We start from the raw sequence: 114077 nt of genomic DNA on the forward strand, positions 1-114077 counted from the left end.
TCGCTTTAATGCATTTTTAGAGAGATGGCTTCATCGCCTGTTTCCTCATTTTCATGTGATGAGAAAAAGTTCAGCAGCATAGCTTGATTGTTTGCGCAGTAAAGACAACTGTTGCTGCATCTGGCCTTTTTGCGCGACTCTTGTCACCACTCTTGTTATCATTATTTGCAGCCTTGACCTGCTTCCTCTTGCACTATTAGGCTGCCCCACAATATTGTTAAGATTTAGATAATGAGAACTCAGGGGAAAGCCATCCAAGTAACAACTGCCTCTCTGGAATAGCACTGAAATGCATCTTTATTTGAACATCCTGTCAATTATCATAAGCAGGAGGTTTGTCCTGCATGCTGGTATTTGATTTGATTTGACAAATGGTTTTAATTCCCAAAAGGGAAACTTAGTCAAAAACCAAGCATCCAATTACACAACAATAATGATTATGTTACAGAGTGCCTTTAATTAATAACATTATTCTGTGATTGTGATGATTCATGATAACTGTGAGGACAACTAAGAACCGGTGCAATGAATTATAATTTTGATAACATTAAACTCTCATTTATCATAAATTATCTGTTATTCATATGATCAATCTGATAGCCTATTTTTCCTAAAACTTGTAATTCAATTTCTCCCCATTTCTCAGCTTTCAGTCAGGACCATATTCAAAAACTTTATATTGCTCTTTAGAAAACTACATCACTAGCCAATTAGTGAAAGTACTACTAATACCACTGAAAAATCCATGAAGAAGTTATAATAGTCCATAACTTTGCTGTCTTTTCTGAAGAGTGTGTGCAAGCTGAGTTAAGAAAGCATTTTTGATCAGTTTGTTGATTAATTCTCTGGCGACATTTGCCTTGCATGTCATCAAACCATGACAAAAGACAGGGCAGGAAAGGGTATTTCTGCATTAAATGAGCTAATTATCTTGTGAAAACATAACATGGGCTGGGCCTTGTCATAAATTGCCACCAATATTCTATTTCCTTATAGACAACACACAAACAACAGCTTTTTTGAAAAGACAAATAAACCTGTATTTACATGAAAAACAGAATAACACACACAGTTTAAGCCTACACAACTCACTAATATGAGAGACATGGGGTTTATTTAACTACAATTACTGCAAAATCAAATTAATTTGGTTAGCAGTAGTTTGTGTAGTTCTAGATACAGTCACAAGGACTGATACAGGAAATCCTTCCTGCCTAAAGCAATAACTCTCTAAAACACCTCATCTCTACTTGGTCTTTACTGTTCCCATGTAATGTCTTGATAACCTGCTTCTGTAACACAAGAATTTCGAAATATTTGGGATCAGTAAAGTACATCTATCTATCTATATCTATCCATATGGTAACTGAATAATGCAGGAACATGTCCTGATCCAAGCATGATGGAGTTATATGATGAAAAATGTAGCTAAATATGCAGAAAACCAGAACAGAGCTTACCTGAATATGAGGCAGGTTACGGATAATGTGTTGGGTGACACAAATCCAGGGAGATAATGCTATTTGTCCAGTAGAGAGCAGCAGCAAGCTTGAGATGAGTTTATATACCTTCATATTCATATGAAGACAGGAGATGCTTTTGCAGGTTACCGGAAATGTCACATGACACCTAGGATATACAACTGTTTGAAACAGGCAAATGGGATTTAAAAAAAAAAATCTGTTTTGGACTCTAAATAGTGTTGATACAAATAAGTCTTTTTAATTTTTGCATGCTCAAAGGAGACACACACACGTGCTATAACTTCTGCAAATTAGGATACATAGTCTACTGACATCCTGTTCATAACGCCGCCGAAGGACAGACTAGCAAATTGTTGTTTGATTGACAAAGTAAAGCAGCAACCATTAATTGACTGCTTTTCTCACATAATCTTTTTATTAGTCATTAATTTCGTTGTAAAGAACGACAAGCTCTTTCAGGGCGGAGGAGTAGCAGTTTACGAGGTGTTCCTGAATGCAACACGGGTCATCGCCACCATCACAGCCAGCCTCTGTCATCATCCCCCACGAAGGTGTCACAGAAGGCAGCTAGCTACCTGCTTTACACTACGTTTCATTTAATCATTTTGATACATATTTCTGCTTGACCTTTCGGGGCATTTGGCGTCATGAAGGGAATCAGGTTTTTCGTGGTTTTCTTGGTGCTTTCCGCGTCTCTGCTGTGCACAGCCGAAGCGGGCAGAAGCAGGACCAGCAACCAGAACAGCTTCCGACGGGCAGCTAACGGCATTTACCAGACCCTGAGCAGTGTTTTCGGAGAGGACAACATTAGAGGGCTATACAAGGTGAGTGTGGTGAATGTGATGTTTAGATAAAGGCTCGTTTTCTTCAGGTGACCGGTAGCAGCTGGCCGTCAAGGCGGCGTTTGCGGTCCGAGAATGGGGAACAAGGAACAAGCGCGCGGGCCTGGCCAAAAATTTCACGGATGCCATTTTGAAAAATTAGCATTGATCCCTCTACAAAAGGTGTCAGGTGATGTACTATGGCCGTAAACATTAAAATGTGGCACACTCTCATGCAGTTTGACTTCAATCCAATAATTTGTTGTATAGCTAATTGCCATTCATTACACTGTGTCCAACAGCGGAGTGAAATAATGTCAGCACACAGATGTATGTAGCCCCGCTGGCTCAGGTCATAACAGCTGTTTCTTTATGTCTGCTTCAATTATGAGTTATTTTAAAAACGAAACTCGCAAAGGGAACACAATAGTCTGTTTGCTCTCATTGCATTAGCTGCACTTCCTGTATTTTGAAACCCAGTGGTATTTCCTGCTGTAAAGCCGCCAAAATGAACCAAAGTGGCATATGTTAAATGATTAGTGGCTGCACAGAGTAACTATTTACTTATGTGGACTGTTCACCATTTATAGTAAGAGCCCATTTGCGTCATTGATAACATGCAAATGGAGGATGACTGATTGAAGTTATGTGGAGAGAGACAATACAGAAGACTCTCCCTCTGGTGACTTCCCTATAAAGCCAAAGCTGATTGGATTAGCACAAATGTTACTTCCTATGAAGTCTTTATAGTCAATAGTCTTATGGTAAATTAACATGTGACATTGTGGCTTACTGGTAAATCTAAATGGAATGGAGACATAATTAATGTTATTAGTTACACCTTTGCATTTCCTGCTACTAAGACACATACTCCTGTAACAGTTTATATTAAAGTCCCCTTCTGCTCAAAAATGTGTTTTTCTTCCTTGTTCCTGCAATTGGCTGTTTGAGCTTCACTGTACAAGATGATGTATGTGCAGAGTTTGACATTAGAAGGCTGTTTTCACATTTATCTGCTGAAATTAGGAAGTTTCTCCGTGCTCATTGAAAATCCATTTTTAAAGGGTCGGCCTATGAGCATGATTTGTGACATCACAACCAGTTTGGAAGCCAATCCTGGTGCAATATTTAACTTACACAAGTGTGATGTGGAAACTTGAAGCCTCCAGTGCACAAACACTGAGAATGGACTTAACAGTGAAGTAGGACACATCTTGTGTCCAGCAGTTAAACTTCTGAAATGAAATATATCTGCGTATTTATAGATTCTGGATTTTTTAATGAAGGAGTAGATGTAATTTTAAGGATTTTAACAAGACTTTCCACTTTTTTGTAGAAAAGCCATATTAGACACAAATTATTATTCAATGTAGATTATTTTATATACATCTTAAAACATGTCTGGAGGGGACCTTTAACAATTATCACCCTGACTCATAGCAAATCAAAAAGTACTATTTAAAATCTTGGTTGACAAAATGATTCTATATATGATTTGATTTAGTCCCAGTCAGAAAAACTGCAACTCTGTACTTTTATTTCTGACTGTGCATGTTGGAGATATTGAACAGTGATACTGAGTAATTTAATATGTGCCATTTCGTAAACGAACACATGTGTCACATGTGCACGCTTCTCAAAATCTGTCCCGTCATATTCCAGCACAGTTAGGCTATTTCATATTGCAGGCTTCAGAAGAAAAGTAACACGACGTCGCTAGCAGCTAGAATGAGAAGCTAATACAGTATTGTTTTGCTTAATATTGTAGTAGTGGAACACATATTAAATGTGGGCAATGCTAACAAAACTTTTTGATATACAGGTTATTGTAATAATTTAACCTAAGAGAGCCAACCTATGGTGAGCATAGAATTGATCTTTTTTTCAGTATTTATTGTTTTGGGGGCATCTTGTGCCTTTTCTTTGTGAGCAGACAGTAAAGAGATGACAGGAAATGAGGAAAGAGAGAGATGGGAACTGAAAACAGCACAAAGGTCCTAGAATGTTGTGAATGATCCTTTTGCGTACTTTATGTACTTTTTATGTGGTTAAAATGTTAGCGAAAAGATTAAACACACTAATCCCCCACTCCTGGTTCTGTTTGTAGTTTTTCTCCAAAACCACGGAGCGGTTTGTTCATGGAGTGGACTCATTTCTTGACACCATCTGGAAGATCTGGTCAGATCTGCTGGATGTGATGGGCATTGACTGTAAGTCTCTTATTAATTTTACAACATTTCTTTGATAAGAATATCAAAGAAATATGTAAGATTGATGCTAAGAATGTAAATTGTTGTATGATTTTAAAGTAACATCTTTCTCCCTTTATTCCATTTGTAGCCTCAAACCTCAGCCACTACTTCAGCCCCACATCTCTCACCAACTCCCCGGCACGCGCCCTCCTCCTCGTCGCCGCCGTGCTCTTGGCCTACTGGTTCCTCTCTGTGTTCCTGGGGGGCTTCTTTTACCTGCTGCACGCTGTTTTCGGCCGCTTTTTCTGGTTAGCACGCGTCACCCTCTTCGCCCTGTCCTGCCTCTACATTCTACAGAAGTTCGAGGGCGACCCCGAGCGCGCAGTGCTGCCGCTGTGCTTCATCATGGCGGTGTACTTCATGACGGGGCCTGTGGGAGCGTATTGGCGTCGTGGAGGCGGGGGAGCAGGTTCACTGGAAGAGAAAATCGACCACCTGGACACTCAGATCAGGCTGCTCAACATCAGGCTGAGCCGCGTCATAGACGGCCTGGAACGCACCGGGGAGCAGTAGACTTAGGTGCAGGCGAGGATGAGGGGGAGGGAGGGGATATTCTAGAACCAGCTGCAGTTGATGTCAGAATGCTGTTCCTGCACATATCTGCGGCAACACAACTACTGGGTACTTACAACTCTATTGTCAGATGGGAACAAAGCTAGATTTGAAAACAGTATTTTAACTGCTTGAGTTGATTTTAGTTACCAGATACCTAAAAATGAAATCCTCAGAAGTGTGGACAGATGACCTGGAAGTTCCAAAACTCAACCAGACAAGGTTTTTTTTTTGTTGGTTTTTTGTTTTGTTTGCCTCGAAGGTTTGAAAGGTTTTTGCTACATCTGTAAGGAGGTTATAAGAGAGATGTCCATGGTTTTCTAAATGCAGGCCTCAGTCTACACCTCAACTACTTTTGAGAAACTCCCAAGTTGGGGTTTGAATTTTTGGTGTTTTGATAAGTATTGTCAATGCTTGCGCAAAATGAATAAGCATATTTTATGTATGTCTGTGAATAACCTGGGGGTTGATTCTGAAACAGTTTCGTCCACAAGCATTTTTCCCCTTTTTGAAACTATTGAAGTAGGAAAGGGTGTATGATGCAGGGGACCAGTTTAAAAACATTGTATTTCTTATTCTCATATGTAAAATCCTCAAGACGTCAGATCGTTGTTCATAGTAAGATTTATTTATTCAGTTTTCCATCCAAACTGTTGAAATCATGTAGATCTAGTTTGTTTCATTAAGTCAACAATACCATAGTGACAATAGTTTGACATCAGGACCTCTTTTTCTTGTGAGTATGTATGTGTGTGGTCGCATCTATGTGTATGTGTCTACGATCTTTTTGAGTGTTTGTTTCAAATTTAAGGAATGGAAAAGCACTGTAGTGAAAAGTCACCATCAGACTGTGAGAAAATGCAGACAGGCAGCAATATCTCAGGGACTCAACCAACAAATATTCAGAATTGGAAATGAGATTTCAAGTATATTAAAATCATGTCTTGGTCTCTTTGAGTCACTTCACAGGTTTTCAGATATGGTTTGAAATCGTCTCAGTAACTTACATGACTTATTGATACATGAGTGCACCGTGTGTGTTCTTGCATCTTGTTGGAATTGCAAGGTTTGGTTTATGTCAAGACCAAATACAGTATTTCAGATGCTTGTCATTCATCATTTCAATGTTAGTATGGAATTTCCATAGTAGGAATTTGTATAGTGGTTAGTGGTTCTAAAGTTTAAAATGGACAGTAACGTTTTTAACTAACTTTTAGGATTAGGATTTTTAGTGAGGAATTGTGATCAAGTTGACTACAGATTAATTAGGTCTAGTGCCTTTGAACCTGTAGGGGGCTGTACTGTTCAGCCCATTTGACTCTTGGCTCTTACCAGTAATTTAATGATAGACTTGCAACCAGCCTGATGGATACATACAGTATAACATTCTGTTGAAAACAGTGCTTTAGACATAATGTGCATCACTATAGCCAGCTGTAGTCTGTTAGTGTGAAAGGTCTTTTTGTATTTTTTATTTTTTTCTGCCGTTATTTCTTTATATTTATCATGTTCTATCAGAAGAGATTGGGCCTTGTTACTGTTTCTTTCCCTGCCAAACATCTTCATATTATCATGTTCCCCTGTGCACAGTTCAATTGTAAAATTGTAAATTCAATTGATAGATTCTGGACTGTGTAAACATGTTTTTATATAAATGACCCTAATGCTGTGCAAATTTGAAAAAAAAAAAGTTTGCTTTCAGTGTCTCATGAGAAAGACTGACTAAAGAGGGACACAAGTCAGTAATGTTGCAGGATGTTACAAAGATCAGCGAGCACTCTTACAGTTAATGACACCACTGAGGCCAAAGAACCAACCAGTATTTATATCCTCGACACTCAGTATGTGTGATATGCTGTGGGGTGCAATTTTTTGCCCCTTTTCTAATGTTTCTCAATGTAGTAAGGGTGCAATGTTAACACTTTTCTTGAGTATGTGGCTGTTTCCCTGTATATTCTGATAATTATGTGCGTGGTTTTTCATGTGTCCAATGCAACGGCTGAGTTGAGATTCTCATTAGACCCTTTGTCTTGCCTTGCATCTCTATCTTGGACTTACAGCTAGATGTGCAAAATCAGTTCAATGCTGTATTTCCAATCCAGGTTGTCTTAATGTGCACCAGTAATTTCTTCAAAAGGAAAAGGTTTTCTCATCTTTCCCTGACACATATAGTTTGTCCCCTGCAGTAAATCCCCCCATGGCCCACACAGCCAAAGTAAACTGGTATTTTCTTGCATGCTATGTTTCTTATGCCTATAATGTTACATCCTATACATATTGTTCACCATTTAGGTAGAAAACCCTTCCAAATGTGATTGTGGGAATTTGAATGTTAGTTTCATTTGACGAAATTAGCAAGAAATTAAGTATATTAGGGATTTGTGTTTAACGAGTCTTATTTTTAACATTTGCACTGATTACCAATCTACTGTATAGACCAAATTATAATTCTTGTGAGGGCTGTTTCGCAGCTGTCATCACAGCCATGCTGTCTATCCTCTCTGACATGTTAGTCATGTTTAGAGCAACCCTTGCACTCCCAGGTGGAAGGAAGAAAAATGTACATTGACACATTTTCAAAGGTCTGCAATTGAAAAATAAGATATAGTAGCTGGCGTGAAAGAGGAGCTCGATCCTGGTGTCTTGTGGTGTGGCTCTCTTAATCTGTTGCCAATGACTTGTGTATGTTTTACTAATAACAGCATGTGTGATTTATGAAGGTATTAAGTGAATAGTAATCATGTATGTTGTTTGTTAAGGAAGGTTTTACATGATATTCCATCGAATCTTGCCACTAAGATGGTCTCAGTGTGATCTTAACAGGCTGATTTTTCCATTCATTAATGTATTTCATGTCAAACATATTTAATGTCAAACACGTGTGTTATACTGTAGTGGTTCAGAATTTGGAGCACTTCACTGTTTGAGAAAAAAGAATCAGGAATGAAATAGTTTCTCTTAAAATTGCACATAAGTTCTCTCACACAGTTTTAATCATTTCTAGCACCATAAAAATGTCAGTTTCTGAGATTTAAAAAAAAAAAAAAAGCTTGAAAACGTTCCAAATGGACGAGGGCTTTAACCTTCCCTCAAAATATCATGACACTGTATACTTCAAGTTGCCACTAGCTATACCTGTAAGCCTACTCAGTTACCACTTGGCATCACTGCATAGATGTTGAAAGATGCTAGATCTCTCTGTTGACACCTCTCAGCACTGGAATGACTGCTACATTCAGATTATATTTATTATCTGTTGAAACTGTCCATGTACTGTATCCTACTTATTCCTGTTATTCCATGTAGCCTGCTTTTTCTGACATGCTGTGCCAATGATGTTTTTTTTTATTTAAGGCAATTCTTTGTATCTGTTGAAATTTGAATAGGTGTAATTTTTTTTATTTCAACATTTCTAGACCTTTTTTTAAAAAAAAGATCCTGTACTTCAGTAACATGGCAAACGCCAAACTGTTCTGCCTGCTGTTGTCTACTTTGTATGCGTGTGTGTGACTTTATGAAAACCTGTCGGTGGGTAAATGATATTTTAGTTTTTCTTTGTGTCGAAGTGAAAATGAGGTCCAGATTTGAATAAATTAAACACCGCAGTAGGACTGAAAGTCTTCCATTTTCTGTATCATTAATAATTTAATGCAGATATGATAATCCAGCAAAATATTTATGTGTGTGGTTCTTAGATAAGAACCAGAAAGTGATAGGCAAGAACATCATCGTTACAGTGAATTAAAGATTAGAAACAGTATGGTTACCAGATGGAAAACCCCAGACAGAGGGAGTCCATTCTCTAAACAGATTGTCACGGTGCCCTTAAGCAAAACAATTAACACCAGTTTGCTCCAGTGAAACTGCCCAGTAGCTGCTAATAGAAAATGTAGAGGATGTAAGATGTGCATAGCAGCTTTCAAGTGTAAACATCTCTAACCGTGACAGTGACATACCACACACGACATTATCGGTTATATTACTGGAAAAGAGCAATATTTTCTTTTTTTTTTACATTTCTACTGGTTCTTTCTCACAGTAGACACAATGGTACATACTGCTGATTTGTACTGGGGTACATCTCACAGATTGAGCTGGTATATCAAGAATGATTTAATTTACCTGTGTTACTCTTCTTTGATGAAGGAAATGAAGAAAGTATTTAGTGTTAGATGAAGTGTCCTTTTCTTAAATAATATATAAAATACTCCATTACAAGTTAAAGTCCTACATCACAAATGTCTCTTAAGTAAAAGTACATAAGCATTATTACAAAAATGTACTTAAGGTATCAAAAGTGAAAACACTCCATGCAGAAAAATGACCCCTGTACTGTTACACTATTATGTATTGGATTATTACTACTGACGCAATAATGTGTCAGTAGCATTTTACTGTTGCTGGTTGAGGTGGAGCCAATTTTAACTGTTTTATACTGTTTGGTAGTTTATTATACAGTTGATTTTATTTTATAAACTCATGTTTTGTATGTAAAATATTAGTCTGTAACCAGTAACCACAGCTATTAGATAAATGTAAGGGAGTAAAAAGTATAATGTTTCTCTGAATTGCAGCTGAGTAGAAGTAAAAAGTAGCATGAAATGAAAATACTCAAGTAAAGTACAAGTACCCTCAAGTTTGTACTTAGGTACAGTACTTGAGTAAATGTAATTACTGTAGTTACATTCCACCACTGGAAGTATTCATAATGACAAGTATGTAAGTAGCATATTAAATATGAGGCTGTGACCAAGTAAAAGATCTAAAAAGATGAAACTACAACAAAGATTTACTCCTCAGACATTATAAAATGCCTCATTTATTGCTTATTCATAACGTATCAAACAAACAGAGATAAAATTGAATCAACTGGTGATGTTTAGAGTGACGACAGTAAATTCTTACAAAATGTCTGATTGAATGTGGACTCCTTAGCACCGTATGGCAAAGCCACACATCACAGCTGACTGAGTTTTCCCATTGAATTTCAACTCTAACCTGTGAAATTCTCTCACTGTTTAACATCTGTTCAACAATGCATCCTCGTGCCTTCACATTAATATTCATGTTAAGTACATTTGGAACCACTTGAGAGTGCATTAGCTCTCAACCAGTGACCCTCCTCCTGAACTTTTGTCAACCTCTATCCTCTAGTTGCAGAGAATTCTCTAAATGGATTTAGTCTTAGCCCTGAGAAACTTTGACTTACACATTTTTGGGGGAAAGATGGTCACCAGGAAACCTACAGACAAAAGGTCAATCATGTAACTTTAAAGCAGTTGAAGTTGACAAAGTAATCAGTACTAAACTTAAGTGTCAACAGTGGTTATCTCACGTCCTGATACTTATCTACTCAGGTAGGAATGCAATGTGCTGCCAAACTCGCTCACTTAAGGCTGCTAATATTAACATTAGCATTTGCTGCTTAAACTACAGTATGTTTGGATTGTTAATTCTAACAAAGTAGTTCAATATCTGTGTTAATAGCATGGTAGCCACATCATTTTAAAAACAATGCTGATCCAACACTATCTGAAGTAACTAGCATGTTTCATGTTGACAGGCCGCGGAGCAGCTTTGTTTTGCTTTTTCAATATTTTTTATTCCCATTTGTATATTAAAAGAATTTAAACAGGGAATTACTCTGGGATTCCTCTTGCATAGTGATTTTCAAATTCAAATATGTTGGAAAACTGCACAAAACATCAGCGATTGGCAGCTTCAGTTCAAAAATATTGGAATCTGTATCTTTAAAAATCCTTATCGGTCGAACTCTACCTAAAAACAAAGCATGTTTATACAGCCCTGTGTCAGGTATTCATTCGGTCTAACACTTGACAGGTTAAAGCAACAGTACCAACTAATGAACGGTTACATTATTAACAACATACATGTTCTTCATTACTCTGTTTTGGTGATAAAAACAATTATCAAGTGTTTGACAAACAGGACTTCAAGTCTGACTGCACTTCCTAAATTATATCCAGGAAAAGAAAATAGTATAGTAGTATAAAACTCTATTTCGCTTGAGACTCATGATAAGTAAACACCTCACCAGATAGGTGATGATTTTCAGTTCCTTTTCACTACCAGAATTCAGATATCCCGTGAAGTTGTAGTCGGCACTGACAATAAAAGCAATGCAACGAGTGCAAGAAGCATCCAGTCAGTCCCACCTAGCTGAAGTAGAAAGTTGAGAGTAATCCCCAAGTCATCTGGCTAGGTCCACGAAGGCAGCGTTCCAAGCAAGATCAGTTTAGGTGTGAATAGTCCTTTCAATTAATGGGTGATTTGCTCTACAGACCAGCCTCCCAGAGGAAGAGATATGATGCACATCCAGATGGCTCTGCTGCACAAAGGTGCATACTTTGTGAAATGTACATCATTATTATCCCATCATTTTATCCTCACTAATCACTTCTGTCTTTCTTTATTGTATGGCAGTCTAGTAAAGCAGAAATAAGTAAATTTGTAAAAAAACAAATAAACAAAAAAACGTCCACATCCAGTCATACTGCTCACTGTGCTAGTGGATGTTCACAGGTCAGGTCAGGACACACCAGGCTCATCTGGGCTGTCAGAAGCGCGCCACAACTTTAATGTCCAAGCCACCAGCGCCACCTGAACCTGCCCCAGAGCCCTGAGCCTGGTTTGATCCCTGGCTCATCTGAATTTGGTGGAGGCCGTTGTTGAAACTGGCACAGAGCAGACTGGAGGAGTCGGTGGGAGCCAGAGCAATCAGTGGACCAGCGCCATCCAGAGACAATGTCCCTAAACAGACTGAACAGAGAAGAAGCCAAGGGATGGGAGAAGAAAGGTTGGAGGAGAGTTAGACACACAAAATGTGTCTGTGTCTGTTCCCATGTGTCTTTGTATTTGTCTTACTGTGTGTGTTACCTGCTGTGTTCTGGTCCCAGATTTTGACGGAGCTGTCATGGGAGGACGTTGCTACCTGAGCTGCGCCACCAGGAGGCGTAGGCAGAAACACACAGCTGGCTGTGGTCTGGAGATGGCCTCTGTACTCCACTACCTTACAGCCAGGCTGACGCAGGTCCCAGAGCTGGTAACACAGACATAACTCCACTGAGAACAAATGATAACGTCAGACTTTTACAAAGTGTCATCATGAGACAGTGGACACTTTTGAGATTGTGCCAAAAAAAATTCAAAATTGGGTTTTCATAGAGCTGGAGAAAAAAACTGACAGTAACGTAAGAAAACCCACCAATATATGTAATTTCTAACTTTCATGTATCTTATTTTTTTACTAGACTGTGTACTACAGAACCACTGGAAGCAAGTCAAATAGGTGCGCATGCACCAGATTAACATCTCCATATTTGCCTCTTTTAGAAGACACAGTTTAGACAGAAAACCGGTCTATACACAAGAGGAGCCCATAGTCCAAACCAGGGCCCAAACAGACTGCTAACTGGGGGACTCAAACCCTCAAGGGAAACCTTCAGAGACTGGGTGCACAAGGGTAATGGCCAATTGTTTTGTTTGATTTAATTTGGTGCCACAAGAAAGACAAAGAATTGGTATTAACTGAGTAGGCACCAGATTTCCTTCTTTACCAGTACATGATTTCAAACCTATAAAGCATATGACTGTATCAGCGAACTATATTCAAAACCACTCCAAAGCCCAAACACTCATTGTTGTTTTCTGTCATGTGAATTTTACCACTGTTCATGTTACAAAACACATTGTTTATTCCAGTAAAGCGTTGTCTAATATCCACTCAGTCAATCCCACTAAGTAGGCAACAAACCTCCAACAATCATCTGTACAACCACACCTATACAGGCAACAACCGCCTCTATACAAACACCTCCACCGGTCTCACCGTGGCTTCACAGCCCTGGCCTCCAAAGCCGTTGCTGCTGGACACCAAGTAGTTGCCATTTGGAGAAACGTCACAGTGGGTCTGGATGTATTGCTTGGCTGGAAAAGTATTGGTCACCTGCCATGCACGGCTGTCCCACACCCTGTGTACTCACACAAACATATTACTGTAGAAAAACACTCATTGTGTATGTATAGTTTTATACATGAAAATACAATTTTATCTAAAACACAAAGCAGAAGAGACACTGGTGGAAGTTAGAATCTGCAGAATTGTCTGTCATCTCAAATTTTAAAACTGGATAACATATCATCAAGAGTGAAGTCTCATTGGTTCATTACAGGGACAATCCCCAATTTAAGTCGAAACAAAATGAATGAAAATACTGCAGCAAAAACCACAAAAAGAGCCCAGGTTGATATGAGAAACTAAATTAAAATCAGCAGTTTAGACCTAATGGAACATCATCCATCTTTGCTGTAATACTTGCTGTAGAGGAGTGCTTCTTATGTTTTGTATCATAAGCGCTTTATTACTGACTGATTTCAGCAAAATACTGTACTGATAAAATTCAGTTGTATGAAATCTCCAGTGTGTCATTACAAAAGTAGAGAAGGAATTCACAGGTTCAACATGATTTATCTCTAACTAACAGTAGGCAGCATGAGGTCATGTCAGAGATAATGTATTCAGGGAGATTTTATCTGAGTGTAAAGAAGTGTAATCACTACAGCCTCCCACCTGTCCACTTATAATTACAACCATGCTGACATGCTGGTTTATCAACTAAAATTACATAAATCATATCACATGCAAGTATGAATGTTTCACTCAGGAGAATATGTGCGTTCTCCTTCTCACGTCACCTGTGAGAAAGAGAATGTACACAGGGACAATCCCAAGTTTTAATACTGCGTCCGGTATCACTGACCTTCTTTAAATGACAGCAGTAAATCACTGGCTAAAGTGTCGACAGTTGCATAATTTCATGTTTTCATGTGACCTACTGATTTGCATATGTCATGCTAAACATAGCCCGTCAGTCGCTTTTACTGGGTCATAATCAAGTAGTAGATAGAAAGCATGAAAACTCCAAAGGTAACAGCACAGAATTAGTTTATGAAAGGACAATAAACTAAACAAATGTCACAGCCAGCTGTGTACAAAGTGGATTTCCGCACCACTCCACTAAATTTGCTTTGTTACAGATGGCACATTTACACATCTACTGTAATGTATCATTTCTAGCTCTACATGCTTTGTATAGTTGTAGTAGCAAAATCTTTCTGTACCTTATGGTCTTATCCTCAGAGGTCTGGACTATAGAGGAACTGCCTGGCACCCAACACACATGAGTCACCTGGCCAGACGAGAGAGGAAAGTGGAAAAGTTTAGAGCCTGCAGGGTATGAACTCAGGAAGTAAAAGTCAGATTCAATGGCTTATTGATTTGATTATTTTTCATGCTTAGGTACACACCTGAGGCAAGTCAGCATGCTAGCAACTATTCTTAGCACAAGGCTGTGTACGCACAAAAATCACACACTACTACTCTCACCAGGTTTCTAGAAATGTTGTGTCTCTGTTCACATTTTGCTGATTCTATGTCCCACAGGCACATCCAGTTGTCACGGGAACCCGTGCACAGCTTTCTCCCTTCTGCAAACGTCAATAAAAGCAGTTCAACATCTTCAATGCAGATCAATAAACAGAAATATAGTATTTCAATGTGCATAAAATTACTAAATCACAGGCAAAAGCCTCTAAAGCCCCAGAAGTAGTTAAAAATTTCACTTGAAATATATGAACATAAAACATGAAAGAATTGTTCCCATTGCCTAAAACGTAAAAAAAAAAAAAAAAAAGTAATCAAAACATCTAAAATAAAAACATATTGTCCGGTCAAAGGTGATAATGGATGATATTTATTACAGCCTGCATATAAAACAGGTATCTTATTGATATTTTACTTCATCTTCTGTAGCAGCATCTTGAGTGATCAAGACAAGAGATCAGTTCAGATATTAACTTGTTGAGGAGTCTCTGTCACATTTAAATCTATACCCAGGAGTTTGAACAGTGAAGATCCTTACAAACATTGATGTAAGTGTCTTTGAAATGGTCATCCAACAGCTACCCCAAGGGTTTTGTTTGTTTGTTTGTTCTAGCAGTTTTTGTACATGCTTTTATACCACTTTTGCATATTTAATGCTGTGCTGACTGGCAGCCAATAAGAACACAGATATTTAACCAAATGTGTAGATGACTGTCTTCTGCAGAGGGAGGAGATGTGCTGTTGATGGCACTGTTGCTCCACTTTTTGTTTAATATTCATATTATTATTAATGAAATATTTCCAAAGCAACAATAATAAATATGGAGGAACTTGAGTTAGTGTATAACCATAAATAAATAGTAAGCTATTAGTTTTTAATAGTAAGTTATGCTTTGGGATAAATAACATGCAACCTGCAAACAGATAATGCAGAAAATTCTGTATTTTGGTATAATAAGTGGGTGAAGAGACTCAGTGTGTGTTTGTGTGTGTGTGTTTACTGTATATACCAGGACTGATAGCTACTCCATTGACCACCAACTCATGCCCACAAAATTCCTGAATAGGTTCGTCCCCCTGGTTTAGGTCCCACATCAGAACAGTCTTGTCCCGTGAGGCACTAAAGATCCATGTGCTGCCTGGATAACACACCACCTGGCAGAAAGATGGAGGTAGAATCAAGAGGAGACGAGAGGATACATGATATGTGAAATGTGTGACGGCTTTGAACAAGCGTCACACCTTTATCAGTTTGCACAAAAACACTATTGACGTTACCTTGGTAACCTCTCGGTTGTGACCCTGGAAGGACTGACACATCCGGCCTTGTTTCCAGTCATACACCACCACAGCCTAAAGGGGCACACACACACACGCACATACAATTCCCTTACATGCTGCATCTCACTGTGTATTACCTAAATAAAAATGTAAATTGGACAGTATTATGAGTCTTTTCCTTGTATAGGACATTTTACTGAGTTCTAGTTATTTGAAAACCATTACGCAAGACAAAAATTACTCCATAATAAATGCTGTACAGTGTATACATGAATTTACCTTGTCATTCCCACCAGAAACACACAGATCTGGGCTGAGATTGGTGACAGTGTTGACGGATCCTTGATGTGCAAGTTCATACTGTACCACCTGACTGTCAAAGGTGTTATCTGCCTTCTCCCCCTGAGATGCCCTGTACAGAAAAAACACCAGTAGTAAGGAAGCAATACACAAATCAAACATATACAGACATATTTTGTTATCAACAGAGAAACAATGACCTGATAAAATTTTCTTTTTTATTTTCTCCAATATCAACGCTAGTGAAAGTAAGAGATTTTAATGTTAAATTTATCTCTGTATTATTCCGACATTATGTTCCTTTACAGGTTGAAATTGAAAAACTAACCTCCTTAACATCAATAAGTGGAATTAAAACAATCTTACAAATTACCTGTTGCACCATTTGTTGATGATACTTGCCATGTTGACATACTAAATATTCTAATACTACACAATATATGCTACAATGATCTTCATAGTACCGATATCTCCCGCCAATTTCAATAATCACAAAGAAAAAGAAAAATATTTTCTCACAGATTTTTTACTTTCTTTGTTTCTAGAGATTTTCCTGGAGCTGTGTCCCTCCCTAAGCACAATTAATATATTTAAGTACATCTTCCATTTCATTTGTGCATTATATTGCAGACAGTAATCATCATAACCACACCCCAAAATCTAAGGCTTTTAGGATGCATAATGACATCTTTAATAATACTTTCTTTTGATATTTTTCTTGTGTTAATGGGCTACATACTCAAAGCCTGCTTTGAATCCATATGTAATATGAAACAAGGACATGGAAAGTGTTTTCAGCAGTACACGCCTCACCTGTAGAGCTCAGACCTCTTGCGAAATTTGCTCTGTAGTTTGCCCATGTCTGCCTAGGTACCTGCAACCACACTGATACACAGAGACACAGAATCCTGGTTTCTCAGGGGCTTTATGTCTTTCCATCCTTGTTGTACCTGTTGATGCTGAGGAGCAATGGCTTAAGTCTATTTGCAACCCTACAAAGCCAAATACTTTACAAGAGTTCAGTAGCTCAGTAAGTGAAACTCTATAATCACATTAAGCTTGAAAAAGCAACAGCATAGTGCATGTTCCAACGTATATCATTACCATTAACCAGCTGTTATGATACATAATTCAGATTGAAACCTCAATGCTTTAACTGAAAAAGTTGAAAAGCTTTGCTTGCAGCCTGGTTGATTTTTTCAAAGTGTATTTTGGAGCAAATGTGTCATTGTATAATGTATATTAGGATCATGCTCTGATTACTTTCTTTTCCATGACAATTAAATTATGCAAAATAAAGGCTCAACTACATATAATCTCACATCCAATTTAAGTAGTCTGTTAAAACGAAACTATCATGCATAAAGGTAAAAGAGACTAATGTGCAAAGTTAGATTAAACCACTAAATAAACCACACGTTCCCATGCAAACACACAGCAAAGCTGCTCACTCGTTCCTGCCGTACTCCCCCAACAAGCGACAGGAAGGAGAGGGCGAAAATCCTATTAGAGCCGCATCATTACTGTCACAAGGAATTAGTCACTCGAAAACACCTGCTATGAACTGTGCTGGCAATCATTATGTAACAACAGCAAGGGATTTTCACCAGAGTTACTAATGGTCAAAAAAAAATAGTGGGTGAGTGGTGGTACACAGTCCTGGAGAGAAATGAAGTGAGGTTTCTTATCTTACCTGTCACTGGCAGGCGTGGTCGCTATGTGATGCTGAGGATGTGTGGCTAGCTCGCTAGCATGCTAACTAATCTTTATCGGTCATGCCAAGATAGATGCAATGCACTAACAGCACCAAAACATGAATGTACAAACGTCAAAACTTGGTAAAGCCGTTGACGAAACGACCGAGAATCGTTTCCCGCAATTTGCCATGATAGTAAGCTCTGCTAACTGCGTGGGGAAAGTGCACAAAAGTGTCTTCTAACTACAACCGACCCATCCCTCTCCCCGTAGCGACCATGGAGCGACGCTTTCTCGTAGCTAGGCAAGGACGCGGTCACGTGACATGGGGCAGGAAGTAGTCCAAAGTGTTTTATCTTCCAAAATAAAAGTCTGTGTTTTTCTTTGATTGTTTTGTTTTGTTTATTTTTAGGGAAAAAATACAATTTATTGTTAAATATCTTACTGTGTATATTTTTATTGAATTGAATCTAGAACATTCAATACATATGCACTGTTTTTATAGGGATGTGTCCAAGGTGAATAAGTATAACTATTCATCTTTAATTTTTTTTATACATATGATGAAATCACTCAAGTGGAGAAGGTTTTATGTGGTGATGGGATTTATATCTATGAAAAAGTGATTTAATTATTGTCTGTCTTGTTTATTCCTCCATTGGCACATCTACACTCATGCCAGAATTAACCTGGGACACTGGGGCCTTCCCTGGACTCCAAATTAAGAGAATGCCCCTGAAGAGCTACACTGTAAAATTATTTCCCATTACCCTGAGGGATAAATAAGTTCATCTATGTCATTCAGAGATATCTGCACATGAGCAATGTTCACTGACACAGGTAAATTGTGGAATAAAATCCTGCTGTTCTGTAATTGTATGTCTAAATTAACCTCATTTGTTTCCTCCTAGTTTAATGGCTGAACCTTTCTTTAGCAGATTTCATCAACAATCCCTCAGTCCTCATGCAGCTCAAAGTGATAAAATGTTGCAAGGAATATGCTCTTTTTTGGTTGAAATGAAAGTCTAAAATAAACATATTATGAGTCTATTAGATCATTTACATGGTTTTCAACTTGATGAAAAATAACTGAGGTGATACATGGTTTTCAGCTATTAGCATGGCACATTTGCTCAAAGGGGAATCTCTACTTTAAACAAGATTATGCTGAGCAACACATGACAGGTGAAAGTGTTACTGACCTGTGGCTGAATGTCACTCTAGAGAACCGCTTGGTTGCCCTTCATTACAGTCACAGATTGACATGGCTCCCCAAGCTGCAAATCTGGGACGAATCAGACAGGTCCCTGGACAGGTAACATTAATTCTACTAGAACTGTTTAACAGTTTTTCTTTTTATATTTTCACGTGTTTCATTCAAGGTCTAATTTTTTGCCAGTTTGGTGGATACAGACAGGAAAGATAAGACCGGCATACAGGGGTTAGCACGTAGTAGTTTTAAACAAGTGCACTGAATGCAATTAAGCACTGAGTCACTGTCATGTCCCCATTTAAATGGTCTAAATGGGCCACTTAGTTAGGTTACAATCAACATGGCTCAATACCTATGTGAGATGACCTCAATTGAAACTTTTTTGTTTACAAAGAATTGTTTAAGCAAGTAGGACATCTGTAAAACTTGCAAATTACTGTTTTTCAGTCATTTTATGACAAAGTAAGGTCATTATAAACCAAACATGTTATCTCAATGAATAGTACTTTCCAAATTTGAGTATGTAGGACTATTGCAGTTACATATTTCAGTACTAGTACTATCTCCTATGCTCACTGGAGACAGTAATACAACCCCTATTTTTGTGCCTTCCTCTTACAAAAATAGGGGTCTGTTAGGGTGCCCATGATAATGAATTATTTTATATTAACTAGTGTAATGTGTCTTCTTGACTTGCTTTTATTTGCAGTACTTCACTTACTATAATATGTGCAGTAAGGCAAAACAAAAGCAACTCATATGTGTCTTCACTTCACTATAACCCCTGTCTCAGACTTGAACGTGACAAATTCCATTTGCCTCACCAAACGCTGTCACGAGAACAGTAGAAATCTATGTCACACACTGCAGAAAGCACCAATATCATCCTGTAGATCTTTTATGATGCTGTTAAAAAATCATGAACTTTGCTCTGAGAATGCCCAATATCTCATGTGACTAGGACTTATGTTTCCATTTTCTGTAGTGGTGTATGGCTTTGTCCATGACACTTAAAAAAAAAGAAGCAAAGCAGTGCAGAGAAATTATGTGTCACTGAATCAGTATTACAGGTGGAACACAGCATGTGACCAACCAAGGAACAAATCTGGAAGGCTTTCAGACAGGCCTTAAACACAAAAGCCTTTAAACCAAAACTGGCCAATAAAGCAGGTCAGCGCTCGTTCTACAGCGGCATGCGTCTGAGTGGGATCCAAATGAGAAATTCAATGTCGCTTGGGACCCAAGCTCATTACTGTTCTCATTACTGGTAGGGCTCAAGAAGTCCACTGTAGGCCTACGACCCACTTAAAACCCAACCCCAAAACAAAACAGCTTACACAATATTGTGTTGACTTATGATTGAGTTTTCTTTCCATAATGAGTGGGTAATGATAATGTTTAGTTGCGGAAAAGGCGGTAACACAAGGCTACATTTACTGATAACACTATAAACACTGGCACAGGCAAGAACAGTGGGGAGGATCATAATGGAACAACTGAAGACATGTGATATGCCTCTAACATCCATCTATCCATCCATCCACTTATCATTTCATCAGTCTGTAAGTGTGTGGGCCTATTGTTGGAATAATATGACTAACAACTGCTTCATCTCTCCAGTTTGTTAAAGGCCTTCAGCTCAGATGATTTAACAGTTACAATGGGTGGATACAATTAAAGACACTTACATTAATGTACTCTCATTGACTGCAATAAGTAATACATTTATGAACTACACAATATTCTGTTTTTGTTGAGGTACAGACTCAAATCTACATGACGTTGCCAGTTTATCAAATACACTAGCTAAAAGTAATGCAGTCTAATACAAATTTCCTGCATATTTGGTGTTTGTCAGAGAGAGTTCTGCATTTTGAAGATGTCTTTACGATATAAAAAAGTCCAAAACAACATGTCGATCAATGTTTCAAAAAGCCCAAGATGACATCCTTAAATGTTTTGTTTTGTCCTGACCAACCATCCACAACCCAAAGATATTCAGTTTGTTATCACAGAGGACTAAAGAAACCAGAGAATATTTACATTTTCAGAAGCTGGAATCAGAGAATTGACAACTAATCAATTCATTGACTAATCATCACAGCTCTAGATCTAACAGTTAGATGGGGGTTAGTAGAATTAATCTGCAGTCTAAAACTATCGTTCTGAAACAGCACGTTCCAATCTCAATAAAAATAGAACATAATCATTCATAAAGGGACATTTTACTGCATTGCTATTGGATTACATCAAGGTAAAGCTTTTACTATCATGGCCTCCATAGGTGGTCATCATGCAGTCACTGCCATGCCCCAAAAAAATAAGTTGTATTGCAAAAGAGCAATAGGTAAAGAAATGCTTAATTAGTACTCAGTTCTGTCAGCACTAAAACTCAATTGCACCTTATTGTCCTCAGTCTGTCAGTGCTGAACTTCCCTTGCTGTCTGCTGTCACCTGTCGCCAGTCTTCGCCTCATGTACCTGTAAACATGTTTTATTGTGATTTTGCCTTTATTGTGTCAGCCTGATTTATGTATTTTATATACTGTGCATGATTTTTATGTCTGCGCTTCTGCTTTGCATACTTCAGATAGTGTCAATGTGGTCTCATTACATCCATATTTGTACTAACAATATCTCTCATTGTATTGTTTTGCATGTCTTATATTATGAGCCTCTGTGTTTTATGTTTTAACTAGTACCTGACAATGTTGTATAAGGGTGTCCTGAATGATCTGTGTTGACATTAATATTCTGTTTTCTTCTTCTTATGGTTCTGTCTTCTGTTTTTAGGGTGACTCTGTAACATCTGTCCAGATGAAAAATAGCTTCTTGGCTAACTCCGGCTCATTCACAACGTTTATTAAAGCGCACTGTCTCTGTTAAATAAACCAGCAAATAAATAAGTAAATACTTTAGCTGTTTCCCATTAAAATAGGCTATATACAGCATGTTTACTGATGTTACTCCTCACTGTGACTTTATCCCACAGCATCAGCACAAAAGCAAACTTTAAGAGGAACTGTCCTGCCCATAGAGATATGAGCTCAGCTTTGTCCATTCATACACATTTTCTATTCCACAGGTTGGGGGGTATAAATAAATACTTGTATGGCGTTTTTGTTTTTTTTTGTTTGACGTGACACTCCCCCCTTGTCGATGGGAGGCCGACGTCACCCTGCCAGCGGAGGAGCGGATGGCCTCTGTAATAAAAATACATGAAGAGAATTGAGGAAAAGGAGAAGATTGGCCGGGAGGGGGGAGAAAGCAACAAACACGGGCGGTTTTTATTCCTCTTCTCTATCCTCCCGCTGTTGAACCATGGACGTGAACCGGGATATGCTTTTCGTCGCCGCGTCGAGGGGCTCCGGCTGAAACGCTGTGTTATGTGTGCTTTTCTTTGTTTTTTTGGAGCAGACAGACAGAGATAACTGTACTGTATCCCAGCCTAGCGGATTGGAGTGAAAGTCCGCCATATTCTGCCTTACCACGCCCGGGAGTCGAGCCACTGGAAAACAAACGGACAGCTTTATTCATGTGTTTTTCCCCCGTTGCCCTCACCCACGGACGATAACCTGAACACGGGGGTGGGGGGGGATTTTGTTGTTTGAAAAATAACAACATTGAAGACTTTGAAGAGAGAGAGAGGGAGAGAGAGAGAGAGAGAGGTGGACGGGATCACACAGGAGCAGCACGGAGGATGTGTCTTAAAAGGATCTGTTGATCATATTGAGAAGGAAAAGCAGATTACACCAATTAACTCAAACCGCTTTGGACGCTATTTTGAAGCTGTCGGGGAGGCCCAGAAAGCGAAACGAAACCGGGGGATGGGGGGGAGGGGGGGTGTCAATAATTTCTCAAATATCTAATTTTTTTTCTCCCCTTTTCCACCACAATCTGTGCGCTGTGCAGGCTCATTATAAAGGGCGTCCACGCGTTATTTCAACACAAGCAGGCCTGTATGAGAACGTTTATTTTGGCATTCACAGGCCGCTGTCTTCCCCCCTTTCCACTCAACGATTCTGAAATCTGGATGAATCAGTAAAAAAAAAAAAAAAAAAAAAAAAAAAAAAAAAAAAAGCAGAAAAAAGTGCGTGTTTAAAAAGGCAAAATAAAAAAATATTAAAAAAAAAAAAAAAGGAGAGAGAATGACCCTGGAATCCATAATGGCGTGTTGCCTCAGCGAGGAGGCGAAAGAAGCCCGGCGGATCAACGACGAGATCGAAAGGCAGCTCCGCCGGGATAAGAGGGACGCACGCCGGGAGCTGAAACTGTTGCTTCTCGGTAAGCTCTGCGGGGACAAACACGGAAGGAGGGGGGGCGGCGGGGGGAGAGGGTGGGGGGGTACATGAAGTGAGGGGTCTGTTAATAGGGCTTCCCACCTGAGTGAAGTTGGGGGGGTATTAGTGAGTCGAGTGCACAGATTGGCAGGTCAGCAGCAGAGGGCGGAGATGCTTGTCCAAGCCAGGCCTGTATATGACTCCCAGTGTGAAAAAAAAACAAACCACCTGATTTGAATAACTGCAGCTGGTTAGTGTCCTGGAAACAAATGCTTACCACTCAATGGGAGACTTACCTCTTTTTTTTTTTTTTTTTTAAACTCACTGCTCTGACAGCAACCTGTGCAGCCAGGCCTAGAGGGCCCATCCAGGTGTTGTGCTTGTGAGTGTGTGTGTGTGTGTGTGTGTGTGTGTGTGTGTGTGTGTGTGTGTGTGTGTGTGTGTCTTCTATCGGCTGGGCCAAAGTCTAACCTTTTATTGGGAGTAATCAAGACAGTATTGCCGCTCAACACCTAACCCTGGCAATGATTATATCACAGGTGTCAGTCTATGGAGCAAGATTGGAAGCATGCCGTCCTGTAATGTGTGTGTGTGTGTATGTATGTGTATATATATATGTATATGTATGAGCTGGTATGCTCATACATCCACAATTATATATAGTTTGCATTAGGGTTGGGCAATATTGTATCCATATCGTAATATGAGACAATATCTTTTCCTGGTTTTAAAGGAAACATTACAGTAAACTGATGTAATTTTCTGAACTTACCAGACTGTTCTAGCTGTTCTATTATTTGCCCACTTACTCATTATATCCACATTACTGGTGATTATTATCATTATATTATATTATCAAAAATCTCACTGTGTAAAATTAGTGAAAGCACCAATAGTCATCCCTACAATACGTTCACAATATCAATATCAATATCAATAGTTATTTGGTCATAAATATCACAATATTTGATTTTGTCCATCTTATCCAGCCCTAGGTTTCATTCATTTTAACCAGTCTTCAACAAATTTAAGCCCATTGCAACAGCATTTCCGTAAGTAGAGAGACACAATAAGTTGACATAGATAAGTAGTTTTGCTTTTTAAGCCACAAATGTCTTATAATAATGTTTTTACTTGTGCATTTTTACAGTGTGGGGTTGTGAAAAGGGGGTGTCAACCCTGTCAAGAAGTATTAGTCATACTGGAGAAATTTGAAGAAAAACAAGTCATTTACTCACCATTCCGTTTTTAATTAGATTTTCAAGGAAAAGCCCATTAGATGTGATGACCGCGGTTGTGGAGAGTGGTGCCAGAAACCCCTCTCTTCCTGATCCGGTGCCCTCCTCTCTCATTTCTTAGAAAAGGCACGGAGGAGAATGTGGTGGAGCAGACTGGGATCTTAAGATAATTTCATCCAGACAACTCTCTGAGGGACGCATGCAGGCTGTTTTTGGCTCCTTAGGGATGTTTTAAGACGAGTTTGAAGGTGGAAGGTTTCCCCTTTGCCCTCCTGTTTGTGCACACTGATGAAATGAATCCCCCTTAACAGGATTTGAAGGAGCTAACTGCCACCTCCCTTGTTAAGTAGGGACAAATAATTGTGTTGTTGTGGGCCTCTAATCTCTTTTAATACCCAACAATTCAAACATTATGTAAGCACATAAACAGCCAATGACCCAAACCAAAAAGTGACGATGTGTAAGACTGAGGACATAACTGTATTTGTAATAATATATATGGTATTTATTCAATAATTAATCACTATTCTCATGTGATAAAAAAACATTTGCTGCCCTGAAACCAAAGAATTTGTGATTATGATCCATATTCAATATTTATTTTTTTTGTGTAGCAACTGCTATCATTATAGGCTATTATGTTTCAGAGTGGTTTAGCAGCACTCTAATGACAGGATGCCTTCAATTACTGTCTTTGATTATGGAGTCATAGGGAATATATGATGCATTAAGTTGTAGAGTTAAAAGGTTCCTGTAATGGTTAACCAACCATATGTGAGATTTCTTTGTAATAAACTCAATTAGCATTGATGAATTTTCTTATAATGAGAAATTTTCATACTACTATGTCTTTCCAGCATTCATGAGTGTAGTTTTTGGATGGAGGTATAGAAGGTTGTCTGCTGTCCGGAAGTGTTGAGGGGGGATGATTTAAGGGGTGACACAGAGAGGCTGACTGGAGTATAAATGGGAAATGTGATAGGAATATTGTCTATGTTAAACCAGGATAACGGACCTTGCCGACCCTTGTGCACCGACATGAGTATGCTGTTTCAGTTCGACAGGAACAAATAGAATATATCAGCTTACTCACAGGGCTCTGAATTCACAGTGAACTCATACGTCTCCCTTCGTTCCTGTGTATATTTCTAATGGACGCCACCACTCCCACTACAAGTGGTCGAGTTAACAGGAGGAAGTAGTGTGTGTGCACTCTCTAGGGCTCCATTAACGCATATTCTATCAGTGTATTGTGGGTTTTCACTCCCTAATTGCTTTGTGTCCGGTGGGACTTTGGCACAAAACTCTGCAGTCAAGTTTATAGAAGTTTGTCAATTCTTCAAAATGCCCATCGCTTGTTTTTCACAAATCATCCAAGCTTTCAAACTTCACTTATAATCTCTCAAACCTGCTAATTGCTTGGTGTCCGCAGGGACGGCGTACGTCGAAGTGTACACTAAACACAAAAAATGAGTAAATTTAGAAAACATTGCAAGCATTTAATCCATCCTCCTTGTACATCTGATATCCGTTAAGGCATTTTAAGGTGATATGGGAGATGTACAGAAATTATACAGAAAACGCTTATTGAACCCGGGCAGATGACCAAGAATCCATAACTAGCAACTACGTGGAAGAGTAGCTGCAGTTTGTGGGGGGGGGGGTCTGGCACACACATGGTTTAAAACTAGCTAATGAGTCAGAGATAGAAAAGGCTTCACTAAGATAGATGAGTCAGGAAAATTCCAGTGAAAACTGATGTACACGGAAAGAGAAAGAACAATGACGCAGGACATCTTGGTGAGAACCTGCTGAAATTGATCTGACAGTACATGAACATAAAGACGTTCACTCTTATTAAATCAATGTCATAATCCATTAGAACAGGTTCTACCTCATTGTTCACAAGGAAAGAATACACGTACGCCATCTCTTTAACTGTCAATGGCAATCCATGTATGCACTGCAGCAAAATGTAGCGGCATCATCGGCAACATAAATAACATTAAAAGTGATTAGCTAATGAAATAACATGGACCCCAAACCAGGAATGTGGAAAGAAACTTTAGGGTTAGAGTTCACTTGTCAAACACAGGTGTGTCTAGTAACATTAATTACTGCATTGTGTTGCAATAATTGCTGGAAAGGAGCCATTGTCGGTGTTATTAGTAACACCTGTGCTTTTCCTGATATAACAATTCAAAATGTTTGTCTTGAAAAGGCTCTATGAATCTGATTCATGTAGGAACAATAAAAAAAATAGCAGTGCTCTGACGCTAGCAAGTCTTTTAGGATTCAGGTTAGCCAGATTTATTGAGTCTTCCAAAATGACGCATGACAGAAAAAGTTTGGGAACCACTGATGTAATAAATGGACATATCAAATGCTTCATGATGGCCAGGTTAGGACATAAAATATACTTTGTCAAGCCAATCCTCTGATGCTAACAGTCCAAGTGCACATCAGCAGCAGTCCAATCATATTTCGCCTTTACATATCTGCAAAAAAGGGCACACACTCTCGAACAAATTCACTTTTGTGAGATTAAAGAGGTGTCAGAGGATTGTGACATCATCAACAGCTGGATTAAGCTTGGAGATTTTTCTTTTAGAGAAATTGGACTTGTATAGGAACTGTGCTATTAGCCTGAATCTGAGACCTTCCCATTGACAATCCAGTAAAATTGAATAGGTAAAGTCTGCATATTTTAAATTTTCTTTAGGACAGAAGTCAGCAAAAATGAACACTAGCAGCGGACAATGCTGCTCCTCAAGGTTCTTGACTTGTTGCTGAAATAGAGAAGAAAACTTTTCGGATATGTGCAGGAGATTCAGATCAATAAATAGTGACTGAAAACGTGGCATCTTTTAGCGTAAAGAAGTGGTTATTTATTCTGTAAGTTCAAGGGAAATTACATGTTAAATGTTGATAAAAATGATGAAAATCATTAGATCACATCATTAGATTGCTCTCGTGTCTTTGTCTCGTGACATTAGCTCTGGGTAAATGTAAAGCGACAGGGGACCAGAACATCAGCCAAGATTCCAAACCTGTGCAGTCATGGGATGTTGATGAACGGAGAAGCGGGGTAAGCAGCAACTTAGGGTGACATGCTGACTGGAAACTGGAAAGAAACAGAGGCTCTGTGCTCTTGAGAAAAAGGGAACAGGGAAACCGAATTGGTTTGTGTTAAGATAATTAGGACACTTTTCAGAAAGTGCACAATACTGGTGGTTTTATACGTTTTCAGAGTAATTTTCCTCCTTCCAGGCAGCCATTGGTTTCAATCAAGGACTTCCTGTAGATTGTCGTTGTAAATATTTTTCATCTTTATCAAGTTAGTTTGAGATAACATTATTACTGTTACATCCAACGTTATTGGAACTTGCTTTGGTGAGCTCATAGTGCAACTGGAAAGACAGGACAACCTTCAGCACAGGATACTAGTTTTCATGATAATGCAGCTGTGAGCTGAGATGTTTTGAAAGCTCTTGTCAGTGTTAAAGGATGATCTGGCATCTAAAACTCCAAAGTCAGAAACCTTTTTAAATTCCAACGATCAACCAACCAAATTCCAACGATCCTTTTTAATGACGTCCATGTTTACTTAATGTTTGTGTGGACCCTGAATGCAATACTTGATGCCACATTTGAGCGTGTAGAACATATGCACACAACACACTCATTACAGATAGAGTGTAGGGTCTCTCAGGATTGTATTTTAGTAGCTTGTCACTTCACAGTCTATTCAAAGTTAACCTCACAAAGTGGCTGCATGATGTAGACTATAGGGACAGTTGAAATAAGAAAAAATCATGCGTACACCACTGTAATATTGACATTTGTGCCTCTGACTTATATTAGTTTAGCAATGATGTCTCAGCTGTCAGTTTACAGTTAAAAGTGATGAACATAATTATCAGGCTTGTGTCCATCAGCTAAATTGATTTTAAATTGCTTAATTACAAAAGTGGCACAGCTCAGCTCCAATCCTCAAGTGACCACTGGACCTAGTTTATGATGTCTGGCCCCCTTTTACACACATGCACATACACGTACATGTAGGAAATCATAGACAAGTGGGATGATGGGGGTATGAACAGTTCTGATCTGATCAACTTGGAACCTGGAATTTCCTTTGTAGTCAGAAAATACAGTTCAATCCAACAGCTGGATAAAGTCATCGCCGCGTGTTTAACCTGCACTTTTGACTCTCAAATTTTGCATATCATCTGTCAAAAACATTTGCAACAGCGTTGATCTACCCAATCATTGTCAGCTGCTTTTATCTTACTTACAGTTTGGACTTACAGTTTGAAAGCTGTGGGAACTTTGTCGAGGCTACAACTGAGCAACGTCCGCCGCAACTTTTAACAAGCTTTTAACAAACACATGGTTGCAATTGTGAGAGGAAGCACTAAAGATATCGTATGATTCTAGTATGGACGCAGCCAAGTTAACAGTGCAGCAATAGAAAGAGCAGAATCAGAGTAAAACTGAAGTAATTTTTTTATAATTTTCTAACATGATTCAATTTGTGTGAGACAATTTACTACTTAACACAGCGTCAGCATTTTATACAGCGTACTTCAGCTCTTGCATGACATCGACAGGAAATATAGTGCATCTTTTCACATTACTGACATTAAAGCAGACATCCGCAGCTTTATTAATAAAAAAATTACTCACTCTAACATGTAGATATTCACGTTTTAAATGCTGTTGAAGAACATCAGAGTGCTGTCTAGTCAGGTACGTGACTGCACAGCAGTGTTTTTTATCAAGTTCTTGTCTCTGCTTTGTGTTTTGCCTTGAGATTTGCTGGTGCTAGCTTAGGGCTGCCTGCCAATAACACTGAGTAGATCTGACAACCAGTGAGTGAGTTTCCTTATGAAAGTGAAAAACAAAACCGACTCTGCAGATCTTTTTTTTTTTTTTTTTTTTACAAATATCAGTCTCAACTTCTGCTATACACATGACTGCCCAGTCACAGATTTATACCTGACCTGGTATATCATATAATTATTTCAACTGAGCTGTTGACTTTCAGTTCATAAAAATAGAGGTGCTTTCTGTATTTGGTTCACATAGAAACTCATAATCATGTTCAAGTAACTGAGACTGAGAAGAGCAGAATTTATGGATAAGAAGGTTTGAGATTTCCACCAATATCTACTTAAGTGCTCCTCTAATAATTCTATAGTTCACCCTTTTAAATCAGAGCCGAGCTGTGTCTGACCCTTGTTGGCCCCAAGACCCCAATACCCAGGGAGCAGGGCTATAAACCAAGGTCCGATAATGCATGTTGACAAACGGTAAATCTTAAGTGCGCAATATTTTGTGTTTTACAGATACAACTACTGCTCAGATACTGCTGACTGCAGTTACAGCAACACAAAGCAGCTTTCACTGAAGCATTAACATAAGTGTGTTAACTCACTTTGACGTGCCACTTAGCTCTCGGCGTCAAATTTATTTCCTCTTCTTCGTTCAGGCATTTTTTTTTATAATGATGCTAAAGCGCCATATCTGTGTTTTTGCAACCTTTTTCCCATTTGGTTTAAAAAGTCAGTAGTGGGTAGCTCTGTGTTTTTAATATAGGAAGTTTAACAAATTCCCATTATCAGTTTGATGACATTGATCTTATTGTTTGTTTTTACAGTTTGACAGTCTGACAGACTAGGTTGTGATCACAGTTAAGTTAACAACGTCTAGAGTTTCAGATAAATGAAGGCACCACACACAGACACACGGCAGCCTGTGTTCATTTTTGGTGGGTTTTTTTTTTTCTTTTCTTTTCTTCTGCCTCTGCTTCCAACTACCCTCTCGAGTCCTGGAGCTTGGCCTCCGGGCACAGAGCTAGATCAGAGATACTCACCTCAAACTAGATTGGTTCACACCAACCTCAAACACATGTTAATCTGGGGTCACTGCATTGGTTTGAAAGGTGACTCAGCAGTCTCTAATGGCCAGAGTATGTGCTAGCATATACTCACAGCACACTCACTCCCTCCCTCTCTCTCTCTCTTTCTCTCTCTCTCTCTCTCTCTCTCTCTCTCTCTCTGTCTTTTTCTTTTTGTCTATCACTCGTATTCGAGAGGAACCATCAGGACTCCGATGGGGAAGAAAGTTTTTCTATATCTGACTTCAACTTTCTGAATCACTCACAGTCATCTTTTTGTGACTGCCTCTACAGTAGACAGTCAGGTTCTCTCCTGTTGTCTCTGTTTGATCAGAACTGTGTCACACAAGAGCAACCCAGATCCTTTAGTGCCTGAACAAATCCAAAACCCACTGGCACACTTAATGTAAGTTTTTGAGAGATTACTCACTGTTCCACTTTGCCTGTTTTAAAAAAATAGACAACACCTATATTTAGGATGGATGCTGTAAGGCATTAACTCTTGTGCAGCGCTATTTGTGTCCTGCAAAAAACTACAACTTGTCATTGAGGTTAATGTAATAGTTAATCATAGGTGGATGCAGTGTGTGTGTATGTATATGTGTGGAAAGCAGGTGGTGACACATAATCATGTCTAGTTTTAATGCTTTTATATATGTCAGAACAGATTAGTAACATAATTTGTAAATAAAATGAGTGTAGCCTTACTTCCGTGTTTCCAAATTACATCATCAAACCACACTTTCAAATTCAGATGTTCTGATTGCTCAGTGTATATGTTAGCACTTCCTCTTTGTTTCATGCTCCAAAAATTGTTCGGCCCAAGAGTACTTCAAGGGTAATTGTGTTGTCTTACTTACACTAACTGTATATCATTACTACCCTCCCTCCTCATTTCAAACATCTAAATTGGCAACCTTTAGAATTTGATTTTGTAAAGTGCTTAGACTTTGTTATGGGCCCACAGTGGAGAGGCTAATTTGGCTAAGATAGAGTTTATATTATACAGTGCAAAGTTGTGTAGCACATCCAGACTCTTGTAACAGAGACTTTACACTGGAATGCATCACATGTCTCTTGGCTGCTGACATGAAAAACACACACACACACTCCTTCCTGCCAAAGTTATTCAAGAGTTAGCAGTGAGGTAAAGTTAGACCTTTCAATTGGACTGCCAAGATTCTCAATGAACCAAAGAGAAACTACACTCCCAGCTCTTCACACCCAAATAGTTCCTGTCACCGCTGAGAGGAGCGAGATGTTGTTCTTGGTCTGTCACCAGACCAAGTAAACAGGCTGAGAGGAAAGCCGCCAGCACATAATATTATGTGCATGAGTGACTGGGTACGTACTGTATATGTGTGTGTGTGTGTGTGTTCATGTTTCTTCCAAGACAGGATGTTGTCTCACAAAAGCCATGATTCAGCTTATTGCCCTTAAGAAAAATCCTCATAGATGTTAATATTTTTAAACGTTTCCATAATACTTTAGATTCCTGAATACAGTCATCCACACTGTCAAGGTTTGCACTTTAAATATTAATATTATTATAAATGAATTTGTCAAATGGTCAGAGGTACAACTCCAAATTAACGCTAATGTTGCTGCTTGTCTACTGGATGTGTAAATAGGCAACTGTTTGCTAACACAATACCAGCCTTATAAGGTGATAATGTTTTTCAGCTCATTCAGACCAACATTAGCACAATAGCATTGTTGAACATGGTTTCTGCTGTGGGTGTGTTGCCGCAGGGTAACGATAAAGTGCAGTTTTACTGATAAATAAACAAAACTCCACAAGGTTTGTGGACATCAATATGGATTTAAACCAACATTTCACAGCAAGTAGAAACCATATCACTTGGATTTAGTTCTTGTCGTGTATTAGTCCATGTATAACATGGCCTGTCAATCAAGTTGGGAGTGATGACAGAGTCCCTACATCTGTTTGGATTGAGGGTAGTGGGTTAACCCTTTGTTTACACTTGAATCCTGGATTGTGCTTTAAAAGAAAGGGTGAATGCTTCTCATGTTGACATTACTATTAGCATTTTTCCACTGCCATGTCTACTTAACACAAAGCTGATCCCTGACAACAGAGAAGAGAGAAGTCCAGAGAAGCATCACTCACAAAATAGTAAAAACCATATTCTGTATTTGTGTCAGTGACCGAAGATTGAACCGTCTCAGTTGTGAAACTATCTCCCCCTCTTATCTGCAAGAATGATAACATGTTTGAAAGAAACATTGATATTTTTATGGCTCTTTCAATCAGTCACTTAGCTAAAGAGGCTTGCTTGTTAAAAAATGTGTGTGCATGTAAGTGAAAGTCATAAATGACTAAATGTCCATTTAAGGAGTGCGGATGCTGAGGCGGGAGATTAAATGTGTTATCTGGTTAAATGAAACCGTGGAAACCTACAAAATAAATAAACTATGATCATTTGTCCCCACTCCCTGTCTACTTTCTCAGGCACTGGGGAGAGTGGGAAGAGCACATTCATCAAACAGATGAGGATTATCCACGGCACCGGTTACTCCGACGAGGACAAAAGAGGTTTCACCAAACTGGTCTATCAGAACATCTTCACAGCCATGCAGGCCATGATCAGAGCCATGGAGACTCTCAAGATCCCCTACAAATATGAGCACAACAAGGTAAATGAGATCCTTTCACAGAAAAACAGTTCAAATTCCCCAAACTGACATGAGCTCTGGAGTAGGATGGGTGACAAATGGTGTAAGAAAAAGAAAGAAAGTGGCCACAGCGTGCTTGTATATTTTTAGAGTACTGTCTATCTTATTTGGAACAGCCATCCGTAATCGTTTCCTGTCCTTTTTGACACTTCCTGTGTCCTTAAACCACTCCATCACACCCCACACCCCTGTGTGTATTTGTGTTTGCTTGTGTATTTCCGTGCACTCCAATCCATGGATGCACACAGTACTTACACACAAAGACACGTATGCAAATACACAGGAGAGTCCCGTAGTGTACCATTCACCCAAATTGGACCTCACTTCTCCGTAACTTCACTTCAGCTGCTTTGTGTGAGTTGACCGTGTACTCATAGCTTTGGGAGCTGTTACAGTGACCTCTTGCTCACAGTTTATTCCCTGGAAGAGCGACAAATGAAAGGAAGTAGAGCATAGGAGTCATCACCTCAGCAACGCTTTTTATAAATCAGACCATTTCAGGTGACAGCTGACCACGCTGCTTCAGCTCCTGCCCGCCCGGCCACAGCCAGACAATGTGCTGATTGGAAGGTTTTATGGATATTTGGGGAGGAAGCACCGATACATTATGTAACATATTCAACAAATATGATGGTTTGAAATCTGATCATTATCTTGAGATGTTGGAATCAGGACCCAGAAAGTATTTTATTGATAATGCACAGAAAAAAAGAGGATTAAAAAAATGACTATGCAAAGTGATATGAATATAAAACTTTGATATTTGGGTATTGTAATTGTTTTAGAAATGTTGTTTGGTTGAGGACATTTTCAGGAGATTTCAGGAGGCTGTTTGCCAGGTAAAACAACAGGTTGCTACATGTCAGGTGCTACCACATGTTGGTTTCATTTCTGCTATATCTGAAGTTGTGCTGGGAATCTACTAAAAGCTTCTGGTCATAACTTCATCTTTTAAATGGTGAGATTTAGTGAAAGAGATGAATGAGTTGCTGCACGCCGTCAGCACTGAGTTTATTAGACACGATGTGAAACAAACACATTTTTTTACTTAAAAAGAGAGCCAAATCTGTGTACCGGGTGTGCGGAGTTTAACACCTAGTTTAAACGGTGAGAATTAAAATGGCACCACAACGTGAGGTTAACTTGAGCAGGTGCTTTTTGAATTTCTGTTGTTGCAGTGGATCATATATTTTTTCCATTTTTGCTTTCGCTTCCCGTCCCACAAGAATGAAAATGAATGTGCTGTTTCAGCTCAGAGACTGTTGTACTTTTTATATAATAAAAAACAAACTACATCAAACATACAATTAAATATACAAACTGTTCATTTGTTCTCCCATCCCTTCATTTCACTATACACTAGTTCCAGTGCACCACCAGTGTGATCCGTCTTATTGCTTTGATATGAAGCAGTGTTTTCTGCCATGGCCCAGTCAGAAACTGCAAAACGTGCTTCTAATTCCTGTCATTTTGTCATTGTGTCAGTTAACTAGTCTCTGTGTAATGAGAGTACTGTAACGCCCTGGCACTATTAAGATCAACTCAATTGTGTAAGTGTTGTTTTTTCCTGGTTTTAAAGGCTGCATTACAGTGAAGTGATGTCATTTTCTGAACTTACCAGACTGTTCTATTGTTTGACTTTACCGGCTTAGTCATTATATCCACATTGCTGATAATTATTTATGAATATTATAGTGAAAGCACCAATAGTCATCCCTATAATGCTGTCGCAATATCGATATTGAGGTATTTGGTCAAAAATATTGTGATATTTGATTTTGTCTGTCACCCAGCCCTAGTGTACAATGAAATCAAAGTTATGATATGCAAACAATTAAACAAATGTACAACAAAACTACTGTCAGACTTTGTAACCAACATCCTTGTGTTCTCATATACATAAAGCTAAAATGGGAAGTATTTCACCTTCGACAAAGGAGTTCACTGACATAACAAAGGAAGTGAAAATGAAACCTGTTGATCGTGTTTACACTCTCTGTCTGAGCATTTATACTGTAGTTAATGTCACTATTGTAGGCTTGTAGGATACTCAAGCTCAGCCACTGAAAGACACCAGCAGTGTATCTACTCTGTGCCATACAATTCACTGTTTATCACGTTGCTGATATGAGACAAGGAGCCACATTCAAGACGGTGAGAATGAAGATTAGTTTATGTGCATTTCGGTCAACTGTACAACCGCATGTCCACACTGAAAATAAAGACCATGTTTTCTCAGTTATGGATCGGGGCGCTCCGCGGTGATAGGTTAAACAATATCAAGTTTTATTTGCTCAGGTGAAGGTCTTGCTGTAGACCTACAGTACATGTAGGTAATAATTAGTGAAAGGCAGTTCTATATTAAACCATCATCTTAAAATTCAAGGGGAATTATTAGGACCACAATGTCTGCCAACTCCTGAGTCATGGAGCCATACAATATTCTAGCGCACTGTAAGACTATATTTTAATGATGTTTAATGAAAGGACATTGGACAATGATTCTAAAGATAATGGCTATCATGTGCTGTATGATAAATGGTAATAAACATTCATTGTTGTCATAATTTGCACTTTTTTTTTCTTCAAAATATCATACTGAATATTTTATAATTAGGTTGTTACATGTGGGACATTTCCAAGTTGAATTTTTAATGTAAAAATCTAGTTTAACATAAATTTAAATGTATTACATTAAGATGTTCCACAGATTCACCAGTAATCACCCTGTGGTGAGACTGCAGACCTAATATGTCTAAGTTTGAAAACTACAATAAAGAAATTGTGTGTGTTTAGTTGCTAACATAAAGTGTACATTATAATCATAAAGAATACTAGCGCAATATTTAAAGAAGTATGTTTCAATATCTCTCTCAAAACTCTCCTGTCTCACATGTTATGGGACACTGGAGAGTTTTAATGGGAATCTGGAGCAGCGAAACTTTCCCCTTAATAGGCCCAGTGGGATTCAGGCCTCAGATATTAGGTCCTCACTGAGCCTGGGGTGTAAAGAAATTTCTGGATATAGAATATGCAAGTGAGAAAATAAACTAGTGATAATTAGAACTGCGTAACCTGTATGTCGATTTATATTTCATAGGGGGGGGGGGGGGGCTTGACGAATCAGTTATTACTTTCTGTTTGGTGTCTTTGAATAAATATGTATGTCACAGTAAATAACAGCAGTTTTTCTCCTTTTTTCCACCAGGGTAACGCCAACATTGTGAGAGAGGTGGACGTAGAAAAGGTCACCATGTTCGAGAATCCTTATGTAGATGCAATCAAGAGCTTATGGAACGACCCGGGCATCCAGGAGTGTTATGATCGAAGGAGGGAATACCAACTCTCTGACTCTACTAAATAGTGAGTAGAATGTGGGGAAAAAAGCACAGTGAAACAGGCTTTAAAAAATATGATTAAGGTGAAATATTAGTAGCAATTTCTAGAAAGTACAGTAGCAACTAAAGTGGATGCTTTCTGTGATGACAAATAGACATCCTGGATCATTTTACTCTCTATCTTTGCAGTTACCTGAATGCGTTGGACAGGATCGCTGAAACATCCTACCTTCCCACCCAACAGGATGTGTTGAGGGTTCGAGTCCCAACCACGGGCATCATTGAATACCCGTTTGACCTGCAGAGTGTCATATTCAGGTGAGATTAATTCAACATCTGGAGGCAGAACAGCACTGTTGTCGATGAATTCTTTAGACAAAGTTTACAACTACTCCCATTTTGCAAGGCTTAAAGGTGACATAACATGTTTTTGTGTTTTTCTGTTTTTGTCATTTATATATTTTTATACATAAATATAGTCAAAGTTCCAAAAGATGAGGTCAAAGTATGTAAAAAAAAAAAAAAAAAAAAAGGGAGGCGCCTTAAAAAGACAGGAGCTAAAAGTTCAGACAAAGACTGAACTGAGGGCTGCATAAATAACTATAAATAATGCATTTTGAACTGTAAATCATGCAAAGATATTCCTGTGCATCTTGTGTCTTCCTTAACATTTTTACTCCAGTACCTTTGAAAAGAAAATATTGTACTTTTTACTCACTTACAGTCATCTGTTAGCTGTTCTTACAATTTTGTGGAATATTATTTTATATGAAGAAGTACAATAAGATAAGAAAATATAATGCTCTGTTGAAGTTTAAAACTATCCAACAGTAAAACTGTGAATGCAGAATATTTAATTGAGCACTTTTATATTGTGGCATTGCTGCTTTGACTCAGGTAAAGGATTTTAGGGTTTTTCTCTGACTTACATACATAATTATCCCTTTATAGAAATTATACTCTTACCTCAAGCAGATTCATTGAAGCACTGAAATGGCAGCACACTGAGCATGTACTTTCACTTTTAATACTTGAGTATTTCATAGCAAATTCCCCTTTCATCACTTCCTGCTGTTACTCAACTGAATATCAGACACTTTAATGTTACACCCAAGTGTTCAGCAGGGTCATCGTATTTGACTCACTGTATAATGTAGCCACTGCTGCTTAAAATGTGTATAAAGAAGAGATTCAAACATTTCCGGTGTTAAAACGACTGTTGCTTCTCTCCTGGATGTTCCTGTCTGGACAGGATGGTGGATGTTGGGGGTCAGAGGTCAGAGAGGAGGAAGTGGATCCACTGCTTTGAGAACGTCACATCCATCATGTTCCTGGTAGCGCTCAGCGAATATGACCAAGTTTTGGTGGAATCGGACAATGAGGTGAATGACACACACACACACACACACAAAGCTAAATTAATTTAATCAACCAGAACTAAGTAATTATGTATTTTATTCCAAAATCACTTTGACCTATTACAATGCTTTATTATTTCATGTGACGTGGACGATGAGCTGGCTCTGATGATGAAAAGATATTCCTTATTTAAAACAATGGAAATCAGATTCTCCTCCAGCCTGGCCTTGCTTAACCTCTTTTTCCCTCGGAAAGCACTTGTAAATGATCAGCCAGCTGTTTTGAATACCGCCTCGGGCCACATCTCCTTCCTAAGAGGATATACCATGTGTCAGTTTGTTAAAGTGCATTAATGAGCAGGTGTGTGTTCATACGCTTGTGAGTCTGTCTGTGAGAGAGAGAAGGCTAACCAGCTGCACGTCCTCTCTACTCTGATGCCATTAGATTCATTTTTAATCAAATTCAGGAGATATTTTGTTTGGTGCTGTTACAGTAATACACTGCAGTACTGGTGATGTGATGATATCTAAGGTGTACTTTCAGAATGGTTGTTTTGTTCAGTTGAACACTGACATCAAGTGCGAGGGAGAGATTAAACCCTTGAAGGCAATGTGGCCACCCTTCTCTCTCGTCTTTACTGCTCTCCCTCTGGTGCAGTAAAACGTTTATTAAAATCTGTACTTAATGAGTATGAAAGACTGGTTTAATTAAATGATAAACTCTCTTTCTCTCCTCCTCTCCTCTCTCTGTATGTGTCTCTCCCCCTCACTTTATACTCCCCCTCCTCACACACATTCCCACACACACACACACACACTCTCTCTCTGTAGAACCGGATGGAGGAGAGTAAAGCCCTGTTTAGGACAATAATCACATACCCCTGGTTCCAAAACTCTTCAGTCATTCTGTTCCTCAACAAGAAGGACCTGTTGGAGGAGAAGATCATGTACTCTCATCTGGTTGACTACTTCCCAGAGTATGATGGTGAGTAATAGCAGCAGGACAGGTGTACCAGGTGATGGAGTCCAATGCAACCAAAACGTCAAACATCGGCACTGAGCTATTGCTAAAACCAATATTCACTAAATGCTCACCCGTGTCACCCAATCACTTAACCAATATGCATGTTTGTTTTGAATCTTTGTACAAACTTCCAGCAGTAAAAATAGTATTGAGGAGATACTAATGTAGTGTTTCAAAGATGTTATTGGCTGATATTGGTCAGTGATTGTTTTATTATGCTAAAATACTCTGTAGTCTAGTATATTTGTTGGATTAGTAGGTTACACATTATATTAGTTATCTTACTGGTGTCAGGGACTGATGATATAAAAATCCTGCCAGATACATTATATTTGATAGTAGACAATTCATGAGTTGATTTGATTGTAAGTGAATTAATGTGAGATTTAATTTATTTTATTCAGTTATTTTTTAACAGGTTAGGTGTGAACATGACAAATACTGCCTGATTTGGAACAGATTTAACTTTCTGTGTATTTTTAAAATGTTCGTGATAATTAAAAGTAGCAGATTTTCATTTTTTGAAAGTTAGAAAAACAGTCAACGTCTAACAGGAAAGCTTCCAATAATCCTCTAGATGTAAGGGAAAAAAATGCAAATGATGTTTGAAAATGTTCAAGTAAATGAGTGAATGCAGACACTTGGAAACAGTGTTAAGTAATAATTCAGGACTTGTACCAAAAAACTGTAGCAAAACAGCTACAGTGTAACATAGAATCACCACATGAAAAGTAGAATCAAGTAGACTCACTGTGGTGCTGTCGTATGAAACTTATTAGTTATAGATTCAAGATTCATTTATTATAATTTTACAGCATAAGGTTGTATAACGAAATGTAGTTTGTAGTTCCTTTATGCTACTCACAAAAACAGTTAATTATATAAATGGATTAATAGATAATAAGTCATAAAAATAAAACTATTTTTTATATTGGAGTGCGGAGGATTATTTGAGGAGTCTCACAGCCTTAAACTGCTCTTTAGTCTGGGTTAGGGTTAGGTTTAGGGTTAGCTTGCAAGAGAGGTGACTCTTTCAAAAGTGTTTTGAAAATGTTGGGTCCATTAAAAAGATGAAACCACATGAAACCAACCCTACATGAGTATATAAACCAAGCTTGAGTGATACAACAGCATTCTGATCAATAACTTTTTTGCTGTGGGATGGGAGAGTTAATGGACAAAAACAAACAGCATCATCTTCCTCTCTTCAGGTCCGCAGAGGGATGCCCAAGCAGGGCGAGAGTTCATCCTCAAGATGTTTGTGGACCTGAATCCAGACAGCGACAAGATCATCTACTCTCACTTCACCTGTGCCACTGACACAGAGAACATCCGTTTCGTCTTTGCGGCCGTGAAAGACACCATCCTGCAGCTCAACCTAAAGGAGTACAACCTGGTGTAGAGCGGAGCGGGGGGGCCAGATGCGCCAACAGGAGGCCCTCAACACACTGACTGACGCAATCTGTGAAACGATAGATCATTATACACACACATGAAAAAGATCTGAGAAAAAAATGGTTGCATAATACTAATTTATTTGCCATTTGTTGATCTCTTGGTCCCCAGGGGGTGAGCAAAGTAAATGTTATCTTGCTATTTAAGGAGTTGATAAATTGTAGGGAGGGAGGGGGGGTACTCGCAAGAGTCCGGGGGGTTTTCTGTTGAACATGTGCAGCAACAATCCTCATTTTTAGGCTTGGCGCATTGTGAAGTTTTGGTTTTTTTGCTTTGTTTTTTTGACAGAAAGAAAGAAACTTCTTTGTGCACTCAAGGTTTTGGGGGCTCGTCTTGTCTGTCAGTGTGATACATCAGAGCTGGAACGATGGCAACGTGCTCCCTCCCTCCTGCCTTTTTATAAACGAGAAGAGAAAAAAAAGGTTTTAATACCTTTTTTTTTACCCTCCCTCCTTACCTGTTGGTTCGGTTGGTCCTGGGCGTTTTACCTGTTTGCCCAACAGATCTCTAATTGACAGCTTCCTTCTTCCTTCAAAGGACTGATTGGCAAGTTTCTTGATAAATAAGGCATTAACTGTAAAGTATTTCACATTGATTTGATATCGATTGACCTGAATCTTTATCATTATTACATTGCATTGACTTTGGCACCATCCGGTGAGTAGAACATGTGTGACCCTGGAAGCACATGGCAGCGGCGAGGTAGAATGGCCAAATTTTGGGGGGGAAAAAGCCCGTTGTTGTGTGTCGTCAGCTCTCCAGCATCAGCGTAACTATGAAGTATGGAAGCGTGAGAGAAATTGGCTTTTAAAAAAAAAAAAAAAAAAAAGCTTTTCTGAGCTTTTGAGTGATAAAGTGAGAAGTCACACAGGGACGTCCACTCCGTCATGTCGTGAAAATCATGACGTCGTTGGTCACTTTTACGCAGACTGAAGGGAGATGGGGTAGTAATTTATGAGACAATGTTGTTAAATGATTATGTTCAACTGTGCCACATTAACGCTTTTTATTATGGTGATATGTATATTTATTACCAATGCCAAAACAACTCAAGCACCAGACTCCACTTTGCGCTGTTTACTACTTTAATGAAATTAAGTGTTGAGGAGAGGAAAGGCTCATGACCGGAGAAGGAGCAGACTGACTGACTTTACTGCCTGACTTATTGATCGACCAACTGATTTCTTGCAGTTTTGAAGTATTCAACATTCACACACACACACACACAACACACACAGAGCTTGGACTGATTTTAAGCTACAGTTGGTTAGCAGGCTGTCAGAGAGGAGGCAGCCACCCCAGCGCCCTCAAACTATCCTATCGCAAACCTTGCGCGTGGCTACAAGCCCCTCCCCCTGGCCTGCAGACTATCCAGTCACATTTTAGCTGTGTCTGTCCAATCACAGCCCTGTCGCCTGTGATTTAGCTTGTTGTAGTTCAATAGCAGTGGAGAATAAATTTGGCTAATTCCTACGTAAAAGGGCCGAGTGTTGATGTTCAGTTTGTACCAAAGTAAGCCCTTCTCGTTTCTTATTGGCACCTCTGATTTGCAATTCCTCATCCCCGAGTTATTTTGAGTACTTTTTGTAACAACTCCCTAGAACATAAGCCTGTAATTTACATTTATTGAGGCATAGTGCAATTATGAATGCTATAATCACTGTACATACATCTCTCTATATATATGGCAGCATCTTTGTTGGCTTTGTAATCATTACTTTTTTGGCAGATTGAATGTGCGGTATTGAAAATATGTATCTATGTAATTGTATTGTATGTCTAATGGCTAATTCATTTTTGGAAGAAAAAATATGTTATTTACATGTTTGTTTTTGTTTCCTTTTTTTTAAGAGGAGAATGTAAATTTTGTGTTTTCGCCAGTTTTTATTTCTCAGCAAAAGAAACATTGTTCAGCTTCAGAACTGCATAAAGAGGAATATTATTATCCAGCAACAGAGCGGTTGGTATGCCAGTACTTATAGTAGCCGTTTTGTTAAATTGACTTTTATATGAAAAACTGCAGACTGAATCCAATCTACAGGGCTAATTGTAATAGTTTAGTTCTTAACTGGCTTCAGGAACAGAGCATTTGTCATATAGGTGTAATCACGCCACATTGATTCTTATTCTTTTGTATTTAAGTACATTACTCAGCTTCTCATTAAGTATTGATTCACTTTGAGATTCCTTAGCCTACCGCACACTCCTCAACCCCACCGCCAACCACCTGTGCAGGCAAGATGTTTTATATAACAAGATGTGCTAGAAGAAGGTGGGTAGCAGGCAGGTAAAGTGATGCTTTGGCTCAGATTATGTGTAGAAATCTTTAGTTAACAAGCAGATGGAATTATCTGAGGGACGTGTGATTATTTGTACTAATAGACGGGAACGCCATCACCCTCTAAACCCCCTTGAATGAACCTCCACCCTGACAGGAGCTCAGTATTCTTGAGTCAATGTACACAAACGTGCAAAAAAAATGATTCAACCATTTGGCCTAATTAGGATGGTATATTTACAGGTGCTTTTTTTAATTTATTTTTTCAACTTGATCCACCGTTTAATTAGAATGTACAGTATTATTTTAGACTTTATTTATGAAATGACCATATAGGAAAAAAGACAACAGTTCACATGTACATATTGCCTTATTGAATAAGCTGTGCCTCTGAAGTCCCATGCAAGGCACCTGTGTTTTTATGAGAAGTAAAGCTTAGCGCGGCCAATAATGCCCCATTGTGCATCTGGAGGATTGTTTGGTTTTGGCTTGGTGGTATCCCTTTGTTATTCAGCGCTATAAGAAGCCCTGGGAACACTTTGCTTTGAAGTGTAGCACATGTAGCTAATACATCAACAGAGCATTATACAGTAAGCACACCATGAGTGAATTGTAATCAAACACAACTTATAATTGTAACAATGCTGTCACATCAGATTCATGTCTTAAAAATCCACGCCACGGTGCATTATAAAGCACTGAACGTCCTGAAGTGACAATGATTAACAACAGAGCTTGTACATCTACACATCAGGGTGTGAACAATGTGCTTGCAAGGTGTCACAATCTGGACTCAAAACCACCACCACCAGCCACCCGCTGAGTGTGTTTGCCTCATTTGGCTGTGGTTCGGCATCTATCAGCCACTTTTGGCAGGTAACCAGCCCTCACTTGGAGGGCCTGTTTTTTTTTTTTCCAGATATTTCAGCTGGCTGCTGAAATCGCTTCCAAGGATGGTTGATTCTGGCAGGCAACAGCCACTGCAGACATGATTTGTAAAAGTTCATTTCCAGTCCCTCTTAAGAGTGTACTTGAAGTAAATGAAGATCGTACAGTAACCACTTATCAACAGCAGGGCCTAATAGAAATACTGAGCGGCTAACTCATCTGACATTTTACTGAATTTTGCTTAAAATGGTGTTAAAAGTGATTCTGCTTGTTGCCAGAGGAGATGTTTTGAAGCTGGACTATAGTTTCAACTTATCAGTGTTGATGATCACTTGTTGTAGACTTACAGTAATCAGTAACTTGTGTCCCTGCTGTTGTAAAGTGGATATTTACACTGTCCCTGTTACTTAAAGGGAAAATCCTTGTTTAAACAGTTCACATACTGCATTTAACCCTCTGAGTGCAGGCAGTTCATCAATATTTGTGAGCCTCAATAGGTATTGTGCAAAGTGACAAAAATGGACAAAATCTGGAGTGTGTCAACTTGCAGGTTACTATTAAAACTATTGTGGTGACCAAAATGCAAATAATAACTGGGTTTTGTAAAAACAAATATGAGGCACAACTGTCAGTTTTCATGTTCACAGCATTTCTCTGAGGGAGCACACGTGAGTTATATTCAAGCTGGATTTTCCCTTTAAGAGAGCACAGACTCCAGCTGGTGTTGACTTGCTGACACACATTGTTGGAAAACTCTGCTGCTGTTCAGATTTCATGCGGAGCGTTCAAGAGCAGTGCAGCATTGCATTCAGTATATCGAGGACTGCATTATGTAGAACTGCAGGGCCAGTAATAACTGTCCATAAGCTGCTTTTTTACTCAGACACATCATCTGATTGCTTTCATCTAGCCTACTTTTTTTTTAAATTTCTTTGCCTCTAAATCTGAATTATATGAAGTAAAATGACTCATTTGAATAGTGTTATGATCTGCAGTCATAATTGTGTAAACATGTCTCCTGTATCCATAAACTCACACTCTTTTCAACATGTTTCTGAATGAAGCAACATGTTTCTTTTCAAAAGTATGTCGACTCTGATTTTTATTTTCTGTAACAGCTTTCATTTCTATTCAGTACCTTTGAATCTATATCATTATTCTCCATCGTATAATTCAATACATCACAATGCATCACAACATGAGCTTAATGCTTTAGTCAAGTTGTAATTGAACTCCAGTTTGTACTATAAAGCTCTGTCAAACTCTGAAAATTTTAAGTGAACACAGATGTGATTTAATTTTGGACAGTTACTTGTAAAGTACAATAATAAACTACATAGTTCAATTGAATGTGCCCCAAGCATATTGCCAAGCAATGTGGGGTGACGCTGCCCTTCAGAGGTTAATTTGAGGTCTTTTTTTTTCTCATATTTTTTTTTTACTTGAAAAAAATAAGAAAGAAAGATCTGAGAATGGATATTATACAAAGAAATTAACATTTGGTTGGCAAAAGGCCGACTTTGTTTACTTCCTCTTACCTTCACCGTACAATAAAATTTATTTAGTTGGGAGACAACCTTTTGATTGCTAATCAAGGCAGCAACTCCAAGAAAAAAATCATCATATTTCAAGAATTCACTGGTTTTATATCCTCAAAGGGTTGATGTTCACGCCCTAAAATATCTCTCCAACAGGGCAGAAAACAAATAGTTTTAAGGCATTGGGAATCCAGCAGCCAATGGATCCTGTCGTTCATCAACCAAACAGAAAAGTGAAATATTTCTACTTACTGTTTCCCACTGATGACGACACATTCAGTCTTTTCTGTTTTTGTAAATGTTCTTGTTGCAAAGCAATCATGATGATACAGAGTAGAGTGGACTTCTCACAAATGTATGTACTGGGAAAGTTGTTCACAAAGGGGACAACAGTGTGGATAAAAAGAGAGTAAATTGCACAAAAAGTCCTCAGACTTCCTGTGGTTATTTTGTTAAAGTTAGCCATACACAATTCTCAGTATACTTAAATGATTTACATGTATTAAATAAGCTTGTGTCGAATGGGGGATGATTTGAGGTCTGACACTCACATGTACAAAAGAACAAGCATTGTGTCTTTGCCTAAGCTGAAAAGTTGATAAGACAGCCTTTGACAAACTGTTGATTGAATTGGGATAACAGGAATAATGTGGATTTTGCTACATGTCACATTGGAAGAACACATGTCCAAAACACAGAAGCAGGATCTCCTGTAAAAAAAAAAAAAATAAAAATCATGAGCTCTCATAAACATCCTGTCATGACTGTAGAAGAGGAGTTGACCTCCCGATACAGAGAAGAATCACTATCACACTCCTACTCATACATGCCATTTAGTTGAATTATGATATTTTTCTACTCAGCAGCATCTTTTTCATCTCTTAGTTTGACTCACTGTTTCATTTTATACATGCATTCATCTCTTTCTTTCTGTCCTTTGTGTTTTATTATAATGATCATTAATCTATGAAACTCAAGCAAACTTTTTTGGCTCACATGTTCACTTTTCCTTTTCTGCTCATTCAGCAGTCAAGCTGTGACTCACCAAACTGCCTGATTTCCATGCCTCTCAAAACCCTTTCTAAGCTTTACAAGTGCAAAGTTATAAATGCTGTTTTTCTAGATGCACAGTTTCTTTTCATGGGTTCAGGAAAAAAAACTACACTTTCAGCTGACCTTCCTGCCCCCTAGTGGCCGTCAGGAGACACGGCAGTGTCAGAAGGTGGACTGAAGCAGGATGCCTCACTTCCCTTCTCACTGAAACTTATCAGTGGAGGATGTTTCACGTCCAGTAAAACATTATTGCCGTATAGAAAGTTGGCTACTCTCAGCTGGGAACAATGTTACCAGCGCCAGTTCCTAATATGATTCCTATACTTTTGGACATTTTTCTTTGCAGCTTTCTGTGATAAAGGCCTAGCAGCACTCCCACTCCTCCATTCACACTGCTGCTCATTATTCACTATCGTTTATGATAGGCAGCACAGTCTGCTGCTGGCTGTGGATGTCGACTTCCCATTTCATGTCTTTATATTTGCAACTGGTGCCACGCCCTTCTGAGCCGACTGGATAAAGTTCAACAAGTGTCCTCCAGTTTCAGATCAACCACACCACCTTGTCAAAGAGGTCCAGAGGCTTTTTATTCTTAAAAAAAAAAAAGGATCCTCTACTTTAGCCGTGGAATATTTAAACCATAAAAAAACCATATAATCTCTTTCTCATCCTACTTAAACTACTGCTTTTCTCATTTGGACTTTAGAGAAAGAAAAAAAAACATGTTTAAAGATGCTTTGCGCCTTTTCTTTCTGAATTTGTGAAGTGATAGAGGGGATTGAGTGGGGAGACTAAACGGTGCGGACATCTCCACAGCCTTCAACATTTCCACCTAGCAGAGGGAGCTTGAATGATGGCTGGATGTTGTGTGTCGGCGGAGGAGAAAGAGAACCAGAGGATCAACGAGGAGATCGAGAAGCAGCTGAGGAGAGACAAGAAGGACTCTCGCAGGGAACTGAAGCTGCTGCTGTTAGGTGAGCATCACTGACCACAGTCAAGTCACTATCTGATGTGAGTTGTGAGGATATGAGGATGCGGTATCTTGCCCACATCCTTTCCCCCATATTTCTGTACTCATGTCATAATAATAATACTCTTATAAAAGCTCTTATTGCTGATAGAATCATTTGTCATTTTATTATATTCGGTGTTTGGTGTATCTCTGGTGGCTTTGACGGGAGGTCAGTGAGTCATCAAGGACAGTTTATAAATTGCTTCCTGACCACACCTGGAGTCAGGCCACACAGGTATCAAGGCAGGTGGGACAGCGCACTTTAAACAGGAAAATTACAGGAAAGGAGAGAGTATCATATATGTCTGTTGCATGAATAGTTTAAGGGGACATAAGTTTCACATCTATATCAACATCAATCATTTCTTCTCATTTCTCTTCCTTGTCTCCGGATGTGGTGCGCACAGTGCGCGTTTAACATCCAGGATGTGCGGGGAAGTTCTCATCTTTTAATCAGTTGGCGGCCGGGCGCATTTAGTTACCACATGGCACAGAAATACTAGGAAACAGCCACATGTAGATAGATATGTGTCAGTTGATGATGCATTTTGACGTCCGCTGGTTTACATTTGAAATAAACGGAAACTTGCTTCTAACATCTCATTCGTTTCCATTGAAATCCTCATATTGAGCTGTGTGTTTGAGGTTTGTTTTTGCTCCACGATGGAGTGGAGTGGAGACGTGTGCTTCCTCGCCCACATTTGGGATAAACTCGTGTCTGACGGAGGGAAAGTGACCGAGACAAAAAAGAATGAGGAGAAAATATCAATATCAAGGTTTAAATTATCAGTACAGCTGATAGACAGTGTCAGTAAGCCTAACAGGCCCCTGTATTTTTCAGGAGCATCGTCCTGCTTTATGGTGGCCTTTAAACAGTGCGGCATTATGTGAGGCGTCTGATGCTCTCAGCTTAACGGCACAACAACTCACTTCCTGGTATGAGTTCACTGACTCGCGCAAGGACCCTTCAACAGGTCTGATGCTGGTTGAGAGAGGGCCTGAGGCTTGATTCCCTGTTCTATGCTCACTTCCCTGGCTTTGGAAACACCCGGCAGAACTAGTAAACGAGGAAACAGGGTGTTGCCCCATGGCATCCAAACATCACCTGTCACTGCTTTGGAACAGAAACATTTTATTGCAGCAGTATGGGAGCACTTCAGGGACATGAGACACTGTCAAAGCCGTGGTCAGTGGTGTGTTTGAAAACCATAACTAGCTGCTGCAGGCGCGCCTCATGCAAAAGTCATGCAAATCCAGCCCTGGGCAGGATATGAGGCGTAGGTTTGCCTCCACTGCTCTCTTAGAAAGGGCTTTCTCTCAAAACAAAGTGTCAGGTTGCTGCCCACAGTGGCCTAACCAACATTGATTAAAAATCCCACTCAATTTGTTTAAAAAAAATAATTTCCTCACCTCACTGTGCGGTAGATGACCAGCACATCATGGATGGATAAGAGCAGAAAAGGATGCCATGCATTCACATTGAACACTATGTGGGATTGTGGTACATGCTGCTGCATTTCACTGCTGCCTGGCATGCAAACGTTACTGTAAGAGCTGCTGGGAAGCTCTGAGCTAGCTCTGAGCTCACTGGGCTAACATGACATGACTAAACAGAGTCTGATGAGCCTGATACCAAGCAGAAACAGGTGTAACCGGTTACCTGAAAAAAGACTCATTTACAAGGCTCGTTATTTAGTTTGAGTATAACTTTTGACAATGACTTTTTGAAAAATGAATCTATAATCTTCGACATCTGGAAAATACAGTTGCATTTATTTACCTGATCAGAGTGACTTAGAGTTCTCAGTGGATTCATTTGGATGATCACTGTCAGGTCCCCGGAGAGGATGAGGGGGAGTGAAGCTGCATGAACAATCAACACATACACGTTCTCACACTTCCTTTGATTCAGTGACCAGACTTGAGAAGCTGTAGGACATTGCACACATGTCAACACTGCCTTACCACTTCTATATGCACAGTATACACGTTTAGCTCAGCTGCAAATTTGACTGTAAAAGTCCCGGACTTTGGTGGGAAACATTTAAAAAGAAAAGTGAAAGCATTTCGAACATGAAAGGCAGCAAGAAGCAAGCATTTTTTCAGTACCTGACCATCCACCAAGTAGGCGAGTGCACTTAATAGTATCTATATTAAATATTAACAAACTAAAAAGTATGCAGGCGCAAAACACAAAGACATCAGAAAAAATTAAAGTCTTGCTCATGAAAAGGAAAACAGAACAAGTTTTCAGTCCATTTTAGTATCACAGGAAGACAAAACACTGGGAAACAAGGATCAACTGGATTTAGATTAATTGTGGATTATTATCTTGTTCGTTACAACCTTTACATCTTTTTCTTAGTTTTTGTTATTATAAATAACATTAATGCTAATATTGTTAATAATGTTATTCTTATGCAGCAGTTTTCATGTTGTGTAGTTTTTATTGTGAGAAACGATCAGCATTGACACATTTTTACCATATTATGAAACCACCTGATTCTCCTGGTGAAGCATCAGTCTATGACATAATTGCTATAGTGTGGACATGTAGATCAGGCTGAACTGATCTAACAAACTGATAAAATGTAAATGACATATTAGAGATTTTTTTGTGTCAAAAAAAAATCGTTCCAAATAATCTATTTCGCAATTTCCTTAATTTCCTAGAAGATTAGTAGTTTCTTTAGTGTCCGACCTTTTCCTTGAAAGCCTCGGCTGCCATGTTAGTTTCAATTGCAAAAAAAAAAAATAGTGAGAGGGCAGAGTGTGACAGATGATAGTAGTTCTTATCTCTGCCACATTAACACCACATTCATTCACACAGCCAGCACAATGCCACGTCACCAAGCTCTCCAATGAGGAAGTGTGTGTAGGTGTGAGGTTCAAATCTGCCTATGTGACAATGTGTTAATATCTCATATCTGCTGGCTGTAGTTAGTGTGTGTGTGTGTGTGTGTGTGTGTGTGTGTGTGTGTGTGTGTGTGTGTGTGTGTGTGTAAAGACCTCTGTGGTCATCTTTCATCACCCACAAGGAAACTGTGAAACATCACATGACACAAGTCACACATACACATGCAGATGTGCAAAGAGGCACAAATGTCGGCAAATAAACATGCACTTATGGACAGAAACATACACACTCGACCTACACAGAAGAGCACAGGTAGCTGTGGTGATGCGAGATGAGTAGCAACGACAGAGAGTGAGCGGTTCTGTTCAGACAGCCTGAGTTTAGAAATGACAACTGGATTTACTAGAGAGTCAGTCTGTTTTATTCCTGCAGAGCAGAGTGACATAGACACTGTGTATGACGAAGTAAACCTTGTCTTTTCCACTAACCTCGCAACAGAAGAGAAGGACACCTGTAACCATGGTAACTGTACACAATAAAGATAGTGACAGCTGTAGCCCTAAAATGCTTAAAGGCATAAAAATTGTGAAACAAAAATGAGACTAAAATTTTACTGATGTGAACTAGACTAAAATGTTTAGTTCTTTAGACTAAAACCAAAAAAAGCTCAAATTTGGCCTAAATAATATACATTTATGTCAAAAGACTAAAATCAAAATCAGGTGCCAAAATGAACACTGCAATGCACTGTAGATAATTTATTAAACTTTAAATAAATACTCAGTCAATCACCCTTGACACTTGACACCCTTTGGAGTAATAATTTAAAAATGATTTAGTTCAGTGATTTAATAAAGCACTTTCACAGTTTTAGTTTACTTGTAAGCTCCAAAAACTACCAGATACTACATTTCCCATAATGCAACTTGACAGAATCGCTTCATCAGGCCCTCAGTTCCTGGTAAATGCCTATATTTTTCAAACCGCTGTTTATAATGCAGACTTTATGCTTAAAATGTGTAGTATGCAAATCCAATCCAAAATAATCTTGATGACATCATCAAGAGGATTATTTTTTTCAAACTTTGGAGAGCTGCAGCCAGACACGTACAAGGATGTGTGGTACTCCCCATGGAAATTAAACTGAGCTCCATATGTAAAACTTCTAGAGAGCCCCTTTAAATGTTTTAGATATGTATTTCATTTAGATATTATTTGATCGGTGAGTCATTCAGGAATCAATTTTAAAGTGTCAACAGAGGGAGAATTTTCAAAGAAGAAAGAAATGTACTAATATTCAACTCTTGGAATAATGTTTTGAAAACAGATGTTTTGTGTTTAGCTAACAGAGCTGAAGTTATTAGTAGATGCATGTCAGCTCGTTTAAGGCCGACTCTCACTGTGAACAAGTAAAAACACTGTAGAAGTGTGGAACATTGATTTCCCTCCGTCATAGTGTTTGGCCGTCTTGGCCGTGTTTCCCTCATCTCCAAGAAACTTGACTTGTAAACAAGTTACATTCAAATGCAGACAATTTGTCTAAGCCTTGTTTGCTAAGATGTTAAGACGCAAGTATTCATAATGCCATGCAAAACAGCCCGGAAAGCAGAACACTGCTGTCAACACTCAGACTCATCAGAGAGCTTTAACACACTATGCTAAGAGGAGACAACCAGGAAGGGATATAGATGTAGGTGTGTACTCACACACACACACACACACACACACACACACACACACTCGCACGCCTACTGCAAGCACACACACAGAAACTCAGCATCTTCCAATATTCAGGTCTGTTAACAAACACACATTTGTTAAGCAAATAGATTCAACATCATGTGGTCTGAATGAGAAAATTAGGAGAGGGAGAGAGAAAGAGAAAGTGTAGTGTGCGTTTGTTCCTGTTACTAATAAAAATGAGTGGTTAGACATTAAATTTAGTGAATTAGTGCATTTATAATTTATTGTTATAAAGTAAGACAGTGGAAAGGTATAGGTGTGTGGATCAGCTGAAAGCCAGCAAGTGTCCGAACACAGACCTCTGACACTCTACCGAGCCCCAACTATCAAACACACACACCTTCACCCTGTCACTTCACTCTCTGTCAATACGCGGCGTTGCACACACACTCATATTTTGTCTTGATTCAATCTGATCTCTAATTAGTAAAGACAAAAAGACATTAAATATGTACCTGTGTGAATGAAAATGGCTTTGATATGGGTTAAAAGGCTGATTAAGAACACGTTTTAAGCTCCAGCTTAAAGCAAAGATATGAATGATGGTGCCGGGTAATATAGGTGTGGTGGCCACACAGTCATGAAAATGGTGGGAGTAAAGTAGCCTTGTTACCTTTGATACACCTGTTTCATTTAGTACAGTAAACCATCATTTATCATTTCTGTCCACTCTCAGTTAATGTAATATGATGTCTGAATATCTTTACGCTTTATCAACAATTTTGTGTTTATCAACATATTAAATATACATCAATTACATAAGCCTTACATCATTTTTGCCAGATTTTAAAGCCTTCTCATGTACCAATGATCTGCTACTTGTACACACAGTAAAACGTCAGTCACCTTCTGCTGGCCAAGTTGAGGATTCAAGCAAAATGCTACTGTGAGGATGTCAGTCGTTCACTTCCTGCACCCAGATATTGACAGGAATCCTTTTGGCAGTCAAATATACATTCAAATCCTTCAGTTTGCCTGTCTATCCCTGCATGGACAAGTTAGCAATCAAGAGTTGTCATAGTGCTTGGTTACTTGTTAGTATTTACTACAAATTGACTCTTAGAAACAAGCCGTACAGAAACAGACGTATCTTCTAATATATCTGACAGCGAACTGTCAGCTCACATATATACATGTAAAGAAGTGGTGAAATGTAATAAAGTGACTTTAACAATTATAAGGTACTTGTACTCTACTTGAGTATTTCCATTGTATACTACTGTACTTTATGCATGTACTCAACTACATTTCAAATTAAATGTCACTAGTTTACACATATAAAACCTACAAAGTTTATAAAATATGATCCATTGTGCTACTCAACAGTAAATTAGCTCCACTTCAATGCATCAGTAATGTAATAAAATCCACTGCCTGCATAATAATTACTTTTTATGTACTTAAAGTACATTTTGCTGACAATACATCAGCACTTTTACTTCAGTTAAATTTTGATTGCTGTACTTTTGAAAGTGAAAATGTGGAAAATTATATCACCTTTTAAATTGTGATATATTTACTTTTGCCTCCAGATCTGGATGTTAATCAGTTATCAAATATGACGGGCTTTTCTCTGGCTTCATAAGCATAACACTATATCATAAAAAATGTAAAGTCTGCAACTTCTCCTGAGAACGTAAACAAATCCAGTATTTTACCGGCCATTATCAAGTCTCTCCCAAAGCCATAAACATGAGAGCTGAAACAATGAACTCGCTGAACTGACAGCAGCAGTATTTTTTTTTTTTTTTTTATGACTGTGGACAAACTGAGCAGGACGTTCACACAGTCAATAACAAACATCAGACAAACAGAACACAACATTACTGCCTGTCACAAAGGATGAAGCAGCTCTGTCTTTCTAAGTCTTGATGCATCTTGCAGTCTTCATTCCTGTACACACATCTAGTGAAAAAAATTATCACTGAACACTCATGTTTTTGTGAAGATGTGGTAATACAAAAAAAATATGGCACATGTAAAATATCTTATTTGGATTTAATCCTCGTTGTATGTAACAGGCACTGGAGAGAGTGGAAAGAGCACCTTTATCAAACAGATGAGGATTATCCACGGAGGAGGATACTCAGAGGAGGACAGGAGGAGCTATGCCAAACTGGTCTACCAGAACATCTACACGTCCATGCAGACCATGATCCGAGCCATGGAGGCACTCAAGATAACTTTCTCTGGATCCCAGAACCAGGTACAGAGTCTGACTGTGTCCCCTCTTTGAATTTTTGGATTTAAACAATCACAGATGTGAAGCTCTAATAGAGTACGGAGGGATTTTGCTGCCCTGCAAGAACAGTACATCTATACATGTATACATTACATTTTCTTTGCAGTAAAATTTACAAATCAGTATTTTTTTTATATTAATAATGAGCTGAAATACCATAAAACCTGCCAATTATTAGAAACAGACAAATTGATTTACTAAAATTAGAGAAATATATTTCCACGTCCTTTGGTCTTTATTTTAAGTGTCAGTGTGCAAAGTAAAATCTAATCTTCTTTCCTGCTTCTTTTCTTCCCATTTCTAAATGTCTTTGTGTCTGTCTGTGTGTTTGCAGGGGCTTGCAAACTTAGTCCTGGAGGTGGAGGTGGATAAAGTGGAGGTATTAGATCAAACCCATTTAGCGGCCATCAGGAGTCTGTGGAATGATGGGGGAATACAGGAGTGCTACGATCGACGCAGGGAGTACCAGCTGTCCGACTCCACCAAATAGTGAGCAATGGACATTCTGCACTGATGCTACTACTGTAACAAATACTACACAATAACAAACCCACAACCATTTATGGACCAAATGCTACCTTGCTAAATAGTTTGGACTCTCTCTGCCAAACACTGAATACATAGTTGATTAAAGAGAGATGGTTGCTGATACAAATTAGCAATAATAGATGCAACTTCAGGTATAAATACTGTATGTTGCTGCTGCAGTCAGTAGCACAGATACTACAAGGAGTAGAAAAAAGAACACCGGGCAATAATAAAACACCACAGAATAAGATCTAAGGAACAGGGTTATTATGTTGTTATAACATCTCTCTGACACAGTCTCAGTGAATACTGTAAATATTATATTGTAATTGTTTGTTGTAAGGCTATTGCATTATAATAGGCAGCACCATAGCTACCATTGAAGACAATGAGGTTCTGTCCTTTTTATTTTTACCTATAAATTTGGGGGTTTTAGAAAATTGGTGGGAATGTACCTGCATGTACTGATTTTTAGACTTACAATGTTCAAATCTGAGTGCTTGTAGCCCAAGATAAAGAAGTCAAGTCAATTTATTTAAATTGTTTAAATGTTGACCAAAGTGCTTAACAAAGTCTAAGAATTACAATTAAATAAAAACACATAGACATAATTATGAGGATAAAGGGGGAAATTAATAAAAGTTTATAATAATAATAAATAAAAATTTGATAAAATCCTAAAAACATGACAGCATTGCACAAAGACCAAATAAATAATAGAAAAAGAATAGATATATCAATAAAAACAGACCAGTCATGTCTTCATGATGAGATTTTTTTCCTGGCTTTGAGCAGTTAGCAGTTAAAATGTACAAACAATATAATTGAACAGATAACTAATAAAACAAAGAAGAGAAAATAAGACACCATCTGTATGCTACTGATCAGGCTGCCATGTGCTGTAAATACAAAGAGACGCTGTACTGAGCACATAGACGAGTTCCTGCTGAAGAGCATTTATTAAAGACCTATTTTTTGTGAAGCTACTCATGAACCAGAGACAATGAAAAGAAACTTTTTTTTAGCTTGTTGTTACTATTTTTGGAAATGCACATGTGGTGTAAACTAAAATACACTGTATTTGTTCTCTACTGTAGCAAATCTCTTCTCCACTGGTTTTCAATTCCGATCTGCGTTTCCCTTTGTGACCCTTCAGTCACAAATGATACAGTAACAGTCAAACGTTAGGACACACTTTCTCATTTAAGTGAATGGAAAGGTGTGTCCAAACTTTTGCTGACTGGTACTGTACATCAATACTTGACTTAAAGATCTCCTCCAGACATGTTTTAAGACATATAGTTGTGATGTCACAAATCATGGTCGTAGGTACCTCAGACTTTCGGTGAGTGCAGAGAAACTTTCCACTTTCAGTAGCTGAATGTGAAAACAACCTTCTAGTGTCAAACTCTGCAGATACATCATTCTGCACAGTGAAACTAAAATACTCAAGTAAAGTGATAAAAAGCAAAACACATTTTTGAGTGGAGTGGGACTTTAAATGACAAGTCACAGCTAACATTCATGTGTGGCATAAATCAGATTTCTCTTATTCTCTTAAATTCACAGCGTTGGTATTTTTCCTTCCTTTTTAAATAGCCAGAAAATTCATTTAATTCTGTTATTTTGCTTAACCTCTCACTGTGCTTATTTTCTACACATTTCTTCAGCTATCTCACTGACCTGGATCGAATTGCACAACCCTCTTATATACCCGACCTTCAGGACATCCTCAGAGTCCGAGTACCAACCACAGGTATCATCGAATACCCCTTTGACATGGAGAATGTCGTCTTCAGGTGAGATACGACATACCAACAAAATGAGTAAAATTATGAGTTTTTATGTTAAGACGGAACTGGCCACAGGCACTACAGGTGATTTTTGACATGGCATACCTTTTCTGTTGTTGCTGGGGTTGGCTGTCGTTATGGCAGGATGGTGGATGTGGGGGGTCAAAGGTCAGAGCGGAGGAAGTGGATCCACTGCTTCGAGAACGTCACCTCGATAATCTTCCTGGTGGCGCTCAGCGAGTACGACCAGGTCCTGGCCGAGTGCGACAATGAGGTGAGACTTCAGCTCGTCAGCAGATCATGAGGCGACGTTAACGCTCTTCTTAGGAGCTTGTGATGTGACTTTGATCCCGTAAAAAAAAAGTTTTCAGCGTTGCCTTTCTCTGTGCGCCAATTTTATTTCAGAATCGGATGGAGGAGAGCAAGGCGTTGTTCAAAACCATCATCACCTACTCCTGGTTCCAGCGCTCCTCTGTCATCCTCTTCCTCAACAAGACTGACATCCTTAAGGAGAAGATCATGTACTCCCACATAGCAGACTACTTTCCTGAATTCACAGGTTTGTTAGTTTGTTTGAACAATCATCTTGAATTCATGTGTAGGTAGCTGATAGGGAATATCAAGGTAGATTCAGGTTGAAATTGTGTGCAGACACAGTGTCAGATTAGTGTCTCAACTCTAATATTGCACTATGGGATTTGTATTTGTAATTTTAATTAACTATCTATCTATCCATGTATTTATCCTAACCCTATCTCAGTAATATCTTAATTCTTTCTTTTATACATGTACAATCACAAGAAGAAGAGACCAGAGCTTTTATGCACAGATCTCGTGATAAACTTGTGATGTATGGTACCAGTTAGTTTGGACACACCTTCCCATTCACTTGAATAAGAAAGTGTGTCCAAACTTTTGACTGGTACTGTATGTGGCACGTAAAGTGTAAAATGTGGCAAAACACTGAAAATGTGTATTCAAAGATGACAAAACACAAAAAGAAAGGTTTTTGAAAAAACACCTTGTGCACTGAGACACATTCTCAAATTTGGTCTAATTTTTATCTTAAATAACACAAATGATTCAGATGTTGAATTCACTGAAAAAAAATATTCAACCCTGAATTGCAGGACCTCGGCAGGATGCTCGAGCAGCTCAAGAATTCATCCTGAAAATGTACCAAGATCAAAATCCAGACAAGGACAAGACACTGTACCCTCACTTCACCTGCGCCACAGACACGGAAAACATCCGCTTCGTCTTCGTGGCCGTCAAAGACACCATCCTCAGACACAACCTGAAAGAGTTCAATCTAGTGTGAAGAGGTGGAGCGGGACAGGAGAGGCGACAAAGGGATGCGAGAGAGTGGAAGGAAGACGTGAGGACAGCCAAGATGGGAGAAATCAATCAAACAAAACTTTCTCTTGGCTGTCTAAACAAAGAACATTTAGAATTTTTATAGTTTCTCCCAGTTTACACAACCGCTGAAAAGATTCTTGGGTTACTTAATACAAAAGTTCAGATATTTATATTTTTTCATCTTTTGTGCCTGTAAAAATACACCCAAAGAATATGAACATGTAACAGACGTACTGTTCCTGTTGATTGCTGTTTCTGAAAATCTTTGTAGAATTTGTAGTGTCCATTTTAGGCTTTGTAGAGATGTACTGTAAGAAAACAGTTTGTAGTAGAAGTGAGAATGTGAAAATTAGTAAAATGTAGAAATAGGACCTGTGTGCTTTAACTGACATGATTTCTGACCATGTAAAAGTTGTAAAGAGTTCCCTTCAATAATTAATTTAATAATGTGTAGAAAATGTTTGTTTTCCCCTCTCCTCTAACACTGTAAGCTCCCTGTGTCTCATTTTGCCTGCAAGTGCCTTATTTATTGAGGGCAGAGAGCAAAGCTACTGAGTTTATCTGGTTTTAAATGTAAATAATCCAAGTTGTGCTTTGAAAAACTTTACTGAACAGTTTCTTCTCAGGAGAAATGGAAATATTATTTATGGTAATTTCAAATAAACAATTACAGTTACTTAATAAAGAGTGAAATTTGTGTGTTTCTGGGTGAAAACAAGACCTAAGGGAGAGGATGAAAACCTGTATGTGACAAAAAACATACATGACATAATGCTGATATTTGAAACACATATTTTATTTTTTTGAAAACAGCGGGAAAAAAATTAAGCCACTGCAGTGAACATTTTTCTCCCCGAAAACATAAATGACAAAAACTAATGGCAACAGACATTTTTAGTCATTATTAAACTGTGATGCACCCCAAACCTAAAGCAAACCTTTAAAATATCCGTCAGAGGAAAACAGCAGCTCACAATCATAAGCATTCATTTCTTTTAAATATACTTTTCTCTGCATATATCATCAACATAGTTGGCATTGCATATGTGTGGTATAAAAACATAAAAATCACAAAATTACAATCTGCAACGCCTTCATACAGACTATAGTGTGAGGATGGATATATACAGGATATTAGATCAATATACAGCAGATTGATACATCTAAGTACAGTATAAAAATAGCATGCGTCTCTAAATCACACACAGAACAGTCTTCATCTTGCGTAAATGTATAAAAAAAAAAAGAGGGATAGTGAGAAGTAAAAGAAAACAGGTTTCGTGTACTGCGCAATTTGAATGATGTGTGTTATAAAGCCATACTCAAGATTTAAATTAGTTTCCCTTTTATATAATCCAGTAAAATAAACAACATCACACAGTATGTGTTGACAGTGCTACAAAAATGTTCAAGCTTTTTTTTCCACAAAGTCTCTCACTACTGTAGCTGTTGCAGTGTAAGAGAGACATTTAGGCAAATACAACATGAGTGAATGTCAGTGAATAAAATGAGCGATTTAATGTGCATTTGACTGAGTATGGCAAGCAGAGCTATGACAAACTGAAGGCCTAGGAAATGGAAAATGCTCTGATTCACTCGGCATTTCCTACTAAAGCACATACTGATGAGGTGTGTTTGTAAACTCAGACGTAGCATTAGTTTTACAGACTTTCAAGTTATAAAAGAACTCATTAAAATCACTTATATGTGTGCAAAAGGATGAGTGCAATGAGAGCAGAGAGAGCGAGATGGTTCGATGCATTGTGAGCGTATGTGGTAAATGTAAGTCCGTTTATATTGTAGCACTTCTGTAAGCATGCACACATACAAACTACTCACCCTCCCTCCCTCCCCCAGGTCTGTCAACATACAGCATCGTTGTGCTACTCACACATGGAGGTGAACAAAACTAGCATGCAGTAAAAGAACAAAGGCACTGACACACACACACTTTCTTTGTGTGTTCCTTGTTTTGTTTTTTTGTATCATTTCTCAGTCAGATTTTGGGTAAACTCTCTTGCGTCCTCCAGTTTGGCAAGAACCCACTGGAAGTGAATGAGAACAAATTTTAGCACATTATTTACTGTGACTACAGGTTTGATATACAGATCTTTAACCTAGATGTGACAAAGAAACGCTAAGGCATTTCATCAAAAAATGAATAATGAAGTTATACATTTGAGTCAGAGGATCTTACTCACCTTGGCTATCTCAGGGGTTTTAAAGTTGATGATCTTCCCAAACTCCTTGGCGTGGAAGACAGACTTTACTCTCTCCTGCAGTTCACAAGACAGATGGTTTAGTGCAAAAATCTACAGGAAAATTGACTACAGGTGTCGCTGCATCCCCAAATCTCAGAAAATGTATGAAACTGTATGTAATATGTTTTTCAAAGTTAGCCTGGATGATATTGAATACTTGAATATTTCTGGGGAAATTTACACTGTAGAGATGGTGGATACAATGATGACCAAAGATTCACTTTGGTCAGTCTCCTAAGGGCAAAAAGAGTAGCTTCTGATTTGGATAAGATTTGTCTGTATTTGTTTTTTTTGTACCTTAGCCTCGATGCGAAGTCGGCGGTCCTCTACAATCAGCGGCTCCTTGGTGAACTCTTCAAACAGATACTGCCACTCACAGGTCAGCTGGCCAAATGTGCCTTTGGTCACGAAAAATACGCCCCTGGAAAAGAGAGCAAGAAACACTGAATATCTCGTGAGAGGACACCATGGATACAAGAATATGGGTATAGATTAGAGTGAGGCAAACTCATAGAAACATCACACAGGACAGTTATATGTTGGCTGAATAATAGTAAATATGTAGTACTCTGCCACTGTTTAACAGCTTCTACCAACAAACCACAAGCCCACAGGGTTCCAGTGGCCAACACTAACACACTGGTTTAACTGGGCAGGTAGAAAGACACAATGATAGACTTGACTAAAATAAAAAAAATGAAAAAACAGTTGGAATACTTTTCATTAACTCAATAAGGTGCTGAAAAACACTCACCTCTTGGTGATCATAAGGAAGTCGGAGTCATTGACCTTAGCATGAGCAAAGTATCTGTACTTAGCAAAACGTCCGTTCTCAATTTTCTGGAAGAAGAGAGAAAAAAAGAAGTTAAAAATACCCAAATTATTATAAACTGTGGTATGTCTGAATCAAACTGAAATATGAATGCCAATATGTTTATATTCTATGACAATTCATACACAAGTGCCTTTAAAAACATTTTCTAAAGACTGAAAAATGAATGAGCACGAGCTACATGTCGACCACGATTCTCTGCAAAGTGATTACAGAAATTTACTCTTGTTGAAAAAATTGGAACAGAAAGATGTCGTGGGGTGGAGAAGAAAGATGGAATGAAACAAACACAAATGGCAGGTAGACGTTGAAACTAAAACTCTTTATTGAGAACAAGACAGAAGTGAATAAGTGACAGTGAATGATGAAACACATTGACTGATGAGGAGAAAAGAAGATTCAGGGAAATAATTCTCTATGACTTCATGAGGATTTTCTCAACAATGAATAAATATCTGAACAATGGGAAGAAAAGTTGGTTTTGTGGCATGAGTGTACATGATGAAAGAAAAAAAAACGGGTTGGAGTTAAATGATGAAAGATAAAGACATTCGGAAAAACAAAGAAAACACAACTTAATAATTAAAAATTTAAGATACATAAAAACACATTTCTTTCACGTAAAGGCCTTTGTGAACTCTGACTGAGAGACAGCGGGCAGAAAACGAACTCCAGCACAGACTACTGATATACAAAACACCAACGCTACACTACAGCTGTCACTCCTAGCTGCTTTCCTCATCACCCTCATCCTCTGAGCCAGTTCTACTCCATTCAATGTAGGCCCATCTCCTCTGTGGACATGACAAGAGAGAAGACAGAGTCGAGGTCAGAGAAGACAAGAGACCAAACCTGCTTCTACCCAGTCAGCTGTATCTACCCCAGTGGTAAAAGGAGATTTAGACAACTGTATCACATAAATAAATGTTACTACAGCTTGGTTCTTACCCAGCAGCTTTTTAAAGTCGCCCTCTGCTGCCATGTGTTTATGTTTTTAAGTTTAATGTGACTTTTCCAAAACAACTGAAATTGTAGGTTTCCGTTTGGCTTCTGGAGCCGAAATTCCTGTAAATGGGATGAATTTCGCCACCTTAATGTGGTGATCTAACTCTCAAGTTGTTGGGAAACAGGCTTCAAATACATTGTGGACAAATTTCTTGTGTCCATCTGCTTTGCAGTTAAAAGCTTCCTAAAATAAATTCAGTTTGTCCACAATGTATTTTAAATCCTGTTTTCCAAACAACTACAACAGACACATGAAACAAATGCATGAAATGTGGTATCCACTAGGATTTGTAGTTGTGTTATTCTTCAGTTAGTCCTAATTTGTCACAGGGGGTAAAACCATCACTAACACATCAATACACACACAAACCTAACCTACGTCTAAAGCTGGTGATACAGACAGATGACAATCTAAAGGAAAACCTGAATAAATGAATAGAGAAACAACTATGGGAGATTTTGGACCAACATGTTAGGCGAGGATCTCCACCATCATCATCATCATCAAAACACCAAATGATGAAATCATTTACATATCTTTTGGAATAATGGTCGACACACAGGAGTGTTGAAGCTGTTGGGGAGGACCCTTGCTGCCCAACACTTGAATTTGGTTTCTCTAATTTGTCACCAATCTGTAAACATTAGGGGAAATTCTACACACAGTGTCTTTACTAGTAGGTGAATAAAGTATCTCTGACCTGAGACTCATAAGCAGAAACTTCAACCCAATCCATCCAGCACAACTTCAGCATAAAATCAGCACAGAAAAGTAACCAGCAGCTTAAATGAAGCAAAACTGAGACACTTCTAACCTATTCCAAAATATACAAATATGAGAGACATAATACTAAGACAAAGTCACCACACCACATGCAATTTAAAGTGCTAATCGACAACATGTTTAGCCAAATGCCTGCTATAATTACAGCTGATTTTGCTAAAACCATGCAGATATAGATAGCATCATTTGCCACAACATCACAGAGCATTAAAACATGTTAGTTGAGTAGAAATATGGAGCAAAAACAGAGAGGTAGTCCACTGCACAGTGGCTCTGTTTCAGTAAAAGCTATTAAAGAGTGAAAACATAATCTTTGCTTTGGCACTGAGGAGTTCTCACGTTTATTTCCACTCTTCCTCATGCATTTACATGGTTGCAAATATGTAGTTTTACCTTCTTACAGCTAAAAATATAGCCACAGAGGTGAATAAAAGGACAGAAAGTTGAGCTGATCCATAAACACAAAAAGCTACGACAATTGCTGAAATAAGTAAAAGGTTTAAAGATAATTAAATTAGAGCAGGCTGAAGGGGGGATGGTTTAAAAACAAGGTTTAAAACAAGTTTCTTTATGTCTGTGTTCATGTGTCTGCATGTACACCCGCACACAAAACTGCACTAGCAAACCTGGGCGAATACAAAGATGAATCCTGTCATAATCTCAGTTAAATAAGAATATTCATGAACTAATATTTGCTCAGGTCTGACCGTGGAAAGCTGATGATATGGAAATTTTTGTCCTACCTGGAGCATCTGACTGCCGATGCCCTCTCTCTCCTTATATGGTCGTATGACTCCGTCCTCATGGATGAAGCGAGGAGGACGCAGGGATTGAACATCTTGTGAAGTCTCTGCTGCCCTAAAAGTGGAATGAGACATGCAAATACATGGTGGGAATACAGAAGACTGTTGATGCAAGCAAACACACAGTATGATTACATACACAAATATTCACATGTACATGCAAAAACATACAGTTTGTATTCTAATATGCAAGTGTTTTTATATATTTTTTGGCTGTAAACTCCCAATGAAGCAGCAACAGATGCAGATAAAATATACAGAATATCCACTTTGTATACATTCAAACACACTGTGAGATGAACATACCTCTTGATCCCTTGGAAGGTGCTGCTGGCCATGTCAATAATGCCTCCTGTAGGTCTGGCTACAGCACCAACTAGACCTTTACCAACACCTTTAAAGAAGCCTGCTGCACCCTCCTTTTGTGCTCCTGCAAAACAATAAAACATCACAGTTATAGAGGATTAGATTAGATTAATGTGAAGAAAATTATCTTGATGTAATATTTTATACCATTAATTTTGTCCACAATAATTGTACCATTAAATTTTCTGCCGTCACAAAAATCTGTAAGAGGGTTTGACTCAACGTACCTTTAATAGGCTTGGTAACAATGCCTGTGATCCCACTGACAAACCCCTGAAAAGAAACCATGACAATGTTACCGAGTAGCAGCAATTCGAGTAGTCGGTTTACAGGATTATTGTTACTAGGTTAAGTGTTAAATGATTCATCAATGACAGATTAATTTAAGTCATTATATTTTTACACTTCACAACATGTGTTTAAAGGATAGGTTATCTCAAGATAATATGAGGCTTCAGCCGTCTGAGTTAGTCAAATAAAGTGGAAATCTTCCACAGTTACTGTCTTTTTACTCAAAAACTTCCTCTTTTCTTGTTCAGCTGCAGTAGAAGGATCGTAACAAAAAGAGGGAATTTGGCACTAAAAAGGCTGTGACTAAGATATTGACTTGATTTGACTGATGCGGACATCTGAAGCTTCAAATAAACTTGAAAAATCATGAACCTGTCCTTTATGGTGTGTTTTTTTCCACTGATAAAAACAATAAGAAACAATCCAGACGCTTCTTGTTTTACGTACAGACACTAATCCTTTTCCGCCCCTGGTCAGCCCCTCTCTCAGGCCACTGGGTTGTTTGTTCATAGCCTCTCGTCTCTTCTGCTGGTACTCCTCGTCCATCGTTATGGCGGCGACACCCTTTGCCATGGCACCTGTGATCCTGGAGGCTGCGCCTGCTATTCCCCCTACAAGGCAGATAGGAGTGTTTATATTTAGTCAGGTATATTCTTTAAAATATCTACTTCTTCCTTTGCGACTTTATTTCATCCTGCCTACAGGGCATCCTCTGTTTATTTATGTAAAAAAAAGTGTATATGTGCAGCTGTATCTGTAATATTCACAGAAATTGTAAATGTAAAAAGATATTATGATTACATAATGATGACTAAATACATAATAGAGGACTTATGAGCCCTTTGCTTACCTACAGCTCCCCCCACCAGAGCCTTGACTCCAAGAGCCATTCCTTCCACAAACTCCTCCGGCCCCTGGATGGCTCCCTGGAAAACCCCACGCAACAGTTAAACATGAAGGAGACACGAAAGCAACGTCTACACTGTAGTGGTTTCATGTAGCCACACTGCTATAAATATTAACATGAACATTATACTGATACTTTAAAGACTGCACATCTTAAATAATCAATAGGTTTTGAATGGCTCCTCACAACCTCTGGTGTCTTTCAATACAGTCAAAGATAAATAATCATGTAAATGTTCAGCTGAAATAACGAGCACTAAAATTAATGTGTTTTTTTTAATGCTGCCGCATTGATTGGCGTTCATCAGTTCTTGCATTATATTACTACCTGATAGGGCTCGTAGAAGAAGGCCTCCACTCCCTCCGACAGTCCTCTGATCAGCCCAAAGGGATTTCCGAGTACATCCAGGCCCAGCACCAGCACATACATCTGTTTAATAGCCTGAAATATACACAAATGGATGCTGATAAGCTGACGTGTATCCAATGTCTGGTTTGATTTGGTTTAATTCTGCAGAATATTTCAACCTAGCTGGCTTGAAGGAATATTTTTGAATATTTCTGGGTTTGTCATTGTGCATGAGTTTTTTTTATACCTGTTTAGAATAATGTCTGATGACCTCCCATTGAAGCTGCTGGGTGGTACAAAACTGGAAGGTCAACTCAAAGAAGGCCAGCCTAAAATAAAAGACAGACTCAGTATAGTCACAAGGATTCCTCAAACAACAAAACACACAAAAATAAAAGTTACTGTGTGTAATTTATGTGTTGTGTATTTGTGCCGTCATGTGCGTGCATACTTGAAGACGACGTCCTGTACGTCAGTGAGTGTGGCTCCGATACTCTTCAGCAGCAGGTTCAGGGACTGGACGGGGATGAGTTCTGTATCTCTCTTCTCCTTCAAGCCGTCTTCTCCTCCTGAACTCAGGGAGAAACTCAGGTGCAGCTGCAAATACAGAGAGAAGACTAAGCTATTTCTGATTTTAAACAAACAACAGAAACATACTACAGCAGAATATTACAGATGGAAATATGCTCTGTGTCTCTACTGAGATTTCAATGTTTTTTTTGTCACATTTATTCCATTTTTAATTCAATTCCTCTTTAAAGCGCTTGTGGTTTTGTTTTGCAGAGGAGAACATTTTTAAGACATTTGTTGACATTTTAATAATTGTAGCATTACTTTAATTATTACACAAATGGAGCAGTCATTCTCCACACAATTTAATATTAAAATTTCTATTACCCTCACATTTCCCTCCTTTTCTGGGTACTTAATTGTGAATTACAACAGTAATCAAAGCATTCAGATGCCAGTGAAAGTACACTTTTCTGCTATTTTTCATACAGACTAAACTAATTAGTTTAGTTTAGTTTATTTGCACTATAATGAGGATAAAATAAATTCAATAGAAAAGACAGTAATTATGGTGCAGGACAGGAAGGAAGCCTAAAAGGCTTATTCAGAGCCCTCTCCTTATTTAAACAAACTCATCATAAACAAAACAAAGTAACAAACAAACAAACAACACACAAGCAAGCATAAACAGTAGTAAAAGAAAAGAAAACAAAGAAAACAAACCTAGAATAAATAGATATGTGCAACCAACAGAAAGAAAGTTGTACTACATTAAGACCTGCAACTATAAGACCGGTGGTGACTGATGATGATGAAAACAAAGACTCAAAAAACATACAGACACACACACATATGCACCTTGATGGGGGAAATGTGGAAGTACTCATAGAGGCTGATAGGAGACGTGTCAGCAGCAGAGACGCTGTTCAGTTCTGTCTTCATGTTCTCGATGTCCTTCTCAAACAGTTCCACCTGGAGGAAGAAGGCAAACATACACATGAATGTACAGGCACAGAAAAAGCACAGACCTCACTGCCTGTTTATTTGATAAGGATTATGATTACGCATCACAGAATTTGAACAAAACAGAGGGAATGTGAGAGTATTTCACCTCCTGCTCTGAACTCATGATGCTGGCGTTCTCAGTGGTAAACAGGTCCAGGATGGCATAAAGGAAGCCCAGATCAAGCTTCAAATCCATTTCTTGAATCAACACTTTGAAGTACCTGAGACAGGTAGACATTTCAACAGGAACTTAGGGGCCAAACTGAGAGAACTATTCCTGTATTCAAAATATTACAGTAAAATAAACAGTTAACAACCGCAGTAAGAAAAACAATTACTTGATGCGAGAGATATCAGAGTGCCCTGCTGTCCTGGTAACGATGCTGATATCAGTTAGAGGTTTGGGTTCTGTAAGAAACATGAAAACAAAATAAGATAACAGACCGAAAACCTCCATATAAACAGCATATATACTCCTTAATCAAACATTAACAGACCTGAGTCCATAGTGATCGACTTTGGCAGTTTTACAGGGTAAAAAACGTAAGGAAAGATGGCTCCTGGCAGCTGATTCTGGATCTGTGGGGAGGATGCACATGTAAAGAGAGTGAATAGAAAAAGTTTTGAATGAAGAAGGAAGGAAGATATCTGTTTCTATTTTAAACTGGACTTCTTTTTTTAACCTGTATGCGGTGGATTTGGACACGGTAGGCGCTCTGTCGCGGTGAGACACTGTACTCCACCTTCACCCCAGGCAGGAAGTGCCTTCTGAGAGGAGCATCACACGGCTGCAGCATCCGCATATCCACGCCATTGGGAGTAAAACTCACCTGAGAGACAATTAAAAAAGAAGTGAAACTGACTGAATAAGATCCCATGTTGAATGAGCTTTTTTAATTTGTACAATTTCCATTTTTTACTGGTCACTTGTTACAGGACCAAATCAAGAAAGTTGATTATATCAAGTCTCTAACCTGGAAGTTGTTTTCCAGGTCAACGATGGCATTGTCAATGGGTCCAGATTCGGTGTACTCTCTGAAGCTGTTCTCCAGCATCTCAGCTTCTTTAGTGCTCAGAGTCTTCCACCGATTCTTCTTCTTAGGCTTTAATTCCCACACCACATCCGAGCTAAGTAGGAGACAATGGATTGTTAATGGTACAAAATCACCACGTGTTGTATAGCTACAACCTGTCTGACTGACAATTAAATCTCATCTGGCCAGTATTGCATTACATTGACATAAATGGGGCCTATGAAGACAGGGGCCGGAAGTTTTCAGTTTTGAAAATCTAAACTATAAAGTGGTATGTTAACGTTAAATTCACCATTTACAAAACAAAAAGAACTTGAGAGTGAAAGAAGATCCCTCATTTGCATTTTTTATTTTATTTTGGCTGACTATGATCACCTGCAGTTCTTTAAAAGTGGACACTTGTTGGATTTCACTTAATCTTATTATATTTTACTTAAGTTGCACTTACTTACTTTTACTACAAATGTCAATGTATTAAACTGAACATGAACATGTGCCCTACAGGTCTGGGCCTGGCCAGGTTTTGTGCTTGTTATTCTGTGTCTACTGTATGTTGCTGGTTTTCTACCTTGTGATCCCAATGAAGGAGACCTCCTGGCTGCTGCTGTTGTTGACCAGAGACACGCCCATGTTCTGTAGCGACAGGATGATTTCCTGTTCAGCCAGCTGTGCCTTCTCACTCTCACACAACAGTTTGTAGATGCGATGCTCCTCAGTAAACAGCACAACACGCTGGAGACCTTTGGATCAACATTAAACACAAAACATACCAAACTTAATTAATCCAAAAGGAATATTCTGGTTTTTCCCCTGCAGAGAGGACACAACACTGAGTCCCTGAAGCTGGTGGGGAGTCACTGATTCTTTATTTAATTAATCAAGGATGAACAAAAGCTTTAACCTGAAACTGACAATCGATATGCCACCTTGTTGTCCACTTGTGCCATAAACATATAGCAAGGTCCATTTGAAATGATACTAAATTCGTACGCAGTTGTAGTAATTGTGTTCTTAGTACATAACAACATTCATGCACTCTCAACAAACTAGCCATCGTAAAGTTCATTTTAAGTGAATATACAACTGCAAAGCATTTCAGATTGTAGTTAAGGGATCTGAACATTTCATTTTGGACATTTCAATTCAAGCTCTTTGTACTTTACCTTCATAAAAGGAGATCACAAACAGTTTTCTCTCATTATTCATATCCTCACGCAGGTCCTAAAGGTTCAAGAGCAGACAAACATGCAAACTGTTTAAACAAACATCGTAATATCTCATGTGAACAACTGTGTTCACATCCAAAACCCATGACCGTACACATCGCCACCACAACATTTACAATTTGGCATTTAGTAAACAATGGTGTCTCACTGCCACTGTAATACTGGCCTCACCTTGAACATATGTAAAAATATATTGAGTCACTGTCCTCCACAGTAATTTACTATAATGTAAGACCAAGAAAAGCAACACATTCTCACATTTGAGAAGATGGAGCCATCAAATGTTTGGTGTTTTTGCTTGAAAAAATTACTGAAACAATTGATCAATTATCAAAATTGTTGTTGATTTATTTTCTTTTGATTAACTAATCAATTAACCACATAATTGCAGCTCTAGTGTGATGTCTACAAAGTCTCTTTTTAAAGTAATAAATATTTCTTTAATGCTGAAAGCAGACCGCTTCCTGCTTTCTGCTGGAAAGAGACAAAGTCAGAGGCAGCTTAAGTTTTGAAGAGCTGAGAAGTTAAGGTGTCTATTGAGAAAAATGATAATTAATAAATATCCCTCCTCAACCACAGACATTGTTCTGGCTCAGATACGGTACCTCCTCACTCTTCAGCTTCCCACTGTAACTGCCACACTTCCAGCAAAGCTCTCGTGACCCAGTGGGTTCAGCCCAGGTGTAGTGCACGGCTTTCCCAGGCTCCAGCTCCTCCTGCTCCGTCGCCTTCTGAGAGCTGCATGCACATGAAACCCACCCAGACACAAACACACTGTATATATCAGTAACATAACATATAACCACTGAAAATCAAGAAAATTTTCCCTTGATTTGAGATGACAGGAAGCAAATAATGACAGACGGCGGTAAAACAGTGAAACAGAGGACAATATAACAGAGCCAAGCCACCAAGAATCTACTGTCATGACAACCATCCAATCCAAAGTACCTGTCTGACAATTCCCAGAAACGGACAGAAATATAGTATTACATGACAGTACAACAGCCAACATCCAAAAGTCCCCAGTACCTCTCCTTTAACTGAAGAGACAAGGTTTAAAAATGCATGTTCACACTGATGTTGATCTCGACTCGGACAACACAAAGCAGACAAGAAAAGGAACTGAGGAAAGAGAGGTAGTAGGGAAGCCATAATCTATGGATGGAGATGGAAAAATAAGAGAATACTAGTCAATGCAACAGAACTACTGGAAGAAGCAGGAGGTGTGATTCCACTGGCAGAATCCCATCCAGTCAGCGGCGTTCAAAACTAGTACTTCTATAAGTAAAGATGATTTGACACTTGATAGGAGACCAAAAGAACATAGTAATAAATGAGTAAATGGGTTTAGATGTCTAACCTGCTCCTCTGAATCTACTCCAGTGACTCTTAGACATTTTAGAACAGGGCAAATTTCCAGGATGGCAATCAAAAACCATGACTAGGGAATGTAGTAGGTGTTTTATAAATATGTTGTTTAAGAGACAGCGAAGCATAGTGGCTCTCATTGTTTGAGTTTTGGAACAAACAATATGATGAAGTTCATGATATATACATTTACTGTACAAGAAATATCAAAAGTACAGTAATAATGTAATTTCAACATGGTAAAGGTGAGGAGCAGATTACACAAAAACAAACCAGAATCAGAACTGAAGCGGTCTTCTTCTACTTATCGTTACCTGCACTCTTGATCTGATCACACTCTGCATTCAGATGTAGCGTCACATTGTAGTGAATGTGACGTAAGCCCTTTAATGTTACACCAATCCTCATTGAAGCGCTGCATCAATTGTTTGTTTCTGCCCTCTTGTCTGCTTCTTAATTTTATAAACAGTATTTGGATCTCTCTTAATCTTTGGAGGTGTTTAATGTTATACTTTAAATCATTTGGCACTCGTAGAAAGTGCAACACCAACATTGTTTTCTCCGCCCTCCCGTTCCCATTTAATTTCTGTCTTTCTTTTTCTGAGTTCAGAGTGTGTCAGAAGAGTTTCTCATTTCATATTTTTCTACCTTTCCTCCTCCTCTGAGAAGGAGAGGTCGAGCAGCTCATCAGCCACCCACGTGGAGTCTGTCCAGGCGCTGCATGACCCACAACACACAAACATAAACTGCTATCAGCAAAAAACAAACAATATTAGTTATTACCAACTAAACTGTTAAAAGGTTGCTGCAACAAGAGAAAAAGGTCATTCAACAAATATGAAAAATACATATCAATGAAATGCAAGTATGAATGTTGTGCATAAAACAGTCCTTACTGCGTTGGTAAAATTAAAAACTGCTGTTTCTTCATTCGGAAACAAAATTTGTTGAAAAGTAAATAAACAGAGATTGAAAATCAAATACAGAAGCTGAATAGACTGGAAGAAACAGTAATGGCACAACATAGAAAGCAAAACATCCTCTTTAGTTTTTCAGAGATTTTCTGTTTACACTTTATTGTGCCCTTTTTTAACTTAAGGCGAGTGTGGCACAACCACACCACGAAAACTTAAAAAAGCACATTTACAGACAACACTTGCACTAAAGAGACACCGTTATGTAATAAAATAAAGCTGTGGAAGTGTTACGGTATTGTAAGGAATGTTGTTATGCTGACACTGAAGATAACAGGCTCCAAGCAAACAGAGATGACTAAAACAGCTTGTTTAAGTACTAAAATAAGGTATGTGGAGCTACTTCATCCTCAGCCAGTACTTCAACTGTATTTGAATCATTTTCTCATCCACTCTCTGCCTCCTTCCTCTCTTCTGCATCTCAATCAGTTCATTTACTGAGCTCACAACCTAAATTTAGTCTTTCATTTTTGTGGTAGTTTAAGGTCCCAATCTCTGTGTTACATGCTTGATGAGGTAATGATTACCATGGTGACCTGCTTCACCCCCCTAAAGTTTAATATCTAACTTCTGTCCTTTCTCCTCCCAGTCTGAGCCCACTTGGAAATGCATCCTACCCAGTAATTTAAACCTGCATGGCTCAAGATCGTCTATTTACTTCCCCCCGAACTGTCCACGTTTTGTTCTCTCACCTCTGGTAGAACTGCAGAGTCTGGTCTTTGGTGTGGTTGATGATGAGGAAGGGGGCAGCTCCGTCGTGGTACTCAGAGAATCTGATTGTGGCTGAGTGGTCTGATAGGTTCACATCCACAATGATCCCACCCACCTGCAGAAGGAAACCAATAACAGTCTACATACTGGAATATATACGGGTTCCTTCAAGACATACCTGAATATCAACTATTACAGATGGAAACAAGGTCTTTACATAGTACATGTTGTATGAAAAAAAGACTTAATATGCACAGATGACCATTATCACAGTGTGTAAGTACTTACAGAGTTGTCCAGGTGCAGCAATAAGCAGTTCTCTGGTCGTGTGAAGTCAATAATCCGAGGAGGCGATAAACAACCCTGTACCTTGATTTTGAGCCGCTTGGTGTCGTTCTCAGGCCAGAAAGGAATGGCTGACTAAATGTAGAATAATACAAAACCTTCAATAATATGGTGAGGGCTTCATCTCAAAATATTACAGAGAAAGTCATTCAGTACTTTAATAACCTAAACACCAGAAGGGTTTGTTAGAATTCAGCAACCAAAGGTCTTAGACAGTTTTGTTATTTCTGACAAATCACATAACAATAAGACTTTCACTGATTACATTTAAATAATTTTAAAAATCTTCTCAGTCTTGTAGATTCATCTGTGTACTGTAGATTTTAGATCAGTAGCATATCTTCACAATCCAATCATTTAATTTAAATCATAGATATTCTGTATATCTAACGTTTGCAAATTAATAATACCTTCAATATTAATAGAATTTGACAGCAGTGAAAGTGATGGAGAGCTTCAAACTGTACTGGCTGCACTTTGTACCTTATGACACCTATTTTCTAGGTCAGAGAAGATGACACACTATCACTGGTATCAGAATAAGCTGCCTGCAAAACCCAAAGATTAGTTTAGTGTATATCATCCATGTTGTGTCTGATTAAGAGACCATGTGGTGGACGTTTTAGTGCCCAGACTTGGTGGCATTAAATGAAAAAACAAACAAAGAAAAAAAACACAGATGCAAACAATGCTGAACTTGGCTCTGACCTGTTCTGGCTCAGCCTCAGTCCAGTTGTCCTGCCCCTCCTCACAGATGTAAACACAGTGTTTGGTTCTGTTGACCAGCATGTAAAACGGCACAAAGGTAACGATGCGGGTCAGACTGAAACTGCTTGCGTCGATCTTCACACCGACCTGAAGTCAGACACACATCACACAATACCCAGCATGACGATTATGTACTTCTCCGATATCAAACCAAATCTCACTGACAAGTAAAAGTCATTTAAATTCAATCCAAAACATCTGCTCTTTGAGCAAAGGTTTTGTGACTTTAAGTTTGTGTCTGAATGTCAGCATCAGTGGCAAAATCTCACCAGGTAATCTTTGAATCGGCCTTTACATTTCACATCTCCATGGCTACCAACTGTGTCCAGGGAAAAGTCATCTGACAGTTCGCTGTCTGAGATCATTAGACGGACCTGAGGGATGAAAAGAATTAAATAATAATAACAAAGCAGTATTTCACTTTGACACAAGCAGGGCTATCTGTGACTTCAGTAGTTCTTAATTGAATAGAGACAAGATTTTACTAACTGATTGGACGATTTAATTGAAAAATCGGTCAGATTATTTCTCCAGTATCTAGCCAGTGTCCCTCTGCAGTTAAATATGCTAATTCAGAAGGATTTCTTAAATACTAACGCTAAAGACCTGTGTATTCGGTTTTGAACATAACTAAACGTCTTTTGTAAGCTTTCACTTCCCTTACCTTATTGTTTCTCAAGAAGTAACGAGGTTTAAAAGAGAAGAGCAGCGGCATGTCGTAGTTCAGTGGGTGTTTGCGGTGGATATCGTCAGCCTTGTACTGCAGCAACCTGCCCGTTTTATTCATCATCCAATACGGTGAGTGGATAGCAACCACTGTCTGTCCAAGGTCATATTTAACATGCACTGCTATGTCCAACTCTTCCCTCTTCCTCTCTGGCCCTTCACCATCATCCTCTTCATTCTCTCGGAGAGACTGGAACACAATGAAGGTGATCTCCTCCTGTTCACTGCGGAGACTGTATGACGGGATAAAATATACAATGAGAATGTAAATGTAAAGGTAAAGAAAGACCAAAGGATTGTCTTATCATTTTAATGTGCAGAGATGTATGAGGATGATCATTACTTCTCTCCTTTGCTAATGTGGGCATTAGGAGGCCCACACTCCTCACTTTCCATTCTGGCTTAGGCCCAAATAAGGTATCATTCTGTGTCTTGCAGTAGGACATGTTGAGGGGTCGAAGGCCACATATGGCTTGAGGCTCTTCCTTGATTTGTGTCTTTAGGTAACGTGGCTCTTAGTTAACATACATGTGCATGTAAATGTATCTCGTGGCTGTTTGCCATTGGCTGTAATCCATAAATTTGTATGATTTGACCAATCACAGATCATTTCTTTGTGCCCTCTCCAACTATAATAGAATAGGGTTTGCTTTTTGCTCGCTGAGACGAACTGATGCAAATCTTTTTATGCGTTCTGTCTCCTTATTGTACAATAATATTTTTTTAATCTTCAACCCAGCAGTGTTTTGTGTATTATTTCATATATGTGTTTAGTATAGTGTCTTCAGACAGTTTCCACATGATTAATTAATATGTGTCTTCTCTTCTGTTGCAGGTTTAAAAACACACTTTCAGGGAAGGAATTCCTTTTTATTTGTTCCTACAAATGAAAATTTGGTGAACTGGACTGGAGTTTTAGTATTTCAACTGTTGCACTGATATTAAGTCACTCAGAACATAAAAGCTGAATAGCTTCATAGCTGAGGGTGTAAAATGTAACATATCAGAGTAAATTAATCAAATGTATGAGCATTATTACTCTTTATGTAAACGATGACTAATATACTCTAAATATATAGACTACATGGACACAGCAAAATAGTCCCAATATATAAGCAGTCTGACCTGTATTTAGAAGACCAATCCTGAGACAAGTAGTCAAGTAGGCGGAGATCGAGCGTTGACTGATTGATGACTGCAGTGTGAAGCTGGGCAGAGTGGCCTGGGTTCAGAGTGGCTTCAGGGGCAGAGGCTCCATTGTCCTGTTGACCAGCGGGCAAAGTTAGACAAAAACAGTCAAACCATAGTATCAGATTTAAGCATGAACTTTGACTTGCCAAAAAAAAATTTAAAAAATAGATAAATAAACCTTCACACTGTTTGGAGCGTCTTGTAACACATGGTTATATAGTGACTAATCCAAGAGTAATATCTGCTGTACTGATATTAATGATGAGGACCATACAGAGTCTGTGCACCCTTTAACGGTAAATTTTGTGCGTCTTAACTGAAAATTGCATACATGTTACTGTTGACAAGTGTAGCATATTTTTAAACCAAATTTCTGGCTTCCAGGCAGAACTCAACTCTTAATTTAACAAGACTAAGAGTCTACAGCCATGCCGTGGTGCTGTACTTCAGTACGGCAGTACTTTGAGCTAAAATGCTAACATGCCCACAAACATATAGGGCCCTATCTTACGCGTGGCGCAAAGTGCCGTCAAGCACAGCGCAAGAGTCTTTGCTATTTTAAAACCGATGCAGTTGTCATTTTCCCGTCTAGCACCCACGTGCTAGACGGGAAAATGTTAGAAGGTGCTAGAAGGTGCAAGCCCACTTGGCTCTTGAAAGGAATGGGAGATGACACTGTGATTGGTTTATTGCATGTTACGCTGAAAACACACCCATGATTAATTAGGAGACTATGGACAACCCCTTTGAACCATGCGCCGGGCGCATCGACCATTTTTCGAATAGCAAAAGTGGATTTGGACACACCCTCAATGCAACTGTGCCATGCACCTCAGACTGTGTGCTTTAGATTGTTAAAATAGGGCCCATAATGTTTACCTTGCTAATTAGCACTAAACACAAAGTACCATTGAGGCTTATAAGGATGACTTTAGCTTTGCAGGTATTTGGTTATGAAACAAGGAATAGGACAAATTGAATGATGGTGCTAGATGAAAAGTCACAAAAGTTATTAGAGTTCATCCTCTGGGGACAATACGTGCAGCAAATTTCACAGCAGTCCATCAAATAGTAGCTGAGTAGCTGAGATATTTCAGTAACAACCAAAAATGTCAATCTGTTGGTGGCGCTACAAGAAAAGTCATGAGATCAACAGATACAACGAACATCTGCCTGTGTGGGATAAAATTAATCTAAAAACCCATTATACATTTTGGAAATGTTCAGTGATGATTTAAAGTGCGACCATATTCTTTTTCGTGAGTATGATACAGTCCTTTTCAATCTACAATGGACCATCTACGGTTTCTCAGCTGACTACCAGTCAGGTCGTACCTTTAGTTCGTAGGCAATGGGGTAAGGCAGCAGGTTGCGTAGCAGGATGGAAGGCCACAGGTGAAGCACAAAGGGCACATCAAAGTGTTCCCCCGCACCCCCGGTGTGTTTGAACGTCACAGCATCCTTCAGTGGCACAATGTTGACCGTCAGCACACCACCGTGCTCTCCACGGCGACGACAGGTCTGCTGGAGGCGTGCCTCAGGCTGCAGGTTGCTGACGTCTTCGTAACTAAAGCCCTCTGAGCAATCAAACTGCTCATCCTGATCATCAGCATCTTCCTCTGTTACTGGCTGAATGCTCAGCTCAGACCTGAAGGGGCAGAAGAGAAGGAATGTGGGTGAAAGAGTGACAGCAAAGACAGACCGTGATTAAGAGACAGAGAGAGAAAAAAGGAGGCAAAGAAGAGTGTATGTAGATGAGTGCATAGACGATCAGGCTTGTTCATGTATTGCACTCACCTGTATGAGTCCAGAGGCACACATAACTCCTCATTAGGGAGAGCAGTACCCAAACATGTTGATCCCTCAAAAACTTTGAATGGGATTGAGAAATGATTGATGATCTGCATGAAAAGAGGGAAAAAAATCATTTTTTTTTAAATTTCATGTTGATCAGTTATCATATTCTGTTTTAAACTAGTTGGAAACTGGTGCATTATGAAAAGAGGAACGAAAAAAAAAAAAAAAAAGCCGTAAGGAAAGAAAGTCTATATGTTGAAAAACGTATTAGTTTTGATTTTTTTATCCTGCTTCTTCTAGCAGGAGAAGCAGGATAAAGTGATTTTGGTATAATCAGGAAAGGCATGTCTTGATAATAATAATAATTATAAACTTTAATGGGTAAGTCTTGATATACACTGCACTGCAGCCTTTTAAAGGAACCGCTTGTCTAATTGATATTACTACATCTTTAATTAGCTTAAAAGATAAAGACTTGACTGTCCCATGTACAACCCTGTATAATTTTCACAGACAGGATAAACAGAAAATGACTTAACATGTAAAGTATAACATGATCAGTGACATACCTGGAAAGGAGAGCGGATCTTGATGTACTTGCTGCCCTCCACAGAGTAAATCTGACAGACCAGGAAACGAGTGACTCCCGAGTCTTTGTGCATTACACTGTACATTCCCCTGCCCACCTTGATCAGGGGGATCACACTGGCTGGGGTGTGGCCCACCGGAGCTGGAGAGAATAGAGGAAATAAGATCAGCCCATACAGTATGTGTTTAGATTCAGGGTTTACACAATTTTCTTACATTAGAAAAGAGAGAGAGGGGGGTATACAAAGTAAAGTAGGACTGATTGGGTCTGAATGGAATAGCATTCAATTTGCTCGAGAGATCAGAATACAAATTAATTGTTGGGTAAGTCTTGATAAAATTCAGTGTAGGCTTTGTGTTTAACTAGAATGTGTTGGCAGTAAATGTAGTTGCCGATGCTGAAACAACTAATGATTGAATTTTGTATGTGCATACTGCATACAGCATATGGTAATTGTTTATCAAGTGTAACTTACTAGGCTGTATGTAGAAGTCCTTTCCACTCAAGGAGGTCATAGCTGAGAACTGGTCGGAGTCTGTTGTGGTTGAATAGTCCATCCCGAGGGTTTCCCCATCCTGCAGCTCCACTGTGCGGTTGGTGCTCTGCTGGCCAATGGGACAAAACATCTCACTGTAACGGACGAATACTGGCAGGCCCAGGCGGTTTTTCACCACAAAAGGAGCTTGATCCTTCTGAAAGCACTCAGCTGTCTGTTTGGCAGCCTCAGCAAATGCCTGCGGAAGGACAAGAATATGAACATTAACGATAAACATCCACCCATCCTTGGACAGTTTCCTGTTAATGTGATGACAGTCCTTTTCTTACCGTGCCCAGATTACTCAGCATGGCCAGTCCACATTTGGAGAGCGTGATGTTGAGCTGGTCCTTACTGCTGATGACAATGACAGTCTTGTAGTCTGGGATATTGTAATCAACTTCATCTGCACAAATTGTGTGCTTCACTGGCTTCTTCTTCATCTGGTTATGGGAGAGTAGAAAGTCAGAAACACTGTATGTATGCGTGCATGTGTGAGTATAAATATGTGTGCGTGTGCACATGTATGTGTATGAGTACCTTCAGTTTCAGTGTCCAGGGTCTGAAACCATCTCTTGTCTCATCCTCTAAGGGCTCCAGCAGTGGCTCCCACACTCCCATCATCTCATTGTAATAATGAAGCTAAACATAAACATAAAAAAATAAAAATAAAAACAAACAAAACTTCAACAGCCAGCAGGAGTACTAATTCTAGACATAAACAGCTGAAATATGTCTGACCTTGTAGTAAGTTACCATAAACGTCTTAATTATGTCAAAATCTTAGTTAAATCTTAAAAATGTGTCTATAATTCATATTATAATGGAACAAATGATACCAAAGGCACGGAAAAAAATCTGGAAAAATAAATCTAAGTCAAAACATTTCTTTATATTGTAGTGAAAGGTTAAATTTAGGATTAGGACATGGTTCTGGAGTTTAGGATAAAGTTTAGGGAATAAATGTGATACATCAGCCATACACACGTCTGTGCTTGTGTGCGTTACCTCTAAGTTGAGCTCGCTGTGTAAGTTAATGAGTGTGGACCAGTTTTTGACGTTTCCATGGAAGGAGGACTTAGCCAGAAGCATGGGGACTGTACGGTGTCCCACTCCAGCCTCCAGAGTCAGACAGATCGATTTGATGGTCACCTGCAAGGATGGACAGTCCATGAAATATCCCGTTCTTATAAATAAAGCTGAAATAACTTATTTTGTACACAGAATAAAATACTACTGCAAATTAGATCAAGGGTTTGTGATACTGAAACATACTAAAATAAAAACTGCAAAAAAATGTAAACAACCAGTTCACTGGCTGTATTATGTCATGCAATCAGCCTACTGCGAAATACCTGTAATGACTCTCCCTGCGGTATCAGTGGGACCAGTGACTTTGTGTCTTCATCCCCTTCCTCCTCTAGGAACCAGAGTTTGAGCTCCTTCCAGCCCCGTTTCTCCCACATGTCCACGGGAACGGGACTTTCTAGTTCCTCTGGAGTTTCTGCTGTGGGAGTCAGTGCAGACTGGATTGTGATGACTGTGTTGATGATGATTGGAGATACCTGGACAGAGAGTCAGACAGTAAAGACATAAAGCTGTTTCATACCAATTCCATTGTTAACAGTGAAATTTCAATGTCTAATTATACACATATTGAACTTTCTTTACCTCAAGAGATGAGATAATGTGTTGCCTAACTGTAACAATTATTAGAAAATATGCCTCTTTTAACATCATTATGCTTATCCTTAAACGATATTGACCAGTCAGACAACTACTACAGGAAAGGGACACTTGAAGGGTATCATAATTATCAATTTTGATGAAACAACTTTTTTAACACTTTAATTTGAATGATATGCATTTCCTGAATTTAATTTCCTGCGTAACAATCATGAAGCACTTACCTTCAGTGTCAGAGCATGGATGGACACCTCCATAGCCTGAGGGGAGGTTGGAGACTGCCTACTCTGGAAGAACACCTGACACGGCTGTAGCACTGTGGTCACATTGTTTTTCCTCTTCTCTCTCAAGAAGGGACACGCCACTACCTACAGCAACAATAACAGGCATCCAGACAAACTTTTTATACGTGTTATTCTTAAATGCTGTGACATGTTAATTATTTTATTCTTTCAAAATAATCTACTTTTTCAGGGATACATTAAGACAAAAAAATGCAACCTTGAGGTCCTTGATACCAGCAGTCATCTGTGATCCCTCTGCATCACTTTTCATTACTAGTTCACACTGTGTGGTCATCACCAGGGCTGGGGCGTCGGCACGCGTCAAGTCAGCCACAAAAACAATCTCTGGCTCTCGCACCACAACATTCATCTCTGTCTTTGATACAACAGCCGGAGCTGCAGCTGAGAGCGACAAGAGAGTATCAGAGGAAAACATCAGTCCAGGGAGTAAGACAACAGGGTACACTTGATGTCAGATTAATTAAATTCATCCTTAACTTAACTCACACTTATGACCTGTACACCACATACCGTACCATTTTTAAAATATAAAGGTTCTATTCCATTCTTCCTGACCGCCAAAGTCGGTACGTGATACCTGGATATGCATTGCGTGCATGCGCAGGAGGTCGAGGCATAATATCGACAGAGTCACACATGGGACCTGGGTGAAGCAAGCAACCTGATAAAGGGGACTGGCACCTAGCAGTCATCTCCTTTTCATCTTCACATCTAACTGCACAGTGTATGTCGTTAGCATTAGCTAGCATCACTGCTTACTGCCTATGCCATTATGTCTCAACCTTCTGCACACGTGAACAATGCATATCCAGGTAGTACATACCGTCTCTGGTGGTTGTCCAGAATTCATAGAACTTTAGATACATTTGTAACTCATTAAAATTATGCCGCACATTAACAATAAAAAAAACAAGTTTCAGTTTGTTGAACTCAGCTAACTACATCAAAACCAATACTTTTAACTCACCGGACTCTTTAGATGTGACAGAGGAGTTAATGTTCTTTTTTTCTCCTGATCCAGTACTGCTCTTGGGTTGTGGAACTTGAGTGAAGCCCTGCTGGGTGGCCTTGAGAAAGATATCTGCCACAGTGAGCAGAAACTCCATGCTGGCACACAGGTACACATCCTGCACCACTGTGTTCAAAGTGGTGCCATCACGGCCCTGACGGTACTTGACTTCCACCATCATGTTCTGTTCTGCACCAGGACGCATGGCCATCATCCTGGGGAGGACAGTGCATGGGTTGGGGGGGGGGGGGGGGGGGGGGGGGGGGGGGGGGTTTAAGAGATCAATGAGAGAAATTCGAAAGACAGGCCAAAGTGAGAGTTAATGCTGGATTCACAGCGGTTACAAATAAACACGCCCACACCGCTGCAACACCTGATTTGGTCTGAATACAGCATCACTAAGTAATCTTAATCTAAGAGCAGTGAGTGAAGAATGAATAGTGAATCTCATTCTCTCACATTTTACTGGTCAACAGAACAAAAGAGAAACAACTGCAGCTCAGCTGAAAACATCTATTATTTGTCAACCACCATTCAGACACATTATATGTAATTTGTCTGCAATTACACTTTCAGACATGATTATTATGTACAGTATTACAAGATTGCACAGCTCGTCTTATTTTCTTAAAGAACCCATGTGTAGGATTTAGTGGCATCTAGTGGTGAGGTTGCAGATTGCATCCAAATGAATACCCCTCCCTTCACCCTCCCCTCCAAGCGTGTAGGAGAACCTATGGTGGCCACGAAAAACGTGAAAGGCCCTCTCTAGAGCCAGTGTTTGGTTTGTCCACTCTGGGCTATTGTAGAAACACGGTGGTGCAACATGGCGGGCTCCGTGGAAGGGGACCCACTCCGTATGTAGACACAATGATTTTTATTTTCAGGTGATTATACACTAATTAAAACATACTTGTTTGAATATTATACTCCATTTCTGCAAAGTCCATTCTGCTAGATGCCACTAAATTCTACACACTGCACCTTTAAGTGATCTTTTTCTACCAGTTTTCTGCTCTTGTCCTGTCAGTACAGTAAGACTGACATGACTTATAGTAGGATCACACTCACTTTGTTGTAATGGCAATAAAGTTAACTCAACTCAGCTTAACTCAACTAACTGCATTACAAAAGCCACAACATCATCTGAGAACAGACAATGACAACATCAATCAAGTTGGCATATGTTGTTGGCATGAATTTTAACAAAATATTTTATTTTCAGCTTGGAGTGTGGGTATTTTTCGTGATACTGTATGATATGCAAGTGTGCAAAACACAAATCTCCGCAAAGACAATGTATGTATGTATACTGTATGTGTGTGTGCCCAGTACCTCGGGGTGACCATCTTGATTTTGGGTCTTTTATCATCTAAAAGACAGGTAGCCAGTTGGACTAAGGCCTTCATGGAGCTGTCAGAGAGCATTTCGACGGAGGTGGAGATCGTGCCCAGCGTAAACTCTGCCAGCTTCAGCTGCTCATCATGTGAGTCCAACATCTGTATCTAGAGAACGACAAGTACACTGTGTTAGCTAACCAAGACTCATAAAATAAGGATGGACTGGCCTTATTTTATATACTCATCATTTATGCCTGGTGTGTTTGTGTGCATTACCTCATTCCCATTAGGGCTGTACAGGACCAGCGTCATGGAGTCGAACATGAACTCTAATTTGAGTGTGGTCTTCAATTTGCTGTTCTTCTGGGTTTCCACAACAGCTGCTATCACCACCGTGTTACCTACAAAGCATATGTTTAAATGTTTAATGGTTTTTGGTTCCAATGGTCTAAAATATTTCCAGTCACGGAAAACAAATTTGTATATTTCCTAAACCTTCTAGGAGTTTCATGGCTGTGGAAAAGTTGTAGATCCTTAATCTTAACCTATTGTACTTAACTGAAATTGCCCAGTTTTAGGACTGACTCATTTGCCCACTAAGTTTTTATTTCATATATCTATAAGACTACAGTATAAAAAGTCTCCCTCCTTACTGCTGGCTGGTCCAGTGGTCCCAGAGCCCTGGGACTCTTTGTTGGATACACAGTCAGAGGAGGGGTCTGTGGTGGATGGTGGAGCTGGAGGGGGAACGGCATCAGACTTCTCTGATAGGTTTTCACTCAGAGTCCTCAGGACCACTGTCATATCATCCTGGCTGAGGAGCAGCTGTTGGGAACAGACAAAAGATATGACAATACTGAGCACTTCTTGATTTAGATTCACCCTCAAACCTAATCTTGGAATCCAATGTCAAAGCAGACAAAAAGGCACACAAAGAGACGGATCGTAGAAGAAAAATGAGCTTTTCTAGGTATTAATAAAATTTTAATATATCCTAATCTGTACACATGTTTATTATTAATCCAATAGGAGTCATTAAACAATCTTCAGACTAAATGAAAAAGAGATGAAGTGACATAAAATGCTCAAGCGAAAAAAATTGCTTATTAAAACCACCACACTTGCAGTAAATCACTCTCCTCCTCATGCTACCATAAATCACAACTTACACTCATGGGCTTAAGATGAGCAGTGATCTCTATGTCAGGTATGATGTGGTACCAGTTGGATGATAGATTTCTCTGGATTTCCAAGTCAAGGCTGACTGGCATCAACAATTGGGTCTCTCCCTGAAATCTTTCATTTATGTATGTGGTTCTGTGGATGGCAACAACACAATAATTATTAGCAAAGTTACTGAGACATATCTGATTACGGTTACTTTCATTTAGTCAAAATACATTTCAGCATGTTAACATTTAATCACAGTTCACTTTTAATCATAAATCATAAAGATGGCTGGAAACTGACCTGTACATCTTGAGATCAGTCAATCTCACTGTCATTATATCCACAACAGGCGGGATCTTCGCGTCACCTTTAAAGGGCTGCTTAGCAAAACAGTTCTTAACAGACAGTAAGCCGAGATCAGCTACAATGACATTGGTGGAAGAGGATGACTGGGGGAGGAAGATGACAGGCGCATTGAAGTGCACGTTCAGAGCAATCCGTGTGCTCCGCTCTGCCAGTTCCTTCACACCTGACGCTGCCTTTTCTGCAGCCTGGACTGTCACCTCAGCCAGGGCCTCTTTAGCCTCCTGGAAGTTATTGATAAATGCCTGGCAGGAAGAAAGAAGAGGCAAAAAACAGAGAAAAAGAGTGTAAGAGAGAAATGATAAGCAGTTGGGATGAGAGGGCAACAAAAAAAAAAAAGAGTATGTAAAACAACCCTAGAAAGCTGTAAGTGAATGAGTAAGATATTTATCAGATAAAGACATGATAAACAATCACAAAAAGTCTGTGGATCTTATAGTATATGACATATATGATCTATTTTAATGTAGTCATTACCACTCAAACTCTGGATCAGAACAAGCAATAATACCAGCATTAACACTAGGACTTTGAAGAACTGATCTTCTCTCTCATTTTCTCTCAGAAAATGTTAATATTTAAAAGAAAATTAAAGTTTATCATATGTCATGTTAATTTTTTTAAATATTGATTTTATCATTGCCTTATAAAATAAATTGAAATGCTGATATATTCATATACAAAATATAGAATATAAATTCTGCCTAATGAGACTGATACACAAATATACATGTTGGGTTTCACCATGATCATCCCCACAGGTGAGCACAAGGGGAAAATACAAACTGTTAAAACTCTTGGATTATGACGAGGATGTGTGATTCTTACCAGTATGGAGGAGACAAACTTGTTGAGAAAGATGACCTGGATGCATCCTACAGTCAGTGTGACCGCAGTGTCAACTTTAGACATGTCCAGATAGGCGTCTCCTTCTGTTGCATCTGTGTAGTTCACCATGCGGAAGGCAAACACCTCCTTATCTGCTATAGACACGGCCTAAGAAATGAATGAGAGACAATAAGGCACAATTAAAGTGAAGAGAGCGACACTTTTCTTTATTAAAAGTTTGTCCGACTTTGTTAAAAGTTTGTCTGAATACATTTAGTATGAAGGAGGAAACAGAAGTCAGCATCATCAGCTACTATTCTTGCCAACATGGCAAATGCCAAAAACATAAGTAGTTAAAACACAGGAAGAAAAAAAAATCTGAATATAGTATTAAATATATAAAATATTATTATTTTCAGAACAAAAAGCCAAGTTAAGAGGAGACCGGTAATGCAATAAGCTAAATTAGTGTAGATTCTTTATGTGCTTGATGACGGACTTTACCTTCTTGTAAAAGGCGTCTTTGTCACAGTCGAGGATCACAATATTCTTCAAGTTGGCCAGAACCTCCATGTTCTTCTTCCTCATCAGAACCTCAGAAACCAGACCTGGAAAGTTGAGAAAGTTAGACAAAGAGAAAGCACTTCCAATATAATTGCATATTTGCCAAGTGTGACACATGGGGGAACAAATCAGAAAAGTTGTGTCATAAGACAATAAAAGGCTTGTTGTAGTGACACAGTGAACATGCAAAACCACTTACGACAAGACAAGGAATTTGCGAAAAATGAATATCAGCTGAAATAGACAGGAACTTCTGCCTAATGGAGATGTTGCAAGGCTTCCTTACCTTCAATACTGATCTCAGAAATCCTGACTTTCTCTCCTCGAATGAAAACCTTCAGACAGCGGAGATCAGCTCTGATATGCAGATTCACAATGTCTGCAAACTTTGAACTCTTTGAAGCTGTGAAACAAAGTGAAAAGAGAGGAAAAGGGATTAATAAGGATGAAGGAACGATGGCTCTGGAATGTGAAATTTAATGTAGGGTTTTATCATTGATTAATTACAAACATCATTTATCATTTGATATTAATGGAATAAGCCAAATCTAAATTATGAATCATCAAAAAGTACACACTAGCTATCAACTGATCTTACTAATACGGTATATAAATCAAATTACAAAATGTGAGGTAACAGCAGGGTATAACAATACTTTTTTTCTTGGCTACAGTAGTTTCCTCCTTCTTCTCCCCCTCCCTCTCCCCCTCTCCCTCGTCTTCCTCGGGGATGGTGGGGAGCTCCTCCTGCACTCCCTCCTTCTTAGCGGATGGAGGGAGGAGGTTGCTGAGGAAGTTCATGGTGTTTAGGAGAGCCTCCGTATGGAGATGAACGTCCAGGGATGAGAAGGTCACCTGATGGGAAATATTAAATGTTAATGTTAAAAAATGAAGTGGAGTGGCATAATAAAAATGAATCTTTTCTTTTTTGCATTAAGCACAATTATCCTTATATTTATACATATTAATTATTTGACAGAATCAAGAGAATAAAGTTTGCTTTTAAATATGTAATTTTCATTATCTTCCAGCATTGAGGTCGTACATGATCAGAATACAAAATGTGACACGAAATTGAAACCTGCACGAACATGCTATAAATGTTCTTAACTGTTATACCCCAGCAGAAAAGAATAACACTGAAGCATCTAGATTTTAATCACTAGTTAGTTGCATTTGTCTCACCTTGATGAGCTGCTCTGTATTGTTGTGTAGAGTCTTAAACTCGGGGCCATTCTTGTCAGCCTAGAAAAGACACACAATCCTCAATGAGAGAGCCATTTACCACCATTTGGAAAATAATCATTCAGGATACTGTTAATTTGTGGAATTACTGTCTATTGTGTCAATGTATAATATCACATGTACTTTAATATACTCCAGGGTGAGCAGGTCAACCTCCGTGTTGTCTAGAGTGGTGATAAGCTGCACCTGCTTCTCTTCAGAATCTACACAAGGAAATAAATGAAACATGACAAATCTCGCCTGTTATTAATTCACAAATATCTCCTTAACTGGCTGAAGTAAAAGTGACAACTACTGACCCATGTATTCAGGACACTTGAGGCAGATCTCTTTAAGGTAGGTGTTCGATGTCATGTCAAAGGTGTGCAGTTTGAGCTCGGTGCCCAGACCCTCTATGTCCAAATGGAGCACTGTGATCTCCTTACCTCCAGACAGACGACACAACTGAACAGAAAACTAGATGGACAAAGAGGACATAGAGGAGGATGAACATTTAGAGAGACAACAGAAAAGTAGGTAAGAATAATAGGGGTCATAGGAGTAGGGGAGGAGGAAGAATAAAAGTAAAGAATGTGTGAAAAGATGGGAGTATGAGGCAAAGAAGAAAAAAAAGGAGAATTAGATGTCAAACAGAAATAACTGGACAGATGAATAAACAGGTTCACTAAAAACATGTTTTTACAGATGTTGCTGTGCAGATAATAAAGTGAAATTTGGGAGTTTGGATCGATATCAGATTTAAAGGTTCCACACCTGCATTGTTTCAGTTGTGCATTTGACAAGTGCAGAAGTAAATGCTTGTGAAAAAATTTAAAGAAAATTGAAAGCTATTAGATTTCTTTGTACCTCACTGATTTCAAACTTCATGATGAAGTCAGTCATGTTCTTCTGAGGGTCTTCCTTGATCAGACTTCTTCTTTTGTGCAAGTCTGCATAGCGCAGCGGCATGGGATTGTCTGGGAAGAATGCTTTATCACCGATTGGAGAGCTGGGAGCATCGTAGAATAAATCTTCCTCTGACCCTGAGGGGTTGCAGACAAATCAACACAAACACACACACTGAGTCACATGTTTTACAAGTACACACAGAGCGTATTTAGCACTGTGATTGTGTGTGTGTAGCAGCATGTGAGCTGAAGAGAGAGGAGGACCGGGCTATGGACTGCATTTACTGTATGTGCAGCATAAAAATCTGTGTCTCACCCAGTGAAGTGATGCTGATGGTCTCACATGACTCAAAAATGAGAGAGGAGCGCTGGTCAGCTAAGTTCAAAGGTCTCCTGGGAGTGAGCTGGGGGGTGAACGACTGCTTTGGCTGAGGAGGAAATAACAATAAAACATGAACATCACCTTACTGACTTTATTAAAATCTGATCATTATCATCACATTGTGGTCATCAATTAATAGTCATCTCATTTTATTACTCCATTCTCTATCCTCTAGTAAGAACAGGAACTATTTATTGTGAAATATGGGCGCAACCGCAGAAACGAATTCTTTTTCTTCCTTCCTGATTTTTTTTTTTTGTTGTTAATTTGCCCCAAACTGTTTTTGTTATTCCATCTAGATCATTTATCTGATCCTCTGGTCTGGGTCACACAGGGGCTGTGAGTGCTCTTACCTTTGGAGTGGAGGATGGACCGGTGCCGCGTGGTCTGCTCTCTGGCAGAGGGATGCTGTCTACCAGCTCCAGAACACTTCGGAGTTTATCATCAGAAATACGAAGAGAAAGCAGAGGAAGCTCTCCAAAGATCTTATACCTGGAACACGTATGCAAACATGGAAGCACAAAGATAAACACACAAACCTACGACCTTTAACTTCAGTCCGCCTAAATCTTAAACATAATATTTGTCACTATAACGCAAGGACCAAAATAACTGGAGGAAAAATGTTATATTTGATTTAACAGTTTGCTCAGCTGTATATTGGAAATTAAACTGAAAAGTGCTGTAGCTTTTATTGTTGTGTAGTTTGTCTGAAATGGTATTACAATTGTGAGGCCTTTTGGCATTTTTTTGTTTAAAAAATTATTCTTAATTTCAATGGAACCGGCTAAATAAAAAATAATCATCTGATTCCCAAATCAATGACTACAGATTGTGAAGAAGTGGTTCAATGGGGACCAGAAGGTGACTTTTGTTTTATGTTGTTGTTGCTTATTTAATTTATTTATCAGTGGGCCTCTTACTGTTGTGCAGGTGAAAGAAAACACTTCATACTTACTTTGCCATGCGTGAGTCTTTGACAACCATCGCTCGGCTGAACACCACTTTAAGATCCACTGGCTCTAGGATGTGGAGCGGTGACTGTTTCTGCTTACGGGCCATTTTCCAGTCGCCATCTATCACACAAAGTAAATGTTTTACATTTAACTTACAAAACATTTATTACACACACATAAAAACAATCTTGTTGGAGGGATGTATATGTATGATGATATCCCTCTCCCAACACCAAACATACAACATTTTTAGTCAATATATTTTGATGCCAATGTGTTATCTTATTTGTTATCTTTGTTTGCTGGACTGACAAGAAGAGTTGACCTCTTCTTTACATGCATTTTCTAAATAGTTTTCTTTGTATTGATTGTGTTCACACCATAATGCACTTGCTCTTGTGTGTACCTGGTTTGCTATAAAGGAACTGCAGGTTGCTAAGCTGTATGTCAAAGCTGTCGTATGCTCTGGACATGATGTCTTCAATGTTGCTGGAGTACGCTGACAGCTGAGGTAGATGCTTCCTGCTCTGACTGGACATCTGAAAACACAACAAAATTATATTTTTAAGAAACTAAAATGTGAAGCCTTCTCATGAAAAAAAGGATGCCTTCCTTAATTGTTTTTTTCTTAACCATGATACTCATAATTTTCACTCCATGATAAAAAAAAAAAACACCAGCAAGTTTCAGCTTTTAGTACAATCTTGGGTCAGATTTTCAGCCCAGTGTCAGACTTCCCACTTCCTGACCTTGAAATGTCCAAGATCCAGCAGCACGATGTTCTGAGTTGCATTGTAGAAACCGGTCTGTGGAATGATGACGTAAGACGCCATCAAGTTCACCTTCAGGTCGAGAACTTTCTGGGTTTCGATCACATACATTAGACCTAAAAAACAAACAACCAATCATTAACTTGTCAATCATAGCCACAACAAGCTGAACAGCAAATAACAGTGACAATAGATTTGTTGTTTTTTTTTTTATCAAATAGCGCAAACTTCTGTAACCTGACTACAATTATTTAAATTTTTTATGATGATGGTGAAAATAAATCCTAATAAAGTTTATCATCAAGCACTATGGTCATTATCATGTTTGTAATATATATGTAATATTATCACAAATATACTAGATAGACAATTAACTTTTTTATTGACAAGATTAAATCATCTCAAACATCATTAAGTGTTTTAAAAAGGAGAGAAGTTGGCTTTGCTTTGTAAATTTCTACTTAAGTCGTAGGATAGGACGCCTACTACTTATTTTTGATTGCATTCTCAGATTACAGTAATTGATCTACAATAAACACAACAGGGTAAATGAGGGCACTTGTTTAGGTATTTGTTTACTTTAGATGGATGGAAAACCTTCCAGTAAATCATTTACTCATTTTGTATCAGATTTGGGTCCAGCAAAAACTGTTACTTTGTTAACTTCAGTAAAAGTCAATAATGAAACGTATTTTAAATATTCATCCCTAAATTGCAGTATGATATAAGATTGATATCCTGATGTCTTGTTGAATGTGATGAACTGGAGTGCATTATGCCACTGTAAAAATAGAAGCTCAAAATGTCAGGAAACAATCAGTCTCAAGAAAATAAACAGGAAAACAACAATTTAACTGAGCGGCTGAGACAAGACGTCTGTGTGTAGATACATGAAAAAATGAAAATGGTCCAGGAAAAGCGAAGATGGAGGAATGTAAACAACAGAGTCGGGATCAGGCTTTAAATCTACTCCTGATATGCGGTAGGTGATTGTACATGTGCAACTGACCAGTGGCTGTGCGGTCTCGAAACTGCTCCAGTTTCATCAGGGTCGCGTTGGTGAGCTCATCCAGCTGCAGGTCATCAGGAGGCATGAAGAAGGCTGACATGCCGTTCACTGTTATCTAAACAGACACACCCACAAAGAATAGATTTGACTTGTGCCCCTTTCAGTTTTATCTTGCTCATAAATGAGACACTGACAGACATCACTCACAGCATCATAGATTATTTCCAGCGGCTGTGATTCCACATGGAGACGCTGATTGGCACTCTCATCCAACGGGTTGGTCTCAAATAGAATACTAAGCAGCGGGGTCCCTGTTCCTGTAGCCGCCTTCCTTGATGACAGGAGGGTGGGTGCAGGCCGGTTGCTGGCCAGACCTGTGACCTCAAACAAACTGAGCTTGGCTGTGAGTCTGAGAAAAAGGAGAAAGGAAAATAAATGTCAGTGACACCAATGCCAGAATGCTTAGGAGGAGATATTATTAATGGGAGCAAAAGGGTGGACCCTATATTGCCAAGTATCCACTATGCTGAAATAAATGGATGCCACTTGTAGCAGAGTCTATACTCCCACACATGAAAACAACGTTTCCTTACAGGGATTTGCTGTAAATGAGTAGTGTTGTTTTTTTTAATCTACTAAACTGTAAAACCGCAAACTGCTTCTACTGGTTCTAGCGATAATTTACTAATCATAGTCCTTCTTTAAAATATTTTATTTCATAGATTTTTTATTAAGTTTTTAAACAAACACAATGAGAGGGGCTTGTGCTCAATGCTTTTTTTAAACAAAATGAACTAAAATGAAAAACTTGTACTTGCACTGGAGACAGACTCTTAAAACATACAGTGCTAATACTGTTAATACAATGGAGAACAAATAAAAAATGATGACAAACTTGAGGGCTTGTGCTCCAGGTCTCTGAGTGAGGGTGGACATGAGCTCTCCCACAGTCAGCCTGATGATTTCATTTTTGTCCTTGTTGTCTTTGATGGACACAGAAAGCTTCTCCATGTGGAAGTTGACCTTCATGTCCTCAAACTATAAAGAAAATACAAACAGTATTTGACAGTATCTGATACAGTATTCATATTTTGATCAGAGGAGTATTGTTTAACTGGGGTGGAGAGCCAATAGGAAGTGTATTATTAGTTGACAGGTGGGTGTTGAGGAGGGAAGTGACTCACATCCTTTGGCAGATTGGGATTGGCGGCAGTCTCACTGTATCCAATGGCAGTGTAGAGTTTGGCTTTCTCAGCAGAGGTTAACAGCTCATCAAAACCTGATGATGAGTGACAGGAGATGACATGAAAAGGCATGAATTTGAAGAATAAGAAAAACATCAGCTAACACTCTTGACTATTACTACAAAGATATACTGAGGCCGTTGGCTTTTGTCCTGTTTGCCACATGTGCATATTCTCTATTTGCAGGTCTTGCTGTTTTTCTACAGTATGTCCTGATGTCTATTTTCTACATCTTACCTCCAGTCTTGACCTCTTTTTCTTCTGTATCAGGCTCTCCTCCCCAGTTCCACATCCAGCTTAACCAACCCTGAGACTGCTCTTCCTCCATCTTCATCCCTGGACGGTAAATACGCAGGCCTGCCTTGCTCGCCTGGGAAGAAAAACACAAGTCAGGAGATCCGACTGATGTACCCCATGAAAACTAATGAGAAATCCACTAATTAGGGTACTACACTAATTGTACAAAATGTTTTTCATATGTTGGTGGTACTTTGGCAGCAGTGTGGACAGTATTATGGCTAATCTTACTCTTTTTGTCCTTAAATCCACAGGCATACATGGGAAAATATTAACCATTTTTTCTGTAGTGTTGTAAATTTTAATTCTGGAGATATAAACATTGGAAGGACATTTACAGTTAAGCTAAACACACAGTAAAGTGCTACAATATTACTGCCATTATAGTTTATACAACAAATACAAAGTGAATGTAAAAAGTGACGGTGCCCACTGCAGGTGAGACAGAGCTTACCTCCACCTCAGCCTGCTGTCTGGCCAACGTGATGTTAAAAATATCCAAAGTCTTCTCATGTTCCTGAGAACAGATACAGGATAAATTGATTAGGCCTTTTAGCAGCTTATGCTACTCCTTGCAGGAATGCATCCATTACTCAATGTCCATTATTAATCACATCACGAAAAGATGATGCTTGCAGATCAGAGGAGAGACAGAGAAAAAGACCACACCTTTTGCTTAAGGTGGCTTGTGTTTCTCTGAAATATAACATCAACCTCAAATGTAGTTCAATCAATCACTTTAAACGGTTTAACAATTGATAAGTGGGTAAGTCATTATGGCTAGAGATAGTGGTCGATAGTGGTAATAATATCTGGAGCTATCTTTCATTCTGTCCATAGTTGAAATGTGTTGTAGTGTTAGTGATAACAGTGGGCAAGGAGACATCTCTATAGTGCCCCTTTTCAATTGCAAAGTCATGAGGTTCCTCTCCACAACCTTGTTTCTTTACAAAGTCCATCTATATGTCGATTTCTGTCCTCCTCCTGCATCCCTCTTCACTCTCCCACAGTCCCACCTCTAGTTGCTTGAGAAGCTCCTCGCTGGGTTTCTTGCTGGTGATCTTGGTCTTATAGAGCTCCCGGTAGCGTTTCACCATGACCCTGTGTCGACGAATGTGCTGCCATGACCACATGTGAAGACGAGGCTTTATATCCACCTCCAGGATACCTGTGATCACATAGTGCCACCTGGATGGTAGGAACATAAACAATAACAGCTTTACAACTGTCATGGTGGTAAAATGACAAAAGTCAGAATTATAGTTACGTGGATTAAGTCTGATGGAAGATGTTTATATTTACAGCTGTGGCATTCAAGATCAAAGTGTTTTCTTACCATATGCGGGCATTCCTGTGGACATGGACCACAGGTCTGTACTTCCTGTATGGCAGGTTCCGTGACATCATATCCACTGAGCCCAGCAACTCGAGGATGCTGATGTACTGGAGGGAGATAAAATCAGCAATTACTCAATGGCACCAAGTGCTAACAGAGGTGATGTTATCATTGCTAAACAACACCGTCTTTAATTATTTGCCCTTTGGAAATCTGTTTTAATTTTCATTAAACATTAGCCAGGATTTTACACAGACAGGTTTATAAATGACACACACAGACACATATTCCTACCTGGGGTCTGTTAAGTTCGATGGCCACCTCACTGAGATTGACCATCAAGTCCACTTTAGGAGAGGAGAAGTCCACATCTGACCTAGGATTCATGCGAAGTTTAGCATGCGCTGAGATGGGACAAAAAACTGTGGACCAGCAAAAAGAAAAAATGTCAAACTAGGCATAATGTTTCCATGAAGTTATGGGCTTTAGTTGGCTTAATTTTTGTATCCGCAAATGAAAAAAATGAACCTGTAGTTTTGTGGGATATGAACACTGTAAATGTTTTCCTTTAGCAAGGTTAAATCTTCAAGAATCTGTGAACTCATGCCTACAATTGAAACTAAAAACACAATCTGTTCAAATGTGATGAAAATCTGTTCAAATGTGTTGGTGGTGGTGATTCAAGCTGTGTGATTCACACAATGTTTCAGGGACTGCACTGCATTACATATCCAGTACCAAATGCTCTCATTATTTATTTGTACATTCTACAGTATTTGCAAAATACTGATTCATTCATGACAAGTAACATGTGGCTTTAGGTGGGTTTCATTAGGTGGTCTGAACAAAATTTTAAAAGTGAGCGTGTTAAAAGACGAAGTGTAAAAATGTGAATAAAGGATGACGGTGCGACACTCACTGAAATCATGGCTGACAGAATGAGAGTTGTGGATTTCCATGCTGCTCTTGAGACATTGCTATAAAAAGACACAGGAAGAGGAGCTTCATTTATATTTTATAAGTTTTCTTTACTCTTTATTTTCATAACCCCTCAACATCTCTTTTCTTAACTACTTTAACAACATGCACAGAAATGATAAGCATTTGTGGATTAAATGAATAATTAACAAAATCAGCATTAATCTTACAAGCATTTTTACAATATCAGCAGCAAAGTCTGAGAATTATGGTAAAGGCTTTAAAAGGACTTGAGAAAAAAGGCCGTTCATATTGTGACTGTTATTATGAAACTGCCTTTCTCCCCAAAATGAAAACTGGTTGTTTCTTCAGCCTTACTAAGAGAATAAGACAATGACATTGATAAATCCGGGTTGGATAGTCCAGATGGAGACCAGGTAAAACACAGTAATAACAGGGTGACTCACCAAAGCCTCATCTGCACTGTGATTGGAGTAGAGGACTGAGTTGACATTCCAGTAAGCAAACAAGTTGTCTAACTGAACCAACTGTGAAGAAAGAAACCACAAAGCAATTAGAGCAGTGCAGCTGCTTGTCACTATGACAAGCAGAGCTGACAGTGCACAATGACATATAAAGTATGTATCAGGGCCCAAAGGTAGCTTATAACGAATTAACACGTGTTCTTGAAATGAGTGCTGACAAACCCTTTCCACAGAAATGAACCGACTGGTTCAAATTGCCCTACATGTACTTCATACAGTTCAATAAGAGAGTTTCTCAGTTTACACAGGATGCATTTGATATTCCCAATTAAATATAAATGCATAGTCTGTATAGTTCAGATATTACTGTCAGATAAAATGTTTGAATTTCTTACCTTGAAAAAAAGCTTTGCATTCTCATCCAAAAGGCTGGGATTCCAGTTTTTATCAGATGTCTATAAGGTCAAACAAAAAGTGAGATACAGGGGCCTTAATGAGATTACTTTAATTTTTTTTACACATGTATAATTATATTTTGCTTTGATGTTTCAATTGTTAATTAAGAACAATTTAATACAGCATATAATCTGATATTAGAGGCATTACAACACATTACCTGAAGGCTGAGGTTTTTAAGTGACACTCCAAATGACAAAGGACAGTTTGGATTAGTGACCTGTGGAGAGGAGATGGGAGGAGGTAGAGCTAAAGTCTTTAGACTGCTTAAGACTACACTTACTCTGCTTGATCTGTATTGTCATTGTTGTGGGGAACATGAAGGAGCAACCAACTCTTGTTCCCTTTGTTTATCACTTACTGCTTAATCTACAAACACAAATTTGAGTAATTTTGAATTTTAGTTTTGTCACATATACACACCATGGTAACTCAGCCTGAATACTCACATCATCTTCATAGCGTACGTGGATGTTAGAGATCTTGACTTGCACATTTTTGATGACCTGAGTGACAAGCTTTTCCACAAAGGTGTCCTGCTTCTCTAGCTTGGGGTCTTCTGTCAAACAAAATAAAAAAAGAAGAATATGAGACGTGATCTGGTCCTGCAGATTTTCTGATGTATTGACTCACTAACAATGATTATTACTTACTGTATGCTGAAATAACCTTATTGTATATCTATATACAGTACCAGTCAAAAGTTTGGACAAACTTTCTGCTGGCACCATCTTTTAAGTTTTAGTAATGTTTTTCACCAACAGCACCAGCAATTGCTTTTGACTGTTTTGTTTACTCTTCCTCATTTCTTCTAAGGTTCCAAAAAAAACCAAACACAAGACTTGTTTTGTCATTGCATCAACAACTCATAAATGATTGTGACTGTAGATAGCAAGTGAGAATGTGAGAAAAAACAATAATTAGACTAGATTGAACATTAGTTTCTACACTATTCCTAATTAAGAAATATTGTAATGTGCAAACTTTCCTTATTTTAGGATGTTATCAAGCAGTGAATGAATTTTTGTGTAATAGGACTGTCAGAAGTCTTATGATGCATTCTTTGAAGCATGACTACTGATGCTGAAATGTCATTCAGCTCTACCTGACAGACTAATTTGCATTTGTTTATTAAAAATTTGCATGCTTTGAAGGGAAACAGTCTTCATACTAATACAGTACAGTAATTAGCATTAAAATATATACATCAGCTTTACAACAATAAACATACATATAAACCATCTTATTGTTAATATTTGTAGTTCTGGGGCAGAAACTGAGCTGGTCTGGTAAATGTAAAGTCACAGTATATTTTACCACTAGAACACCAAAACTTACATGGTGTTTTATTTATACATTTCTTTTAGTATTCACAGAAGCATACAACGGACAGACTTGTTGGTAACAGTCTCACACAAAACAGCTCTGGTCAGTGTATTTTATCTCATTGGTGTTAAACCGCAGAAAATCAAAAGTGTAAAAGCGGTAGCTGCTTCAGAAACAATACAGGAACTCAAAGCAGATATACCATAACCACAATGACTTCAAATCTCTGCTTCTGCTATTTTGCTGCATCTAACTCTATATAATCTTGCTTTTTCTGCTTTTTAGTGACCGCTGCTACCCTTTTGGTGACCTAAACTAACAGAACTGATTACTACTGCCCTTTCTCTTTTACAACTTAGCTAAGAATGTCTCTGAAACCTGTAAAACAATTTGCTGAGAAAATGTAAACAGACACAAATATGTGAAACACACACACACGTTTACACACACACACACTCACACACTTCATAAAATCCAACTTGAATCCTAACCTTGCTCTGCAGCCTTCAGCTTTGTCTCCTCTATCCTCTGTAGCTCCCTCTGACGAGCCTCCTGCAGCTGCTTCTCCTCCTTTTCTGCGTCATACTTTATACCTGAAAAAGAACGTTGTGCATTAAAATGTTTATCGGTCTGTATATCTCACAGAACAATGACATATACAGAGGGTTAAGCTTGAGTTTCCTGTTTGTCCTGAGAAGTACTTTAGGGTCATGAATAAGTGAGAGACCTCCTTTGTCTGACTACAGTGTTACACTATGTTGTGTCTGCTAATACTGAGGCTTATTCATTAGACTGAATTTGATATAATGATGTTGTTGATGAATGATGTTTTTAATGTGTTAGGATGATTTTTTTTTAAATAAAATATATGTCATTAAAATTATAATGTGTTTTTGATTTTTTTGTAAAATGAGTAGACTAATCATCTTAACACATGTAGCAGATTATGTTTAAAGCACGTCTCTACTGAAACAGAGAGAATTGACAGTACACATTATGATTTCTTTGAGGAGTACTTATATCTCTGTAATTCTTTTGTATTGAGCGAGATGTAGACTGTGTTCTTACTTGCTGTGGGGACTATGAGCAGATAGACACCATCCAGTGTCGCTTCCACAGACTGGGTGTAGAGGTTTTTCCATGGAATCTTTAGCTCCAGTCGTCCTATTCAAAGACACAAAAAGTGAGAGATGTTCCTTTGCACCAAAGGAAAGGAGACAGACAGGGACAGTAACTGCAGTCTCACCTATGTGTCCAGCTCTCACTTTAAAAGGAATATCAAGTTGACTCTGCAAGAAACAAACAATAAATTATGGTAATACAAATCAATCACTATTGCCAGACTGTATTGACCATTTGCTTACTTGTGCATTTATTTGCAACTTACCAAGGCATTTTCCTTTATTTCAAGATTTGTAAGAATAGCATCACCTGTGATGAAAGGAATACTTGTTTACTGATTGTTACTATGTACACTCTGATAAGCAAAAAAGATTAGTACTGTTATAAGGCTCCTAAAAATCAGTCCTATTTGAAGAAGAGACCTTTGGCCTTTGACTATTGACTTACGGGGAATGTCAACCCTCGAGGCTATGGAACACATATATTATTTAAGTCATTCATGACGCATCAATCATTACCATAAGCCCCAAGAGAAACACTATGCAGTGTGTGTGTGTATCTACATTTTACATACTTAACATGTAGGGCGCAAAGTCTGAAATCCTCCTTTATCATTACAGTTATTGAAAGAAGCAGATATCAAGCAGTGGTAATAGAGGTCTGGTAAAACACTGGAATTCACTGTGATTTAGTTGGTTGTGCTACAAGTTGGGACATGTTTTGCAGTGGCACTCTGAAGCCTTTCTGTTAATCCTTTCAGTTTGCCTGGTGTTTCACAGAGCTGTCAGTATGTTCAGCATGTGACGTTCTGGTCGAGCTTGTTAAATAAAACACTGTGGCGAGTCATAACCTCGCTGTGTGAAAGGGTGTGACCATGAACTACTCGTTTATCTCTCAACTCGCATGAATGCAGTTAGCAAACAGCCTTTCACTAGCAAGTCAGCTAACATAAATGTGAACACAGATGTCAGACATTATCAATGCTGCTTGATCTATCCAGCAACTAATATTCAGCTGCGCTATCTAGCACACACTGGACAGCTTATTAACTCGATGTTGAGGCGGATAAACTGACACTGACAGCTGAGGGAGCCTCTACTCACACGCCTAGTGGCTAACGTCAATTAGCATTTGCTAGCTAGTTCGGCTGCACTAAAAATACAAACACAAGTTCTGTTACCTCCCCATATGCCGAGTTTAAGCTGTGAGCTGTCAAGGTTGACAACGTAGTCCCCTAAAAATCTGTTGAGGACGTCTACCACCACGCTTTCGAAGACCATTTTGGCGTTTTCTATCTGTTTGTCACCATGTTTACATTCTGTCTCGCTTTCCTCAACGTCAGATTAGGACGCCGCGGTGGGCGGAGCTCTGACGTCACGTCATCCAGGTCTGGTTACCTTCAAACGTTGCTGCAACACCCGGAAACAGAGGAGTAACGTGTTTTTATGGAGACATTATGAGATGTGCTTTTTGGTGTGTACGATTTTGATTTCAAACATAAGCAACAGTAAATATATTTTATTCATAGAATTGCCTAATTATATACCATATCATACCCCCCTATCTCTCCAAAATTAAAACCTTCATTTATGTTACTCTTCATCAAACCAAACAGTGCATTGGCACAATTAAATCTGCAAACACAACACAACAAGCAGCAACGAGTTGTTAAATTTAAAGCTGCTTTTTTATGTTCTTATGTGAGGACATTCACTGGCCTCTACTGTCATCAAGTCAGTATCATCATCATCAGTTTTATTTGTATAGCCCAATATCATAAATCACAAACCTGACTCAGGGGGCTTTACAATCTGTACAGCACTTTGTCCTTAGACAAACTTAACAAAGTTATAAAGAAAAACCCTCAACAAACAAGTGAGGGTTTTTTTCAGCCTTACCGTGGAACAGCCAGCAGCCCTTCCTATCCAGTAAGAGGGCACTTGTAGTGCAGAGGGGCCTGGCCATAATAGCTTGAGTGTCAAGAGTAAAATTTTGAAATAATCTGTGATGGGGAACCAATGGAGAAAATATGGCAGGAAACCAATATCATTAGTATTAGTATTTTGAGAATCCAGTCATTTTATTGCACTAAGGAATTGATGAAACTACATAGTTTATGATGAGTATTATTTACAGAAGCATTACAAGGCACTGAAGAGGGAATGTTTTCATCATCACTCTGTGATTTTTAATATTGAAAACATAATTACAGTTAGAGTACATTAAAGTGAAATGAAAGTAAGAACAAGTCCATCCTTGACTAGTTTAACATTTATCTTCTTGGCCACTTGGGTGCAGCAGAACATCTGTAAACACTAAAGTTCTTATAATGAATGCTTTAGCAAATAATTGTTTTTATTCTCAGTAGGTTCTTTCTTATATGAGTGACACCTTTCACATTACACATAGTCATTTGATCCATTGTTAATATAAAAATATTGTTTTTTTTAATCATTCATGATATTAGTGCAGCATTAATTACTACCAGGGTGTATTTACAGTACATATACAGTATACCGAATATGTACATAAAACTTGGTCTTGTGGCCTTATGTTTCAAATGACTTGTTCATGATTCAAGTGTTAAAATGAATTAAAATGAATATGAAAATAGGTATGAAAAATTAATGTAACCTGCAAAAGAAATAAGTCATAATTTTACTACTAATTTTACTATAAGAGGTGTATTGAAATTTGATTTTACAGTTGTTCTGGGTGTTGATAACCTCCAAATGATTCATGATTCTGTTCGACTTCTGTCAGCATCTTTCTTTTGTACATATTGTAACAATTATCTTGAGAAACCATGTTGTTATCTCAAATAATACACAAAATGCATGAGGGACATTGTATTTTCACATGTCAGTGAAAGGGAAATGTTTTTTCCTCTACCCATTTCTAAGAGGGAGTAACTGAGACAGTGGTTTGGTGATTACTCCGATCACTGTCACCCTCCTCAATGTTCCAGCTGCAGGTTTATCCACCACTTTCACCCTTAGCTGCAGTTCCCGCAGATCCTCCCCACTCAGCTGTGTGAAGAAGAAATCTTCATTGAACACAGGGCTGCGGCAGTTCCTGATGGTGGCGCTCTCCTGTTGCTGCAGCTTCCCCGGTGTCAGACACACACTTACTGCACAGTTCAAAGGTCGTGTGTCAGCTGCATCCCGTAGGCCTTCCACAGACACCACACGAACTCTGAGTGTGGAGAGGGATGAAAGCGTGTTGGTGGAGAATGTAGTGTGCTCAGCGGAGAGGCGAACTTTGCCATGGCCCTGTAAGGGGAGGACATGCTCACGCTGAAGTCTCTCCTGGCACTGCAGAACATCCAGTGGGAAGAGGACGGGTGGGGCGAGGGTGAGCGAGCTTCCCTTTAAGCTCGGAGGGCTACCGGGAGAGGTTGTTAAACTTAAAGCCTCCCCTTTCCACCTCCTCCTATCCTCTCTATTGTCAATTAGAGAAGGACAGGATGTTGCTCCTTTAAGACGGCCACTGCCCGATGGGATGGAGAGGGAGGATTTAGTGCTGTAAGGGGAACTGAGAGGAGATGAATCACTGGAAGAAAGTGTTTCACTTTCTGTGCTCCCTGTCTCTGAGAGGCTCTTGCATGGAAAAAGAGGGAAAAACCCAGATAAAGTTGAGGTTTTCTTGGGCTGGTTTGTCTCCTTTGCCAGCCTGGGTGCTGTAATACTTCTATCAAACATGTAAGCAGGGCATTTTGAGTGGAACAAAGACTCCTTCCTTCGAGTGTTGGGGCTCTCATATAAGCCAGCCAGACCATAGCCCTCTGCAGAAAACGGCAAGGGTTTCTTTACAGCCTTCCTCACCACTGCTGGATCACCATTCTTTGTCTTCACATCATTTGTCTTTAGGTGTTTAGTGTCTGAAGTAATGTTGCTCCTGGGCATCTGGTTCTGACTATGCAGGTCAGGTGGAGTTGCCTCAGCTCCCAGTAGAGGGCTCCTCTTGCAGAGCCGTGGAGGCAAACAGAATTCTGGGATTTTGTCTGGGGTGAGGATGTTGTTGTGTAGATTGGCCTTGGAAGAGAGGAAGAGGTTCTCCTCACTCTTCCCCATGTAACGACTCAGCTCTAAAGGAATGCTCTCCATACTCTCCCTGATCTTCCCAAGGACCCACATAGTTATTTCCCGATGAGATCACACGATTTGAGTGTAAAATCCTTGCACACAACAATAAAATATATATTATTTAGATGAGTCAAACAGGCAAAACATGAAGCAGAATACACTTTCAGAGCTAGAAATTGAGGTGGTACAATATTTTATTCCAAATATCAAAGTGACAAATATTTTCTTCTCACCTGCTAAGGTCGTGATGTGTCCACCTCTGAAAGATCCGTATGTGTGTGACAGATGTGCCAGTGACAGATTTTAAGGGAAACTGCAAGACTCTGCATCACTGGTCTGCCGCCCCCGCCTGCGTCATAACTGACACAGTGTGGTTGCTCAGTGATTGTTGGAGACTGGGTGGGTGCAGGTGCATTGGTGTGCATTTAATTGTGCAACAAGGATGGGATGTGGGCTTGTCAGTAAACAATTACAACAATTCACGTCAAGCTAAAGTCTCAAAGTATTAGATGTGATAACTCTAAATTCAATTTTAACACACAGCATAAAAATATAAATTACAATTTAAATATGTGCAAAGTATGCTCTATTGAATACATTTTTATATCTATGGCAACATTTTTGAGATATATCGCATTTAATATTCATAATACACCACTACTAGATGATTTATAAGCATGCAATCCCAGAAAAATAAATTGTTCCTTTGATCTTGTTTTTAAGCTAAGGGTATAAAACTAATTCAGGTCAACACAAGTAAGGACAACTTTATTTTTAAGGCTAACTAAACTGCATAATAATTAAGTGTTCAAAGGAATAAAGTTCAGATTTAAAACACATTATATCATTTCACCATATAAGGTGTACATATCATCAAGTTGTGTTCTTGTGTTCATAATGATATAACTATATTCTGCTTTGAGAGATCTGACCTCTCGTTCAAAGGCGATTCAAAGACCAGAGCACCCCAGGCCCACAGACAGCACCCACTACCTCAAACACGCACTGACCTTTAAACTCCAGGTGGTTCAGACACACAGATGCACAACTGATCTGAAGCATAGCGGACAGCTCTGACTCAGTTATCAGTGTCGAATTCAAAACCTCTCTTTAAAGCAATGGAATAATGACGATGACAGTTAAAATGTGAATGGATGTTGATGAACACATGGCTTTTTTACACTTGTTTTCATATAAACAAAAAGATAAATAAAACTGCATGCAGATAAAGACATATTGTGGGAACATTTTGTAATATGGTATTCGTCCCCAAACGGAAAAGACAACTTAAAGTCCCCTTCACAAATTATTTTTTTCTTCTTCTTCCTTCAGTTGAATGCTTGAGCTTCACTGTGAAGAATGATGTTTGTGCAGCGTTTGACACTAGAAGACTGTTTTCAGAGAAGAAGAGAGGAAGAGTAGAAGAAGATGCATTAATAAATTAAAATTAATAATTATTAGTAGTCTTGCATCACAATCAGCATCTATTAGTTTGAACACCTTTCTATGGACTCTGTATTTGAATTACTGAACATAGAAGCTCTTCTGTATCTGTAGGATAAATTTTAAGTACATAAGTTTTTATGTATTTTAACTGGATTTGGTCTGTACTCTTTTATCGCATCTTAACTGGATATTTTGTGTACTTGCTTTTAGTGTGTGATAGTTGTCTTTGTCTGTTTATGTATTTTGTTGTAACAGTGTTTATGCAGCCCTCTTGGCCAGGTCTCGCTTAAAAAAGAGATTTTAATCTCTTAATCAGGTTAAATGAAGGAAAATGAAAATGAAGTCTTTTGGAGCCGGGCGTTTTCAAGATGCAGATGATCCAGTTTCTGCCTTTTAACTGGCACTGATTGAATTCACCACAAAATCCAACTAATTTAAACCAAAGATTTTCACATCCAATAACATTTGAAATATGCCTTGCTTCCCGTAGACTCTCTTCCATTATAAGCCTTTTTCCAACTTGGTAACTGTCATAGTTTTGAATGGAACTGAATTCTAATAATGTGTCTCCGAGCATTTGTGACTCATTCGTTGTGTGGTTTGGTTTCCATTCTATTCAAGCTTTATTGTAGATCACATACACATCGGGGGACAGCAAGTTCATGTAGTCGAACACTAGCAGCCTGAAGTCTCCCACCAGGCCAACGTGATGTCTTCCACCACTAGAGGGCAGATGTGGATTATATTTACTGTAGGGCAATCTCAAACATCTGTTTGACTTTGTTATGACATCTGTGCGATAGAGATAATATTTTTAGAATTCATTATAACATCTATGAAAACAAGAGATGGTTTCAAAACAATTGGAAATTCAAAGGTTGGTAAAAATTAGTTTGAAATCCAAAAAGATCACACACAAACTAAAAAACACACCAAGACACCAGTCCATTGTTTCATTAAAACAAATCTCTTATAATTAAACAGTTATCTTGAGAAACAACATCCCTGTCTGCATGCCCGCCTGCCTGTATGCAAGCAGTGTGTGTGTGTGTGTGTGTGTGTGTGTGTGTGTGTGTGTGTGTGACAGAGAATGAATATGAAGATGATGAATACATTCGAGGGGAGTCAGGGGCCTCTGGAGCACCCAGGGGTCAGGAGGCTTTTTGTGGTAGTGAAGATCGACTTTATTACACCAATAAAAACCCAGAGTGCTTTCTGTAATGGAGAGATAAATGATTGGGAGTCAGAGGAGGACCTTGCCTTTAACCGCTGTCACAGCTGCAATTAACGCTAACGAGAGAACAGTGCATTGTTGCCAAATGCTCTACGGCTGTCAAGTGCATTAGTGTTAAAACCATTTTTTTGTCTTGGGGCTCTAAATTTTTTAAATAATAATTCATTATTTTTTATTTTGTGGATTTCATTTTGTTAATTCATTGTGTAGAAGACTGTGTTAGCTAATCACACTTGTAAGTTCTTATCCAACATGCCCTTTGTATTTTAGTCAGCCTAACTTGCATTGTTAGGACTTTGGTAGGACTCAAACTCTAAACTTTAAAACAGCAATATCCTCTTCAGGATAATCTTTTCTTGAACTATGTTTAATTCCATTTTCAGCTTTTAAAAACACTAATACACTGGTCAAATAGCAGCTGAAGTAGATTAAGTGTAAAGTGCTTTGTAATTCAACACCCTCTCACAATAGAGCTACACTGTAACTGTTTCCCTCTGTCATGCTGCATAAATAACTAAAAGCTTTACTTCTCTATGCCTTACTTAAAATAAGCTCGGAGTCCTTGCACATACACATTGAAACATCATGAAAATATTCACGCAAAACCAACTTTACTGTCTAAGCTTTATTCAATCAATTAGAGTAAGTATAAATGAGCGTGCCTCCTGATTCGTTGCTGTTTGTTTTGTAATGGCTGCTGCCCGGGATGAACTGACAGCTTCTGGTCATCATCTGAGAGTTAAAACGAATTTCCCAAAAGGAAATCACCCACTTTACAACAAGCCACACTTTGCCTCTGCATTTACGTACATTATGATTGATGTAATACATATTTCTCCCCATTGAAGGCTGTAACTTCATCCAGCTTAACCACCTGCCCAGAGCTAAAAGTGACCTTTTAGCCTTCCTTCCATACAAAGCAGGTATACAATGGAAACTTCAGTTCTGTTTTCGTGCAGTGACTCAGTAAGAAGAATGACTCTTAAGTGCTGATTCAGTTGCTGAATGGGACAGGAAAGACTTGATGGTGCCTGATGATCAGAGATCAATCAAGCAAATCTTTGTTGACTCTACATCAACTAATTTATCCAGTGCTTGCCTTGAAGAAAGTTCAAGGCAAGCACTGGATAAATTAGTTGATTCCATTTGTTTAATAATCTTTCAGCAAGTTGATGGATAAAACAATGCACCCAAAACTGTGAAAGCACAATGAAATAATATAATTAGCATGTCAGCATTCTGTAGTGTAATGTTTTGCAAAGATATGGCCACAGTAAATGATTAAGTAAATGATTTAGTGGGTTCCCAAACTACCTTTTTATTATCAATACCTGAAACCCATCAGGCCTCTACAGAGTAACATGTGTAGAATAAACTCTGGTGAGTTAGTGGCATTTCAGATATGGGTAAGCCCACACAACAGAACAGAAACAAATAGTCTTTGTGTGACACTGAAAAGGGATTTTTTAAAAAGTGTCTCCCCCGAGAAAATGTTTAACAGCTGCTGCAATACAGAACAGGGACAAGAGGATGATCATTTGAGACCTGGATTTGTAATGCTCCAGCATTAAGAGTGTGTAACATTTATATGAAACATATTTATCCTGTTATATATTGTAGTCTGAAGTGTTTTAGTCATTCTGTTTAACAAGTGTCTCAAAGAAGTCTGGTCCATTTTTGCACACATTTTCACTCTTTACCTTCATGTAACCAAACAGATCCTGTCCAGCTCCAAAGCTGTTTTATCAAGCCAAACCTTTGTTATAAGGTTTTCTCTGTAACACTGCCAATTATCATCTTTTGACATTGTGTGATGAGATTTAAAATTCAAAGTACAAACTCTCAGCAGGGTGAGAGCTGATGATACACTTTGTTAATTTCCATTTTACTTTAATCTCTATTATTGAAGAGCCAAATGAGCCTGTGTGGGCACTCATTCTCTTGCAAAGCACTTAACCTCTTTTAAAATTGCAGAAGTTTTTTGGCCAGAGAACTTCTTTGTCTTAACTCTGCAGAGAAAGTAAGAAAGTGGGGATGTCAGAGAGGAGAAACAGTGGGAAGGGGGCCAAAATGGTTGAACCGTTGACCTTCTTTGAATCTATGATACAATGTAATAATGGCTAATAAGGTGTAATAATTTGGGCCAATAAAGATAGATGACAGATTGAAGATGGTATGAGCTGCGTCAGAAGACCTTATACTGAGGACAGAGCAGAGACAATACACTTCAGCCAAGGGGGGAGATGAAATTTGACCCCAGATCAGTGAATCATTGTCTAATTACTAAGGGGAAAGAGAGAGACAGAGAAAGAGAGGGAGGGAGACTGTAAGAGAGAAATAGATGAGGGAAGGGAAGGGGAGAGATGAAGTATGTTTATGATAAAATGTGGAAAAGGAGGAACAAAAGAGTAACAAGTGAAAAGATAGAATGAGAGAAAGAGAAACAAAACCCAGAGACAGTAAGATCATATGGCTGGGATGGTCAGGTGAGCGGTGCAGAGAGGGTGCAGAGTAATAGAGAATGAGAGATATGAGGAAAAAAGTGACACCAGAGGAAGAGAATGGGGACGTTACGGAGAAAAAACAGAGAAGAGTTACACAGTGACCTGTCATTAGGACTCTCTCCTCTGACAGCTTCACTCTGCTCCAGGCCTCATGCCAATATGCTAATTCACCTCAGATGGCATTTTCATTGACTGATGCTAACTCCCGTTGACACGTGCCAGCTGACTGTACCCTCGTCCCGCTATTAAAGACCACAGCAGTGAATATGGCAAGGCGACCATTACTGAGATAAGAGCAGATGTAGCCGTATGGCGGCTGCCTGCTTGCAGTGAATCACATACTGTTACAAGAAGTCATCACATGCAACAGAACTGCGACATGACAGGCATTACAGTAAGCGGATGAACATATGGTGAAAAGTAATATGAATGTACAATATGAATACAAAGATATGACAATATAAATTATATGTTGAGCAGACTTTTGACTGGAAGTTTGCCGGTTTTATCCTTGAACCAACGGGGAGAATCTATTTGGGGAAAGTGAAAAAGCAGTGATTTCACATCTCTCTTTCGCCACCACTGAGGTTCCCCTGAGCAAGACCCTTAACCCCCGACTGCTGCTCAGTGGCTAGAAAATCAGACTGGTTTGTACTGGGCAGCTTCAAGGTGTGAATGTGTGAAACTGTGTGAGTGTGATTGGGGCACTGAAGGTTAGAAAAAATGATTTTACAAATTGTATATCTTGTCGGTGTCATAAATGTATGAAAAAGGTTTTCAGAACCCCTATTACAGGTTTTTGGATTAATGGACTAAATTTATAAGGAAACTGTAAATGACATGTTTTTAGAGGAACTTAAATTGCAAAATAACAAATTGAATTTAGGGTTATTTGTGGCCCTGACAGCAGTATTGGAATAACTTATTTCCTACATAGAGGGAAGTTAACAGAGACTGTTTATGGCTTTCATTGGCCAGCTGTAATTACATGTGTTGTGAACCGTCTTGTTAGTTGGTCAATGACATTACACTTGGCATGTCTTTAAATTCTCCTTTACATTAAACACACTGTGGGTGCCGTAATTAAAGTGTGAATGAATTGATGAAATGAATTATGAGATGGAATATCATTAGTAACAAGTTAGCAAATTGATTAACAAAGACGCACATTTTTTAACTCTTTTAAAAGTTAAATAACTTATTGGTAATTTAAAAACAAAAAATAATAATATTATTATTAATTTATCTTGTGAAACTCTTATCTCTTAATTTTTAGATTTCTCCAAATGTGTTTTCATGTACACTGATTGTATGTGTTCGTTAAACAGTTAAAGTTCATAGTTATTCCACTGACACCCTCCAGCATCCATGACTGAGATCATTGAGGGAAGAATTGTAATGACCTGTGACCAAAAAAGCAGTACGGACCTTGACATATGGTTTCATTTAGACTTAATCCAGATATGTGACATATAAATAAATATATAAATGTAGACAAACTTATTTTCCATATACATACGCATGGATATGGCCAGCAGTGTTATGAAATTAAAATACATATAGAGTATAAAATATTGAGCCACTTTTGAATAAATAAAACACTTTTAACACACTGATTAATACTGATTACATGTATCTGACACCAGATTATATTTTCTTTACTTGGATTTGAACAAACAAAGAGACAAATACATTTAAATCCTGTCTTCATCTGCTTTTTTGTAATTATACTGTGCGTAAGTCCCCTAAAAAGAATAGAAAAAGAATAGAAAACATATAATGTTCTGATTTTGTGTCACAATTTCCTGATTAAAATTAAATTAGATAGCCAGCCTATAAAAGCATAAATCGCTGGTCTGAGTGAATGTCATATTGAATGTCTCAATTCAATTCAATTAATTTTGGTTTTCCTTTGTTTTTGTATAATTAAGTTGTAATCATTGTCTCATGTCTCTGTCTGTCTGTCTGTCCTTGAAACGGACTCAGGTCCATCCTCTGGTACAGACTTCATCAGATTGTATTAGAAGGTCAGAGGTCATCCTGTAATCTGTGACAAATCTGGAGCTGGAAGAATCCTTTTAAGAAAATTACAGTTTCATTGGTATGACGCTCTCATGACCTTGTATAGTTGTACATCTCTCTCATAGTGTCATTTTTTAAAAATTAATTTCTCATTCTTGCTCCTACTTTCCCGTTTTCTTCTTTCATCTCATGGTTGTAGTTATAAAAGTGAGAAAGCCTGAGCCAACGTCCAGCACTGTCAGTTTTTCTAATGCACTGAACTCACTCTATTCTGATTTTACAAATTATGAAACAATTGGATCCATTATAATTTTTAATTATGAGGCTTTATGACATATATATATGACAGACATCCTTCTGTTCTCTGATAAAAATTGTTTAACAGAGTAAGTAGCCAGTGTAATGTAGTTTTATGCCTCCATTTATAGTTGAAGTGGCTCCACTGCTAGTTTTAAATATCACTCAAGCTGTGACTGAACAAGGAATCCTTGTATGGCAATTATATGTTTAAAGAAATTAGAACAAATTTCTGTCATTTGATGTTGCCAATACATTGAATAAAAAGACTACTGTCTGGAACAAAGAATAATATTTAAGGTTGTTCATGTTCGTGTGTGCTAGTGTGCTTGAATTAGTGCGAACATCAGATCAATAAATTAAGCTGCTCATTATGATGGCCTGCTCTTGCTGGTCATTAAGAAAAACGCATGTCGAATTTGCCACCCTGGCCCCTATGAAGTGTGGGTAATTACCACTAATGTATCATCGCCTATTCAAGACTGTAACGTTTCGTTTCTGAGGGCTGACAGTAAAACACCTCTGACCTAAATGTTTTATTCATTCATAAGACTCATATTACTCATTTTAAACTCATATTTCACATGATGAACAGTTTTTCCATGAATTAAGAGTTCTTTCATATTCATGCCCCTCACACTTTTATCAGCACTAACAGTTTTTCATATGGTGTAATATTTTATTTGTGTTGTTGAAATGAGATTTCATCATATCACTATCAGCCCTCCTAAACCTAAAACTGCTTGTTAGAAAACCAAAACCAACTTATAAACAGACTGTCTTCAGACCCAAAACTGATTTTACATTGTCCTTGTTATAAATCATCAATGTTTTCAATATTATTTATTAGTTTTCTATTATTGGAAAGTCTTTAATGAGCAAAGATAAGTAGTTTCAATACAAATTTTGAATTGCTTTTGCTTCTGACTCAGTCTTTGGGAAACACTGTGTTACATCAGAACCTGCTGCTTCCAACATAAGTTGCTGTGTTGATGTCAAGAGTCAAAATAAAAAGTCTCTCGGCTTATATTGTTATATTAGTTGTTACATTAACAGGTTTTTCTATATTTGAGAAAGAGTTACCAGCAAATCATCTGATAGAAAACTGTATTCCTAAAAATATTCCTCATTAGTGGACATGATCATAAATAAAACTCCATGATTATTATAAGAAGAAATCATTTAAGTGAGAAGACAACAGACAGTGTAATTGCTGTAGAGTAATCCAACACATAACGCTCTTGCAGTTTTATGTGGTTATAATTTTGAGTGCATGCTTAACATCTGGACAGGATAGTGATGTGATGACACTTGGCTCCTGATTCATAGAATAATAGAGGAATGTAGTGAGCTGGTTTATTTCACCATGTAAAGAAAGGAAAAAAGATGTTGTCCAGTATTACAAATAACTTATTTTTTTGTAACTGCAGCAGTTTCTCCTGAGAATTACATTGAATGCAACAATTTTGCAGAACATATCAAACAAAATATTCATATTGACAAACCACAAAAACCCACAATCACTTAAGGAAAAAAAATCTTGTGAGTGCACTTGCAAGCTCTTGCATACTAACATGCCTAAAATATAAGAGCATCTAAGACTTACATCTGTGTTTCCCAAGTCTCTCCAGAGACTGACACTGAAGTTCAAATGCACTGCTAAATGCTCTGACACAACCAACACGGTGTCTGCTCTTATAAAAATGAACTGCACATATACCTCCTATTACCCTGTGCATAAACACATGTGCACATTAGGGGACCTCATGTGATATTATGATTCCAGAGGCATCTAACTCCGGTGTTGTCAAGACTGAGGATCATGGAGGGTAATAATGGCTGCATTATTACTCCTCTTATTGTGTCTTAATTAGTGGCATTTAATTATACACTAATGCAGTGAGGGCTATTAAAGACATTGAAGCCTGCTGATCAGGGAATTAATGCAACACACACATACACACACACCTACAGGCACATGCACACACTTTCTCACACACACACACACACACACTTTTGTCGTGCCATAGAAATCTTGGTTCTCTTTAACTAGGAATTACAGACACCCTGCAGAGAAAGTGTGTATGAAAATGTGTGCATGGTGTAAGTGTGTGTAGTTTGAGATGAAAGTCATAGATAACAAGAGGTAACCTTTGGAAATCGATGTGATCTGACGGAGGAAAACTAGAAAGAAACTGCAAAAAGAGAGAGCTATCTAAACAGTAGCTCATAAAAAAAGAAAATGATGAAGATAGAGGAAATAAAATAAAAGAGATTAGGTTGAGGAAGAAGAAGATAAGGGTAATCACTATTACATGTATTCTGCTCGTTAGCAATGACACCCAAATAGATTTTAATTCTTCACTCCCACGCCTCTCCTCTGCTGGTGCATCTCAATTATTTGTTCAGAGGCTGGTGTGACAATAGTGTCGGCTGTAGGAGCCTTTGGGATGCTAAACAGGGGACAGGAGGCTGAATATAAGTCATTTTCAGTGGGCTGAGCCTGGCGCTTTGTGCTACTGAAGAGGAGAAGCTTCAAAGCTACATTTAAACAGAGCAAACAAAGGAGCAAAACTTGATCCTATGGCCGTGCCTGCTTTTGAAGTTGTGAAGCTGCAGCCCAGACTGCTGGCTGCTCATATCCATCTTATCAACATCATACACACTTGCCCTGGACACAACATGCATCAGCACATGTGTCCATTCCAGATGTGATTTATGCCATGTTGCCCACACCTGCATGAATGTGTGCATGCAATTGTGCGGAGTGAGATGATGACTCCAATCTAAACAGCTTTATGAGTAAAGCTTGCCTCAGATAAAGTTGAAAGTTTTGTTCAATTCTATATTTTTTCATGTTCATCTCTTGAATTTAGGGAACCTGACATGTTGAAAGGATGAACTTAGTATAAGTATATCAACATTTGCACCACCCTTCTGCAGAATGTTTGAATCTTCATATCTGTGAACTGACCAAAAATAAAAATGTTTCATTTTGGTCTTGTGACCATTACCACAAGCAACCTGCACTTCTCCTGTAATCAATCAGAGTTATATATTAACTTACTTACTAATTCTTTAAACTAATTCAAGAACCCCTGATCACTTGAATTTGTTAGAAGAATTAGTAGGTCCACGTCCTAAAATCTTAATGTCATTATGCTTTGATTAAGCAAAAATTAGATCAATTATTGTATGATCACAGGTTTCTCTTATACCACTATCATGTCCCCCATGAGTTCCAGCCAAAACTTACAAATTAATTGAATGAGGTACTGTTGTCAGAAAAGTTTTTCTATAAAATAAAGGAGATAAACTTAATCAACAAACAATTGTGTATTTAAAAGAGCAACTGGTGGAGTGGTGTAACCCGTGCTGTGTCTTTATTTCCAGTTATAGATCAAGCTGCGCTCTGACAGCCACTTCTTCAAATATTTAATAATCGTGTGTATTCCACACACACTACAAAATCACCATAACAAATTGTATAATTTAGTATACACTCCATGTGGTAAGATATTAGCCTCCAATTTACTTTATCTCACAGAAATTTATAATAAAAGAATACCTGAGTGTAATGGAATTTACTTATTTTTACCTTTAATTGTGCAAACATAGTGAAACCCCCGAAATGCACGTGGAAACGTAATTAAACAAATACTTTAAATAACTAAGACACCCAAGAAGATTCGGTTGTAAGTTCTTTATAAATATCTTTTGATAGATGTTGTTATAATACAAGCATAACATTTTCAATGCACTGCTACAGTAAGTAACACACAAAAAGTGCAACAGGCCTGATTAAAAAAAACATGAAGGCCTATTTGTATTTAGCCGACAGGCCTGCCATAGATTAAAATAAAATGATAAAATAAGAGCAAAACAAAAGACAAAAAATATACAATTGTTGGTTTGCGTTTGGAAATAGTTTCAGACTGTGTGTCTCCTAAATCAAAACTTTCTTTGGGTTCAGCGTATCTACTTGTCTGATTGTATTTATCAGAGCCACATTACAGTATGTGGTAAATGCCCTCACAAATTGTGCAAATAAATTATGATTTCAATCAACATGGGTCTAATGAAAATTTCATTACAAAGCACAATGTTAACTTAGTTTTAACAACTCTCCTACAGCTGCACTGAACTTAAACTATGATGTTGCTGACGGGCCTTTTCTGTCTTGTTTTATGCAATTAAAATGTCCTTGTTTGCGTCACTTTTCAAAAATGACCCACAATTTACCCGGTTAGGACAGCAGGAGAGCCGGGTGTAGAGGGTTGCCTTTCCCCTCTAGCAGATCGCTTTTCTCCATCACTGAGGCCGGGGAGCAGAGCTGAGCCGGTCCGGACTGCAGCCCCGTCAAACCGGGCACGGGACCCAGGGACGGGGTGGGTTTGATTGGCACGGGAACGGCGGGCAGTGTTTGCCCGCTGGCATTGTGGTATAGGCCCTTAGCTGACACGCCGAAGGGCGCGTACTCGGAGGATGTAGGCATGGGCACGCCGCTCATGGACTCCGACAGCATCCCGACGTGCGGCCACATGGAATTGACCACACTGCTGAGTTGCGGGGGCACCGGGTAACCCAGGTGGTGCATGACCGAGGTGAGAGGGAGCCCGCTTGCCATCACACCCTTGTAGTCCCGACCTATAATGTTCTCAATGGCGAATGGGTGTTTAAACCCGCCGGGCTGTGCGCAAGCAATGCCCCCATAACCTTGAAAGTGAGGGAGCCGTCCCACGGAGCTTGCAGGGCCGGCTGAGTGGTCGTGGTGGCTGGATGCTGTGCCCAGCTTGCTGCCCGGGTGGTGGTGATGGTGATGGAAATAA

At 38.7% G+C, this 114077-nt stretch overlaps 7 protein-coding genes across 10 annotated transcripts in view; 3 read left to right on the top strand and 4 right to left on the bottom strand.

The window, feature by feature from the left end:
• Positions 1–1284: 1284 nt before the first annotated feature.
• Positions 1285–8720, top strand: LOC121903494 (bri3 binding protein). The gene is made up of 3 exons (XM_042420582.1): positions 1285–2308; positions 4413–4515; positions 4646–8720. The coding sequence occupies exons 1-3, from the start codon at positions 2132–2134 to the stop codon at positions 5068–5070; spliced, it is 705 nt and encodes a 234-aa protein (XP_042276516.1). The 5' UTR covers positions 1285–2131; the 3' UTR covers positions 5071–8720.
• A 1177-nt stretch (positions 8721–9897) lies between these two features.
• wdr31 (WD repeat domain 31) lies at positions 9898–18104 on the bottom strand. Its single transcript, XM_042422428.1, has 10 exons — positions 17787–18104; positions 16907–16978; positions 16073–16205; positions 15791–15865; positions 15523–15667; positions 14516–14616; positions 14251–14318; positions 12959–13100; positions 12007–12169; positions 9898–11889 (listed from the first exon to the last, which is right to left on the bottom strand). The coding sequence occupies exons 2-10, from the start codon at positions 16951–16953 to the stop codon at positions 11687–11689; spliced, it is 1077 nt and encodes a 358-aa protein (XP_042278362.1). The 5' UTR covers positions 16954–16978; positions 17787–18104; the 3' UTR covers positions 9898–11686.
• A 4981-nt stretch (positions 18105–23085) lies between these two features.
• Positions 23086–45424, top strand: LOC121903671 (guanine nucleotide-binding protein G(q) subunit alpha). Its single transcript, XM_042420926.1, has 7 exons — positions 23086–23284; positions 32894–33078; positions 36326–36480; positions 36645–36773; positions 37708–37837; positions 38645–38798; positions 40049–45424. The coding sequence occupies exons 1-7, from the start codon at positions 23149–23151 to the stop codon at positions 40237–40239; spliced, it is 1080 nt and encodes a 359-aa protein (XP_042276860.1). The 5' UTR covers positions 23086–23148; the 3' UTR covers positions 40240–45424.
• Positions 45425–46222: 798 nt separating this feature from the next.
• LOC121904440 (guanine nucleotide-binding protein subunit alpha-14-like) lies at positions 46223–57941 on the top strand. 2 transcript variants are annotated; one of them, XM_042422193.1, is made up of 8 exons: positions 46223–46622; positions 46866–47023; positions 53683–53867; positions 54238–54392; positions 56102–56230; positions 56369–56498; positions 56630–56783; positions 57355–57941. In XM_042422193.1, exons 2-8 carry the CDS (start codon positions 46900–46902, stop codon positions 57543–57545), a joined length of 1068 nt encoding a protein of 355 aa, XP_042278127.1. In that variant the 5' UTR covers positions 46223–46622; positions 46866–46899; the 3' UTR covers positions 57546–57941. The 2 variants fall into 2 exon arrangements, with proteins under 2 accessions (XP_042278127.1, XP_042278128.1); XM_042422194.1 differs by lacking the exon at positions 46223–46622 and having other exon boundaries at positions 46655–47023.
• A 1612-nt stretch (positions 57942–59553) lies between these two features.
• vps13a (vacuolar protein sorting 13 homolog A) lies at positions 59554–99011 on the bottom strand. Of its 3 annotated transcripts, XM_042420792.1 has the most exons (76): positions 98841–99011; positions 97926–97969; positions 97785–97827; positions 97607–97702; positions 97030–97131; positions 95662–95771; positions 95373–95432; positions 95152–95211; positions 94739–94819; positions 94273–94330; positions 93648–93775; positions 93354–93460; positions 93034–93205; positions 92472–92534; positions 91958–92090; positions 91661–91755; positions 91372–91514; positions 90684–90885; positions 90477–90591; positions 89447–89583; positions 89104–89236; positions 88700–88817; positions 88095–88233; positions 87676–87787; positions 87319–87494; positions 86772–86928; positions 86596–86675; positions 86413–86472; positions 85884–86082; positions 85514–85630; positions 85168–85271; positions 84664–84831; positions 83773–84080; positions 83472–83619; positions 82956–83127; positions 82579–82703; positions 82298–82467; positions 80921–81177; positions 80150–80334; positions 79873–80016; positions 79318–79527; positions 78971–79114; positions 78503–78604; positions 78253–78405; positions 77903–78161; positions 77408–77568; positions 76839–76942; positions 76377–76689; positions 74976–75112; positions 73789–74083; positions 73394–73498; positions 73065–73211; positions 72300–72431; positions 71993–72126; positions 70975–71043; positions 69561–69693; positions 68893–68950; positions 68298–68469; positions 67670–67823; positions 67379–67525; positions 67193–67274; positions 67034–67103; positions 66802–66916; positions 66549–66662; positions 65632–65777; positions 65428–65509; positions 65160–65273; positions 64776–64851; positions 64373–64536; positions 63862–63907; positions 63575–63698; positions 63209–63323; positions 60599–60684; positions 60142–60265; positions 59785–59859; positions 59554–59628 (listed from the first exon to the last, which is right to left on the bottom strand). In XM_042420792.1, exons 1-76 carry the CDS (start codon positions 98938–98940, stop codon positions 59569–59571), a joined length of 9843 nt encoding a protein of 3280 aa, XP_042276726.1. In that variant the 5' UTR covers positions 98941–99011; the 3' UTR covers positions 59554–59568. The 3 variants fall into 3 exon arrangements, with proteins under 3 accessions (XP_042276726.1, XP_042276727.1, XP_042276728.1); XM_042420793.1 differs by lacking the exon at positions 70975–71043; XM_042420794.1 differs by lacking the exons at positions 59554–59628; positions 59785–59859; positions 60142–60265; positions 60599–60684 and adding an exon at positions 60980–61470.
• A 1537-nt stretch (positions 99012–100548) lies between these two features.
• LOC121903821 (C2 calcium-dependent domain-containing protein 4C) lies at positions 100549–101796 on the bottom strand. The gene has a single exon (XM_042421213.1). The coding sequence runs from the start codon at positions 101794–101796 to the stop codon at positions 100549–100551; it is 1248 nt and encodes a 415-aa protein (XP_042277147.1).
• Positions 101797–113284: 11488 nt separating this feature from the next.
• foxb2 (forkhead box B2) overlaps positions 113285–114077 on the bottom strand; it is a 1170-nt gene continuing 377 nt past the window's right edge. Inside the window, exon 1 of the mRNA XM_042422171.1 lies at positions 113285–114077. This exon is cut by the window's right edge and continues 377 nt beyond it. Coding sequence (XP_042278105.1) covers positions 113495–114077 — 583 coding nt within the window. The 3' untranslated portion in view covers positions 113285–113494.

Source organism: Thunnus maccoyii, chromosome 9, assembly GCF_910596095.1.
Source record: "Thunnus maccoyii chromosome 9, fThuMac1.1, whole genome shotgun sequence".
NCBI lineage: Eukaryota > Metazoa > Chordata > Actinopteri > Scombriformes > Scombridae > Thunnus > Thunnus maccoyii.

Bases quoted from the DNA above. Each gene is read 5' to 3' on its own strand.
- LOC121903821 (XM_042421213.1), bottom strand. From the start codon at position 101,796: ATGTGGGTCCTTGGGAAGATCAGGGAGAGTATGGAGAGCATTCCTTTA.
- LOC121903494 (XM_042420582.1), top strand. From the start codon at position 2,132: ATGAAGGGAATCAGGTTTTTCGTGGTTTTCTTGGTGCTTTCCGCGTCT. The intron at 2,309-4,412 runs GTGAGTGTGGTG...TTCTGTTTGTAG, and splicing joins ACATTAGAGGGCTATACAAG to TTTTTCTCCAAAACCACGGA. The intron at 4,516-4,645 runs GTAAGTCTCTTA...TTCCATTTGTAG, and splicing joins GGATGTGATGGGCATTGACT to CCTCAAACCTCAGCCACTAC.
- vps13a (XM_042420792.1), bottom strand. From the start codon at position 98,940: ATGGTCTTCGAAAGCGTGGTGGTAGACGTCCTCAACAGATTTTTAGGG. The intron at 80,335-80,920 runs GTGAGTTAAAAG...TGTCGCTCTCAG, and splicing joins TGTCACATCTAAAGAGTCCG to CTGCAGCTCCGGCTGTTGTA. The intron at 60,266-60,598 runs GTGAGTGTTTTT...TCTCTTTTCCAG, and splicing joins TTCCTTATGATCACCAAGAG to GGGCGTATTTTTCGTGACCA.
- wdr31 (XM_042422428.1), bottom strand. From the start codon at position 16,953: ATGGGCAAACTACAGAGCAAATTTCGCAAGAGGTCTGAGCTCTACAG. The intron at 13,101-14,250 runs GTACAGAAAGAT...GTGAGTACACAG, and splicing joins TCTGAGGATAAGACCATAAG to GGTGTGGGACAGCCGTGCAT. The intron at 11,890-12,006 runs GTAACACACACA...TTCTCTGTTCAG, and splicing joins CTGGGACCAGAACACAGCAG to TCTGTTTAGGGACATTGTCT.
- LOC121903671 (XM_042420926.1), top strand. From the start codon at position 23,149: ATGACCCTGGAATCCATAATGGCGTGTTGCCTCAGCGAGGAGGCGAAA. The intron at 36,774-37,707 runs GTGAGATTAATT...CTGTCTGGACAG, and splicing joins CTGCAGAGTGTCATATTCAG to GATGGTGGATGTTGGGGGTC. The intron at 37,838-38,644 runs GTGAATGACACA...CTCTCTCTGTAG, and splicing joins TGGTGGAATCGGACAATGAG to AACCGGATGGAGGAGAGTAA.
- LOC121904440 (XM_042422193.1), top strand. From the start codon at position 46,900: ATGATGGCTGGATGTTGTGTGTCGGCGGAGGAGAAAGAGAACCAGAGG. The intron at 56,231-56,368 runs GTGAGATACGAC...TCGTTATGGCAG, and splicing joins ATGGAGAATGTCGTCTTCAG to GATGGTGGATGTGGGGGGTC. The intron at 56,784-57,354 runs GTTTGTTAGTTT...CCTGAATTGCAG, and splicing joins CTACTTTCCTGAATTCACAG to GACCTCGGCAGGATGCTCGA.